The sequence below is a fragment of the Canis lupus genome, chromosome 11 (assembly GCF_011100685.1).
Source record: "Canis lupus familiaris isolate Mischka breed German Shepherd chromosome 11, alternate assembly UU_Cfam_GSD_1.0, whole genome shotgun sequence".
In the NCBI taxonomy this organism is placed as follows: domain Eukaryota; kingdom Metazoa; phylum Chordata; class Mammalia; order Carnivora; family Canidae; genus Canis; species Canis lupus.
Window position 1 is genome coordinate 27,562,322 of NC_049232.1, and position 130,991 is coordinate 27,693,312.

Genomic DNA, 130,991 nt, shown 5'->3' on the forward strand with positions numbered 1-130,991 from the left:
AAAAAAAAATCTGCCTTTTGTCTCTTGTTTTTCTCCCTTCTATCTAGAATGGTTATGTGTTGTCAATATGCAGCAGCCATCTTAAGATCATGAGGGTGAAGACTATACAAAGGGAGGCAGAACAGGAAGACTGAAGGAACATTAGACTGTGACTTATTATCTCTGGACTTAGTGTATAATAAGAAAAACTGCTAGACAAAACTGATAATGTGAAAATGGCTATTGGGTTGGATATTCTCATTGCCCTTCGAATACCTCTGAACCTAGGGCATATGGAAATAAGATTGAAAAATGGACCAAGAAGACATTCTTCAAATTGAACTGCTTTTATTAGAATACTAATAATTGCAAATAAAAGAAAAAACACAAGGGGAAAAGAAAAACACTCAGAAATGCTATTACAGATTAGGCAAATTAGAGAAAAATTTTCTTCAGTGTATATAAAATGTAAACATTTGCCCTGGGATTCCTCACAGATGGCACAGTCCACAAGGACTTATTTGGAACAAGAATCTGTCTGTCGGAGTCTACAGTATAACCTTTATTATGTCTCTGAACTTCCTAAACTTCTTAGCACACCCAAAATTTTCTATGCAAAAAACTAAATGGCTCCCAATCAAGGCAACTTGAACATCAACTGCTACATATGGAAGCAGGCACTGAGGCAAATCAGTCTTCCAACAATGAGTTTCCACTCACTATGCTAATGGTATTTACAATTACCTTGACAGAGATTACAAAAATATACACAGTATATAAAACCCAATTTGAGTCTGGGATGGAAAATTATATAGTTATCATCAAATGCTCCAGAGAAAGACATCAAGTCAGTCACTTGAACTTAGGGGGACAGAACTAAGAAGAGGCCCTCTTCTGTTCAGAAAATGGGGACTCATAAACTTCCATGGGTGGGCAGGTGCAAACCAGGTGTTGATCTCCATAGATGTCATCAATCCGGGCAATGGTTGGCCAGAATTTGTTCTCTGGTTTCACAAAGGGCTGCAAGGGACAAAAGATGGAAATGCTCTGGGGTATTCTGAAACATTTCTCTTGGGGAAAGAGGAGCTTGCAGTGATGTCCCCACAGCCTAGTAAGTTCCAAAAAGTATAATGTAAAACCCACACTCCTATTTTTATTGCAGCATTATTTATAGTAGCTAAAATAGGGAACCAACCCAAGTGTCCATCAATAAATGAAGTGATAAAGATGTTGTGTATGTATATATATACACACACGTATGTACATACACGTGTACACACACACAGGAATATTACTCAGCCATGGAAAAAAAATGAGATCTTGCTCTTTACAACATGGATGGACCTAGAGAGTATTGTGGTAAGTGAAATACATCAGAGAATACCATATGATTTCACTTACATATGGTATCTAAAAATTAGAAAAAGAAGCAGACCCATAAATACAGAGAACTGATAGTTGTCAGGAGGGGTGTGGGGGATGGGGAAAATGGGTGAAGGGGAGTGGGAGGTACACATTTCTAGGTATGGAATGAGTAAGCCAGGAGGATAAAGGGTACAACACAGGAAATATAGTCAATATTATTATAGTAGCACTTTTTGTGGTGACAGATGGTAGCTACACTTGTGGTAAGCATAGCAGAATGTATCGAGTTGTCAAGTCACCATAGGGTACACCTGCAACTAATATAACATTGTGTGTCAACCATATTCCAATACAAAAAAATAAAAAATGGGACGCCTGGGTGGCTCAGCGGTTTAGCACCTGCCTTTGGCCCAGGGTGTGATCCTGGAGTCCTGGGATCGAGTCCCACATCGGGCTTCCTGCATGGAGCCTTCTTCTCCCTCTGCCTGTGTCTCTGCCCCCCCCCCTCGTGAATAAATAAATCTTTTTTAAAAAAAGAAAAGCTAAAAGCCACCCCTTTATTATTGTCCCCCAAAATCCGACTTTTGACCCTTGGCTCCACTCTGCCAAACAGACTAACGGGCACTTTTTTTTTTAAATGTAAGAATCAGAAAGGAAAGAAAGACTCTGGTGCATTTGGGGCAATTTCCCTGTTGGATGACAGAAATTTGACGAGGACTCTAAATTGGTCTTCCTCTACTTGTACCCAGCTGATTCTCAAGCTTGTGGCTGACACTCTGACCTCAGAGCTCTGAAAGTCAATTCCTATGTTCTGCATCACGTGTCATGACCCAATTAAGAAGGTATCCAACAGGGACGCCTGGGTGGCTCCGCAGTTGGGCGCCCGCCTTCGGCCCACAGCATGATCCCAGAGTCCCGGGATCAAGTCCCACAACGGGCGCCCTGCATGGAGCCTGCTTCTCCCTCGGCCTGGGTCTCTGCCTCTCTCTGTGTGTGTCTCTCATGACTAAATCAATAAATCTTTAAAACAGAAAAAGAAATAAAAAAGAAAGTATCCCACAGAGGGGCACCTTGGTCACACAGGTAAGCATCCAACTCTTCACTTCAGCTCAGGTGATGATCTCGGGGTCAGGAGACTGAGCCCCGTGCTGGGCTCCTCAATTAGTACGGAGTCTGCTTGTCCCTCTGGCTCTGCTCCTCCCCCGACTCACATACTCTCTCACACTCACTCAAATAAAATCTTTTTTTTTGTTTAAAAAGGTGTCCCACATAAAGTTACTGTAATGAGGCTGCAAGGATAGGGGCCCCGTCAGGTAGGTGATGGCCCTTCGTACGCACGTGAACACGAGAGCCGCCGGCACGTTCGGGTTCAGAGAACTTACGAGTGGGAATGCAGCCACCTCTCTGGAGTAAGGCCGATCCCAACGGGAGGATGTGACGCAGGTCAGGGAATGTGGAGACATCTGAGACAGACACACAAATGGAAAGGGATGAGAGTAGAGCACTGCCTATTCCTGTGCTTTGTTTCAACCTATGAGCTGATGGAAGCCCAGGGACAGAGGGCCACTGCTTTGTTTTATTTCAATTCGAGGGAGAAAGTGATTGTGATATGAAACGTTTTATTGTGAAATACTTAAAATATCAGAAAGTCACAGTAATATATTTGCACATCTACCACCCAACCAAGATAAATCAACATTTTGTCATATTTGCTTAACCTTTTAAAATAAACATTGCAGAGAAGCGCCTGGACGGCTCAGTTAAATGTCTAACTCTTGGTTTTGGCTCAGGTCATGATCTCAGGGCCCTGGGATTGAGTCCTGTGTCGTCCTCACTTAGCGAGGAGTTGGCTTGAGATTCTCCCTCTGCCCTGCCCCCACTGTGCTCACCCTCTCCCTCACAATAAATAAATCTTTAAAAAAAAAATAAAACAAACATTGCAGTCACAGTTGAAGCTGCCAATATATCCCCCCCATCCCATCTTTACCCTACTCCCCAGTGATACCCAGTATCTTGAATTTGGTGTTCACCATGCTTATTGTGTTTTTATACTATTATTGTATATATGCATAGACAGATTATAGCATAACTGGCACATTTTAGAATCTTATCATCATCCTCTGTTATTCTCCACTTGCTTTTGTAACTCAGTATTATCTTCTTTAGATATCTATTGCCATTTTTAAAAAAATAGCCTAAATCTTTAAAGAATCAGCAGTATCCACAGAAAAGAGAAATAATAATAAACAAGATGCCTTCTCCTGCTAGCCATTGGCCCCTGTACTCCACCCTCCACTGGGCACTTTGGAACTTGCCTGAGTTTCCCCCAGCATTTCAGACTTGTTCTCTGGCTTGGCCATAATAATATAACCAGTCACAGTATATTCAATTCATGATTCCCTCAGCTTAATAATGTCTGGACCTAACAAGAGACTTACAGCTCACAAGCAGGTATATAACAAACATGTTTTGGATTTTCTCCAAAATAAGCCATAACGTTGCAAAAAGCCAAGTACCAATTAGTTGTTCTAAGAGATAACTGCTCCAATACAAGAGCTTGTGTTTATCCAGACTCTGTGAGGTAAATAGTCCACGAGAGTGCATCAAACAGATATAGAATAAGACTTCCTCAGCTAGATAGAGTTCTTCAGCCTCTGCTCCCTCCTTTGGCAGTGAGTTGGTACATGTGGGAGGTATACCTCCCATAATGACAAAACAATTACACAGGAGCCCTGGGTGGCACAGTCAGTTAAGCATCTGCCGTCAGCTCAGGTCATGATCGCAGGGTCCTAGGATAGAACCCCACATTGTACTCCCTGCTAAGTGGGGAGCCTGCTCCCCCACCCTGCTCCTACTCTCTTTCTCTGTCAAATAAAATCTTTTTAAAAAGAACTACATAAACAAAATTAAAACATGTAGCAAAACATCCACATTATACTTGAGTAACTGCTACTATGATGTTCAAGAAGATTTAAATTTGCAAGTAATGAATTTATCTTTTCAGAAGAATGGTCTTATTCTAGGCAAGAATAATATCATTTTCTGATAGGAGTTCAGGGGGTTCCTGGCACACTGTTCATATCCAATCTTCTCTGTGGGACATTCTGGATAAAGTACCAGTGCCTACGCACCTTCAGTGGATTGACCCTGGGGTCAATGCGGCCCTCCTCGATGTCTGCGATTTCCTGACGAATGCTGATCATGGCGTCACAGAATCTATCCAGCTCTGCCTTGTCTTCTGACTCAGTGGGTTCAACCATGAGAGTCCCTGCCACGGGCCAGGACATGGTAGGGGCATGAAATCCTGCAAAGGAGAGAGGGGAACTTGTGTCACTAAATTTGACCTCCCTGATTTGGAAGAAGAAACCCTCCCACTTCATAATTTATCCTAAGGAAATCACTGGATAAATGTGATCATATATGCAAATTATACATATATGGATTTTATATGCGTGGATTCATTTCAGTACTGTTTATGCAAGAAAAAAACTTGGGAAATAAACTAACATCAAACAATGGAGAATCAGTTTAGGAAGTTTTACAGGGTAACTATACAATAGATCTGTGGCCATTCAAAAATATCTAAATTTATATTTGCTAAATTGGGTAAACATTAAAAAATATTAAGTGAAAAAAGCAAACTATATAATGACATCCCATTTTTATAAAAAAAAATTGACAAAGTGTTTATGCACATATATCTTAAGAGGGAAGACACATTGAAGAATAAATGCTAAAATTTTAACTTGGGTTATAACCAAAATATGAGAATGGGATTTTTATTTCACTTTAATTTTGTTTTAGAATCTCTCTATAATGCTTATTATTTGCAATTAAGAGAAATTAAATAATAGTCTATCAAAAGTTAAATAATGAGATAGCAACCATAAGCCTAAAGTAAGTTACTATCCCCATTTTACAGAGGAAACTGAGGCTTGGCTAGTACATGGAAAAAGTCTTTGTCTTTATACTGATTACAGGCTGAAGATATTTGTTTCCAAAAGTTTTCATATGTAAGATGAATCAACAAGACACATGCTCAAGAGAGATTTTCTGGACAAAAGCCATAAACGAACCTTTCACATTTTTTTACCCTTTTAATGTGAAACTGTAAGATGACGAAGAGCCCCAAAGTTGATATATCTGTTAGCTAAGTTTAAATGATTCCCAAATTCTAATCTGTGTAAATCACATGGGGTGCTTTAGGGTCACGCCTGCATGCTAAGGGATTGTCTCCTAAACATGTTATAATTTCAAATAGTAAGTTGAAAGAATAAACACCCATATTACCTCTCACCTAGATTCTACAATGATGCTGTTTGATTAATCACATATCTACTCGTCCATCCATATGATTTTTGATGCATTTCAGTCATCAGTACACTTCTCCCTTAAATACTTTAGCATGCATATCATTAAGTAGAATCTCATTATCTGTTCACATGTATTTGTGATAAAATTCACATACAGTAAAATGCACAAATCTTAAACTTATCATTTAGTAAGTTTTGACCAATACATATTAACTATGTCACTCAAACCAGAAAGGGATTTAAAAAAAAAAAAAAGCTAATCTCATTACCCATTAAGTCCAACCTCAATTTCATGTGAGCAAATTCAGCCCAACATATTCTGCTATAGTGGTTCGCATATCTGAAACCATCAGAATTGTCTTGGGAAGAAAGATTCTTGAATCTTCACCCTGATTCAGGAAGTCCAAAGTAAGGCTCAGAAACCTAGGAGTCTTAAAAACTCCCCAGGTGACTCTAATCACTTGCTAAGTTTGTAAACCTCTGCCCTAAAGCAGTGTGCCCCACATTTGGCTGTTAAGACTCATCCATTGGATGCTTGTTAATTATACAGGTTACTAAGGCTTCTCCCCTGGAAACTGATTCAGTAGGTGTGATTAAGAATCTGTGTTGTCATTCTCAATTGCTGTTTATTTATTTCTTTACTTAGCCATTCATTCATTCTCTCACATTTTTAAAAAAAGTTTTATTTAAGTAATTTCTACATCCAACGTGTAGCTCAAACTCTTGACCCTGAGCTTGAACTCTTGACTCTAATATCAAAAGTCACATGTTCCTCGGATAGCCAGCCAGGTAACCCATTCTCTCACTATAAGTTCTGAGGTACTTACTAAGTGCTAGGCACCTGTACAATTCTAGACTTAAGGCAAGTGTGGCAATCACTCCATCAAACATCAAAATCATGTCAAGGTTGGAGATAGACCAAGACTTGGAAATACTGAGTCATAACTTCAATTACAACTCCCTCCTCACCCACCTTCTCCCTCCCTTGCAAATGCTGCTGCTGCCATCAGATGTGAGGCAGACAACACATCTCAGAAGTGAAGCTATAGCCTGCCTGAATCTGCCATCATTCAGCCATTAGCCAGGAGGCTGAGTTTACAGAAACAACCAAGAGATTTTGAAGGGATAATTGCTAATTTCATCAATGAAAACTTTTTCTGGGTTTCCCATTTTTTTATCAGTATAATTCTGCATAATCAGACCTTGCATTAAGGAGACGAATGAGTCACACATGTGGAATTCCCATTGTGATACAGTAGTAAAACTATTAAATTATTGAAGCTTTCACTTTCCTTATTAAAGTTATCCAAATTATTAAAATTCAGATAGAATTCCACCCATTGAAAGACAAAGTTCTCCCTACCTTAGTCCTTCTGATAATTGAAGGGCCTTTGATATTACTGATAATGTCACTAAAACATGGATTTCAATAAGGACTGAGCTGAATGAATATCCACGAATCCAGGAAGGGTCCTGCATCTTTCTAAATTCTCCCAGGAAAATTACACGGTCTTTATGAAACCAACATGTGCCTATTCCTACATCTACAGCTGAAACAGCCATGCCATGTCTGAGGTGATTATAAAACTCAAATGCCTTTCGTCTCTAACACTTCTCCAAGGCTACCTGCTCTACTTCTTTCACCATTATATCAACTCATTTCTTCAAAGAACAGGAGTAAGAATATACCAGAAACATAGGCAAGACAATGAAAACAAAAACCCACAAACCCAAATAATCCAATTAAAAGTAGGCAGAAGACATGAACAGACATTTCTCTAAAAAAGAAATCCAGGTGGCCAACAGACGTATGAAAAGATGCTTAACATCACTCATCATCAGGGAAATGCAAATCAAAACTACAAGATATCACTCATACCCCATCACAATGGCTAAACTCAAAAACACAGGAAACAACAAGTGTTGGCAAGAATGTGCATAAGAAGGAGCCCTCTTGCACTGATGGTGGGAATGCAAACTGGTGCAACCACTCTGAAAGACAGTATGGAGGTTAAAGTTAAAAATAGAGCTACCCTACAATCCAGTAATTGTACTATTAGGGGTTTTACCCAAAGGACACAATACTACTGATTCAAAGGGATACATGTGCCTCAGTGTTTACAGCAGCATGGTTGACAATAGCCAAATAATGGCAAAAGCCCACATGTCCACCAACTTATGGATGGATAAAGATGTTGTATGTGGAATATTTGTCCACCATAAAAAAATAAAATAAAGTCTTGCCATTTGCAACAATATGGATGGAGCTAGAGAGTATAATGGTAAGCAAAATAGAGGAAAGAATATCTGATTTCAACCATATGTGGAATTTAAGAAACAAATGAACTAAGAGTGGGGAAGGAGGAGAAGCAAACCCAGAAACAGACTTCAGAGAACAAACTGATGGTTACCAGAGGGGAGGTGGGTGTCGGATGCATGAAATAGGTGCTAGGAATCAAAAAGTACACTTATCATGATGAGTTCTGAGTAATGGATGGAACTATTTAATCAGTATATTGCACACCTGAAACTAACAAATACTGTATGTTAACTGTAATGGAATTAAAATTAAGAACTTAATGAAAAATGTAGGAAAAAAAGAAAAACACAGGAGACAGCAATCATTTTCTTTGGGATTTTTAAATCTGTAAATTACAAAGACTTCTTGGATGGCGATGGATTCAAGATGTATGATTTAATAACTTTCTAAAGGGATTACCAATGCAGTCACAGGGCAAGTTCTTTTCTTTTGAAGGTCGTGTAGAACCCTGGGCTCATCATTTAGCCTATGGATCAGTTTACTATGGTGGCTGCACATTTGGTTTGTGCCTTGAGGAAGTGGCCCATAGCCAGAATGGGCAGCTGCATGAATGTCAACAACCTGGGTTGCCCTAAAAAGGAGTTGCTCCCACAAGGTCACTCACCATAATCCTGAAGCCTCTTGGCCACATCCACAGCTTCAATATTTGCGGACTTTTTAAAGGGTCTTGTATCCAAAATAAATTCATGAGCCACGTAACCTGGAAAATTGTTTCAGCTCAAGATTAGCATCAGCTTGTTTTACCCATGCAAATGAACACATATCAGTGATTACTTGGCAAATTTATAGTTGGCAACAAAGATGTCATCTACTTTATTAATAATTATAAAATGTAAAAATAATTGTAAAAATAAAAATGTTTTTAAGATGTCATGCCAATGTGTCCAACCCTTAGTGCTGAGAGGCTGATGGGAGATGGGACTTTACTGCCAATACAATGCTCGAACATTTGCCTAGAGATTCCTGGGGATAAAATTATTTCTACTCTGAGGTTATAAAATCTCCTTCCAACACTTCCAACATGTCATCACAGGCCTGACCTTTTTATTACAAATTATTTCTAGAGCTAAAGATCCATTGATACCATTTTTAGTAACTCTGCCCCCTGAATCAAATAACTTTCTTCTGCATGTATGTAAATATATAGAAAACATATATCTCTAAGGCACCTACATAACTGGATGTGATTCTTCAAAAGGGCTTTTGAGGTTTTGGTTTCAGGCTTCAAACTGAGAATTAGATAGAAATGGAGGCTGTCAAACACCACACCACAAAATGGAAGAAGCTGATGAAGCCAAAGTCTCTGGGAGTCAGTTCACTTTACTCTAGTTGGTAAACTGATTGCCTGTCTAGGCCCATGCAGCTATCTCCCCAGCATGAGCTATTTAACCACCCACCCATCAGCAGAAATAAACCATCAACTGAGTCAGCATTTTCATAAATAGAACAACATTTCTGCAGGCCTTCCAAATTACATGGCCCACACAACTGATGAATTTCCTTCTAGGAAAATATCTGCTCATGAGACAATAATGTACTCCTTTTTTTTTAAAAAGATTTTATTTATTTATTCATGAGAGACACAGAGAGAGAGAGGCAGAGACATAGGCAGAGGGAGAAGGAGGCTCCATGCACCGGGAGCCCGACGTGGGACTCGATCCCGGGTCTCCAGGATCGCGCCCTGGGCCAAAGGCAGTCGCCAAACCGCTGCGCCACCCAGGGATCCCCTAATGTACTCCTTCTTAACCCACTTTCCTAATTCTCAGCAAACACTGAAACTACTTACAGATACGTGGAGCAGATATAATCCTCAGGCCTGAGAAGAATAGCTCCAGTCAATAAGAGCCCAAGACCATCTATGACTCTTCTGCTCTTATGTTGCAATGAATAGATAAGAAAGGACTTGTTTTGTTAGAAAATAAAAGCATGAGAACCTGAAGCTTTAAATATACTGTCACTGAATATTTTTAAAATATTCTTTCTAACAATGATGGGATAAACTTGTAAGGAGTGGGATTCAAAAGTATAAAGTTGTATTCACAGCTAAGTCAAGTCAGAGGGGAAAGGTACCTAAAAGGAATGACCACTTGGAATATGGGCGTTGGGGGCGGCACTGCGGGGTGGGAATGGTGAGATCACTTAAATCTAGGAATCCTACATACCCAATTATCCTTACCCCATTTTGGAAGCCCAGCCACAACCTTTGACCTTTCTTCTCTGAGCATCCACCCCACCACTGTGATGGTGACGTAAGACAGAAGGCTAATGAAGCTCACTGCTCTGAACGATGCTCAGTGGGCATGTAGGAGGGGCAGAGGAGAGGGACCCATGACAGAGCAAAGGAGTCACTCTTGCTGGTAGGCAGAGGGCAGTCTTCCAGGAGAAGTTCAGTCACGCGGAACCCAGTTGGCACTGCTAACACAGAGCCAGCGTCTGCAACCCCCCTCCCCCGCCCGAGCCAGGCGGTTTGGGAAGAGCTCCATTTTCAAAATGAGGTGCAGATGTTCTTTTCTAAATCCATATCCTAATGTGTTCAAATGAAAATGGTGGAATTTCAGCATATTTCTGTCTTTCTGTACTTGAGCCTTCAAAGGGGTGAAATCGACACTTGGTGGCTGTTACAGGCCAGATCCTAAGATGTTCATCTTTGTATTTTTTAAGGAGAAAAGATACACAAACCTTCTATTGCTATATGGTGAGTCAAGACAATCTGAAGTCGAAATTATAAACTGATCAGCACAAGTGTTAATTTCCTACGAGTAGGTGTTCCTGCTGGACCTAACATGACTATAGCTGAAAGTCTGAAAAGACACCAAGTCAAAGGAACAAGGAAGGGAGGGGTGGCATGATGGCAAAGCAAAATAAAAGAGGCTTGGCTCTAAGCTTGGAACATCTTCCCTCCTGCTCCACATCCTTAGAGTAACTGACTGCCTAGAGATAAATGGAACTCCCTGGCAATTACTCTACAAAGCTTAGGTAGGCAATCAGTACTTAGTCAAGCTTTTCAGTTGCAATCCAGGAACCATAACTGATAGAACAAAACTGAATGTTTCCCCAGTAATGAGGTCAGGTGGGGGGCCCTCTGGCCTCAGGAAGGTCGCATCCTGGTTGAAGATGTGAAGGCCCAGCCCCCGAGGCCCATGTCTGACCATAAAGGCCACTGGGAAACCAATTGAGGAACTGGAATTTCCAGGCAACACTAGGTCTGTCTAAGGCCCAAAACTGATAGGCACTTAGGAAATTAAAATTTAAATAAAATATCAGGGTACTAACAAAGTTGCTTACTCCACTGACAGGAACTCCACTTAGATCAAACAGTGAGCTTGGCCTCCCACAAAAGTAAGCATCTGTGAATCTTTTTAATTCATCATCTTAAAAAAAAAATCCTCTACTGGATGTCTTTCAATAAATAAGAGTTTGTCATTAAAACAAAAAGGTACAATCTTACCTGAGGTAATTCCTTTCTGTCCTCATCCTAAATCCTACTGCTTTTTCCCCATCCCAATTCTTGCCTGCTACTTCCTTGTTTCACAAAACCATAAGTCTCAGTACTTTAGCTGGTATTTTCAAATCTCTCAAAGAAATGGTTCATAAAGGGAAGCCTCGAGTTCATTAAAATTATTTCCTCATAGTCATTTATAATTCCAAAGTCTTATATAGAGCTAGTAAATATGATTAAGATGAATAATCATCTTTTAATATTGTCATTAGACATTTCAGAATACAATGTGTTTATTAAGAACATTTCTATTTGGGGCCAATAAGGAGGTATAGTGCTAATACTTCATTAGGCCCTAGAACACTCAGCTTCAAATTATATAATGAATATGTTTACCAGACCAAATATGAGACAGTTTTTTATTTCATGAACTTTGGGATGGAGTAATAAAGTCTGTAATACCAATATATCTCTGCATGAGATTAGAAATACAATTCATTATTTGATCCTGGGATAAAATGTCAAAACAAATGGAAATTGCATCTATCATTTTGTGCTGCAAATCCCCTAGGACTGAGAGAGTCTCTGCTTAAAGCAGTCACTCAAATGCTAAGTACACGGTAGGCACCTGAGAAAGGCTTGCTTGTTCACTTTCCTTTCTGCTGGACTGCCACCAAACCCCTGTGGTCCAGATCACACGCATTTTTGCTTTAAAAAACTAAATTTTGCATTGCACAACTTTGTGAATACACTAAAAATCAGCGAATCATACATTTAAAGAGGGTGATTTGTATGGTATATGAATTGTCTCAAAGTTTTCAAATGAAGTAAATCTCAAATACCATTAAAAAAAAGGGAAAAGAAACATGAACCTTGTCAATTAAAGCAAAAAGATCATTTTTCAGCCAGCAGAATGGCAAAGACATTTGTTTTGGGTTGGTATTATTTTTTAGACTTGCATTGGGTGTTCACTAGCCCCTGGTGTGATGGTCACTTCATATCCTATTAGCGTGAAATACATTGGTGAGTCTCTGTGGGGACAAACAGGCCACACAGACCAAGAACTTAAATGTATTCACACAGATACAGATAATTTCTGTTCTACAGCTTTAACCTCAGGAAATAATCAGAAATGTTTTTTAAACATCTATATAGGAGCTATTTGTTGCAACAGTGTTATAAATGCAAAGCAAACAACTAGGGGGGAAACATTATAGAATTACCTAAATCCTGGTATAATCCATACAATACAATCAATGTACCTACTTTCCAAAGACATTTAATGATATAGGCATATAATCACAATAAGATAAAGTTAAAAAAACAGGATACAAACTGCGTTTGTAATATGATCTCAATGGTCTAAAAGTAAGATAAGGGGAGCCCCCGTGGCTCAGTGGTTTGGTGCCGCCTTTGGTCCAAGGTGTGATCCTGGGGTCCCAGGACAGAGTCCCGCATCAAGGTCCCTGCATGGAGCCTGCCTCTCCCTCTGCCTGTGTCTTTACCTCTCTCTCTGTCTCTGCGTCTCTCATAAATAAATAAATAAATAAATAAATAAATAAATAAATAAATAAAATTTTAAAGATTAAAAAATAGAAGATAAGAAATACAGCAAAATAGTAGTAGTGGTTATGTCTGCTGGATGCAACCCTGAATCATTTACATTTCCTTCCTCGTGGTTTTTATTTTCCAAATTTTCCATGTTGAGCATATAGACATTACTTATATAACCAGACAAAACAAGTACTTAAACTAATCCTGAAGGCCGATACAGAAGCAGGACACATTTCACAGGGTAAGAGCTATATTTGAATGAATGAATTAGTTGTTCTTGTAGATTCTTTAATACCCACTTCAGAAGTATTTTATTGTGTTGCTTAGAGACATATTGCGCACAACTTTCTTTCCTAATCTCTGGGGAGCATTCCTAACCAGAGCTTCTGGTTATTGAGCGCTTTTCTATTTTCAAACTCCAGAACCACGCCTTTGGATACACGTGTTTAAGACCAGACTTTAAATTAAAGATCACAGAGGTAGAGGTGTTCTCCGCCTGAGCTGGAGAAACAAAGAGCCAAAGAGAAGCCGTCTTCCTGCGGCCCCTGCTGCTTACCGCCTGCTGCCTCTCTGCCCCCATCCCCACGTCCCCATCTGCCCCTGTGCCCCAGTCCTGCGCCCACAGCAAGCCTGCTGCGTGTCTGCCCGGCTCTTACAGACACCCCCTGCCATCACCTCCAGGATGACTGTTCTCCCATCTATTATTCCCTCTATTTTAGCTTCACTCTCCCTCTTCAAAGTCTGTTCTCTGGCAGTTCAAAATCATGTTCTTATTTCAAAACAAAACTGCATCCTCCTGGAGCAGCTCCCACCTATGTGTCTCCCTGCCTTCACTACCAAACTCCACCAAACCATAAACGCCTCTCCTGTCTTGTCCCCACCCTCAGTCCACTTCTCAGCTCATTCCCAATTTGCATCTATCTTACCATTTTTACCCTGATTCTTTCAAAGGTGACCAAAGTGTTCTTAATTGTTAAAACCAAAGTTCTTTTTAGGACTATCGTAAGATCAGTCTGTCTCCCCCTTTTGTGTAACACCCCACACATTTATGGTGGACCAAGCCTGACCAACAGGTAGAGGTGCTGGAGAACAGAAGCAGGCACAGTCTCCACTGGCAGGAGTTCCAGGTCTGATGGACAGAGCCAGATAATAAACGGACTGGGAGAAATCCTCAGAAGAGGAGGGAGCCAACAAGAGGGAGTAATTCTCTCTGCCAGGAAAAGGAGGCTTCCGGGAAGAGGAAAGGCCTGTAGAACAGCAACTGACAGGACACACAGGGGCTTTACTATGGAGGGGCACTGTGACAAATGCTGCAGGGGCTGTAAAGCTGCCTCAAGCATGGGGCCCTCCCTCACCAGGTACCCCTTTTCTGCTCATGCCTTTCAATACAGCTATCTGCTGGAGGGGTTGTGCTCTAGCTTCTCCAAACTCTTTTCTTAGGTTTCACCATTTCTAAGAGTCTGCTCTTAGATTCTGCGCCCCTAGCCAAATGTCTGCGAGTCTGTCTGGCTCCAACCACTCCCATCACTTCCAGGGTGACTGTGTTCCCCCTTCTATTATTCCTACTATTATACCTCTATTATAAGCATAAGGGAATGACATAGAATTTCTCTTCACACTCAAATAATCAGTAACTGAGTCCTACTGATTCTACTTCTAGCAGATGTTCATCCCCTGCCATTTCCTTAATGACTAACATTTTCTTAATCCTGTCATTCCCCTGCTCAAGAAAACCTTTTGTGGCTGTCATCTGGTTCAAGGGTAAAGTTGAGAGCCTTCCAAGATCTTTAAGGCCCTAAGCTGCCTCTCCAGCTTAGTTCTTCATGTGCTTTCCCTCCTCCTATCCCATCCATCAACCACCCAAAGCCTCCACCACGACAATCCTGGCTTGCTCCAGTATCTCTATTTACTGGGGTCTGCCCCTCTGTCTTCCATGCTCATCATGAATGGCTCCTCCCAGAAGGATCTCCCAATTATTCTGTCCTTCTGCCCATTCTGAATTACTCCACTCTTCTGGAGGCATTTGCATAGCACTTTGTGAGGTAATGAGCCTGCAATATTTATGTATATGTCTCCCAGTGGTGTGGCTCCTTGTTGACCTGGGCTGTGTGTATTGCACAGCCTTCCAAATAGTGATACTCCTAAACTGTTCACTAAATGGAGGTTATATCTTTAAAAAAAAAAAAAAAAAAAATCAATGCTTTTCTGTAGCATATGCTAAGAAACAGAAGTTTCCTACCCACTGCAGAAAACCACATCTACTAGGTCAAACTTGGCCCCAAAACACCCAAGGTGATGGTAAACTAAGGATGATACTTGCCTCTTGCACCGCGGAAAAGGACTCTGTAGTGTTTTTCTAATCGCTTGGCCATGTAGTTGGCATTTAATATAGCAATTTCTGTGGCCTGTTTAAGGCCCTTGCCTCCCATCATCTGCCACAGAGAGAAAAAGAGCCATCAACCATAGAACAGGTAAACCCAGTGGACAGACCCCAAGTAATCCCACCCATAAAGGGAATCAGCCCACCATCACTGTGGATTATAGATGGGTATAAAATCCCAACAAGGAGGTTTGCCAGTCTTCTCTAAGCCTGAAATAAATTTTGGTTTTCTCCTCTGAACTTAACTTTATATTTCTTATAAAAATAATGAAGTAGTAACAAAGTAACAACAAGGAACAAAGTAACAAAGCTTAAAATAGGGCAAAATTGGCTGCTGACTATTATCTAAAGAGGAAAAAGAATCTTAGATTCTGTTTCGGGGGAAGATTTTGTTTGTTTACGATGAATTTGAGATGTCTTGATAATTGCCAGGAATCTCCAGGGATCTTGATCAAAATCCCCACTAAATCAATTTTGTATAATTTGTCTTCTGGTTGTCCATAGTTAGGGTTATTTATATGTTTAACAACTGCCAGGTTTAATGTTGCGCTTTTCTGGTAGTTTCTAAATCCCTGTGTTTATATAGAGTAAACATTATCACCAACAAGGAGCTTAAAATCAGGATTGCACCTATTTTTACTGCCTACTACTTTCCTCCCAGAATACTTTATGTATGATGGAAGCTGGGTATGTATTAATAACTAGTATAAAACAAGTGAGAAAGCACCAAATAAAACAGGGACACCAAAGTACAAAGTAAGGAGAGGACATATCTTGCCAAGCTAGACAAAGAAGGGTTCCCAGAGTAAGAGTTAGAACTTGAGTGGAAATCTAAAAATGGGGGCACCTGGGTGGCTCAGTTGGTTGAGCGTCTGCCTTCGGCTCAGGTCATGATCCAAAGGTCCTGGGATGGAGCCCCACATCAGGCTCCCTGCTCAGCGGGGAGTCTGCTTCTCCCTCTCCCTCTGCCTCTGCCTGCTGTTCCCCCTGCTCATACTCGCTCTCTCTCAAAGAAATAAAATCTTTTAAAAAAAAATCGAAAAATGGGTAGAATTTGAAAGGCAAAAGAAAAGGGAAGGTGCTCCAGGTGACATGAATGGCAAAAACCCAGCTGTACAAGAGCAGTCCAGGGATTACTGTACAGGCTGGTGGGCTGTGTGACCTTGTGCAAGCCTTGAACCTCTGCTATTAAGAACTTGGAATGGGTTCAGCCAGCCAGTGGCTCTTAACTCATGCATCAGAGTCACTTGGAAAGTTTGATGGCCCAAGCCCTACCCCTCATATGCTGAGTGATTCTCTCTGGGATAGGGCCTAGGCATGTGCACTTTGGGAAGAATCCCTTAAGGATTCTGTGTAGGCTACTAAGACTGAGCAGTAAAGGCAAAAAAGGAAACCAGAAGATAATTTGAGCTCTTAGGGGAAATCTTGCAGCCCTCTAGGGAGTGTCCAAGATGGACTGCAGCAGGGAAAAAAGGTAATTCTAGAGCCCAAGTGACCAGTAACAACAGCCTGAAATAAAGAGAGGGGTCAAGGTCAGAGGGGTAGTTTAAAACCTATTTCATTTCTTTTTTTAGATTTCATTTATTTATTAGAGAGAGAATGAACATGAGAAGTGGGGGAGGGTCAGAGGGAGAAGTAGACTCCCTGCTGAACAGGGAGCCAGATGCAGGGCTTGATCCTGGGACTCTACGATCATGACCTAAACTGAAGGCAAATACTTAACTGACTGAGCCACCCAGGCTCCCTAACTGAGGTTCCGTCTGGTATTCCTGGTATATGGCCAAACCAGCTTTGGGGCATTTATTTTCTGTATGTGGGAAATAATCTCTAACCCAAATACATCCATAACAAATAATCCAAGTTTATACAATCTAAGGACCGAAAGGAACCTGGGAATAAGATTCTAACTGCAAAGAAGCAGACCTTGATTATGATAGTTTTTGTTGTTACTATTTGTAAAACAACTCAAGTATTGTTTTAGGTTTTAGTCTCTGAGGTACAGAATTGTTGTTCCAGCCTCCCAGAAAGTTTTCATTAAGAATCATAAATGCCACACTGTTTAAAAATAACAGCCAGCCCCAGAGAACCATCCAGCATGATTTGCATAGCTGAGTTGTGGAGTCTTGTTTCAGCAGAAGCCACGTTCTTTTAAGGAGGGAAGCCAGTTTGGGAAAGCTGCCCTAATTAGCTGCTGAACAAGTGTTCCTATCCAATGCACGGTCTTGTCAGCCCAGGAGGTAGGCAGGCCAGTTTGAACAAGAGCTGTATTGAAGAAACTCTGGCCCTGGAGTTTTTTGGAGAAACACAAAGAAACGAAAGCCGTTCTCTAACAAAGTGTAATTACCCTGGAGAGTTACAGTTCCACAGGCTCTAAAGGGCAAAGAGCTTTGGGAAACTACCACATAAGCAAAATTTCTGCTACTTTTTAATCTTATCCTCCAGGTTCCTACAAAATATAAAACAAAGTGAGATTTATTTCCTAAAATTTATCCCAGAATCTCAACCAAGTGTAATAATTAGTATGTGTTTTTCACCTACAAGAAGCTATCCAAATCCTACAGGAAACTAAATGACATACCCAGAACATCCATATGACTCATGGAAAAATATATCTGGCATCTCAGTTTCTGTGATGTTAAACCCACTATGAGAACGCAAAGGAAATAGCATCATGAAGAAGAGATGAAATAAAGTTAACTGATCTCTTTAAGATTTCTTCCACCTAAGTCAACAATCTTCACTGAACCACATCTCAGATCCTGGATTTCTTCTTTTTTTTTTAAGATTTTATTTTATTTGTTTTTTATTTGAGAGAGTAAGGGGAAAGAGGCAGGGACAGCCAGAGAGAGAATGTGTAGCAGACTCTGAGTTGAGCAGAGAGTCTGATGTGGGGATCAATCTCAGACCCTGAGATCAAGAGTCAGATGCTTAACTGACTGAGCCACCAAGGCACCCCTGGATATCTTCATTTTTAAGGAGAAAGTATGCAGTCTTAGTTCCCACCCACATATCACATCCCTTGCCCACCTAATGTAGTCACAGGCCTTACCTTAATGTAGGCCCATGAAATGGGCAAGATGGAACTGGAGCCCCATGGGGCTGCACTGACAGTACCCACAGGCCGGTCATCCTCACTTGGCTTTACCGAAACGATGGGATGATTGGGCAGGAAAGGGGCAAGATGCTTCTTCCTGTTATTTTTAAACACAAATTCAGAAGATATAAAAAAGATCCAGACCAACCAAACAGGCAAGGGCTAAGTCCTCCCAGAAAGCTCTATTCCTAGTAGAAGAACTCAAAGGATTGACACTTGCTAAGAAATATATGTTCAGGAAGTATTCCTTCCCTCCTCCTCTTCACCAGCCATCAGTGTCCCAGTGGCTCACCCTAGAACTATGGCAGAGGATTTGGCAGAGATAGGGAGCAATGAAATACCTTGCACTGCATGGACTCACCAAGATATAGAGACCTCCCAGCCCCACACCCCCACATTCCTTCCCAAGACAACTAACGGATAGACAATGCTGGTAAGAAGGAGGCCCATGGGCCTATATATATCAAAGGCCAGCATGTGAACATCACTCACCCACCTCCCCCACAGCTGAGGTACTGAGGCGCCCCTACTTGCTATAAATAATAATCAAAAAGAAAAGCGAAAAAAAAAGCAAGAGGGCCAGCCTCCCAGGATCCTGAAGACTGGACCCCTTTGATTCATTTTTGGAAAACTGAAGAAACTTAAGAAATGGCTGTTCAGCATCGTTTTCAGAAGATGATTCAACTTCACAGTGTAAAAAGTTATCAGCAGCTACAAAATATTCCTTTAGTGTTATTCTGACCTCATCCAATTATTTCTAGTAATGAGGTTTGTTTCCTCCTTATCTCAGATGTAATAAAAATCCAGGCTGCAAAATGTTCAACATTTTGCATCCAATTCCTTCCTTCCTTCCTTCCTTCCTTCCTTCCTTCCTTCCTTCCTTCCTTCCTTCCTTCCTTCCTTCCTTCCTAACAGTTAAAGTTCTATTCTCTTAGCAATTTCAAGTATACAATACAGTATTATCAACTAGAATCACCATGTTAGACTTCTTATAGCTTAAAGTTTGTACCCTTTACCAACTTCACCCTACCCACGTCCCTGTTCCCCAGTCCTTGGCAAGCACTTTTCTCCTATGAATTCGTTTTGTTGGTCATAGATAATTCACTTTCAATGTAACCATCAGCTGATTTCTTTTTTAGAAAGAAAGAAAGAAAGAAAGAAAGAAAGAAAGAAAGAAAGAAAGAAAGAAAGAAAGAAAGAAAGAGGAGAGAAAAAAGAAAAAAGAGAAGAGAAGAAAAGAAAAAAAGAAAAGGGCTGCTTGGCAATCTAAGTTCAAGTCTAAGAGGTCCCTGTAGGTGCGAATAATCCAGTTCAGATCCATAATGCTCCAGAAAAAAAACCCTATTCATTGCTCTGTTAACAAAACTGCACTAGTCATGCCCGACTAGGAGCTTAGTGTGGCCAGTCAAGCACTGTGGTTAGTAAAATCTACTTATGCTCTTCTTTGGACATTCCCTGAATCACCCTCACTGCTTCTCTCCCAGCCCCCACTGGCATACTAGATTGAAGGTGTCCGTGACACTTGAAGATCTTGATGGGAGGAACAGCGATTTTGGGGTCATTCTTTCATCCTCAGTCTCTAAAACCTTCCTGAAACAAGCAGCCCAGAACTCACACGCCGATGGGCCCCATGCCAGGACCGCCTCCTCCGTGGGGAATGCAGAAGGTCTTGTGAAGATTTAGGTGTGAGACATCAGACCCAAAATCTCCAGGACGACAGATTCCCACCTACCACGAAGGGAAAGAGCCAAAATCAAAAGTCAAGAGCTTGAAAGGGTGCTCTAGAAAGGCGGCCATGCTGTTTGCTGCCGTCTCTTCCCTCAGAGAAAAGGCATTCAGAGTTCTTCACAGAAATGTTCTCAATTCTGGCCAAGTTCTGCAGTCAAAACCTTGCGTCCCATAGGCAGCCTGGTTTATGGTTTCTATGGAAACAGCAACTGACCATTTAGCCTAATTTAGTTTTTAAAATACAGATTTGAATATATCGTCAATTCCTAATTTTCCACCACAAGAGGGAGGAGAGGAAGCACACTGAGCGAAAGAAAGGGAAGTACCTCCTTGCTGCAAAAACACATTACTTTTACCCCAGCAATGGTACCACCCGTTGCATGGTTAGCTTTGAGTATCATGCACTTTGGGTAGCTGAGAGGATGCTGAGCCAAGGAAAAGGAAGGAAGGCTGATAGTTTTCCTGAGGCCAACTTAATACCAGCCACAACATTCAACAGGCATTCCTGCCACTTTGGGATTAGGGCTAATTTTCAACATGGTCAAAGATGAAGAGTGCATTAATGCTATTGAAGCAATAAACAATCTCTGAACCACACTTAAAAAGGGAATCAGACAGAAATAAAGAAGAAAGAATTTGAAATGGTAAAGTAAAACCAACCAAACAAACAAAAACAACCCACAATCATAACCACAACAATGACCAATAAGTCAGGAAAAGTCTGAAAGATGATGACCTCTTCTACTCCAATAGCCCCTACGGCATTCGCTCAGTGGTGTACATTACACAGAACCTTCTCCCTCTCTCCCCTCTCTCTTCTCTGTCTCTATCTCTTACACACACACACATATACACATATATACACACACATAATCAGGATTCGCCCTTGAAGGACTGAACTATTCAGCCACTATACACTTAGCAAGTCGAAGCCAGATTAATGGCTTATCCATTGTCATGCCATGTTGTGGGGGACCAAAATCCAGTGACCAGAACTTGGGTGGGAGTCAGTTGGGTAACTTTCCTACTGATAGCACCTTGAGAAAGATCATAATCTCTGACAAACTGAGGACATTCAGTTCTCATTCCCTGCTTCCTGTCAATCTCTTTACTTACTCCCCCAACCGCTCCATCACTTCCGTCAAATCTAATCTCAGTGAAATTGCCGTACTTTGCTTGAAATTGGCAACAAAAAAAGTCAACCACCAGTTTGAATTCAGTTATCATGTTTAAGACACTGTCTAGAAGTCAGAGGAAAAAATCTTTTTTTGATTTAACCATTGTTTCAGGAAGTCCCTCTTGCATTGCCCACCTGTGCATTCATATTTGCCCCATCTAGATAGACTTGTCCCCCATTTTGGTGGATCAGGTCACACACGTCACCAATGTTCTCTTCAAACACTCCATTGGTGGATGGATATGTAATCATGATTGCTGCCAGGTTCTCCTTGTGTTTATCCACCTGTAAGATAAGAAAAGAGCAGAGGGAGACAAAGGAGGAAATGTATCTTTATTGGCAAACCCCTTTGTTTTTCTTTAAAGGATTGGGAAAGATGAAGTCTTGGTCTTTTCATTTCTGGAATTATCTCAAGATATGATGACAATAAAGATTAACCGCCATTACTCCTTTCTTAAGTCATTCCAAGAAATAACAAAATCCCATTCAGGCTAAGTCTTCATGATCAAGATCTAAAAGACTATTAGGAAGATTTTGGAGTATTTTAGATGCAACTCCCCAAGGTTTTCCTTTGGTTTTAGTCAAATCAATAATTATTTTATTTATTTATTTTTTCACTAATTATTTTAGATCTTTTTGGTTCCAGATATGTCTGTTCTCACAGTTAATCTCTCTGCTCATCTTGCCATACCCACCCCTATTCCATTTCCCTCTCATTCTGTTGAAATTAGAATTCCCATAAAGGAGTGTTCTGCTCTGGTAAAAAGAAATCTTCCTTACGTTTCCTTTTCACAGAAAGCAAACATATAAGAGGCACGTTCCTGTTTTTCTGGCCAGTGAGTCAGAGCATACTCATGTGGAAGCGGAAAAAAAAAAAACATTTTTTAAAGGTCATATCCTATATTGGGGAAACTTAGCAATTACAACTACTGTCCCAGAATATCTATTAGTAAAACCTTCATGGGGCTCTGGAAGGGTGGGGATGGATGAGAGAGATGAGCAGTGCTGTGGGTTTTCACCTTCCTTTACATGAAGGTAGTTACATGAAGTCCTTGGACTCCATGCCTAGTAATCCCAACAAAAATCACATTGCTATTCAACCGATTTCCTTCCCTCTTAAGATGCAGCCTCCAGTCCACCAGTGGAAGGCAGATACGGTTGCTAGGCAACCTCCTCCTGGAGGTTGTGGGGTTGGGAATGGGGGTTGGTGTTGCAGGAAGGAGGGTGGCATGTGGTCCGAAATTTGGCAGGTGATGGCTGGGACGGTCACATCCATTTGCAAAATACATTTATGTTTTAATTCCCAATACAAAGAGCGATAATAACTGTGACTGCCAGTTTGATTATTAATGGGGGGAAGAAGGGAACAGAACGGCTGGGCAGGAAGGAGGAGGCAGGCAGGCGCTGCAACGGGTAGCCTTACTACCCATGAATAATTCATTTAGTTTCTTACATATGCATTAAGAGGATGGGATTGCAGTTTAAAAGACCTTCTGCCTGTTAGTGAAGGAAGTAGACTATGTTCAGTTTTATTATGGACCAAAAATGTGACTGTTGCTTTTTATTTTTCTAATAGAGATGGTTAGGTTTTCTGATTTATGCCATTTTCCCCAGACCCATTTAGAGGGGAAAGTGCAGTCTTTTCATTAGAATGCAAAGCAAGACAATATTGATCTAAGCTATCCAGTCCCTTCTCCCCACCATCTTTTCCCAACCCAGACCTCGCCCATCTGTTTAGTGGAAGATGGGTACCATGGCCTTGAGGTGAGCTGTGTCGATATTCCCGTATTTATCCACCTCCACAGGCTGAATCTTCATGCCTGCCATGTGGGCACTTGCAGGATTGGTCCCATGTGCTGATTTTGGAATGAGGCAAACCTTAGGAACGGAATGAAAGGAAGGAGAAAAAACTATCACCATGTTATCCATGGCAGAAAAGTCCTACAACATGCTTGGAGCACAGATTAAATAGGCACCGCGTGCTCTATTTAAACTGATTATTAAACCTTAAAATCTGTAACAATTTCATTATTTCTGTATTGTAAAACAACGTCCAAAAGAGGACTCTGCATTTGAAACCACAAATATTACTATTTAAAGACCTGTGTAGTATTAATTAGTACTCTCCTCCCTCATCTCAGCACACCAAAAGCCAGACCCAGGCTTATTCTCACCCTGCCTCAGCTATAATATGTAGAAAGCATCTTATAAGAACATGAGGTTAGGAGGCACTTAGGTGGCTTCGTGGCTGAGCATCTCTGCCTTTGGCTCAGGTCCTGATCCCGGGGTCCTGGGATCAAGTCCCGCATTAGGCTCCCCACAGGGAGCCTGCTTCTCCCTCAGCCTTTGTCTCTGCCTCTGTCTGTCTCTCATGAATAAATGAAAAGAAAATCTTAAAAAAAAAAAAGAACACAAAGTTAGAAATTAAACACTAGGACCCAAGTGCCCACATCACAGCTTCAGTGCTCTGGCTTGGCATTGCCAAGGTCCAGGAGAGATGATGATGGCAGACTTAAGTCCAAGGCCTTTCAGTGCTGATACATCAATTAAGTTTACTGGATGCTTACTCTGTGCAATGAATTGTTAGTTGCCACAAGAATCATAAGGTGAACATGAAAACCAGTCAACCCCTGCCCTGTGTTCAACAGACAATGCTGGCAAATGTATAAACAGGTGCCACAGGAACTCAGAATAAGGGGGTGTCACTTCAGTAGAAGAGGTAAAGGGAAATGTTTCAAGAGCCAGAGCCTAAGCTAGCATTTAAAGATGAGCTGAATTTTTGCAGAAGGTGGATGGTGGGTACAATTTTAGAATTCCCAGATTTAAATCATTTATGTCCTCCTACAAATCACGTGAACACAAGCAAACACACATGCTCTGGTAGATCTGATGATGCTGCACTACAGGAAAATGCATCACAGAGCTTCTACCAACAGAAAGCAACAAGGAGAAAAGCAATGATCACCCTGAAAATAATCCTCCTTCTTCTGAATCCCAGGGCCAGTAGTGCTGCAACCCCTTGGAGAGAAATGGATGGGCACTATAGAAATGGGCTTGTGAAGGGAAACCTTCGCTAACAGCTATTTCCTCCAAAACAGCAAAGTTGTCTACTCAAGGAAACACGTGTGCACACAAAGGCAAGCTGTCACTCTTCTGTTGACGGAAAGCTTGTGCCTCTTTGGAACGGTGACTGATCTCACGCTGGTTATTCAGTGTTGTCCTCAAATCCTTTTTCTACTTTAAATGCTTCCCTGTTGGGCAGCCCCGGTGGCTGCAGCGGTTTAGCGCCGCCTGCAGCCTAGGGTGTGATCCTGGAGTCCCAGGATGGAGTCCCATATCAGGCTCTCTGCATGGTGCCTGCTTCTCCCTCTGTCTGTGTCTCTGTGCCTCTCTCTCTTTCTCTTTCTCTCTCTGTGTCTCTATAAATAAATAAATAATCTTTAAAAAATAAAAAAAAAATAAATGCTTCCCTATTGTATTGAATTTCTTTAATTTCTCAGAACCAAAGTCACTTGTCCTTTCCCATAAAGTATTTTTATTCTCCCACACAACCTTTGGATAAAAGGATCCCTTCTGGGCAGAACACTGATCAAGAAGGAAAAGGCAAATATTAAAAATGAATATATTCAACTATATTCAAATTAAAAATTTTAATGAATATAAAATATTGATTCAAAGCCTAAGAATTTATACCAGGGAAGTTCTGCTGAAGTAAATTCAAGCCAAAATGTCAACCATCCTGGGGTACACCGAATAATGGGCCCCCCAAATGTCCACATCCTAATCCCCAGAGTCTATGGATGTTACGTTATAGCAAAAAGGATTATGTAACTGTGATTAAATTCAGGCTCTTGAAATGAGAAATTAAGGATCTTGAAATCTGGATTATCAGTTAGGTTCTAAATATATCCCCCAGTATTCTTAGCAGAGGGAGGCAGAAGGAGGTTTGACTACAAAGTAAGTAGAAAATTTCATGAATGAAGAAGAGGATAGAATCATAGCAGGAAGGGACCCAAAGCCAACGAATACAGGAAGCCTCCAGAGAGGCAAAGAATCAGATTCTCTCCTGGATCCTCCAGAAGGAGCCAGCCTTGCCAACACCTTGATTTTAGCCAAGGGAAACTAATTTCAGACTCCTGGACTCTGAAACGGAGAAAATAATTTTTGTTTTTTCAAGCCACGAAGTTTGTGAGAATTTGTTACAGCAACCACAGGAAACTAATACATATCCTAATATAAGGCAGCAGAAAGAAAAAATATAAGGTTTTGACCATGACTCATTTATATGTTGCTATTATACACTTCTGGTTTTCTATGTGGAAGTAAGAAACTTTAATAATTTGGGGGGAAATTTTTTAATGTTAATCTTTCCTCACTTTAAAATTGTGGGGTCACAAAGGTCAGGGAAATAATAGGACTCAGATTTGATTCTTTACTTTATACAAAACAATCCTCTTTCATGCATTAATGCCCATTTAGGTAGATGCTCTATTTTTCCAACTCCCCAATGTACCCAGCATAGACTCAACCCACAGCTCATCCTCCAACACTTGCTGGATGAGTAAAGTATTAAGGAGTGCTCCTTTACAAGGGAAATAAATTTTTTACTACTAATAAAATCTAACAACCAAAGGCTACTACTTTGTCTCAGGCAGTTGGGAAGAGAAAAATATTCCCATACACATTTAGCAAGCAGGAGTGGGTTTTGGTGTTTTCTAGAGGTTATTTTCATCTCTGATCAGCAATCTGAGTTACTATTTGACTAGCAAATTGAATTATTAATTATGTAGGGTTGAAGACAGTGCCTGGTAAGTATTTGTTAAATTTGTAAAAAAAATAAAATAAAATAAACAAATAAAAATAAATAAATAAATAGATTTGTATTCTCCCAAATTAATGCAGTAAATCAATCAATGGCTATTTCATTTTAGGAACGTCTGAAATTTAACCTAAGACAAATGTGAAAATAACTGAACAAAGCAGCTTGAAATAAAGAGAAGCATAAGGAATCTGGGAGGTTCTATTGTACATGATTTCCCTACACTCCTTTTCAAAAAAGGGTATATTTTACTGGATCCCATTAGAGTCTATTGTGCAGGAGCAGCTGCCTTCGACTTCTCTGATGTGGAAAAATCCTCCCTGATTATTTGAGCAATAACTCATTTTCTTCTCCAACTGAAAACGTTGGCTTTAATTAAAATCTTTAATCTAGAAAGGATCCCAACATTTCAAAACTTCAGAGTTCTGTATTTCTACAAGCTCACAGCCTGGGTGGCCTTCTCTGCCTCTCACTCTCTCAGCTCTCCCCCAACTGCTGTGTCCTAGCTTCCCTTTGTCCTTCAGAATAGAACAAGGACACTGTGGTGATGGCAGTGTGGACAATGGTCAGTGAAGAAACATCACACACTGGGGGACAGACAGAGAGAAGAGAGGGCTAGAAAACCTAGAAAAGGAAATGGATCAAGAAAAGATCCATGAGTCAGAAGAACTCTGCCCAGGTCCAGTCAAAAGTTCTTTCAAAATCTTTTCTCCTTGACCTTTCTGCTTTGGTCCCCAACTCCTGGACCTTCATAGATACTTCCTGGTGTCCTGCTGGAGAACTAAGAAACAATGAGGGGTGGGAAGCATCAGAGTGGACAGAACCTGGATGTTAACTGGCCCTTTGTTATTAGCTCATTGCTGGCCTTCCAGAAGTACCACAGTGTAGATCTCAGAGGCCACCTCTCTCTAAAACCTCTGGGCAGGTAGGGCATGAGGCAAAGGAGGCAATGTGGAGATGTTCACACAGGATGAACGGATCCCTTCCCAGGATCCCCAGATAACTTGTGGGTACAAGTAGAACAAGGAAGAATTCCAGGAGCTACCTCAGTACAAGGAAGCCAAAGAAGAAAAACGTAAAGGGGACTTTTAATGTCAGTCACCTGGCATCCTTTCCCTGGACAAGAGGACTTTCAATGTTTCCCTTCTGATACTATGACAGTGCTGAGCCTGAAGTCCAGAGAATAATTCTAGTTCTAAACTAACCTTTCCTTAGAAAATTAAGGAATTCAAAACCACTAAAAAACCAAGTTGGTGTGTCCGGGACTACGTGTGTCTGATTTATGACCTGATTTAACTCTGGAAGGGCACACATAGTACATTGTATGTGACCAGTACTGAATAATTATTCAACTAGTGAGTGATCTCTTTTTCAAAATTCTTTAAAAATCAATTCTACTCCTTAACTAGCATAAAGGTCTGGGAAAAATACATGTGTGGAATCAGGATAGACACAGGAGAAGGGGAAGAAAATGTTTTCTTTTTTCCTCCTTTTTTGAAAGCGAAGTGAAACAGCTTTTAGATTCTTCGGTGCAAAATACAGGCAACTAGCCATAAATAATCTTCTAGTTGTTTTTTTTTTTATTTTTAAAGATTTTATTTATTTATTCATGAGAGAAACAGAGAGAGGGGCAAAGACATAGGCAGAGGGATAAACAGTCTCCTCAAAGAGAGCCTGTGATGGGACTCGATCCTGGGACTCCGGGATCACACCCTGGGCCAAAGGCAGGCGCTAAACTGCTGAGCCACCCAGGGATCCCACTTCTAGTTTTAATGAAAACCAGAAATGTATTGAGATTGGGCCACCACCTACTGTATCTCACTTACTGGGGCAGCCAGAATGAGCCTGGCACATTTTTCTCTAACTCTCGTGGGATGACCTGTCACTTTTGTCTTGCTCCCAACCCCTACCCACTGCTTCCTCTAAGAACTCCAGTCCACAGCTCAGTGGAAGTTCTAGTTTAGTGTTAATCATCACCAAAATGAACACTTCAGAACCATACTGTCTTTTACCACACTTTGAAGCCTATATCAGATAACTGCTAGAAACGCTGAGTCTAGTGATTAGTGGAACCCAGGTAAGCCTATTAGCACCTGATGGTCCCTATACGGACACAGATGAGCAGTTTGGACCCTGGAGATAGACTCTCATATCTAAAGCAAAAACTGAAGCAGAACCATGAACTCTGCTCCACTTCCTCTTTTGCTGCTTAGAGATGACAGTCCTCAAAAGGGAATTTAATTATTCAGTAAATATTTTATTAAAATGTATGGGGCACCTGGATGGCTCAGTCAGTTAAGTATCCAATTCTTATTTCAGCTCAGATCATGATCTTGGGGTGGTTGGATCCAGCCCCACATTGGGCTCCATGCTGGCCCTGGAGCCTTGCTTGGGATTGTTTCTCACTCTCTCCCTCTTCCTCTACTTTTTAAAAGTAATATAGATACCCAACATGGGGCTCGAACTCCTGATACTGAGATTAAGAGTCACATGCTCTACCACCTGATCCAGCCAGGTACCCCTTGATAAATATTTTTTGAGTATACAGAAATGAGAACTGTGCCTAGTCACAGTAAGAGTTACAGGACAATTAAAAGTTGGTCTCTGTTCTTTGCCCAGGCCTAAGGCCAGGGCTGAGCCAGGGAAAGGAGACCTGAAATGGTAATATTTCTGTCTTTTCCTTCCTTTGCTCCCAGGAGAGTTAGAGAAAAATCTGCCAGGCTCATTCATGCTGCCCAAGTAAATGAGGTACAGTAGGTGGTGGCCCAATCTCAGTCCATTTCTGGTTTTATTACAGCCAGGAGATTAATCGTGGCTAGTTGCCTGTATTTTACTATGAAGAATCTAAAAACTGGCCAACTTTTAAAGACTCAGTTTGAACAAAAACCTTTAATCTCCAAATGGTCTCCCTTAAGATGGTCCAGTGAAATATCTTGGGGGCAAGGACTGTAATGGCCAGTTCAAAGAAATCTGTTTCTTGATTATCTGTTCCCTAACTGCCTTTAAGAAGGCTTAGAGGGAGTGTACCACAAAACAAAGGGATGCTGAGAGTTAGACCCACTGCCACCTGGTGGTGAGCAACCACACCATGTGTCCATACTCACTGTCCTGTGTCCCTCTCCTTTCCCATCGAGGTAAGCTCGGATAGTGGCCAGCCCAGCATATTCCCCTTGGGCTCCGCTGCAAAGATAAGAAGGAGAAGCATCAGGGCTTTGAGCGTCTTTGCTTTCATTTACTCATTCAGTATTCATTGGGCACACGTTCAACATGTGACAGACACAAAAACACTACCCAACACCATGGAAAGCTCACCTAGGATCTGCACAAGCCTAAAAGGACTCAAACAACCACAGAATGGCACTTTGTGTACTAAAGTTCACTCACTGCTACTCAGAGATGAGCCTTTCAAGCCTCGCTTAGGACTATGCACCTAAGAATTCATTTCTATTGTAGAAAATTGCAAAAGTATACAGAAATAGAAGAAGATAAGGTACTGCCATGTACCTATCACTCAGCTTGAACAATTCTCAGGTCTTTTCCTAACCGTTTCCCTCACTACCCCACAATTGGAACTAGATTATTATTTAAGTAGGCTCCATGCCCAACATTGGGCTTGAACTTACAACCCTGAGATCAAGAGTTGCATGTTCTACAGACTAAGCCAGCCAGGTACCCCAAACGATGTTATTTAGAGGTAAAATTCAAATTCCATATCATTTTATCAATTCAAACTTCAGTGTGTATCTTTTAAATATAAAAATTATTTTTAAAAATATAACTACAAGGGCTCCTGGGTGGGACAGTTGATTGAGTGTCCAACTCTTGGTTTGGGCTTAGGTCTGATCTCAGGGTCGTAAGATCAAGCCCCACATTGGGATCCATGTTCAGTGGGGAGTCTGCTTTAGACTCTTGCACCCTCCCTCTCTCTGTGTTCTCTCTCAAAAAATAAATCTTAAGAAAAAAGAGTAAGTCCAAAAGGAAGAGTCTACAACACTCAAAAGTTAGAGATTACAACAGGGAATGAAGATGAGGTGCTTAAGATCCCCAGAGAAGAGTCTGCTTGGGTTTCTCTCTCCCTCTACCCCTCCCCTCCACATGTAAGTGCACGCTCTTTCTGTCTAAAATAAATAAAATCTTTAAAAAATATATAACTCCAATCATTACACCAAAAACCACAATTTCTCAATACCACCACGTTTTTAGTCAGTGATCAGATTACTCCAAAGGAACTATGCACTTTGAATGTGGCAACATTCCCATTAGTCTCCTGGGTGAGACTTCTCAGGCACAACATGAAGGTGGCTGCTAGAGGCTGGCCATACCCAACTAAGCAGTCCTTGAAGGCACCACTTCTAGAGCACAGTTAATGACAAACAGTCCAGTGAGTGATGCTGAGTCAGTCAATCATAAACTGTTACTTAATGTTCTCAGTAATCTCTGCAGGAAGGAAACGGAAGTGAGTAACAGTTTTTTAAGTCCTATTCAAAACGCATATTTCCACTATTTCGCAAAATTATACCATTCTTTAACTCTGTAGAAGGCCTAATGATTTTGGCATTTCATCCTTTCTAATCACCCTGCAATATTGAGATCATACTCTATAAGCACAAGGCTTATGAATAAACTAGATAAACTTTCATTTCTAAACCAAAAACTACAATTTTGAGCACTGGAATTTGAGGGAACGCTAGGACAAAACCAGCTGGATCTGAAATGTTTGCAAATTATTATGGGGACACGGATGATCTGGTATCAGGAGACAGCAGAATTGAGGGCTTAGGAGAGGGCAGAGAACAGGAAAACATCTGGAGGTGAAGAGCTTAGAGTGTGGTTGGAGAAAGAGAAGGAAAGTGGTGATCTGCAGAGCAATAAAATAGGGTCGATGAGCTAAGTAATAGTAACAAGTATAAACTGCTCTGTTAATTAAGCACTTCCTATTTACCAGGCACTCTGCACAGAGGAAACACAGGGAAACTGTAGGCCTTGTTGTGGTGGCTGCCACCAAGCATATTCATCATCTTATTTAATCCTCCCAATATTCCCATGACGCAGATACCATTGCCCCCATTTTGCACATGAAAAAACTAAGTCTGAGGATGACAGGCCGCCATGGTCACTAATGGCAAGTTCAGACGTCAGCACAAGTTGACCTTTCAAGGAGGCTCATACTTCCCATGCTTCCCCAAGGATTCCAAGCCGTGGTTTTCCTTCACAGAACCCTTGTCTGACTGACAGAATGAAGAGGTTTAGCTACACATAAAAGTAGACCTGTCCTGTAAGACCCGGGGCACCCAGTTCCTCCTTGCTTACACCAAGCGAGCTCTGCCTCTGCTCTCTTCCAGGAGAGAGGCAGACACCAGTCTTCCATTTTCCTGGCTTTAGATAAACAGTGGCAGGGAGGATCCCTGGGTGGTTCAGTGGTTTAATCCCTGCCTTTGGCAAGAAAAAAAAAAAATTCCTAACAAAGAAGTTTCAGTGAATAGCTGAGCATTAAAAATGTAAGCAATTGGGCAGTCGGGTGGCTCAGTGGTTTAGCGCTGCCTTCAGCCTGGGGAGTGATCCTGAAGTCCGAGGATCAAGTTCCACATCAGGCTCCCTACATGGAGCCTGCTTCTCCCTCTGCCTGTGTTTCTGCCTCTCTCTCTCTCTCTTATGAGTAAATAAATAAAAATCTTAGAAAAAGAAGAACAGTGGTAGGTCACATGTTTTTATTCTGGGAGCAGAAAAATGAACACGCTTCAGCAAACCACCCACACTATAGTTACTTAGCCTCTCTGTACCTCTGTGCTCTCATCTCTAAAATAGGGATAATAAATTGTACCCATATGCCGTCGTGGTATTCTGCTCACTATTCTGTTAATACAATCTTATACGTGTATGTACCTTGAAAATGACTGTAGAGCTCACATTTACTTTGTGTGCCTGTCTTATCTCAGAGCGTAAGCTTGAGATCTAGGTCTCAGAATATATAGAACAGTACTCGGCATGGAGTAGCTCTGCAATAAATACAAAGCAAATTTGCTCAAAATTGAGTTCCCATCTTCAGCCCAGGCAGGCAACACTGAAATCCATTCCCCCATAAGAAGGGTCCTCAAAAAATGGCCCTGTATTTTTCTCACAACTTTTGCTCATCTTGTTTCATTGGAAAGCCAGTCAAAGTGTTCAGACCAGGAATGAAAGAGACTGGAACTATGAGCCAGTAATCTAAGAGAAAGGCAATATGCTAAAGACTTGATTACAAATGCTGGATGTGGCAACTCCTAAGTACAAAAAAAGGTATGTTCTAAAGGCCACGGAAGTCTTATTACTGGGGTTCTATTAAAATAAGGGGAATTCGGCTCCGATCATGATCCCAGGGTCCTGGGGTCCTGTGATTGAGCCCCGCATGGGGATCTCTGCTTAGTGGGGAGGCTGCTTCTCCCTCTGCCTGCTACTCTGTCTTTCTCTCTCTTGTCAAATGAATAAATTTTTTAAAGGGTCATTATAAGTGCCACCTGTTGTTGGAAAAATATGAAAAGTAGCTGCTTGACTCCATAACCCAGAGTGAGAGTCTACATGTGGAAAATTCCCACATGTGGAACAGCCCCAAGGATAGTGGTTTTCTGACATCTATTTAAATTGAAGTTGTTGGTGGGCTGGATCTGCAGACCTGGCCACAGAAAGAAGGATACCAGTGGGTGGGGAGCCTTAGACCCACAGAAGCGCCAAGTGAGTATAAGTTTGAAGTGTCTTAGAAAAAGAAGGTCCTCCAGTCATGGCGTTTATTCAGGCTGATGAAAGAACTGCTATATATTATACTGCTTAACACATAACAAGTGAAATCTAGCAGACTACTTCCTCCAAAACCCAGACTCATTCTATAGACTAGAAGAAGCTAGAACAAGTGCAATGTCCCAAAAGGCAAAAATAAGATACAGTTGATGCGATTCAACAGTTTTGGAATGATTTTACCGAGATTCTATTATCAGTGTAGCATCCTAAGTGCAATTTCAGGCAGGTACTCACTGTGAATTTATCAAAAAGGGGAATGGGGAAAGAGGGAATTTTAAGATGACATGACAGAGTCAGGGTGATAGTTCAGCTCTTTGCAAGACTAAACAAGAGTTTAAGGACACAATAAACGTCAAACATTATCATTTTACCTTTACTAAGAACCCTGGTCAAAAAGGTTAGAATTTATAAGTACTACAACTTAGTTCTATCTAGAAGGGTTACATTTTTAGATCTTTGGAAAAAAATTTTTTTTTTACTTTAAGATTTTATTTATTTACTCATGAGACACACACACACAGAGAGAGAGAGAGAGAGAGAGAGAGGCATAGACACAGGCAGACGGAGAAGCAGGCTCCCTACAGGGAGCCCGATGTGGGACTCGATCCCAGGTCTTCAGGATCACACCCTGAGCCAAAGGCACTGAGCAACTCAGTCGTCCCGACACTATTTTAAAAATACCACCATCAAGTGCTCAGGAAGTGACCAAAGTAATCCAAGTGAAACATTAGCTAAGAAATTGACATGGTAAAACTGATCCTTAAAAAAAAAAAAAAAAAAAACTGATCCTAGTAAGATGCAAAACAGCTACTGGGTCAAAATGACCCACTTTAGTCCATGGCAACATCATAAGACACTCCCAGAAAAAGTAACTTAGAAAACAAAAAATGGTACTGATTCCTATCTTATGAATGGAATAAACAGGGTGAATGACAGTTTTCCAATACACATACCTAGGAAGCAGTGGGATTTTCATCAATATAATTCTGTTGCTTACCTTGAGTACCCAAACACTACTTGGATCTCCATTCCAATGAGCTTATAATAAAAACCTTTCAACATATCATTCTGGAATGTTCTTACTATTCTGCATCTAATGTGACATAAACTGAATTCTATATTTAACCTTTTAATTCTGGTTAAAAAATATCTGAATAGATCCAGCTGTTCTAACCATTCTGATAGCTGAATAGTATCTTAAAGTAGCCGTTCTCAAATTCCAAGTTCCCAAACAAAGCATTGGCGTCACCTGGGAACCTGATAGAAATGCAAGTTCTCAAGTACTGAATCAGAAAATCCTGCATGTGTCATCAAGTGTTAAGAATGGCTGCTCCAAGTCTTACAAACTGCAAAAATCAAAATACACTTTAGAGAGTTAAGGAAATTGGGGAAGGTGAGGTCCTCCACCTCACTGCATTCTATGTCGCCAAAGATGGTTCTCTTCATCCTTCAACCTTCTTTTTCTTCTTCCTGGTGTTCTGAATGCTTCTTTAGGAAATCAGTTTTTAAACAGAGAGGGTCTCTGCTATTTGGCCTCCCAGAGTTCTCTGAGGGGAGGGTTGTGAAGCTGCACCAAGTTCAGTAGGAAAGCATTATCAGAGATTATTAATAATATGAGTCGTTATAGAGCTAAACAGTAACATCAATCATGAGCTCAAGAAAGGGGGTGTGGGACGTGGCAACTATCAGGCGTTTGATTCTCCTTATGGTGAACTGTAAACTGCCTGATGGGCAAATGATGGTAGTGACTTAGTCTTCAAAGGGCACTTTCAAAGCTCAGTCCACTAGGAGATATTAGTCCTCTAACTAAACCTTCCTCTTTTGGTGTTTCTTCCGGGCAACATACTCTCCAACCCAATGATGCACATCAGAGTCACCTAAGGAGGTTATTAAAAACCCTGATTCCTGAACTTCCCCCACATGAAAGGAAATTCTGATGCAACTAGTTTGTGGGGTAAGGAGAGTATCAATATTCTTCAAAGGCTCCCAATCCTCCCCCCCCCCCCCAACTAATTCCAATAAGCAGCCAGGACTCTGAATACCGGCAACCCGAGTGGTTTTCACCATATGGTAGCAAAACCAGCATATTAACATCATCCAGAAATTTGTTAGAAATGCAAGTTCTCAGGCCCCAACCCAGACTTACTGAATCAGAAACTGGCAGTGAAGCTTAGCAATTTAACCAGCCACCCAGGTGATTCTCATGCACGATGAAGTTTGAGATCCATAGATTGCACCATGTTTGTTTAAGAACCTTCCAAGAGGAGATTCTGGGAAAGCAACTGACAGCTCAATCTACTTTCAAGATGATAGTTTGCTGTTTTTAAAGACAAAAACAACTTCCTTACTCTTACATGCCAAGGAGCCAATAATAATTCTGGCTTGTCTTTCACTTTGGATATCCGTGGAAGGTGTTAATTACTGTTTCTGTCTGCCTTAAACATTACATCATAATTCTAAACGAGCAATTCCTGGAGTGTATTTGTGAGCTGCTGAATGATTTTAAGAGTGTCATAGTGTTATGGAGAAATAAGTCAAAACAAGTCATGCTGGGCATAGTTATTTTCTTCACTAAACTGGAAATGCTCCCCAGGTTTGTAGATGGAGGAAATAAATAGGAGAAATGGGGACAAGTTGCTTAATATTGTTGTTTCAAGTCTTTTAAGCACCTTTAGAATCTAACACTCCTAGGAAATAGACCATGTAAAAGTTTAGCCGCATGAGTGAAAAATTTCATGCCACAATTTATCATACTAAATCCCTTATCAACTGTAATTATTGGTCATTCCTCAACTTAACCTCAATCAGATCAATAACATTGCATTTGCTTTCTTGCTGTATGGGAGAGAAACCCGTATCAAGACTAAGGAAGAAGCCGTGTAGAGGTCTCAATATCCTGGGTGCTAATCTTTCCTCTGAGCTGCTGAATTCCCTTTCAGGAAAAAAAAAAAAAACAAATCCACTGAAGAGAAAGGTCCTATGGCAGTCTATATCTAGGCAGGAACTATTAGAGAAAGAACAAGAGCCTTCCATGAGCATAATGTAGAACTGTACTGGATTAGAAGACAGTATGAAGGGCCCATAAATCCAAACAGGATGGAGCAGTCAGGGCCATGTGCAGAAACACTCAAGTTAATGCCTGACAACTGTAGCTCTCCTACATAGTCATCTCAGAACCAGAGAGCTGTGTTCCGAGTCTACATGGTGTTAAATATTATTCTATTCTGCAGAGCTGGGTTTGTTGCCCTTTGTTGCAAGACTTTCTCAATCGAGTTCTATGTTGCTGCTAAGACTGAGGCAGTAGTGGTTTGCCTCCAGCCCCAGGGCAAGTGTCAAAGCCAGCCTCATCATGCCATTGGCTGATGGAGAAATCCTCCGAGATCAGGAGACACGGGGGAGAAATGAACCTGCAAGCATCTTACACTGTGTTTACTTGTGTCATAATATGCATGTTCCCACAATAAAAATAACTTATTTTTACATTATATATTAACATGTATCATGGTTAAAAAGATTTTAATAATCTAAAAAAGCAAAAGTACTTGGGAGGAGAAAAATAAAAATAGGAAAAAAAACATAAGGACAAAAGTACTAATCTAAGGTAACTAAATGTTCTTCTTTTCATATACCTATTCCCACGTGTACCTCTGCATTGATATATCAAAGTCAGAATGGCCATTCCTCAAAAAATTAAAGTTACCATACATCCAACAATGTCGCATCTGAGTATATACCCAAAAGTATTAAAACCAGGAACTCAGGTATTTATATACCAATGTTAACAGCAACATTATCCACAACAGCCAAGAGGCGGAAAAACCCAAATGTCCATCAATGAGCAAGGAGATAAACAAAACGTGGCCCACGCATACTGCGGAATATTATTCAGCCATAAAAAGGGAATGTTGACACATGCTACAACATGGATAAAGTCATTATGCTAAGGGGAATAAACCAGATACAAAAGGACACATATAATTCCACCAAAATAACATACCTAGAGTAGTCAAGTTAATAGCCACAGAAAATAATATCACAATTGTCAGGCACTGGGTTAAGAGAAAAATGAGGAGTTATTGTTTAATCGATACAGAGCTTTGATTTGGGAAGGCAGAAAGTTATGGAGATGAATGGTATTGATGGCTATAAAACAATGTCAATGTACTTCATGCTATTGAACTCTTAAAAATGGTTAAAATGACAAATTTTCATGTTCTGTGTATTTTACCACGATAAAAAATTTAGAGTTGCAAAATATTTTTAATGCTACTTACTAAAATTTTGCCTTTATCTTTTAAATATCATATGATAACAAAAATGGAAAAGAAATATTTAGATGCAAAACTTTCTGGTGACTAGACTCTAGAACTCTATAGACATACTGACCGACTCCAATTAAATAGAAATGAAAACACCAGGAAATGGTCCCTGAATGGTAATTGTATAATTTCAGGGCAGCCCGGGTGGCTCAGCGGTTTAGCGCTGGCTTCAGCCCAGGGCCGGATGCTGGAGACCCGGGATCGAGTCCCACATCAGGCTCCCTGCGTGGAGCCTGTGTCTCTGCCTCTCTCTCTGTGTGTGTCTCTCATGAATAAATAAATAAAATCTTAAAAAAAAAAAAAAGGTATAATTTCAGTGGCTGACATAATACAGTAAATTCTCCCTTTGTACAAAATTTTCAAGAAAACTTGTACTTCTTTTTACAATGATTATTAAGCCTACATCAGCACCTTGGATTGGAGTGGTCACTATCCAGCAATAAATCAGATGAATTAAACAATAAATAACCCTGTGGTAGACTAATAATAACTTAGAATATACATTATGAAACCTGGATATATCATTCACTTGAAGAGAGAAGGTTAGCACAAATAAACGAAGAGGATTAGAACAAGATAAAAATAAACTCCCTTACATATAGAATATATGGTGCATCCCTTCCTCTTTTCCCCAAACCTTAATCTCTGGAAGCATGGTCTATTTTCTCAACAAAAGAGAGGGCATTTCCTCATCTCCCATAGCAGTTCCTACTAAGAACATGAAATATCCTTCATCTGAGCCTCAACTTCCGGCACAGCTCCTATCACTTTCAAATTGGCTCTTGGAAATGAGTGTTCTAGCTGGGAATCTGTAAAAGTGGAGAAGGTATCGCTGACAGAAACGACATCCTGATAAAGATCTCCTTCCCTCCTATAAGACTGCGATGGGGTACTGAATCTCACTGCCAGTCATATGAGTGAGTTCAGCAGGACAGAGAAAGAGTGTTAGGTATATTAAGAAAAACAACAAAAAAACTTTGAAGACAGTGGTTCCTAACCTTGCCTCCCAATTGGGATCACCTGAGGAGCTTTAAAGAACTAGTCATGCCTGTGTCGACTCCCTCACACCCCTGTCTTTCCCTATCAAGATTATGATTCAATCTGGGATTGTGATCAGGACAACAGAATCTTTATGAATTCACAACATGAGTCCAATTTCCAGCCAAGATTGGAAACCATTGCGTCCTCATTCTTAGATCAGTCTTTCAGGACCCTGGTTGGGCCCTCAAATTGAGCTGCGAAAGTTAAGACAGTCCTAACAATTACTCTCCCATATGACACAGAAGATGTAATCCTATGCCATCACTAGAGGGCGAAGTTTCTTCATTTTCAACATTTAATTAAGGTATTATTGCCCCAGATTAATAATTCACTCAGGTTCCTCTTTTCTTAAAAGGGGGGGTGGGGTGCTGGATGATATTTTAATGAAGGTATGAAGCCTGACTTTCATGAACGTCATTCCTTCCTTATTTGCCATATGCTCCCTTCCTATAGGGTTTGTATTTTGTAGGCTACAGTTTTTACAAAGTGCGTGGCTTTGCTGTATAGTTTATGTTGCCAAACAGGAGGTAGGACTTGATTGTATCTAAGATCTGGTTACTTTCTGTTTCAGGGAGTGAGAAGATAAATGTCTGTTTTAAAATTATTTGATTTTTGGAGTACCTGGGTGGCTCAGTCAGGTAAGCCTCCAACTCTTGGTTGTAACTCAGGTCATGATCTCACAAGCCCCACATTGGGCTCCTCACTTGGTAAGGAGTCTGCTGGAAGATTCTCTCTGTTGCTCCCCACCCCTCAAATAAAGCTTTTAAAAAATCATTTGATTAAAAAAATAATAAAAATAAATGAATAAAAAATTATTTGATTTTTGTATCTTAAAATCTGGATTTCTAAAACAAGCTCCTGGGTAATGTCAACGCTGAGGCTGCTGGTAGAAAATTACACGTTGAGTAGTAAGAAAGTGAAGAAGAAATGCAACTCTTCTTCTGAATATACTTAAAATGTGAACTCATGCTGATAAAAGTGTTTGTCTATCCATCGATCTATTCCCATGAAGACATATCACAAAAACCCAATGGATTCGAAATTGGCTGTGTACCATTTTGCTTTTAAAAATAAAGTTTCTTGGGGCACCTGGGTGGCTCAGTCAGCTAATATCTGCCTTCGGCTCAGGTTATGATCCCAGGGTCCTAGAATAAAGCCTCGCATTGGGCTCCCTGCTCAGCAGGAAGCCTGCTCCTCCTACTCCTGCTCCCCTTGCTTGTATTCTCTCTCTCTCCCACTGTTGAATAAATAAATAAAATATTTTTAAGAAATAAATGAAGTTTCTTAGTCCTAATCCCTGGAAATTATGATCAGTAGGCCTCAAATGGGACAGACGTTTGTACCTTTAACAAGAATCCAGGAAATGTTGCTAGAGCCCTCTGCTTAAAAATAAATAAAAACCACTATTTGTAGAAGTTCTTACTTTACAGAAGCCAGAGGAAAGGCAGGGAACTTTCAAAGTTAGTGACAGAACAAACCAGTACATAGTTCTCCAGCCCCTACAGGACTGAAACATTGTTGCTTGTTAGGAGTTAACATTTGTGCTGGATTCTGATTCTTGTTCTATGTCAGTGATGGATATAGTAAGTTTCCAAAGATGGCCCACAATAAATCACATCTCTGGACAGTCACAACCATGTGTTGTGCCCTCCTGCATTCAAACTGGTCTGGCCCTGTCACTTGCTTTAATTGATAGAATGCTCTGAAGTGATGCTGTGAAACTTCAGAGGCTGAGCCTTAAGAGGTCTGCAGCTTCCACATTCTTCCACCATGGAACACTCCACTTTGAACCTAGACATCATTCAGGAAGGAATAAAGCTCCAGCAAGCACATGGAGAGGTCTACATGAACAAGAAACAAGGCTCAGGTCAACATCCTCAACTGAGCTCCCAGCCAACAGCCCATCATTAACTTGCCAGCTATGTGGATGTGGCTACTTTGGACCTACCAGCCATGCACCCCAGGGAAGTTGAACTGTCTACTCGACTATCACAATGATACAAAATTGTTTCAAGCCTCAATGTTTTGGGGTGGGTATTACACCATAAGAGATAGCTAAAGTGACAAGAGAAGAAATCTCGTACCTGTTAGGCTGGAAAGAGATTCGGTCATAGCCCGTGAGTTCACACAAGTCTTTCTCAAGCTCTCGGAAAAGTTGCTGATAGCCTTGAGCTTGGTCCAGAGGCACAAATGGGTGGATGTTTGCAAATTCTTTCCATGTGATAGGCTGAAGAACAACAGGGGAGAAAACACATGCATATGTACAATTGTAACAGTAATAACAGTACTAACTTTAATAATGATGATGATGACAAAGTGCTTACTATGTGCCAGGCACTGTTTTAAGCACTTTAAATACATTAATTCATTAAATCTCACCACAATTTTACCAAGTGCTATTACTACCTTCATTTTATAAGTGGGTCACAAAGGCCTAGAAAAGGAACTTAGACAAAAATGCAAACTTTTTCTATTTTTTCAGGAACAAAAAGTCCCCAGATAGATTTGTATCCATGAAACCCAATGAGTTGTTTCAGGTAGTTTACTTGAACTCATATACAGCACACATATTATTTTCTCTTCAAGGAACAGAATAAGACACAAACAAAAGCAAATGGGGAAAACTCTTCTGATCACAATATAAAATGATCTCCTCTGCCTGATATGATTTGTCATATCAGAGTAATCCTGTGGAAAAAAGGAAAGGGACACCTGGGTGGCTCAGTGGTTAAGCAACTGCCTTCGGCTAAGGGAGTGATCCTGCAGTCCCAGGATCCAGTCCCACATCGGGCTCCCTGCATGGAGCCTGCTTCTCCCTCTGCCTATGTCTCTGCCTCTCTCATAAATAAATAAATAAAATCTTTTAAAAAAGGCAAAAGACAGTTTTGCTAAAATGGATCCTAGCCTAGTAGAGCTACTTAGCAACCACAAGAGCAGGTTACATAAATCTGCTGTTGACAAAAGAAATAAATGAAAACCTCCAATCTCTACCCATCTGGTACTATGAGTGGATTTCTCGAAAGAAGTCTTAAGGTTCTAAATTCTACTGAGCTTAACAACTGCAGGTTGCTAAAAGCTTTTTACATCCAGGTTTAAAAGGGGGAGTAGGAGGGACACCTGGGTGGTGGCTCAGTGGTTGAGCATCTGCCTTTGGCTCCGGTTGTGATCCCAAGGTCCAAGGATTGAGTCCAGCATCAGGTTCCCTGCAGGGAGCCTGCTTCTCCCTCTGCCTGTGTCTCTGCCTCTCTTCTCTCTCTCTCTCTCTCTTTCTCTGTCTCTCATGAATAAACAGATACAGTCTTAAAAGGAGGGGGGATAGGAGTGGCACCTGGCTGGCTCAGTCACTAGACATGTGACTCTTGGTCTCAGGCTTGTAGTTCAAGCCCCACAATGGGTGTAGAGAGTACTTAAAGATAAAATCTATAAATAAACAAATAAGCAGGGCAACAGGAAAGCATAAATGTTATATATTTAATTTTTTAATTTTTAAATTTAAATTCAATTAACATAAGTGTATTATTAGTTTCAGATAATTTTACTTATAAATTTAAACGATCAAGTTGCAACAAAATTGGGGTTTCTCATAAGATTGAACAGCAAGGTAAAGATGGGATGCATGGGTGGCTCAGTTGGTAAGCATCTGCCTTTGGCTCAGATCATGATCCCAGGGTCCTGGGACGGAGCCCTTCACTGGGCAACTTGCTCAGGGGGGAGCCTTCTTCTTCTCCCTCTGCCCCTCCCTGCCCCACTATACTCTCTCTCTTTCTCTCATGCAAATAAATAAAATCTTTTTAAAAAAAGAATAGTAAGGCAAAGAATTATTCAGGTAGTTTTTAAATCACAGTCCTAGTAGCTTTCTCTAGTTATCTACTTATGTACAAGCTAGAACACTGCTCCTCATAAGTTCCCTCTTAAGAAGTGTCTTACTTACTGTGAGTTCAGATGAGCTGTTGAGCTTCATGGTACAGGACCCCTTTAAGGACATCCAAAATGTATCATGTTAGTTATTTCCTCTTGACCCTCTATCCCCCCACACAGCCACCCCTTCATCCGTCTTTTGCAACCCAAGGTATGGGACCAGGGATGGGATTCGAAGTAGGAATAAAGTAGGAATAACAATTACCAGTGGAATCATGCTGTGAACAAGGGAAATGTCTTTGTTTTCCAATTTCTTCATATATCGGACAATGTTTGTTTCTGAGTGATAGCTGTAAACACAAAACACGTGATTTGGGGCATTATAATGAGGTAAGAGTCCACATACATTCTCCTGATGAAAGCTAAGACACACAGATCTACCTTCAAAATACAGATCAAATTGAGCCAGGGGCAACATGCCAATAAAGCATCAGAAAGAAGGACATGGAACCCTCACCCCCACCCCGCCCAATCTCAGGTGATACACTAGGACAAAAAGTTTCTGTGGGCAGAAGAGGAAGAAGAGAGGGAAGAGGATGTTGAGTTCCTGGATATGAACTTCAATCTGGCAACCAGGCATCCATACTCCCCTCTTCCTTACGAGTGGGCTTAGGGGTTACACTGCCAATGGAGCAGAGCCATACCAGGGGGTGGCTTTGCCAAAATCAGGAATGGAATCCTTATGGTAATGGTTTTATTAGTGAGCCACAGCTGAGCCACAATAACCAAAACCACATCATAGTTGGATCCAGAAGCCACACTCTTGGGGTGCCTGGATGGCTCAGTTGGTTGAGTCCCCCACTCTTGGTTTTGGCTCAGGTGATGAATCTCATGGGTCATGAGATCAAGCCCCATGTCAGGCTCCGAGCTCAGTGGGAAGTCTTCTTAAGATTCTCTCGCTTTGCCCCTCCCCCAACTTACACTCTCTCACTCGCTCTCTCTAAAATAAATAAATATTTAAAATAACTTTTTTTAAAAAAAGCAGCCACTCTATATCCTACTCCCAAGCCACAGCACACAAGCCACACAAACCTGTTGAACACTTGATGTGTGAGGAATGAGCTAGTTCTCTTGAAAGCAGTTCCTGGAATACCTCTCTGCTCCTCACCCATGCTTTCAGCAACCAGCTCCTATTTGGAGAGACCACAGACTAAATGGCAAGAAGCATGCCTGCAAGCACATGTGGAGATCCAGGCTTCTAGTTGGCACGTATCCCAACAAAGCACTAGAGATCTACTACCACCGCCCAACCCCCTAGCATTTGGCCTGGTGACAGGTATCAGGTATCAGGAGTCAGGTATCAGGTATCAGGTATCAGGTAACAGGTATCAGGAGTCACGAATTGTGGCAATTTTTCATAGCAACATTTTTAAATTCTATTAACCTTTGCCAGAGGAAAAATGAATTTTTATTGTATTCCACCCCCAAAAGACTTATCCAGAATGTTCCTTGAATAATGAAGTTCCAGTAAGTTATTTTAAAGAGCTATCAAAAAGTCATGATGGGGCACCAGGGTGGCTCAGGCAGTTAAGCATTCAAATCTTGACTTCCACTCAGGTCACAATCTCAAGGTCTTGGGATTGAGCCCTACTTCCAGCACTGTGCTCAGCAGGGTGGCTGAGATTCTCTTTCTCTCTCTCCTTCTGCCCCAACCCTCTGCATTGCGCAGACTCACACGCTCTCCCCTCCCCCATCAATTAAATAAATCTTTTAAAAAATAGTTATGATGGGGCTCTGGGTGGCTCTTGATTAAGAGTCTTCCTTCAGCTCAGGTCATGATCCTGGAGTCCCAGAATGGAGCTCGCCCATGGAGCCCCACCTTAGGCTCCCTGCTGAGTCTGCTTCTCCTTCTGTCCCTCCCCCTGCTTCTTCTCTCACTCACTCTCTTAAATAAAGAAAAATCTTTTTTTTTTAAAGTAATGATGACAACATTCAAGTGGGGACTCTCACTTGACACTGCTTTTATCTTCGAGAACAATTCTAATAAAACACATGTGCCAAGAGCATTCAGTGGGCAAAAGGACAATCTCTTCAACAGTCAATGCTGAGAAAACTGGATATCCACATGCAAAGGAGTGAGTTGGACCCTCACCTTAAACCATATACAAAAACTAACTCAAAGTAAAGACCTACATTTAAAAGCCAAAACTATAATACTCTTAAGAAGAAAACACAGGCACAAATCTGCATGATCTTGGATTCTCAAATATGATACCAAAAGCATAAGAAACAAAAGAAAAAGTGAATAAAGAGGACTTCAATTAAATTTAAAAACTTTTATATATCAAAGGAGACAACCCACAAGGGCAACCCAGGTGGCTCAGTAGTTTAGCACCGCCTTCAGCCCAGGGCCTGATCCTGGAGACCAGGGATCAAGTCCCACATCAGGCTCCTTACATGGAGCCTGCTTCTGCCTCTGCCTGTGTCTCTGCCTCTCTTCTCTCTCTCTCTGTGCCTCTCATGAAGAAATAAACAAAATCTTAAAAGAAAAGAAAAGAAAACAACCCACATAGCAGGAGAAAATGTGTGCATATCATATCTAAGAAGGGTTTTAATATCCAGAATATATAAATACAATGGCTTGGTTTCATTCTGCTCCAGGCTGATAGTACACCTACCAAGAGCCCTCGGTGGGTGCTCTATAAATTTCCCTTAAATGCATGGAACCTGTGATTAAATTTAATAGAGAGTTCTAAGGGGAAGATGGCTTATTCAGTCCTATTTATTAATTAAGGCTTAATACAGTGTGATATCTCATTGATGATTTACAACTGTTATCTAGTACTCAAGTCCTCTCTTAAAGAGTACATTGACAACCAGGATGCCACCACTCAGTGCTCTGGAACCACTGGTATAATAAACATTTCCTTCCACTGATCCATTCAACCATATTCATTGAGTGCTTCCTGTGCACCGGGCCCTGACTGTTGTGATTAACATCTTGCCCCTGGTTACGTATGTAATGACTGCTCCATCTTTCCATCTTCGTCCCAGGGAACTGTAGTGTTTCTCCTTATGTGGCCCTGATGTTTTTCATTGGTTTTAGAAACCAACTCAGTCACATTGAACTGCCTACCCCTAGTTCACATTGTAATCTTTCTCCTTAAGCTTTTATTGTTTATTTGCCAGTGTCTCACCTCTGACCCCATCCTCCCTGTTCCTCAACTATGCCATCTTTATTGGAGAACTCCTACCCATCGTTGTTCAGAACTCAGCTTAGGACAATTTCTCCAAGTCTTGGTGAGAAGTCCTTCCTCTGTGCTCACAGAGCATCTTTGGATATCATCTATCATAACATATCACTTGGATTTGAATCTTGTGAGTGTCTGAGTCCCCATTAGACTATAAACTCTATTGGGCAGGAATCATGTCTAATTCAGCACCATCCTCAGGGCTTAGTATAGTAGCTGCCATGTACGCAATAAATATTCAATAAATGCCACAAACTCAATAAAGGTGTTCAATAAATGTTACATGAACAAGTATTTTCCCAGAACAGACATAACCAAGACGGCAGGACCATAATTCTCTGTATCATGGACAGTTTCAATTGAATACCATTAACAATGCTCCCACATAGCCTGGCTGCAAGGTCCTAGCTAGGGCCCACAATAGTGACTATAGCTATCAGGGATGGTCAGGGGTATATTGTAATAGCAGGCCACCCAATGTCACACTGGAGCCACAAGAGGCCAAGTCATCTTTGACAACACCTCAAACAGTCATTATGAGAAATGTATCTTTTTTTAAGGTTTTATTTATTTGAGACAGAGAAAGTGACAGAAAGCACAAGCAGGGAAGAGAGGAAGAAGCAGGCTCCCCATGGAGCAGGGAGCCTTACTTGGGGCTCCATCCCATGGCCCGGGACCACGACTCAAGCTGAAGACAGATGCTCAACCAACTAAGCCACACAGGTCCCCAGAAATGCATCTTCTTAATATACTTACTGCAGATGACTCACAGCCAAAGATCCACAACAAGTCATCCAGATCTTTTTCATTGACTGTTTCATCAAGAGAAATCCCAAGCTATAGAAATGAAATAAAAGGGAAAACATTAGCCCTAATCACCAACACCAGTGGAGAAACCCCAAGAGGTCAATGGGACTTAGGTACTGGATAAAACTCCCAGTTATTCCAAAATATCTGGGTGCCATTATATCCAAGTTTGGACCTTAGGTGAAGATGACTAGATGAGTACCAGACTTCATAAAATTTAGAGTTTTGTGAGCCACTTCTAGACTCTCAGTCTGGTGTCTACAGGCCACCCCTATTGACACTAGATATATTTACTCTTTTCTTCCCTTAACTTTATCACTTATCATAGTCATTACCTTCAACAGTCATATTGTGAAGGGTATTATGAGCAAAATATGTGCCTAAGAATCCCATACACGAACTCACAGTCTTAAGTAAAACTAAGAATGAATTATTCTTTATTTGAAAGTCATAATGTTATGAGTTGGAAATGAAAATTTTTTATAAAGTATAGATTGTTCCCAAGATTCCAAAACTGATTTTAAGAAGAAAATTTTTAACAAGTCAAGGAATTTTTTTTAAGATTTTTTTTTTTTTAATTCATGAGAGACACACAGAGAGAGAGGCAGAGACAAAGGCAGAGGGAGAAGCAGGCTCCATGCAGGGAACCCGATGTAGGACTCGATCCCGTGTCTCCAGGATCACACCCTGGGCTAAAGGCGGCGCTAAACCGCTGAGTCACCCGGGCTGCCCAAGAAATTATAGAGTACTGTAAAAATGGAAAACTTTTACTTACTGTGCCATCCTCAAAGAGCCGAAAATTGACTTGCCGCTGAGTGGCCCGGTCCAGGACCTCCTTCACTGAGCAGCCACACTGAATCTTCAAAGTGTCAAAGAATAAGTCATGCTGGAGTTGATGCCCTGCTCGCTTGAGACCTAGACAAGATAGGAGAGCCACCAGTCCCCAATATAGAAATCTGCTCCTCTGCCCCTGACATTTTCAGAGAAATAAAGAGGTAAATTGTTTTTAAAGATTTTATTTGTTTATTTGTTTGTTTTAGAGAGAGAGCACAAGCAGGGGGAAGGGAGGACCAGTAGACTCTGCGCTGAGTGCAGAGCCTGAAGTGGGGCTCCATACCACGACCCTGAGATGACCTGAGCTGAAATCAATAGCAGGATGCATGGTGCACCTGGGTGGCTCAGTCAGTTAATCATCTATCTTCGGCTCAGGTTATGATCTAAGGGTATATTTTTTTAAGATTTTATTTATTTATTCATAAGAGACAGACAGAGAGAGAGAGAGAGAGAGAGAGGCAGAGACCCAGGCAAAGCAAGAAGCAAGCTCCATGCAAGGAGCCCGATGCAGGACTCGATCCCGGGTCTCCAGGACCATGCCCTGAGCCAAAGGCAGACATCCAACCGCTGAGCCACCTAGGCGTCCCTACCTTAAAAAATTCTTAATGAATATCTTGCTTTTCTACAGATTGATATCCATCATTACTTTTAATGTCAATAGAATATTCAAATATATACATGTAACATAATTTAATCAAATCTCAGGCATTTAGGCTGTTTCTAAGACTGTGGTATTATAAATAATGTTTCCTTTTTATTATAAGCAATGTTTCAATGAATACCCTTTACATCCTTCCCTAATTATCTCCTTTAGATACATTTCTAGAATTAGAATTTTGGGGGATCCCTGAGTGTCGCAGCAGTTTGGTGCCTGTCTTCAGCACATGGCATGATCCTGGAGTCCTGGAATCGAGTCCCACATTGGGTTCCCTGCATGGAGCCTGCTTCTCCCTCTGCCTATATTTCTGCGTCTCTCTCTCTCTATCTCTATCTCTCATGAATAAATAAATAAAATCTTAAAAAATAAACAGAATTATTTATTCAAACTATAGGCACATTTTAAAAGCTTTTGATATGTATTGCTTATGTGCCCTCATAAAACTTGTACCAACATCAGCATTCTTTTTGTCTTTACCAAAGTAATGAAGAAACACTATTGTTTCAATTTACACTTCCTTAATAGTAAGATTGAAATTTTACATATTTATTGCCATTTATTTCTATATTTCCTTCTTTTAAAATTACATTTAGGCACTTGGTAATGCAGTCAGTTAAGCACTTGACTTTGTTTCAGCTCAGGTTGTGACTTCAGGATCATGAGATGGATCCGACCCTCTGTCAGGCTCTGCACTTAAGATTCTCTCTCCCTATCCCCCTGCCCCTCCTCCTAGTTCTCTCTCTGTCTCTCTAAAATAAAATAAATAAATCATTAAAAAAAATAATAATACAATTTAAGTCCTTTGCCTATTTTTCTGAGTGATCATCCCTTTTTTAAGGGGTTAGGGAGTAAATAAGATACCTTCATATTAAAATTTTTAATGCAGGGGAAGCCTGGGTGGCTCAGTGGTTGGGCGTTTGCCTTTGGCTCAGGGTGTGACCCCAGAGTCCCGGGATCAAGTCCCACATCGGGCTCCCTACACGGAGCCTGCTTCTCCCTCTGCCTGTGTCTCTGCTTCGCTCTCTGCGTGTGTCTGTCATCAATAAATAAATAAAATCTTTAAAATAAAAAATAAAAAAAATTTTTAATGCAAAATAAATAAATAAAAATTTTTAATGCCTAGTGTATCAGAAATGTCAAAAGTTTCTTTCCATTTTTTTATGCAGAATTGGACATACAGTGAGTTTTCTATTTTACTTACTCAGGCTTATCACTCTTGTTATGACCCAAAATTATTAAACAGATAAGTGACTCACCTTCAGACAAAATCAAAGTGGCATTATGTACCCTCCTAGCAATATGCTCCAGCCCACGGGAACCATGGTAGATTGCAAACATGGCAGCCATGTTTGCCAAGAGAGCCTAAAACAACAAAGAACATTAAGAAATCACGTTCAATAATGTGTTGAACACAATTAGTGGGAAGGAGTATTATTTTCACTTGAAGTGTCAAAATTGAAAACAGAGACAAAACAAAATGATCAGATTTCCTGGATTCTCTATGATAGTAGACGATTGTTTATAACCTCTGACTATCTCAGGAGCAAACACAGCATCCAAGATACCCTGGAGTCACGATACTAAACCTTCAAATTTGGTCACTATAATGGAGGAGTTTCATCCATGCAATATAATCATGTCACACATAAGGGGGAAGATAGGGCTGTCATTAAACATTGAGAAGCAGTATTTCATGTTGAAAAGACAAGAGGAGCAATAAAGGTGTCAGGAAAAAAAAATGAGATCCAAGAATTTTATATTCAGTTAAACGGTCTTGAAGGATAAAAGCAACAGTAATTTTCAAATACACAAGAACTCAGGGCAGCATTAGAAGCTGAATTTCAGCCAACCAAGGGATGAATGGCGATTGTGTGGCAAAGGACTACCAAAAATGAAAATGCAGGACACAAGGGAATAAAACCAAAATGAACTGGCAGGACTTACATTAGAAAGAGAAAATCAGAGCCTCTTGGTTATTCCTAGCTCAAAGCAAAGTCACTTTCTCAGGTAAAGATATCTCCCTTGACTACGGGATTGAGGTTTCGCAAAAACATTTACAGGGAAGCGTGTGTTTTTTGTGGAACAGAAAATAGAAAGGAATCTACCAGAATCTCTCAGAGGTAAGGAGCACAGACAGCTCCAGGGATGCTTCAGTGAGGAAGCCCTGCATGGGGAACAAGCAAAGGACTCATTGTGATGGCATATTGAGTTAGGGAAAAGGATAAAAAGAGGATGGCTATGATTAGAGACCAAATGAGTGACAATGTGGCAAAAAAGGATGGAGGCTCATCTCGTGCTTGTCTTGATCCCTTCCCTTATCTTCGTTATCACCCTACATCCTGCCAATCAGCAATCTTCTAACCATGCAGTATCATCCCTGCCCCCAGGTAACTGGTCCCAACTCAAGTCTCAGATTCCTCTCCTGCCCAGTCTAATCTATTCTCCCACTGCCACTCCCATTTTACTGCTCCAGTACCATTTTAGTTTCTGATGTTTCCAGTCCCACTAGGGACTTTTCTCCTAATGTCCTAAGTCAGTTAAAATCACCTTCCCAGCCAATCACCCCAGTAGGAAGGGCATCTAAGAAAACATAGTGCTTTAAAGTTGGATGATGTTCAATATAGGTTCTATTTTGTTAGGTACACATTTTCCCTGCTAGGCTACCAAAAAGAATCCAAGGAACCACTGCAAAACAAGAAACAGCTCTCAAAAGATGCTAGAAAGTGAAACCCACAGTCAATAAAGACAACGCAGAGGAAAGGAAGACCCCTGGGGCGCCTGGGTGGCTCAGTTAAGCAAGTGACTCTTGACTGTGGCTCAAAGAACACAAAAATAGACTTTCTTGGACCAAAATTCTGAGAGTATAGATGCTCTGTGGACTCAGTATAACAATTAAATACAGAAGCACTACCACACCTTCCAGCTATGGAGAAGGCAAATCAAACAATCCATGACACCGTGTATCCAAATGCTTACAACTACTGCTGGGAAACAAAAAACTCAGGCCTGATATTCACAGAGTCCTCTGGAATCCTCTCATCACAACAACCTTGTAGAGAGTGGTTCATGTCCCTTTTTAATGTAGAGATGATTTTTTTCCACCAACAGGAGACTGTATCAAATGACTGGCCAACAATTTGATGACAAATATTAAACAATTTTTAGAATCTTAGAAAGATGTTAGAATTCCAAAGAAGGGATGCCTGGGGGCCCAATGGCTGAGCGTCCACCTTTGGCTCAGGTCATGACATGTCCTACGATCAAGTCCCACATTTGGCTCCCCACAGGGAGCCTGCTCCTCCCGCTGCCTCTACCTATGTCTCGGTCTCTCTCTCTCTCTGTCTCTCATGAATAAATCAGTAAAATCTTAAATAAAAAAATAAAAAGAACTCCAAAGGAAGTTCAGGAAATAAAGACCAAGAAAATTCAAATTTCCCAGATAATTTGGACAAACTTAATATAATCAGTATACTTAAAAGTTTTTAAAAAAATAATCAAAAGCTCGTGATTAAAGGTTGCTCAAAACCATTAGTTTTGGGAAGCCTGGGAGGCTCAGTGGTTGAGCGTCTGCCTTTGGCTCTGGGTGTGATCCCAGAGCCCTGGGATCGAGTCCCACATCAGGCTCCCTGCATGGTGCCTGCTTCTCCCTCTGCCCGTGTCTCTGCCTCTGTGTGTGTCTCTCATGAATAAATAAAATCTTTAAAAAAAAGAAACCAACACATTAGTTTAAGAGAAATGCATATGAAAACCACAATGAAATATCACTTCAAACTCACTAGGATGGCTATAGCTGAAAAGACAGGCAATAACAAGCATTGGTGAAAATATGGAGAAATTACAACCCTCGTAACACTTGTGGAGGAAATACAAAATAACGAAGCCACTTTGTAAAACACTCTGGAAGTTCCTCAAAACTACCTCAATGTAGGTTCATAATATGGCCCAGTAATTCTACTCCTAGGTATATGCCTAAGAGAACTGAAAACATATCGACTCACAAAATCTTGTACATGAATGTGTGTAGTGGCTTTATTCAAGGTACCTAAAAGTGGAAACAACCCAAATATCCATCACTTGATGAATGGATAAACAAAAAGTAGTATGTCCATACAATGGGATATTATTCAGCCTTTAAAAAAAGAAGCACGAGGGATCCCTGGGTGGCGCAGCGGTTTGGCGCCTGCCTTTGGCCCAGGGCGCGATCCTGGAGACCCGGGATCGAATCCCACGTCGGGCTCCCAGTGCATGGAGCCTGCTTCTCCCTCTGCCTGTGTCTTTGCCTCTCTCTCTCTCTCTGTGACTATCATAAATTAAAAAAAAAAGAAGAAGAAAGGGACTTTGCCTTAATTAAAAAAAAAAAATTTGCATTGAATCTGTAAACCTATTTGAAGATTGATAAGTCTGTAATGTTGATCATTCTTATCTGTGAAAATGGATTAAATATTGATTTAAAAAAAAAAATGGGATCCCTGGGTGGCGCAGCGGTTTAGCGCCTGTCTTTGGCCCAGGGCGCGATCCTGGAGACCCGTGATCGAATCCCACATCGGGCTCCCAGTGCATGGAGCCTGCTCCTCCCTCTGCCTCTCTCTCTCTCTCTGTGTGACTATCATAAATAAATAAAAATTAAAAAAAAAAAAAAGCATGGATTCATACTACAATAAGGATGAACCTTGAAATCATTATGCTAAGTGAAAGAAGCCAGGCACAAGAGGCCATATATTGTAAAATCCCATTTATATGAAATGCCCAGAATGGCAAATACACATAGAAAGAGTTAGTGGTTCCCAGAGGCTGCAGGGAGGGGAGAAGGATGGGGAATGATTGCTTCATGGGAACAGGTTTCTTTTGGGGATGATGAAAATGAAAAGCTAGTAATCATTGCAGCACTTCATAAAAATAGTAAAAACCACTGAACTGCATACTTTAAATGGGCAAATCTTATCTCAGTGAAAGAGTTAATGAAATGTAAATTATAAATTATACCTCAACACACCGGACTTTAGAAAAAGCAAATGAAAAGACTACTTGTGGTAGTACCTAAGAAATAAGAAAATACAAAGAATAGGATATGGGACGCCTGGGTCGCTCAGCGGTTGGGCGCTTGCCTTCAGCTCAGGTCATGATCCCGGTATCCAGGATTGAATCTCACATCAGGCTCCCTGTGAGGAGCCTGCTTCTCCCTCTGCCTACATCTCTGCCTCTCTTTCTCTCAGTCTGTGTCTCTCATGAATAAATAAATATTTCAAAAAAAAAGAAAAACAGGATACGATGCAAATTCAGGTATCTGTGAAATATCATAAGTTCACAGAATTTTTTTCAAGAATTCAATAACACACATTCAGAGATTTTTTTTAAAAAAATGCTCTGTGCAACCAATGATGCAAAACTAAGAAAAGTCCAGTGTGGAGCCTAGTATGCATGCTCAAGAGGAAAGGGGCAGCCCTGGGAACATGGAGCAGTTGCTATAAGAAGCAGAAGGCTGGAGTTAAAGTCAGAGTTCTTAAGAAGCACCTCAAAAGATGAGTCATCTCCTAACAAAAATGATTAATTACATGCTTATAGAGAATAACAATGGAGTTATGAGCAATTGCTTTAAAGAACTCGCAACAGGAAATAGACAATGTGTAGCTGGAAGCAATCCAGAATAAGAAAATAAAAATCACAGAAGAAAGACAGGGGCTTTGGGTGGCACAGTCAGTTAAGCATCTAATTTGCTTTCAGCTCAGGTTGTGATCTCAGGGTCCTGGGATTGAGCCCCCAATCAGGCTTCACACTCATAAGTCCACTTGCAATTCTCTGTCCTCCCCTCAATCATTCTCTAAAATTAATAAATAAATGTTTAAAAAACAATGGAGAAGACTGAGTTGGGCTATTTCCGGGGCAAACATCACTTTAATAATTGCTGAAAAAGATACCTTAATTCAGCCCAAGTTCATCTACAAAATTAATTTCAAACACTGAAACAGAAAACCCTATAACACACTTATAACCAGATCGACATCTTTTGGAAGAACATGAGCAGAAAGGGCAAGACAGCTGATTGCTGTTTGAACAAAAAAATTCAACAAATAAAGGGTAAACTACAGAAAGAAATAGCATCAAATAAAGTTCAATTTGCTGTCAACATAGGAAAAGCTCTTGAATCTGGCCCCTTCCTGTGATAATAGAAGAGCTCTTTGCTGAAAAGAAGCAGCCACCTTCTTGAGGCAATAGATAATACAATAAAGATTGTATTCTTTATTGTATTATCTATTGAACCTATAGATATTGAAGAAATCAGTCCATAGACCAATGGCTATAGTACCACCTAAAAGAAGACTTTATCTACTGCCCCTGAGTTGTCTTTCTAAAACCTGGTGGTAGTGCTTTAACCCAATGCTCAGAGAAAAAAAGCACTGTATTGCCCACTGAGGTGTTGGTCAGATCTTTCTCTCACCCTGAATAGAAAACATGGACCTAGAATGGACTGGATGCTCAGGAACAGTCCTCTGCCTAAGCCTGGAAACTGGCTGTGTCTCAAACACTCCTCACTCTGACATGAGCCCTGGGCAACTTCCAAGATTATGAGGAACTTGGGAGGCTTCCCTTTTATTCCATCCATTTCAGGAATGACTGTCCTGAGTCCCCAGTAAGAGTATCCCACAACCACCACCAACTTGTCAATCTTGGTCATATCTCAAGCATAGTCATATTGCCTTCCTCACCACATTCCTGCAGGGCTTCCATTTCAGCCCTAAGAGAAGGTACCAAATCACCCACCACCCATAATGGACCTGCCCTATGGCCAAGAATGCTATAGACACTGAAGTATGATGTACATCCACACACAGAGATCCAGGAAATAACATTATATTTTGGTTCTGACAAGACCACAGGGCTTCTCTACCAATAAGATCACACCATTTCTGGTGTACACAGTGTCAGTAAGTGGGGAACAGACGAAAAGACGATTGAGTGAATCCATGAGCTCATTGCTATAGATTATAAGGCATTTGGTGGGGATAGCAGGCATGTGATGTACCTGAGCTGTACAGATGTTGCTAGTAGCCTTGTCTCTCCGGATGTGTTGTTCCCTGGTTTGAAGAGCAAGACGATACACTTCTTTCCCAGTGGCATCTCTGGCCCGAGAATAAAACATCTAGTTAACACACATAATCATAGCACCAAGGGTGGTCACAAATGAACCTGTTTCTTTCCTTCCCAGCTTGAAGGGAATCCAGCAAAGCTATGTGGCTGCAGGGCCATAAACAAACAATTCCCAGGACAACCGGGTGGCTCAGCAGTTGAGTGTCTGCCTTAGGCCCAGGGAGTGATCCCAGAGTCCCAGGATCAAGTCCCACATCGGGCTCCCAGCATGGAGCCTGCTTCTCCCTCTGCCTGTGTCTCTGCCTCTCTCTCTTTCTATATCTCTCATGAATAAATAAATGACATCTTTAAAAAAAGAAAAAAAGAAAGAAACAATTCCCAAGCCATCCTCTTCTGAATAGGACTAATAATTTTTAGTATGTACTTTGAGGGAGGAACTGAGATATACACAATAAGACGAGCAACCTTGAAAGGAAACTTCCCAGGAATTACTCAAACTAACATAATGATGGTGAATGAATGATTCAATTTAAAATTAAATTTAGGGAGAATTAAATTTCACTATGAGCTACTTGGCAGACACAGGAAAAAGGGAAATATGTGACAAATGAATAACTTATGCAGTGGAATCTAAAGCAACTGTACTGAACAAAGAAAAAGAATGTGTTGAATCACTACATTGTACACCTGAAAATAGTATTACACTGAATGTTAACTGGAATTTAAATAAGAACCTATAAAATGAGTGTTAATAATCTTACTACTTGTCTCTAAGAAAATTTTTTCCCTCTTTCCTAATACAATTAAGAATTTGGAGAGGGACACCTGGGTGGAGCAGTCAATTAAGCAACTAACTCTTGGTTTCAGCTCAGGTTGTGATCTCAGGGTCCTGGGATCAAACCCCGAGTTGTACTACAAGCTCAGAATGGGACTCTGCTTGAGATTCTCTCTCCCCCTTCCTCTGCTCCTCCTACTTGTTCTCTCTCTCTCTCTCTCAAATAAATAAAACTTTAAAAAAAAAGAATTTGGATAATCAAAATATTTAGCAGTCTTATTTTTTATTTCATCAAGCTATGGGGTCCATTTTTCAGAAAGATAAGAAGTTCAATATAAAAATTAGCAAACAATAAATAATATATCAAATTCTTTTTAATTAGAAAACTCTGCCTCGGGATTCCTAGGTGGCTCAGCAGTTTAGTGCCTGCTTTCGGCTCAGGGTGTGATCCTGGAGTTCCAGGATTGAATCCCATATAGGACTCCTTGCATGGAGCCTGCTTCTCCCTCTGCCTGTGTCCCTGCCTCTTTCCGTGTCTCTCATGAATAAACAAATAAAAACCTAAAAAAGAAAAAAAGAAAACTCTGCCTCATCTTGCCTGGTGAAGTCACATCACTAAAAGAAATGAATGTAAGAATACTTGAAGAAACTTAGTTTTACAATAAAAAGTGAGGTGCCTCATTATATTATGTGTTAAGCTGCATTTGAAAAATTCACATCATTCACTAATATTGACTCTTCACTTAGGCAGGCTACTAAGTCCAACTTCTATGGAAGGTCTAAAAGATCTAAATTAACTGAGTAATAATCATGACATTCATCTTAAATTCCTAATCTGAGGAAGCATATAAATGAGAAGCACTCAGGGGAAAGGAAAGAAAATGAGTGGAAATATCAGTGAGGGAGACAGAACATGAGACTCCTAACTCTGGGAAACGAACAAGGGGTGTTGAAAGGGGAAGTGGGGGGTGGGTGACTGGGTGACGGGCACTGAGGGGGGCACTTGACGGGATGAGCACTGGGTGTTATGCTGTATGTTGGCAAATTGAACTCCAATAAAAAATAAAATAAAATAAATAAAATGAGAAGCACTCAAGAAAGTACATTTAGAAATTGCTAGAATAGGGACCCCTGGGTGGCACAGCGGTTTGGCACTTGCCTTTGGCCCAGAGCGCGATCCTGGAGACCCGGGATCGAATCCCACATCGGGATTCCGGTGCATGGAGCCTGCTTCTCCCTCTGCCTGTGTCTCTGCCTCTCTCTCTCTCTCTCTACCATGAATAAGTAAATAAAATCTTAAAAAAAAAAAATGATCCGTCTCTTAACTCTTTCGTCAACCTAATTAAATTCACTTATATGACTTCAATACAAATACGTTGCAAATTATTGTGCATGGCCCAGTTAAATTCATAGAAAAATCAACAACTTTTGTGATCAGAAGAAGGAACAGGGAAAATAATAAGCACAGGCAAAGGGCAGAAACATGAGCTGCTTTACCTTGTTACCCCCACCATTCTCCCGGGCATCATCCTCACCAAGCTTTCTCTAACAGCAAAGAAGGCTGCATGTGGTCCACCATAGCCCAGTGGCACTCCAAATCTCTGTGAGCTGCCTAGGGCAATGTCTACCCCAAACTCTCCAGGAGGCTTCAGGATACACAGAGCTAAAAGGTCAGTAGCACAGCAGGCCAGACTCTAGAAAGAACACAAAAGAGAAAGTGCACATGGCTGTGACCCTCCTCAGAGAGCAGTGAGAATGTAGCAAATTATCTCCAATATAAGCAGACAGACAAGGTTGCTTTATATCCTGTGAATTCCATTTTTACACTGATTCATTCAAAAATATTGACTGAGGGGCACCTGGGTGGCTCAGTCGGTTAATCATCTGACTTCAGCTCAGGTCACAATCTCAGGGTCCTGAAGGCCTGCTTGTCCCTCTCCTTCTGCCCCTCCCTCCCCATTGCTCATGCCCGCTCTCTCTCTCAAATAAATCTTTAGAAAAACATTTATTGTGCTTAGTATGTGCCAGGAATTAATGAACAGAATAAACTTGAAAAAAGGAGGCAGAAAGGAGAGTTTCATCAGGTGATATAGGTATACAAACTAAGATGCATCAAAGAATCTTAATTCAAAGTTGGGACACACCTCCGTGGACCCCCACATGAAGAGATTTGCCTACCCCCATCTGATGGGCCCTCTCCACAAGCTCTGTGAAGTCTTCCACCTTCCCCTCAGTATCTGGGTACTGGAAGAGCACTCCACTAACATCTTTCCCACTGAAGTCCATTTCATGGGGCAATTTCAGCTCAATGAGAACTCCATTGTATCTAGAAAGACAGAAGACAAAGAGCAATCATGCTTTTGGTTTTCAAGACAAAATAAAATCCCTTACAATTTATTTTTAGTGATAATAGCAATCCTATTCTGTGTCCTCCTTCATTGCCCCCCACCCCCACCTCATCCTGCCACACATGCACACATACCCATCTCACACCTGATTCTTCATTGGTTATAGAGCTTAACATTTCAAGTGCTCCCAACAGTTTGACTTCTGTTTCTGTCTCCCACCCTTACTACTCCCATTCCCCTTTTCCAGCCAGAACTTGCTCCTTAGAGGGTCAGGAACATGGATTCCTAGGACTAAAGAACCAATTCCTACAACTACAGGGCAGTCACCACTTTCAGCAAGGATCAGCATTAAGGGAATGGAAAACCATCAATAAGTCAAAGACAAAGATCTTCCTTTTCTTAACCATCCAGCTCCAATCATGCATAGAACACTCCTGAAGGAATGGTGCTATGCGGAGGGGAAATATTGCTTGGTTCTCACAAGAAAGCTAATTAAAACATTTGCAAGTGATAGTTTTGCTGTGTTTATCTGATTACAGCACTAAACAAATATAGTATGTTTGCTTTCATCTATATCATACCACATCTAGGTTTTATTTGTTTATTTTTAAAGATTTTATTTATTTATTCATGAGAGACACAGAGAGAGAAGCAGAGACATAGGCAGAGGGAGAAGCAGGCTCCATGCAGGAAGCCTGATGGGAGACTTGATCCCGGGACTCCAGGATCATGCCCTGAGCCCAAGGCAGGTGCTCAACCACTGAGCCACCCAGGCATCCCACCACATCTAGGTTTTTATATGGATTCTCTAAACTATGTTTGCAGTACTACACACAAAAAGCTAACAGTTGTGTGAGAATTCCATTTTTTTCCTCTGCTTTTCAAACTTCCCAAAACATTGCTGAAATTATTTTAATATTTTAAATTTTATTTTTCAAAAAGAAAACAAACATGGTAACTCAATGTAAAGCAAGGCAACTAAAGCCACTTCTGTATTCTCTCAATTCTGACACACTTTACTTCCCAGCAACATCTCAGTAAGAAAGTGGGAGGGAAAGTAAAACTCAACAACCTCAATTTAAACCAGGTTCACTTCCGGGCACTTTGGAAGTAAGAAGGATAAAAAACAGATATGAGCATGATATTATCCCTGAGTTCAAAATATGAATGAAATTAATTACTTGGCTCGAGTCTGGACGACAGCTATTGTCTGTGGGTGGCAACGGGGGTCAACAAAATATCTCTTCCTCTTGTTGTGTCTGTTGAAAAGGAAATCACATTCAAACATGAACGTTAGAGAAATCAACGTTATCTTCTAATAATGCAAATCAAGGGTGATAGGGGAACTCTGAGCACAGCATAAAAATGTGTCATTAATTCTACTGATCAGAATTCTACTGAAATCCAATTTTCATTGTTTAAAAGAAAATCACAGGCCCAAAATAGTCACTTGGGCTAGGATCAGGTGACCAAACTAGGGCTTGATACATATGTGATTATAGTTTCAACCTTCCCCAGGACTATAATCTTAACTGGTCAGTCTAGAATTTCCTGATAAGCACCAATGAGGTAATTCACCTAATAAGACCATTTTTGTCCCCAAAGGAAAGTGACCTTGCTCTAAATAAACCCATAAAAAACCTAGACAAGAACACAGGCAGTAAACTGTTTCACATTGGCCATAGCAACTTCTTACTAAGGCAATGGAAACAAAAGCAAAAATGAACTATTGGGACTTCATCAGGATAAAGCACTTCCCCTCAGTGAAGGAAATAATCATCAAAACTAAAACGCAACCTACTGAATGGGAGAAGATACTTGTAAATGACCTATATGATAAAGGGTTGCCATCCAAAATATATAAAGAACTTGTAAAACTCAACATCCAAAAAAACAAATAATTCAGTTTAAAAATGAGCAGAAGACATGAATTGACATTTTTCCAAAGACATCCCATCCAGATGGCCAACAAACACATGAAAATATGCTCAACATCACTCATCACAGGGGAAATACAAATCAGTACTGTAATGAGATATCACCTCACACCTGACACAATGGCTAAAATCAACACCACAGGAAACAACAGATCTTGGCAAGCATATGGAGAAAGGGGAACCCTCTTGCACTGTTGGTGGGAATGCAAACTCTGGAAAACAGCATGGAGCTTCCAAAAAAGTTAGAAACAGAACTACCCTACAATCCAGCAACTGCACTACTAGGTATTTACCCAAAGGATACAAAAATACTTATTCAAAGGGGTACATGGACCCCTGATGTTTATAGCAGCATTATCAACAATATTTCCAAATCATGGAAATTATGGAAACATAATAATGGAAATTATGGAAATAGCTCAAATGTCCATTGATGAAAGGATAAAGATGTGATATATATATATTATATATAATCAATATTACTCAGCCATAAAAAAGAATGAAATCTTGCCATTTGCAATAACGTGTATGAAGCTAGAAAGTGTTAAAAAGAGAGGCAAACCAGGAAACAGACTCCTAACTACAAAGAAACCGAGGAGTGCTAGAGGAAGGTGGGTGGTAAGGGGGCTAAATAGATGCGGATTAAGGAGGGCACTTGTGATGCGCACTGGGTACTGTTAAGTGATGAATCACTAAATTCTATACCTAAAACTAATATTACACTGTATGTTAACTAACTGGAATTTAAAAATTAAATTAAATCATCAAAGGTTTAAAAAAAAAAGAAAAGCCTTTGCTTTCTGCAGCCCTTTGTCACTCCTCTTTACTTGCTAGATGGGATGTTAGGATGCTGCCCGATTCATGAGACTGAATAATGCCAATTAGATCTTCAAATTTACTCAGCTGAATTTTGCTTTTTTTAATACTATGCCAACCTCATTTAGCAAAATAAATCTTAAACCGGCTTAAATTTTTAAAAAACATTGTAGCAAATCAAAGCAATAAAAACTTGATTGGACACAAGTAGAAATAAAAAACTAACTCTTGAAATAAAAATATGAGAAGGTTACTGCCAAAGAAGCAGTTAGAGATTATCTAAACCAAACATCTTCATTTGATAGAAGATTAAAAGTACTCAGAGAAGTGACATTGGCAGGACCACACAGCTACTAAAGGATCTAAATCCTGGGAGTTTTCTAAAAGCTCGTGATTTCAGGAAACAAAATTGGAGATTGTTAAAAAGAAAACCATAAGCACCAAATGGTGTTTCCTAAGCCAGACCCAGTCACCAAACCAAGCCTTAATATCTAAACTAATTGCAGTTTCATGTCCTCCAGAAACGTACTCTTACCTGTGAGTCAGGAATTTTCTGATAAGCAGAAAGGTGGAAATCTGTCACTGGGGCCTTCTCCATCCAAAAGAGGATGAGGTAATCTGCATAATAAGACCCCCTGCTCTTTCGCCTAAGGGAAGGTGATGTTGCCTGGAACAAATCTTTTTTTCTTTTGCTTATCACGTTCTTGCCCCACCCTCCTTCCTGTGAAAAAGCTTTCATTTTGTACAACTCTTCAGGGAGCCTTTCTACCTACTAAATGGAATGCTGCCCAATTTATGAATCACTTAATAATAAAGCCAATTAGATCTTCAAATATACTTAGTCGAATTTTGTTTTTTAACAGGATACATAACAGTTGTGTACTATGAGCACATCTGGGTAAAAAGAATGGGGGGCCGGGGAAGGGGGAACACATATCTTTTAATTTCCCAGAAAGATATATAATGACCAGTTAACAGCTTTCTCAGTGGAACAGGACTGAAAAACAGGTTTCACTTCATTATATTCTGTTTTCCCACTCTCTGAACAGGTATTTTTATAATAAACATAAACTTAATAGAAGATTAAGTAGAGTTAGCTAGATAGAAAGGTGATTAATTATCCAAAGCACAATGTTCTTCACAGTGTGAATTTAAAAAAATTGGAAGAGCCACCTGAGCCTAAATGACCTAAGATGGAAACAAAAACATTGCTACATTTTTTCACTTGTTTTTCTCTACTGTTTATTATTATTGGAGTTCAATTTGCCAACATATAGCATAATACCCAGTGCTCATCCCACCAAGTGCTCCCCTCAGTGCCCAGTCACCCTAGTCACCCCCATCCCCTGCTCTCCTCCCTTTCCACCACCCCTTTTTTTTTTTCCCAGAGTTAGGAGTCTCCCAGGTTCTGTCTCCCTCTCTGATATTTCCCACTCATTTTCTCTCCTTTCCCCTTTATTCCCTTTCACTATTTTTTATATTCCCCTAATGAATGAGATCATATGTTTGTCCTTCTCCGACTGACTTACTTCACTCAGCATAATACCCTCCAGTTCCATCCTTGTTGAAGCAAATGGTGGGTATTTGTCATTTCTAATGACTGAGTAATATTCCATTGTATACATAAACCACATCTTTATCCACTCATCTTTCAATGGACACCGAGGCTCCTTCCACAGTTTGGCTATTGTGGCCATTGCTGCTACAAACATCGGGGTGCAGGGGTCCCGGCGTTTCATTGCATCTGTTATCTTTGGGGTAAATTCCCAGCAATGCAATTGCTGGGTTGTAGGGTAGCTCTACTTTTAACTCTTTGAGGAACCTCCACAGTTTTCCAGAGTGGCTGCCCCAGTTCACATTCCCACCAACAAAAACACTACTATTTTAAGGAACGTTTTCCTAAAGATAAAAAATCACAAGGCTGCTTTTTAAGGGTCACACTAAATCCAGGCCCGAAGGTATGAGAACCAAGAGAAAGGAAGCAAATCAAGCAGTTGCAGAGCTGTAGCTCATTAACTCAAATCAGTTGAGGACAGAACTCCTGAACCTCGGAGCAGAAAGGCCTTGGCTTCTCCAAGTGTGAAGTGGGAGCTCTTAGAGAGGCAGGGGGAGATAAGGTGGACAAGGAGAGAAGATGAACGTAACAGCTGGGAGAGGCATTCCTTTTGGCTGTCCAGCCAGGGTCAGGACGAAGGGCCTGGGCCCAGGCTGGGGGCGGGGAGCAGAATCACATGTGGCTGGAAATGTGGAAGCTACTGTACCTGCCAGGAAGCTTGGGGCTCTCACTCCTGCAATGTTGTGATTTATAAGAGATACATATCCGGTCACTCAGATGACCAAAATACATTTTTTCATAGATATTGAGTCTTCATCCAGTTTTTGGCTCATAGCCCCCCAAACTTCCTACTGTGCAGAATATAAAGATATTTTTTTATGTTAATTAGGTGACTTTTGGGAACAGTTGGTGGATGGGATCTCATTGCAGGGAGCCAAGCACGGGCTGGGAGGGCTGGAACCTAGAGGACCCCCGGCAGGGGAGAGGGTTGAGATCCATTCCATAGCCAGTGGTTTAATCAGTTTGGCCTCAGCTCTGAAGCCGGTTGGAGGACGGGGTCAGGGCAGAGCAGGGCGGGGCGGTCTTGTCAAACAACGCTGAACCTCTGGAATCTGACACCAAGTCCAGATAGATTGTGTCAGAATTGAGTTGAATCCTTGGCAGCCCTGCTGCTGTGGAAGAATTGTTTGTTGGTAGGGGGCACCTCCGTGCACACATTGGAACTGGTGCCAGAACCGACGGCATACCCCTAAGTCTCTGGAAGCCAAGAAAGAGAGTACCGTGGACGTTCAGGGCCAGAGGCACAAAACCCCAGAGACACACGTGAACATGGGCAGATTTCCCAACTGGGTGACATCTACGAGAACCCGACCAGGAAGGTGAACTCAAACATACTTACAAGCAAAGAACAAAGCAACTCAAGGAACTGGAGAGCAGTTGTTACCTAGATACCTTGACCCAGCTATTCTACTAGAAATGCATCCTCAGGAAATTATCAGAACTTTTGACGAAATTGATTCTAAAGAGGTAAAACAGTAGCATCAGTAACAAAGATTGTATCGAAGTCAGTGTGTAACAATAGTGGTGAGGTTACATAAACTATGGTATAAAACATTTAAATACAATATACTTCATAAAAGATGGTATTGATCTATTACAATACAGATTGCCAGTTGTTACCCAATATCCATTCTCCCCTTTACCGATAGTAACAGAACTCCAATATGTAGAGGGCAGCAATGTGCCCACCCAATAAAAACTGCATTTCCAAGTCCCTTGTAGGTAGGGGTGGTCAATGAAGCATAAACTTGCTGAGTTGAAGTTTCCAAAAAACTCTTTCAAAAGGACTTATTTAGCTAGCACCACCCTTTACCCTGCCCCCTTCCTTCTTCCTGGGTGCAGAGGTCATGGTTAGAACCCCAGCAGTCGGTCATCTTGTGACCATGAGGACAAAGGCCTCACACTGAAGATGGCACAGAGGGAAGAGAGCTTGACACTATCTCAGTTCCTGTAACATCCATGAACTTAACACTATGGAAGAGGCAACCCAAATGTTTTTCTTGTGTAATGTTACACAGTAAACATGGTGGCTTTAAAAAGTGGTCACTTTTTTGTTTTCTCAGCTAACTGGTATAACACTGTGTGCGTGTGAATGTGTGTGTGTGTGTGAGCGTTTGTGAAAGAGGTGAGTCACTGGGCCCTGACAGGACACACTAGAGAATGTCCTTCACCCTGGGGGCCTCTCACCTGTGGCACAGCTGCATTGCCTCTGCAGCTGCTGTGGCCTCATCCAGCAGGGATGCATTGGCCATGTCCATGCCTGTGATGTCGCACACCATGGTCTGGTAGTTGAGTAAACTCTCCAGTCTCCCCTGAGATACTTCTGGCTGGTATGGAGTATACTGGGTGATCCTGTGAGAGACACAAAAGGCCATGTCCAAACTAACTCCACTATTCAAAAAGGTTCACAAAATGTCTTCATTTCGGAATTCAGTACCTGAAAATTGAGTTTGCCTTTTTTGAGAACTGGGAACAAGTAAGCTTCTCTTGAGAGTTGTGTATCAGTAAGGAAGCTCAGCGTTAAACCATCGTAACAATATTATCTTTTGTTTGGGCACATTCAGTACTTACATTTCTATCTCTTTAAGTTACTTTATAATCTCACACTTCTATTTTAATAACCTTATTATATCTATGTATTTTATTGTAAGCTGGTTCTTAAAATCCACTTGAGCTTACCTATGGTAATTTAAACAAAAATTTTACTTCCTGTTATCTTTCATCTCGCTAAACGCCTAGCCCAATCACAATTCACAATAGGAAAGCAACTAAGAACCTACTATCTAATACTCAAAACTTTTGTTTAATGGGGATCTTTGTTTTATACTAACCAGGAGAAATTCTACGTGCTCCTAGGAAATAAACAGTGGTCTATTAAGAATCCTCACTAACCAGTTACTAAGAGTCTGAAAAGTTAACTCCATAGCTATCAAAATTCAAGGATTCAAATGGTTAGAAGGCAGCATAGACATGAGTTTTAATCTTATATACTCTGGTTATTAGCCAAAAATATTTCTTTAGGTATTTGAGCTAACCCACTTAGTGCCTTCATCCTTTTTTTCATTCCTTCATTAACTTGTCCTACAAATATTACTACATGCCTACTAAGTGCCAAGAACTAGGATAGGTTCTTCTTGATGACACAATCATAAGCAAATGAATAACAGTTCCTTATCTCAAGAATATATTGTACTATGGGGAAGAGACAATAAATAAAATCATTTGAGTGATATTTTAAAGAAAAGAAAGGAAGGTGATACAATAGAGGGTAACTGAGGACTTGTGACACAGCTTTTATCTTTACACCAAGAATCCATTCTGTATCTACCATCAAAGTGTTTCCGATTAGGTCATGCTCCCCCTTGTGATTGACATTGTTTCCTAACTATTGTTTTTGTTCTTCTAAGCCAGAAAAGTATTAGATGTCGGCTTTTTGTGTCTCTCCCCCCGCCCCCATTTTTTCAAGCCCTATCCCTTTCTCTCTTGCTCTAGTAATCATATGCAGGCTATTTCCATCCTTTATTTCTTTTTTTGAAAGGTTTGAAATCAATACTTCATATGTTGGAGGGGGAATGGGTGGGGGAACATGCCTTACTAAGCAGTACAATCTTTGAAATAATTTTCCCAAAATTTGTATAATTGTGTGTGTGTGTGTACAGCACTTTTTGCTTCAGTTAACTCCTTGAACAGCTTGACTTAGCAACTGTAAATCAATTTGCCAAATTCTAAGTGGGTGATGAACTGGAATGAATGAGGCACACAATACATGTTAAAGACAAAGTAGAAAAGGAATCCAAATAGAAATGGGGTCACACAAAAGGCATAGACAAGGAGCAACTGTAACCTCACATCAGATAAGACTTTGACATACAGCATAGCCTGAAACCAGAAAGACATGCTTAGATTGCCTGGTTAACATGAAACTTTGATTTTACTCAGTCATTTTAAACATAGACACACAAACTTGCACATGCACACAAGCATATGCTTATTATCTAGTCCATCCAATGAATGGGGAAGATTCAGCATACCCTTAGACATAGAATATACAATAGGAATAGAAAGAGCAGTGCTCCAAAGAATTCATCACAACACTGAATATTGAAAAATGAATAACAAAAAAAGAGCAACAAAACCAAGTGTCCACTGAAAAGAGAATTAAATAGAAGTTATGCATGCATAATACTGCATTTATTGAAAATTATGTATAAAAGAATAACTCCTGACATGGAGATGCTCTGGATATATATTTTTTAAAAATATAGTGTGAAATACCATGATCCCATTTTTGTGAATTTGTAAAAACAAATGAACCAAAGTGTAAATAGTTTTTCTCTGGGTGGTACAATTAACAGTAATTTTACTTTCTATTTTTATTGTATTCTTAATGGTAAAAGACCTCAGCTACCATTTATTAACCATTTTCTGTGTCAGGAACTTATTTTTAGCCATTTTTGCTGATTATCTTACACTAGTTTATTGTAAAAAGTTGGAAAACACATAACTGTCGAGAAAATAAAATCACCTATTTTTCCTAAACTCCAAGATAACAATTATGATTTACATGTATTTCTTTTTTTATATATAAAGATTATATTTATTTGACAGAGCAAGAAAACACAAGCAGGAGAAGCGGAGGGAGCTGTGCAGGGAGCATGACATGGGGCTGGATCCCAGGACCCTGAGACCATGACCTGAGTCCAAAGCAGATGCTTAACTGATGAGCCACCCAGGCGCCCCCATGCATTTCTTTCCAATGTTTTTTCTTTTTCTATTTTATGACAGGCACACTCAAGTATGCTACCAATCTTTCTGTTGTGCGGTCTGTCCCTTGTTGATTTGTGACTTTATAATTCTTTTTTTTCCTCCAGCTTTACTGAGATAATCAACAAAACTGTATACAGGGGCACCTGGGTGGCTTACTCAGTAGAGCATCTGACTCTTGTCTCAGGGTGGTGAGTTCAAGCCCCACTTTGGGTATGGAGCCTACTTAAAAAATAAAAAAAGTGTACAATATAATGATTTGTGTACATATATTGTTAGATGATTACCACAAATGAGCTAATTAACTTACTCTTTTCTACATCACACTCATATTCATATTTAAAATAATCTTATACTCAATGTAAAGTTTTTTGCCTGATTTTGTTAACATTATGCCATGGACAATTTCTACTAACTTTAATATTGTTCAACAACACAATTTTTTTCTTTTAAGATTTTATTTATTGAGAGAGAGAGAGAGGGAAAGGCAGAGGCAGAGACACAGGCAGAGGGAGAAGCAGGCTCCATGCAGGGAACCTGACAGACTCAATCCCAGCTCTCCAGGATCACACCCTGGGCTGCAGGCGGCGCTAAACTGCTGCGCCATCCGGGCTGCCCAACAACACAATTTTAATTATTATGTGGTATTAAATCATTTTACTTACTATTCTTCCTCCACCTAGATCCCCAAACAAACTAGTTTCTCTTCCTGAATATTCTTATTCCTTCTCAAAAGGTATTCTGCCAATTTACAAGGTAGAAACTGAGGTTTTTTGAGCCCAAATAATGATCAATTCCCATTAGTCTTCCTTCCAATGTCCCATTTTCCACTGCTTTTTCTTTTTTTTTTTTTTCTTATTTATTCATGAGAGAGAGACAGACAGACAGACAGACACAGGCAGAGGGAGAAGCAGGTTCCATGCAGGGAGCCCGACATGGGACTTGATCCCAGGACTCCAGGATCACACCCTGGGCCAAAGGCAGGCGCCAAACCACTGAGCCACCCGAGTGTCCTGTCCACTGCTTTTTCTTTGTTGCCTTACTGCCCTAGTTAGTGCTATGCTTAAAATAGGAACATACTGAATATCTATGGTGCAGATGTGTTTAGTATTTGACTTCCCTGCTTAAATGGAGATGGCACCCTATTACCTGCAGGAAAAAAAACCCTAACCTCCCAAGCACAGTCCTCCGTACCTGAGACCACACTGTTCCTTTGATAACAAATTTGAGATTTAATATTCTCTTCCCTTGCTCAGCCTTTCTCACCTTGCTCAACACTTTCATAAGCCCAAACTTAGACTGATCCTAATTAGCCCTACTAAGGATAGATTTTTATAACTGTTTTCTTGCAAAAATGAATGTATGATCCCACTTCTTTTACCTGTGAACTTGTTTTATAATCTATACATTTTCTACACAACTAAAACAGATATTAAAGGTCTTAACAAGCATCTATTAAAAACCTCAGGCCAGTGAGTCTGAGGCCCAAGGACACTAATAAACCCTCAATTTCAGAAGAAAAAATGTTACACAGGGCTTGCTGTCATACATGCATTTAGTTGCCTCAATTAGGCAACATGTGGTGATTAAGAAAATGTGTCTGTGATCTACATTTTTTATATTACTTATTTAAATTAAAGATTTTATTTTTAAATATTCTCTACACCCAATATGGGACTCAAATTCACAACATCAAGTTCAAGAATCACATGCCCACTGAGCCAGCCAGGCACCCCTACATTTTCTATATTTCAACTGACTATTTAACTGAATTCATTTCTGTTTCTAAAGTATTTTAATATATATTTTAAAGCATCTACACATCCAAAAAGGTATTTTGTCTGGCTCAAACATGATGCTTGACATATTCAACATGTCATTAATATTTATTCCAAAATAATCACTATTTTCTATGACTTTGGGCTGATTTTGTGGGATTGAGAGAGAAAGAGGTAGTGCAGTAGGATAAACATTCACGAGATTCTCTCATTTTAATCCCAGTGCCAAAGTTACACAAAACAGAAATAGCCACAAAGAAAATATAAGTCTTTTTATATTAGTGACTAATGTTATTTAGCAGTCAAATATTTACAACAGTGGACCCCACAAAATAAAATTCTGGATCTGATGTAAATTTTCTTGTAAGAGCCCCAATGTTTGTATTCTTTTGAAGCTATGTTGTCTATTTATTTTCACCTCACGTCACCGGAATTTGTTGGTTCCGTCTCTATGGAAACCATTCAAAAGGGTGATACTGTGAAATCTCACCCTCATGTGCACAGCCCTCCCTATCAGAGCTGGTGAGGTACAATATTACCCTCTGGTTCAAATCAGCTTTCAGTGAATGGAAAGGAACAATATTTAAAATGCGCACAAAAACCAGAACCAAAAAGCAAAAACATTGTTTACCTCCCAAAATACTGGCAGCTCCTAAAGTAAATTAACACATCCACTCACAGCCAGGAAGCAATATGGTGAATATTCTCTATGGCCACCAGGAGTGAAGACTGCTGGCCAGTATTCAGACAGCTGAAATGCTGCAGCTCATTCGTGTACTTTTGAGGCTTATTTTGTAAGGAGAAAGACAGGCTTTTGAAATCAAACTCGGAGCTCAACCATTCAAACTTGTATCAATAACACAGTGGAAAAGAAGCCTCAGCAATGCAAATACATTTGAACATATACCAAAAGAAAAAAAAAATAAAACAAAAGCTAGTTCTTCAATGGCTCTTTCCTGTTCTCTTACTAATGAAGAAATGGAATATATTGAAACTAAAAGCTCTGGCCAGGGATGGCAAGGCAGGCGTGGTTAGGCCAACAGATCTGAATTCTGTAATGATGGGACATGAGCAATGTCATCTAGGACAAAGCACTCTGGTTAACCAGGACTACTTTGCATTTATTCAAAAGCAGAAAAAGATGCAAAGGTGCTTTGCTTCCCATCCATCCAGCTTAACCTCTGCCCTAGCCTCAGAACTACAGGTCTGGACTTGACGGCCAAACTACAGGCTGTATTGACAGCCAGATACAACTTCCACTCCTCAGAGACTCAAAAACACAGAATACCAATTATGCTTTATCGGTGGTGTGAGAGTAAGTGAATATAAGCTCACATGTTATTAGTTGCCACAGCGGTTTATTCCTGGTACGAAGAATACTTTGTGCAAAGATTAAGTGAGGTATCGGGTTTACTTTTAAAAATGCCAAAATTATCAAAAAGTTTGTATTCTTAGTTGAGTCTGCATATTAGGGTGTGTATATGTGTGTGTGCGTGTATATTAGAGGTGGCTAAATGTTTTAAGGAGAGAATGAGCAAGCAGGGAGAGGGAGGGGTGAGCAGGAGCTCAGTGGACTCAGGGAAATGAAAAATTACACAAATCAAGAAGGAGTATGAAACTCATCTGCATTTGCTAACTAGTGCTCGTAACTAGTACTCATAGAAGTAAGGCTCCTACCGTCCCACAGAGGCTGAGAGGGCCCTATCTTCAGGTGTTAATTAGAACAAAATAGTAAATAGTTTTGGCAGCTTTTGAGTTCTTCCAAGTACTTTACATATTTCTGTTTTTAAGGTAAAAAAAATGGACTAATGGATGTCTCAATAGCCTGTCTTAGGATGGCAACTGGAGAGCTTCTTATAAAGCAATTATATGAAAATAAGAATTCTCATCACTGAGAATTCAAATTAAATCTAACAAAATTTATTAAATAAAATATTTTACAAAAGATGCAAACTGTTTGGCATCTCTTTAAGATTTATTACTATGGATGATGTACTTGGGCATTTCAAAAGCTTGTGTGGGGGCAATTTATGACTTCCCATGGAGAAGCCTACTTCCCCTTTACTAAAGTTGATTTTTTTATATATGCTAACCTGAAAGGATCTTAAATCTTGCTATAACCACCTTTGAATTACAGAGGCAATTGCTTATTCTGTCCTCACATAATATTGGTTGTACTAGAAATTAAAGTTACTTCTTTTTTTTTAAGTTACTTCTTATATCAAGTGGTATGCATTAAGACTTGTTTTTATTTTATTTTATTATTATTATTTTTAAGGATTTTATTTACTTATTCATGAGAGACACAGAGAGAGAGAGGCAGAGACATAGGCAGAGGGAGAAGCAGGCTCCACGCAGGGAGCCCGATGTGGGACTTGATCCTGGGTTTCCAGGATCACGCCCTGAGCCAAAGGCAGGCACTTAACCTCTAAGCCACCCAAGCATCCCAAATAAATCAAATCTTAGATAAATAAATTAACTGACACTGTGTATATTAACATAAAACAATGTTAATTTACTCAATTTTTCAGCTTATACTGCCTGGTATATCTGTGTAAGCACTCAATTTCTGTGTACTGTTACAGTTTCAGGTTATTTATATTTGATGTTTTGTAAAACTCAAAGACAACTATACTGTACTTATGGACCAAATAAATTGCTGCATCTGCATGTTATCCATTCCTGCATAGCTAAAAGAAAAAAAAAATTTGTTTCTTACACCAACTAACTGAAAAAAGAAGTCATCTAGGGGGATCCCTGGGTGGCGCAGCGGTTTAGCGCCTGCCTTTGACCCAGGGCGCGATCCTGGAGACCCGGGATCGAATCCCACGTCAGGCTCCCGGTGCATGGAGCCTGCTTCTCTCTCTGCCTGTGTCTCTGCCTCTCTCTCTCTGTGTCTATCATGAATAAATAAATAAAATCTTTAAAAAAATAAAAAAAAATAAAAAAAAAGAAGTCATCTAGGAATTATCATTGCCTCCCCATTCCATTTCTATGCTAGAAATAAGTGTACACATTCCTTTTGAGACTAAGTCATCAATTGAAATAAAGTTTCAATTTAAAGATGTTGGTGTATATAATGTCACTGATCCAAAAACAAGAAAAAAGAAAGGTCCAGGAGTCCCCATCTTTCATCCTCTAGAACCAGACAATATTTCCCAGTGGGCAGAAGGAGCAGATGGCCTGGTCTGCTCTCAGGCACCTTTGGAGCTATGACCTCTCCCTGTCAAAAATATCCAATGTCTTTTCTTGTTTAGTATTGAGAGGTGAACCTCTGTTTTGCTCTATCATATTATAGCCAGCTGCAATGGAAAATAGCAAAACAGCATGGAAGTGCACTTGGGAGTTTTCCTTAAGTACTAGAGAAACACTTTCGGGATCCCTGGGTGGCGCAGCGGTTTGGTGCCTGCCTTTGGCCCAGGGCACAATCCTGGAGACCCGGGATCGAATCCCACGTCGGGCTCCCGGTGCATGGAGCCTGCTTCTCCCTCTGCCTGTGTCTCTGCCTCTCTCTCTCTCTCCCTGTTTGACTATCATAAATAAATAAAAATTAAAAAAAAAAAAGAAAAGAAACACTTTCAAGGTTGTGCAAACGGTAGCAGCCAGAGTGGGCAGAGACGAGAACACACACACCTAGAAGACTAGGAATGAGTTTCCTGATTGGTGAGGTGAGAACAGAAGAAGCAACTGAGTATGTGCAGCTTAGCCCCTTCTTTTACTGTTCCTAGAAGAGACTGTTCACAGAATACGTATATTCTCTTTCTACAAAGTGCCAAGTAATAAAGCTGATGTTTTAATCTCCATTTACCCGACCCTACATCTGCTTTTTCAGTTGGTCATGTACCCAGAATATGGGGTAGGGGGTGGGGAAAACCAGGTAAAGGATACTCCTAAAATCCTGAGAAGACAGTGGACCAAGATTATGACTCACTGACCAAGCTCAGACATAGTCGAAAGAGAGAAGAAAGAAAGAAAAGAAAGAGCCTTAAAACTCCAGGGTCTCCAAAGAATAAAGCCTTGAATATGCCCACCTACAAGTTAACATTCTGCTCAATATGCTTACAAAGACAGAATAAAGGACGAGATTACCAGTATCCACATTTTAGAGCTCTAAAATTGTTTATGGAAATTTAAGTGGGAAGAAATTTTACATTTCCTCTATATTTGAATAAGGAAATTTCCCAAGCCAGAGAAAGCCAGGTAGGTTCCTGGAGGTTAGAGACAACACAGGAGTATATACCTGTCAATATACAAGTTCTGACACTCCAAGGGGGAAGAGGGTGTAGGAAAATGGGAGAATCATGCAAATCAAAACAAAGTACTCCTGCTTTCAATTGAGTAATACATTACCATCCTGCATTCTCCAGTAAGTTCCTCAAGATCGTCTGTGGCACAAAGCAGTTATAATAGCCCATGCCCATATACGATCTCCAGATCTGGTTTTTGCTGGAAATGGCATGTAGTTTTGTAAGGATTTCATTTTCACCTGATAAGAAAGAGAGAAATATTACACACAGAAAACAATCTTAAAAGAGAGCTCTAATTAGAGTTTAAGATCACTGTTTTGTTTGAATATATTTGAAAACAGCTATATGGAAAATATAATGAATCCCCCAGCAACTCTCAAAAATCCCAAAACAGCATTCAATTACCCCTCAAGTTTGGTTCCTCAATTTTTTTTGGCTCTTCTTTTTTGGCTTTGTTACAAATGCCTAATTTTAATACTTGCCTCATTCTGAGTTTCTTCTGTTCCCTTTACATTTCAGTGGTATTTACAAATAAAAATTCTGCTTCTCTTGGCTGAGCATCTGACTCTTGATTTCAGCTCAGGTGTTGACCTCATTGTTGTGCGATTGAGCCCTATGTAGGACTCTGCACTCAGCAGAGTTTGCTCATCCCTCTCACTCTGCTCCTCCCCTTGCGCTCTCTCTCTCGAATAAATAAGTAAAATCTTAAAAAAAAAAAAAAATTCTGCCTCCTTTCTATTGTTTTCCCTTCTAAATTGCCTTATACCAATATTGGTGTAAGTCTTAAACACATGACCTATATTTTCCTCTAAATCTCTTCTAATTGATGCTTCTTCCTTTGTGTCACTGAAAGGGCTACTTATAAAAAACCATTCACTCAACAGTGTAAAGTATCAGTTGTTATAAATGATGCAGTGTTAACCAGCATTCCCATTAGGACACTTTGATGATTAAGAAGGAATCATAAAAGTTCTTAGACATAGATGAGACCTATTTGGGTCATTCATATAATAACAACCAAATCTGACATTTGAGCATTACTCTTTGCCCGGAATTGTACCAAATGCTTTTCATGCAGCTTAGGAATGAGACATGAACAGGATCACTTGCTACATAGCTTTAAATTGAATGGTTACCCCTACGACCCAGCAATTGCACTGTTGGGGATTTACCCCAAAGATACAAATGCAATGAAACGCCGGGACACCTGCACCCCGATGTTTATAGCAGCAATGGCCACGATAGCCAAACTGTGGAAGGAGCCTCGGTGTCCATCGAAAGATGAATGGATAAAGAAGATGTGGTTTATGTATACAATGGAATATTACTCAGCTATTAGAAATGACAAATACGGGATCCCTGGGTGGCGCAGCGGTTTGGCGCCTGCCTTTGGCCCAGGTCGCGATCCTGGAGACCCGGGATCGAATCCCACATCGGGCTCCCGGTGCATGGAGCCTGCTTCTCCCTCTGCCTGTGTCTCTGCCTCTCTCTCTCTCTCTCTCTCTCTCTCTGTGACTATCATAAATAAATAAAAATTAAAAAAAAAAAAAAAAAAAAGAAATGACAAATACCCACCATTTGCTTCAACGTGGATGGAACTGGATGGAGGGTATTATGCTGAGTGAAGTAAGCCAGTCGGAGAAGGACAAACATTATATGTTCTCATTCATTTGGGGAATATAAATAATAGTGAAAGGGAATATAAGGGAAGGGGGAAGAAATGTGTGGGAAATATCAGAAAGGGAGACAGAACGTAAAGACTGCTAACTCTGGGAAACGAACTAGGGGTGGTGGAAGGGGAGGAGGGCAGGGGGTGGGAGTGAATGGGTGACGGGCACTGGGGGTTATTCTGTATGTTAGTAAATTGAACACCAATAAAAAATAAATTAAAAAAATAATAATAAATAAATAAATTGAATGGTTACAACCTAGTCTGTCTAACTCCAGATTCTATACTTCCCCCACTGGGCCAGGTACAGACCTGCTACAGGTATGTCACATATGCTGAAAGATAGTTTCTGATATAAATGACTATGCATGGTTCATTCTCTATGCCTCGGCATATAGATATATCATGCTGCTAAAAATTTAACAGCTTGGACAAATGTCTGGATCCTTTAAGATCTTCTCAGGGACTCGGTCACTTAAATGTTAAAATTGTCTAATTTTATTGCTATTATATCAGAGAAAAATCTATATACAGCAGTCTCTAAAATGGCAAACTGGCTAAGAGGATGCTTTACTTTGTTTTAACCCTGCTGCATTCTATGTGAGTATTACTCTCATTAACTCTTCTTTACCCTCAGTGAAAACACTTATCCTCTGTCCCACCCTCCCACTCCGCATACTTTCACAAGAAATAAATTCACAAGAGATGGGTCCTTCTGCCAGACCAGGTTAAGGAAAGAGAAGATAGTTTTGTACGTATCAGAAACATGAGTAAATATCATCCAACTGCCTTATGATGATCTTACCTTCTTCCATTGAAAGTTTAGGAAATATAAGTGGAAGCTCAATAAACCAATATCTGAGATATGCAAGTACATCATCCTTAGAAGCAATAATGCAAGAAATCCAATCACTTCCCAAAGTCTTCTCAGGATAGGGTGATTGAGAAGCCCATTGGGAGTTGGGATTGACTTGCAGTACCAGGCAGGCACATAATCAGCAAGGCCAGCTTCAGTTAAGATCCTGTGCAAAAGAGACAGACCCCTGTTCCACAGCATATCATGAGGACTAAAGGTCTAGCTCCCAAATGAGAATGGTCTGTGAAGGGCTTATCTGTCAAATTAAGAGTTCAAGCTTTAGAAATAATAGAGCACTGAATAATACGATCTTTTCTACATTGGAGAAAGGTAATTCTATTGATACTGTCACTAGGTCAGAAGGGAGATCCTGGAAACAGGGAGGTATGGTAAGAAGCTAGTACATTAGTCCAGGAGGAGACAGACAAAGGAGTGTTGTGAATTGAATTGTGTCCTCTAAAAAAAAAAAAAATATGTTTAAGTCCTAACCCCCAGTACCTGTGAATGTGATCTTATTTGGAAATAGGGTTTAAATGATCAGATCAAGTTAGGATGAACTTGCTATATTAAGGCAAGTCCTAATTCAGTCGTGTCCTTATAAAATAAGGGAAATTTGGACTAAAAACAACACATATGAGAATACCGTTTATGACAGAAATAGGACCAACAAGCCTTGATTCTCAAGCTTGACCTTTTCTTATTTACCTTCTTTTGGGAACAAAGTGAGTTAAACAAATGAGCAGTCCTCTGTACACCAAGCTAATGGGTACTCCTGAGTCATCAAGAGTAAGGTAGGTTCTTGGCCATGTTTCTGAAATGCTTCCCATTTCCTCCTGAGCAAATCCCACAGCTCTGCACATTCCTCACACTCTTCCAACCTGACAAAAACAGCTTCCTCCTGTAAAGAGGCCCAATTCCAGTAACTGTCTTCCTTACCATGAATGGCCCTGAAACTAACCAGGGCAGAAATGAGACAGAAAAAGAAAGGGAGTGCCCATGAAGAAACACTTGGAGACAATGTGTCATTCTCCAAATGCTTGTCTACAGCCTCACAGGGCAGCCAGTCAGACACTGTGCATTATTGTGCACCCCCAGCCACAGAAGTCCTCAAGCAGTTCCTTCAGGAATTCAATCAAGCAATAAGTTCTTTTCTTACAGAGTAAATGCCTGCTTCTGACCTTGTTTATTCCTCCGCCTCTGAGCATTGCAAATGAATGCCCTGGTTCTAATGTACCAAAAACAGAGTTCAGTGGCCTCAGCACCACTATCTAAGAATTCACAGGTGGATCTCACGCTGTTCCTCTTCGCAGAATTTAGAATGAACACTTTCTCCCTACCTAATTCCACATAAGAGACTTTCCAATAGCAACTCCCTTGTCACCAGCACCTAAAATCAGGGCTTTGTACCAACCACTACACCAAATAAATACTTGTAACAGGAATAAGCCAATTTAGCTATTAAATAGTCAATGCAACCTAAGCCAGGGTTTAATTTTATTTATTAAGATTTTATTTGTTGAGATCCCTGGGTGGCGCAGCGGTTTGGCGCCTGCCTTTGGCCCAGGGCGCGATCCTGGAGACCCGGGATCCAATCCCACATCAGGCTCCCGGTGCATGGAGCCTGCTTCTCCCTCTGCCTGTGTCTCTGCCTCTCTCTCTCTCTGTGTGACTATCATAAATAAAATTTAAAAAAAGAAATTTTATTTGTTTATTCATGAGAGACACGGAGAGAGAGAGGCAGAGACACAGGCAGAGAGAGAAGCAGGCTCCATTCAGGGAGCCTGACGTGGGACTCAATCCCAGAACCCTGGGATCACACCCTGAGCCGAAGACAGATACTCAACCACTGAACCACCCAGGCATCCATGGGTTTTAATTTTCTGTGTGTGTGAATTTTGACAAGAACTGGAAAAATGTCATTAGAATAGATAGGCTATATGGGTCAATATTCCTGCTATACTAAACACATATGTATGCATACCTGTTCCCCACCTTTAAACTATTATTTCTGGGCAGCCCCAGTGGCTTAGTGGTTTAGTGCTGCCTGCAGCCCAGAGTGTGATCCTGGAGACCCAGGATCAAGTCCCAAATCAGGCTCCCTGCATGGAGCCTGCTTCTCCCTCTGCCTGTGTCTCTGCTTCTCTCTCTCCTCTGTGTATTCTTATGAATAAATAAAATCTTTTAAAAAAAATAAACTATTATTCCTAACACATAACCCCATGATTACTTTTTGTGTTGATTATGTGAAAAATTTATCCATGCTTTGTTTTTATTTTTTGGTAACCTAAAAATATTAGGTCTAAGTCTCCACAGAAAATATATATGATTCTGCCATTTATATATATATTTTTAAAGGTTTTTTTTATTCATGATAGACAGAGAGAGAGAGAGAGAGAGAGAGGGGCAGAGACACAGGCAAAGGGAGAAGCAGGCTCCATGCAAGGGGCCTGATGCAGGACAGGACTCGATCCCGGGACTCCAGGATCATGCCCTGGGCCAAAGGCAGGCACCAAACCGCTGAGCCATCCAGGGATCTCCTCTGCCATTTATATTTTTAAAAAAGAATAGGGGCTCCTGGGTGGCTCAGCGAGTTAATGTCTGCCTTTGGTGCAGGTCATGATCCCACGGACCTGGGATTGTCCTGGGATTGAGTCCCGCGTTGGGCTTGCTTCTGAATTGGGGAGCCTGCTTCTCCCTCCACCCCACTCATGCTCTGTCAAATAAATCTTTAAAATCTTAAAAAAATTAAAAAAGAAATAAATACATATGAATGTTATATATTAACAGAATATCTCTGGAATGATTCTCAGAAACTGATAGGAGATGAAGTTTTGCTTTTTTCTATATCTTTCGGTCTTTTTAAATTTTGGACAATATGCCAATTTTATTCAAAAATTTTAAATTAAATTAAAATGTTATATGCAGAGCAAAATCCACCTTGTGAAATATATGAGTGCAGGCACCTGTCAGTCCCCACGGTGTCCAAAGGTCCACCGAGCATTTTCTGGAAGTCCAGGAGCACCCAGGGCAGAACAGCCACTCAACTAGTGTCAGAGCCTCCCTCCCACTTCCTGCCCTTCGTGTACTTGGCAATATTCTCATAAATATCTCCAAGGAAATCATCTGGACTGAAAACCAACACAATCATATTTGAATTCGTCCAGAAAGCTCTTTTTCTGCCAGAGGCTGAAGGGAAAGCCGGGACCAGAATGTTTAGGACAGAGACTGCCTTAGCATATTTTTCTTGCCAACCTGCAGCTCCTTGACTTCAAAGCTGCTCCGAAAACCATGGGGTGGGGCTAAGGATCACAATCAAGATAAACAGGCCATGAATGATAGAGCATTTGTTAGGAAATTTTCTGATTTTTCTGAGTGGAACCTAGAATTTGCATACAAATTCCATCCTTATGTGTAGCCTTTCCGTAGTGTCACCTAATTATTTGCAGCACCCCTCTCCCTGCCCTGTAACAGCCAGACTTAAACCCACTTACCCAGCCCATAGGCCCTATTCCCTCTTATTTGTCAAATTTCCTCCCCCAACAAAGGACAGTTTCACAACCTGTAACCTTGTTACAAATCACAAGTCTGCAATCATAGAATTTCTTCATTCCAGAAGGGTAAACCAATCTGTAAGCTCTGTGTAGTGTAGAATAGTGACATGAAAACTCTTTGAATAGGAATCTCTTCGAGACTAGTAGAGGGGCTCCCATCCTATGTGACAAGACATGGTTGGGACTGGACCATGCAGGCCTGACCTGGGGCTCTGATCCATCTGGCCCTAATCCTGCCAGGGTCTTCCCCATCCTCTTGCTCGGTTAATTAACACCCCATTGCACCTAACCCCTCACTACCCCCAGGGGTTAAAGTCCTCCAGCGGGCACCTCCAAAGCCAAACAGAGCTGAGACATGTCCAATTTGTGTTTGTGATGGCTCCTTGGTCACTCATCTCCATAAGAAGTGAGCAGTCCCTACAGCTCTTCCTGTTCACTCAAAAGAAATACAGGTTCAAGATCTGAATATCAGCTGTAAGAAAACCAGAATAACATCTCACAGTGGAGAAATGGGGACAAGAGGTATCATGTTTCTTATTTTCCCCTTGGTCTTGGGTCACACTTGGTTCCCTTGGTCTTGGGTCACACTACTTTCTGTGGGAGCCCTCCTCTACCACTTCTCTTCATTTCATCTATGAACATTTTTGTTCATCTATGAACATCTATGGACAGAGAAATATTGCAATTCACATTTATCTGGAAGAGCAGTTTACCTACATAATTATGACAAATGATTAGTTTGAAATGAGAATCAGGGTGGAAGTCCTGGAGTATGTTTTTCCTCTTTCTGCCCCGTGGGGACATTGTTATAGTCAGCAGAGCAAAAACAAGAAGGGAAGGATATGTTCTACAAGTCCAACTCAATTTAACATGATTGCAGAAAAGAGATAATCTTTTAGATTGGAATAGGCATAGGGAGAAAAGTATTAAATTCAACCCAGAATCACATCCATTAAATTATAATCTCTTTGTGAGCAGGGGCATAGCAAGTTGCTAGGCACATAGTAGGCGCTCAGAAAATACAAGTGAATCAAGGTGTTAGGATGAAAACTCACCTCAACTCCCACATATGGCTAGCTCAATAGTCACAATAATCACCCATCACAGAATCTCATGATAAAGCAATGTACAAACTGTTCTCACATTTAGTTCAACCGCATCCCTAAAAGTATGGGCTTCAGAGAAACATTTATAAATGAAAACTCAGCTATTACACAAGTTCTGTGAAATAACACATGCATTAATTAATGCAATAATTTCAGAATTTTAGAGATTTCTTCATTGTTTAATCAGTATATTAATGATCTAGGCATTGAGAATCCTTACTAAAACTGTCTGCATTTTTGTAAAAACTTTTTTTTTTTTTTTTTTTTTTTTTTTGGTAAAAATACTACATTCTCAGTACTTGGATGCTCACAATAGCTGTTCTGGAACTTACCTACTTTTCTCTACTGTCCCGTCTCACACCTCCTGTCTCTCACTCAGATCATCAGACAGGCAACCTCTTAACTCTTCTTGCTTCAGAGTGTCCTTATATCCTCAAGTGGACTTTATTCCCTCTTAAGCCTAAGAAAGGTTCAGGATATGCCAGTAGAGTCCGTAACACCCTGCCTGAAAACTTATCCTCTAGCCTCTACACTTCACTTCAGACAGCTCTGCCTCTTTTTACATGCTCTTTCCCAACATCCTGACTTCTGCTTTCCTCCCTATATTCCATCCTTAGGACATCTCACTCCTATGAATTCATTCAGAAGACTTACTAAATCTGGCACTCTCTCATTTCTCTTGAGCTCTAGACTCATTATTTCCCCGTATTGTTTCAACATTTCCAAATGCATATTCCATGAACACCTCAAACAATTCTACTCACTCACAATTTCTCCTTCTTCCAGGACCCTCTGCTCCTCCCTGTTCACTCTGCTAATGATATTACCATTACCTTGAGACACTCAGCCTAGAAACTGACAGCTAACTTGCTGCCCCTCTGGATCAATCAGCATTTTTATACTAAAACCATAATCTCCAGAGGCTGCTCCCAGCCAATTACTATGAACAGCAAGAGAACTAATATGCAGAACCATCCTTGCAAGATGTGGGACCCTTCCTGGCTAACTTTGGCTCAAAGACTCCCATTTGAACTGACCAAAACTTTAGATTTGTGCTCACAGTCTAAGATTTTCCTAGCCATTCCTCTCCTCTTTCTTCCTTTCCACCAGGGTAAGACCTCCATTGCAATCTAAAGACTCCCCATGCCTTCTCCTGTTCCCATTCTCAGTAAGTTTCTTGCCTATCTATATCATTCTGATGAGTACTTCTGGGTGGACCTGAACTAATGAACATTTAACATCTCACCTCTAAACTCTCCAACAATCTCCAGCTGGTCTCCTTGCCTCTGATCACAGAGGCACTCTGCAAAGGACAATCATGTCATTTCCCTCTGTAATAACTTAGTTTCGGGATGCCTGAGTGGCTCATTGGTTGAGCATCTGCCTTAGGCTCAGGGCATGACCCTGGAGTTCTGGGATCAAGTCCCACATCGGGCTCCCTGCATAGATAGAGCCTGCTTCTCCCTCTGCCTAGGTCTCTGCCTCTGTGTGTCTCTCATGAATAAATAAAATCTTTTTTAAAAAAAATGTTAGTGTCTTCTCACTACAGAGAAAGACAAACCCCTTATTATGGCCCTGAGCCCTCCATATCTTGTTTGATGTGCCTTTCTGCAGACTGATATTCTACACACATGGTCATATCACTGAAATAACCATGTATTTCTACACTTCCATGCCTCTGCTCATGCCTCAGCCTCAGCCAAAGCATTCAATCTACTTACAGGCCTTATTGCTATTCAATATCTATTTCCCTATTAGTTATAACCTATAGTCAAGAATCATCCTTATCTTTCTTTACTCTTGACTCTTACTTCAGTGCCTGAAACAGTATCTTATCTCCAATAGAAGCTTCTCAGTAAATGAAAAAGGGAAGCAGATAGAGGAAGCTGTAGAAATAGATTTGATTATAATACCTTTTAACTTATTGCTAACAAATGTGAGTAGGCTGGCACATTTACTGTGTAGGGCAAATGGTTCTGTGTGCCTTTGTACTCCTTAGAAGTAACACTACATGTATGATACAATGATTGATTTCATTGATAGCACTGAATATTTTTAAAAGCTAGATAAAATTCATTATAATTTAAGATAAGGGATCCCTGGGTGGCACAGCGGTTTAGCACCTGCCTTTGGCCCAGGGCGTGATCCTAGAGACCCGGGATCGAATCCCACGTCGGGCTCCCAGTGCATGGAGTCTGCTTCTCCCTCTGCCTATGTCTCTGCCTCTCTCTCTCTGTGACTATCATAAATAAATAAAAATTAAAAAACTTCTGTTGTTTAAAAAAAGATAAGTATGTGCAAATTGGATGAATGTGGTAATTTTTAAAATGTCTGCAGTGGAAAAAATGCAAGATGTTTTTAGGGCAGTGAAACTATTTCTATGATACTCTATAGAGATGAATACATGTATCCATGTATACATTTCTCCAAATCCACAGAATGTACATCACCAAGAGTGAACCTTAATGTAAACTATGAACATTGGGTGTTGATGCGTCAAGGGACATTCAGCAGTTGTCACAAATGTTATCACTCGGGGGGGGGTAGATTTATTGATAATGGGGGAAGCTTTTTTGGGGAAGGAGATACGTGGGAATTCTCTAGCTTATATTTAAATTTTGTGAACCTAAAACTGGTCTAAAAAATTAAGTCTAGTAAACAAATACATCTGCAAATTTGTTTACAATCCTCCTTTCAAAAGTTGGAAACTCAGCATAATATCCTCTAGGTCCATCCACATGGTTATAAATGGTATGATCTCACCTCACCCTTCTCTCATGCCTCTCTGTAACACTCTACCATGTATGCATGTGTGTATACATACATATCACAACTTCCTTATTCATTTTTCTATCCATGAACACAGGTTGCTTCCATATCTTAGCTATTAAAAATAATGCTACAATAAACAGGGGCGCATACATCTTTTTGAAATTAGTTTTCATTTTCTTTGGTTAAATATCCAGTAGTTCAATTATTGGATCATACGCTATTTCTTTAATTTTTTTCGGAAACTCCATTCTGCTTTCCACAGAAGCTGTACCAATTTGCATTCCCAACAACACTGTACTTTCTCTACACATCTTCAACACTTATTTTTTTTTTATTTTAGCCATTCTGACGAGTGTAACGTGATATCTCATTGTGGTTTTGATTTGCACTTCCCCTTTGATTAAGGATGATGAACATCTTTTCAAGTGTCTGTTGGTCATTTGCATATCTTCTTTGGAAAACTGTATATTCTGGTCATGTACCCACTTATTAATCAGATTTTCTAGTGTTGAGTTGTAGAAGTTCTTTATATGTTTTGGATATATTATACTAAGGGAAAGTCAGACTGAGAAAGACAAATACCCTATGATTCCATTCATAAAGTGGAATCTAAAAAACAAAACAAAAAATAGAATCAGAGCTATAAATACAGAGAATTTGATGGATGGTTGCCAGAGAGTAGGGAGGGTGGGGAAATGGGCAAAATGGGTAAGGGGAGTGGGAGATAGGCTTCCAGTTACAGAATAAGCCACAAGAATTAAAGGCACAACATAGTAACAGCATTGTATGGTGACAGATGGTAGTTACATTTGTGGTGAGCATAGCTGAACGTATCAACTTGTACACCTGAAGCTAATGTAACATTGTATGCCAACTTAACTCAAACTAAAAACATTTTAAGTGAAAGTTAATTCCTCTTCCTTTGAATTCAGGCCAGACTTTAATGACTCTCTAATCAATAGAAAGTGGTGTTACCTGATGCTAGAGAAATTCCAAGGGTAAGTCATAAAAAGGATAGCTTCTGCCTTAAATCACTTGAATCAAGCTTCTCTTGAATCACTGACTCGGGGAAGCCTGCTGCCACCTGGGGACACGTAAGTGGCTCGTGGAGAAGCCCATGTGAGGAGCTACTAAGCCCTCCCACTAACAGCCAGCACCAAACTGTCCGCTGAACTGCGAGAACCACCGGGGACGGGCCCCTCCAGCCCCAGATGAACATCCTCCAGTGTGAACACAATATTATGAAAAATGCTGAGCCAGAACCATCCAGCTGGACTGCTCCTGGATTCCTGACCCACAGGAACCATGAGGATTAACAAATGTTCTTGGTTGTTTTAAGCCATGGGGTTTTGCAGTTAATTTCTTATGCAGCAAGAGTTAATGGATATAATAGCTTCCCTCTGAGGCCCCCCAAAAAGTCAGTTTTTTAAAATAATATTCAAGAACTTCATATATATAAAATATATTTGAGGATACTGGATGAATTCCATGATCCATTAGCAAGATAAAGAGGAAAAAAGTTGTTTTTACATTTTATGTTCTTTGTCCCAGTCACAGGACCTATTTTATTTGGCCTTTCATCACCGTAAGTTTACATGTTTGTATCCTTTATGTCAGAAAATAAGGAAGTCCAAAACATATTGTTTTACTCTTAAAAGATTTACTTGAGAGAGAGAGCAGGAAGAGAGGGAGAGAGAATCACAAGCAGACTCCACACTGAGCAGAGCCTAGTATGGGGCTCAATCTTACAACCCTGACATCGTGATTTGAGCCGAAATCAAGAGCTGGACAGTTAACCGACTGAGCCACCCAGGTGCCCCCAAAACATTTTAATACTAAAAATAAAAACTTACAAAGACTGAGATTTCAGTTTGTATTCTAATTTTAAAAAGGGAAAAAATTGATAATTTACTTTAGGATGTACCTCTTTTAAAATTAATGTTAGGGTGCATTACTCCACTTCTATCAGGATATACCTCCAACATTTAACTGAAATATCCCTGTGGCATAATAAAAAAAATATACATGGTCTTTGTCTTTGGAATTTCTTGAGTAACAGGATTCTTTTGTTATTTCTAAGAAGCCCTTTTGAGAGGCGCCTGGGTGGCTCAGTTGGTGGCTCAGTTGGTGAAGTGTCTGCCTTAGGCTGAGGTCACAGATACAGGGGTCCTGGAATCTTGTTGTTCCAGGTTGGGCTCCCTGATCAGTGAGGAGTCTGCTTCTTCCTCTCCCTCTGCCCCTCCCTCCCCCTTAGGCTCTCTCTCAAATAAATAAATACATAATCTTTTTTAAGAGCCCTTTTGAACACACTATAAAAGTGATTTAGGGTGGTATCCTTACATAGCCTCAGGATGGGGCTGGCTAGAAAGACCAAGAAAAACCAGTATGAGGGTTGGAACTTTCTTGGCCTCACCCACAGATTTCTGGGAAGGAGAGGGTTAGGGGTGGGAGGCTACATATTAAACTCTATTATAAAAACTTTTAAACAACAAGATTCCATGGGCTTCTGGAACAACTAATGCATCCACATGCCGGAAGGCTGATGAGCCCCAAGTTCCACAGGGAAAGAAGTTCCTGTGTTCAAAACCCTTACGGACTTTGTCCTATGTACTTCTTCATCTGGGGGTTCATCTGTATCTTTTATAATACCCTTTAAAACAAACTGATAGGGCAGCCCCAGTGGCTGCAGTAGTTTAGCGCCTGCCTTCAGCCCCGAGGTGTGATACTGGAGACCCGGGGGGTCGAGTCCCGTGTCAGGCTCCCTGCATGGAGCCTGCTTCTCCCTCTGCCTGTGTCTCTGCTTCTCTCTCTCTGTCTCTCATGAATAAATAAAATCTTTAAAAAAAACTGATAAATATATGGATCAAATATATTGATCTGAGTTCTGTGAGCTCCTCTAGCAAAATAATCAAACTCAAGGAGGGTGTTGTGGTAATATCCAAAATATAGCTTATTGGTCAGAAGCACAGGTAGACTTGGGATTGGCATCTAAAGAAGGAACAGTTTCCTGGAACCAAGCCCTTAACCTAAAGGATCTGACGCTATCTCCAGGTAGATAGTGTCAGATTGCATTAAATTTGTAGAACACCCAGTTGAAGAATTGCTTAGTGGTGTTAGAACTGGAACATACATACATATTCTGATAAGATTCCATCAATGAGACTGCAATGATATTAAAATACTTCCCTGATTGTGCTTGCCATGTTGCATTTGCCTTTGTTCTCAGTGAAGATATTGACTTATTTCTTTGCATTTTCCTTATATAACACATATACACCAAAAACAGTCTGGAAAGATATTGCATTTTGCTCTTCAAGTTGTTCCAGAAATGCTACTTCTCTATCAAACTTCACATTTCTGAGCACTCACAGTATTTTATTCATAGTTCTCATGGCACCTGGGACTTTTTAACTTTCTGGCATAATTTATATTAAGGTAAGATGTAAGCTTCTTGAAGATACTAACAATGTATATTCACATTTTTGTCACAGTGCTTTGCACATACTAGGATGACCAATGAACATTTAGCAATTTAGGCAATAGACCGATTGTCCAAAGTATCACTCAGATCAGCAGCTGTCTGCCTAACAAGAATTAATGACAAAAATATAAGGACCAGACAGATTCTATTGAGACTGAATGTACAAACAGACAATGGATAGACCACGTATCACCACATAACTTTTACCCACAACCTGCAGCAACCTACTCCAAAAACCAAAACCTTTTCTAAAACAAACACCACCAGAAGCCAGCTTACTATACATTAGACCTGCAGAAAGCCAAATTGCTATCTTTGGTGACAACCCAGCAAACTGCACATTAACTTATGTAATAATTGGCCCTAAACTATTGGCTAGGACTTGATTAATAACTGACAGCTTCCTGAAATTTAGTCTTGGCTTCCAATGTAGAACCAACCATACAAAGCCAAATACGCATCCTTAACCAAACCACACAGGTTCCCGTTTCTACTTGCTCCCTTACATCTACATGCCAATAGCCCCAACATGGACATACCTGAAGCCTTTCCTTTATTTCACTATAAGCCTTTCCCATTCCTCTCTGCCAAAACAAAAGTTTGACTCCCTTGATATAACAAGTTCAGAATAAATAGCCTTTGCTTTTTTCATTTGGTTAGCCTTCATTTATTTCCACCAGAAATATAAGGAAAATCCATTGGTATTATCCTAAAGATGAAATAATTCACATAAGCTGGGAATTTGATCAGGAATAGGCCAAGGGAGAGCCTTGTCACAAACTCAGTATTCTACAGGCAAAACCTGATGATTGGTATCATCCCCCTGACATTCACCGCCTGGTAAACAGCTGTTCTGTTTAGGTGTCCTGGAGGTCAGTGCCCAATCACACTTAGGTGACAGTCACCACCTGCATTACACAACACCCCTCCATTATCCTTTATTAAATACCACTCTTAACGATGTGGTTTAGAACATTAACTTCCCACAAGTCCATCAAAGTCTCATTGCGACAGTTCAGCTGCTTGGTTCTGGTTGAATAATGTGAACATTAGAGGGGTTAGTTTCTCCTTTCCCTTCCTAAGCATTCTCACAAGCAAGTGCAATTTTTAGTAAACTTTAAATCCTGCAGCTTCTGTGAAGTTATGAGCTAATACAGTCTGGTTACCTTGAGATGACTTCACTTGAAAAGCATATACCGTAGCTAAAAGTGATTGGCTTGGTTCACAAAGTACTTTTAAGTTTGATAGTAATTACAAAATATATAGTTATATTGTAGAAAATCTAGAAAAAGCAATGTAATAAAACGAAGGCTAAAATCATCCATCATGGCCCACCCAGGAAAATGAATCCTCCCACTGACATATATCCTTTCCATTCTTTTTCTTTATGTGTGAATGTGGGTGAGGGATGGTGGACTCACTTGAACAGGTTTGAATTGAGTAGCTTTCCTTGTTTCTTTGAAGCATGATTTACTGAGAACAACTGATAACCAAGGTATTCTTTCAAGGCACTTTAATGTCTAAGGCGAGGGGAGCATCCTCAGGACAGATGAATCAACTGTACTTCCTTGATTCTCTCAAGCCACTGTTGTCCTGTACATGGTGGTCCCTCTGCGTGCAGCAGCTTCCCCCCCACCCCAGCCTTGTTCAGCAGAGCATCACTATTCATCCTTCAATACCCACTCCGAGTCCTGCACCTGTCACCCCTTGCCTCTCCTTGGTAGTGCCCTGAGTGTTCCCACAATTGCGCTCTCACTATGCCACCACATTTGCCAACAGAGCAGTTGGCAAATGGCAGGGGGGAAGCCTTGTATGATTAGATTTGTGCATATCTGTAAACAATGAAGACTGTGGCTTAGGCTAGTAGTTGGGAGGGTGGACCAGAACTGGGAGAATTGTCTCCACTACCAGTTACGACATATCCTCCGTATGCCATGGTATCCTTAGCTTTAAAACAGATAATGGGGCAGCCCGGGTGGCTCAGCGGTTTAGCGCCGCCTTCAGCCCCGGGCGTGATCCTGGAGACCTGGGATCGAGTCCCACATCAGGCTCCCTGCATGGAGCCTGCTTCTCCCTCTGCCTATGTCTCTGTCTCTCTCTCCTCTCTGTTTCTCATGACTAAATAAATAAAATCTTTAAAAAAAAAAAAAAAAAAAAAAAAAAAAATAAAACAGATAATGGTACTTACCTCCTAGGGTTGTACTAAGGACAAAATTAACCCATGAAAAGCACTTTTTAAAGTGCCCAGTACATGGTAAGCACTTCATAAATGTTTGATATTAGTATGTTTAAGAACAACCCAAGTATCTCCATGGTGCCTACACTCCGTCTTCTTTTTATTCAGCAATGAGGGCATTTAAGACTCATAACTAGCTCTTCCTAGTTTCCTGTATATACAGTGAACACATATTGGGTCAAGAATACCTCTCCGACTACAACAGAACACAGGCGTTCAACATTAAACCATTTGGATAATGCTGCTCCACTGTTTTTTTTTTATTTTTTTATTTATGATAGACACAGATTGAAAGAGAGAGAGAGGCAGAGACACAGGAGGAGGGAGAAGCAGGCTCCATGCCGGGAGCCTGACGCAGGACTCCTCCCGGGACTCCAGCATCATGCCCTGGGCCAAAGGCAGGCGCTAAACCGCTGAGCCACCCAGGGATCCCCCTCTGCTGCTCCACTATTAAAAGGAATTGCTACTTCTGGAAGTTACGTGGGCCAATTTGCTCTCCCCATGTGCAACATTCATTAGCTATGACATATGCACACATCAGAATAAAACTTTGATGTCTTTCTGATGCAGTCTGTGTCAGCCTCCAACCAGAGCTCACTCTTCTAAGAAGCCAGCTTTGTTGAAGAGCCAGTCCACTTCCAGGCAAGGAAGTAGCAGGGCTGGGGGTGGGAGAGCCTCCTGACTACAATATTTCTTTGAGTCACCTCAGAATAACCAGATGGAACCAGCCCCAAATCTCACAGAAGCCATTGGGTTAAGGTTTACAGGTATGTTACAAATTTCTTATCAGGATCCTGCTTCCACTGAGAAAAAGGAGAAATGGAATCCCCCGATGTTCACATTATTCAGCTGGAAATTAGTAGCTGAACTTTTTAGATAGACAACTTTGACAGGATTCCTAGGCTCTAATGCTTTTAAAGAACATCTTAGAGTTTACTGTAAAAAAAGGGCTGACCTAAATATTTTCTGACTTTGAAATCTCAGAAAGGCATTACCTAAGACTTGCTTTAAAAATATACAATTCATGGGGTCTCTAGGTGGCACTGTCGTTTTAAGTGACCAACTCTTGATTTCCACTCAGGTTGTGGTCCCAGGGTTGTGAGATCAAGCCCTGTGATGGGGAATCTGCTTGAGTTTCTCCCTCCCTCTCCATCTGCCCTTCCCCTTTAGAAATACATAAATCAATATCTATTTTTTAATGTATATATGTACATATACAACTCTTTTTAAACATCCAGCAAAATCAGGAATATGATTTCCTAAAATTGAAATAGGTAAGGCTTCCAGCTATCCCTAGGTCTCAATCAGTTCTAATGAACAAAATGTGCAGCTTTTCTTCTAAAGGCAAGGTCCCTGCCATCAGGAAAAATAGTTCAGATTTGAAACCAACCAGGCATACAGTCCTCATCATAGCTTGAGTTGCACTAGCCAGCTGGAGCTAGACTGGCTTCATACCTCAAGTTGTCTACTTTATTATTTGGGGGAAGGAGGTGGGGCAGAAGGAGCAGGAAAATCTTAAACACGCTCCATACTCAGCATGGGAGCCTGACATGGGGTCAATCTCATCAGCTCCATCTCACCACCCTGAGATCATATACTGAGCAGAAATCAAGAGTCCAACGCTTAACCCACTGAGCCACTCAAGTGCTGCAAACGTTATTTTGTTTTAAAGTAAACAAGTTGAAAAAAAAAAATAAAGTAAACAAGTTGAGGGGCAGGTCGGTGGCTCAGTGGGTTAAGCGTCCGAACTCTGCTCAGATCATGATCTCAGGTTCGTGGGATCAAACCCCTAGTCTGTACTCAGAGCAGAGTCTGCTGCTCTCTCACCTCCCTCTCATGCATGTGCACTCTCCTGCTCTCTCAAGTAAATAAAATCTTAAAAAAAAAAATTAAAGTTTGCCACCTATCTATTCTTTTTTTTCCTAAAACCTAAAACAAAGTCCCTTCTCTTCACCTGACTCCAAAAAGAAGAGACAATACCTCTATGATTCAAAACCAGATAACCTCCCAAGAGAATTCTTTCCGGTTTAGAGACTGCTCTTCAGCTCTGCCTGACTGAGCCTTTGACATGTAGATTCTTGCCTAAGCCCATGGAAGTCAAGTGCTCACATAAAAATAGCTCTGAAAGTCAGTCTTCAGACTATCAAAAATATTTAAATGTAAAACAAAATTCTAATTCTGTAAATAAGCTAAGCTTTTTTAACCAAGCACGGATCTTATTTGCACGTTTCTTTATAAAAATCATTTGAACTTCCAAGAGTACTGCTGCCTTACACTAGATATAAATAATGAAAAAATTGGATGTGAGATAAAAAAAAAAAAACCGATTTGAAGGGGTGCCTGCTTGGCTCAGGTTAAGTGTCTGCCTTGGGCTCGGGTAATGAATCCAGAGTCGCGGGATGGAGCCCCGCATGGAGCCCCTTGCTCAGCAAGGAGCCTGCATGCCCCTCTCCCTCTGCCTGCAGCTCCCCTGTTTATTCTCTCTCTCTCTCTCTCTCTCTCTCTGTCAAATAAATAAATAAAATCTTTTTAAAAAGAAAACTAATCTGAAGCTGTCGTCCTATAAAGAACCTTGGGCTGGGAGACCACATGTCTGCATCTCCTCCCATTTTTGTCATTTCCGCAGTTGTATAATCACAGGCAATTCCTTTTTCCCTTCGGGGTATCCTGACTTGAACAGAAGTGAGGACACCTCTCGACCCAAAGGATGTGAGAACCGTGGCCTGGGGTGGGCGCCCGGGAAGCGGGGACTCCAGCACACACCTCTGTGCACTGCCTCTGCGGGGGAGTTTGCTGGCCCCTGGGTAAAAACCTCCGAAGGGGCGGCGCGGACTCCCGCGAGGGCTGCAGACCTGACGGCTCCACGAACGATGTATCCCATCCTCTCCCGCCCCTTGAGCGCCAATGTTTTATTTTAATAAACGTTTTCCCAGTCCTGGGCAATCGTAACCCGGAGTTGGATTTTCAGAAACCATGTAAGACAAATAGGCCAGAGCAAGCGAATTCCAAGGGAACCCTCCCGGCAACTTACAAACGGGGTCTTCCATTTTTAAGGGTCTCTTCAAGCGGATGCTGGCCGGGACCGTCTTCTCAATCAATTCATCAATGCTCTGAAATTAAACATAAACCCATGAACACTAACGGCCGAGGAAAGTGCTTCTGAGTTAAAAGAGTCACTTCTGCGTTTTTGCATCGACTAAGGCTTGTGGGAACCTCATTTAAATCGCCTAATTAGGGTTTCCTTTAGAAAGAAAAGAACTCTAAGCAAGCCAGAGAGCACTTGGAGGAAAGCAAATGAACTGGGTTAGTGATTCGACCACTCCCGGCTGGATTTCAGCAACCGGAGAGAATCGGCTACACCAGGAGGTCCTCCTTGTGCAAAGTTAGGGTTCATCGGGAGGGCGACTTGGGTTGAAAAACAAGGTTCTGAGGCGCGAAGAGCGGACGGAGAGTAAACGGGTGAGAGAAGGCGGGGGCGCGGGCACCGAACTCGCGGGCTCTTGTCCACGCAGGGCCCCAGACCCGAGCGCGGGTCCCACGCGCCGCGCCGCGCAGCGCAGCTCCCGCCGGGTCGGGAGGCCGCGCCCGCAGGAACCGGGCCGCGCGGGGTCCTTACCGCCAGCCCCAGGGCCTGCAGCATCTCCCTCTGGTCTTTGTCCCCAGGGCCGATGTGCCTCCGAGCGAAGTGGTCGTGTCGGGGCAGGAGGCGCTCGAGGAGACGCGAGTCCCCAGCCCCGCTGCTGTCCCCGCTGCTGTCTCGGGCCCGCGGCCCCCAGCGCGGACCGGCCCCCGCAGCCAGGCGGCGGCCGCCCCCGCCCCCGCCCCGGGCCCCGACCCCGCAGCCCACGCGCAGCCCCCAGGCCCTGGCGCACGTCTGCATGGTCGCGGCCACCGGCCCCGGCCCGAGCGGGTCACCGCGCTCTCGGCCTCTGCGGGTCCGAGTGCCCGGGGGCGGCTGCCTTCGGCCTGGAGCCCCTTCGGGGCGCACGATCCGCGGGACCGACGCGCGGCAGCGCCCCGCCGGGACACGCGCGCAAAGTTGTGGCTCCTCGGGCGGCACCTGCTCCGCACACTTTAAGCGCTGCCCTGCGGCCGGGCGGTGGGATGGGGCCAGGGAGGCGCGGCCAATGGGAGTGGACGGAGGGGCGGGGGCGGGGTGTGCCCTGCCCCGCCCCCGCCCTCCTCCGGCCCTCGGCGGAGCCCCGCTCGCGGCCCAGCCCCGCGGGGCTCAGCGCCCCTCCCCGCTCGCTCTCCCGCTGATGCGCAGACCCGGGCGATCGTCGCGCTCGGGCCCGAGGGATCCCGCTGCACAGCTGCGGGCTAAGGGGCCGCGTCGCTCCACCGCGATGCAAGGTGATTCGACAGGGAAGCCGGGCTCAAAGAATTAGTCTCCATTCATTAACTCTAGGGTATCATCCCCGGTCATATTTCATGAAAGCCAATATGGGTAGGTGAGCTTTTTTATAGTTATGAATGTGGGCAGTTAGTCAACCTAAGCTTCAGGTTTCTCATCTCAGCTGGGATAAAGAAATAATATGTTGAAAGAATTGCCCTAACAGTAGGTTTGAATCACTTCTCTTTCTTTCTCTCGCCCCATAGATATGTGGGGAGGGAGGAAACGCAAAAGATACGGAGGTATATATTTTGTACTATCATCCTAGTTGTAAAATTTTGTACATCTAAGCTCTCCAACTATCTCTTGAGATTTTTATCAAGAATGCACTTTCTAGGGACGCCTGGGTGACGCAGTCAGTTAAGCGGCCAACTCTTGGTTTGGGCTCAGATCTGATCTCAGGGTGGTAAGATTGAGCCCCTCAGGTGCTGAGCGCTGAGTCTGCTAAAGTTCCTCTCTCCCTGTCCCTCTGCCCCTCCCTCCCTCATAGTCTCTCTTTCTAAAATAGATAAATAAATCAAAGAACTTTCGGGCACCTGGCTAGCTCACTCTGTACAGCATGTAACTCTTGATCTGGGGGTTGTAAATTCTAACCAGCACTGGGAGTAGAGATTACTTAAAAGTAAGATCCTTAAAAAAAAAAAATTCATTTTCAAAATTGTGATTGTCCTAATATGAGGAAGGGCACAGGACAGAAGTCATCAGAGCATTACTTAGACTACAGATAAGTAGAATCTGTTTTTTGTTTGTTTGTTTGTTTGTTTGTTTTTCCTCTCTCTCTCTCTCTCTCCTCTAAGCTTCCCCCTTCAATTATCCTCTGCACATTTCTGGATTCTGTACCTGACAGGCACATAGACTAGGCAGAGAGACAGGAAACTATAAAACAAAACAGTAAGCAAAATGTGTGTGTATGGCAGGCAGGAGCAGGTAGTGAGCCAGAAGGGCTGGGGTTAGATGTCTTTGAGCAGTTTTTCATTCATTTGGAATGGAAATTACAGCCTTCATAAAAGTTGGGAGATACCATCAGTGTGCGATGCCATGGGGCAGAGATCTGCATTTATCCATATTCCTTTCTATACAGTCTGTGTGTCACAGAGACTGGAAGCCAGAGCACTATAATTCCCAGATTCTTTTGGCTCCAGGGTTCTGGATGTTATTAATCTTCTGTCAACAAGATAGACTTGTATGAGAACTAGAAAATGGAATAAAGCAGAAATCAGTTTCTTATTTCCCTGGCAGCAGCAGATGGATGCATGAGTGGTAGCAGACATGAAGTGCTTTCTTACCAGCCACCCATGTTGGTACAACAGGGCAGCTATGTCATTCAATGGAAATGTCTTTTGGTTTTCTAACTTAGGAGGCATCAGGAATTTCTCATTGTCCTAGACTAGAACTTCAGTGGTTTACCTGAAGATAATGGTGGTCTATCTACTCTATTTTTTGCTCTTCTATTCCTTGCAGTGGTTTTAATTTTTTTTTTTTTTTTTTTTTTTTGCAGTGGTTTTATATGCACCTATTCCTGGCATTTTAATCCTCCTCTGCTTGAAACGCTCAACATTTTCTAAATAAACCTTAACAGAGACTGCAACTGAGGCCAAAAAGTGGCTTTAGGAAACTGATCCCCAAAGATTGGAATTTGAGATTAGCTATCTGACCTGGTTCTATTTAAAGTAAATGATAACACTGTCACTAGTGGAAAATGAGATCATGATGGTCTTAGCTATGAAATGGAAACAATTAAATTATCAATGGGAAATTAAGTGCCTATTGAAGGCAGGTCTTTGCTAGACCAAATAGTTGCTGGGTTAGACCTTTGTGGTGGGAATGATATCTACAAGCACTATAGGGAGGGCTTATGGCTTCCAGATGCCCTGGAGATTTACAGGATAAAATGATAGTTCAGAGAACTAGAGAGCTTCACCACTCTAAAAGAATCTCTTAACTTCTTTAGCTGCAGGGAGAAGGTATTTACCACTCAGACCCAATGTCTGATCCTGTGGATTGCCCAATTATCATACAAATTGAATTCACAGCTTTATCATGTCTCACATGTGAAAGTTTGGGATTAATTAAAAACCAAATCTTAATTTAGAACAGGAACATTCTGGTAGTTTGGATTGAATTTGATTATCTTGAACCCCCAACTTTCACTGAGACCCTCTGACAGCTGAATTTGTTCCTTATATATATTTGATTCTGTTTCTCTGGAGAATACTGAATAATACTCCAAGAAAAGGAAAATACCCAGACTTTGGGCGGTTACTGGAACCGGGTTTAAGACAATGCTAAATATTGCAGATCCAAAACAAACTACTCTGGTCCACTAATCATAGTGAGATATTATGTAAGTCTGGTTATAAATGGAGATTTGGGACTTTTGCTTTCAGTTCCAATGTGTAAAAAGCACAAAAGTTATCACTTCTGTCCTTATAACAAGAAAAAGCTGGATAGACGAAAAATCAATGATTTTTGGACATGTCTGAAAACCGACATTGCAGAACAAAATGCCACCTCATCCAAAGAGACATAGCCAAGATGTGCTTGGCTAGAACAGAAGATGCTAAGAGTTGAAAACTGGTAGGAACAGGGCAGTACCCGTGGCCCAGCGGTTTAGTGCCACCTTCCACCTGGGGTGTGATCCTGGAGACCTGGGATCAAGTCCCATGTCAGGCTCCCTGCATGGAGCCTGCTTCTCCCTCTGCCTGTGTCTCTGCCTCTCTCTCTCTGTGTCTCTCATGAATTAATAAATAAAATATTTTTTTAAAAAAGCTGGTAGGAACATGTAATAGTAATTATGATGGATCATGGGATGCTGATTATGGACGAACTAGAGAGGGAGAAGCTCCTGGGGACTACAGTCTTAGTGGGGCTCCCACACTTTCATGGGCTTTACTGCCAGAAGCCCCAACACAGGGTGAAAATCCAAGAAATATCTGCCCCCCTCAGCACTGGTAGGAAAAGGAAAAGAGTAATCACTGTGAAGTATGCCCAGAGCCTTCTTCATAACAAAGGCCTACTCTCCAAAGAAAAGAATTTCTAGAGTTTATCCAAGCTACCAAAGCGAATTCCTCCCACTCCAGCCCCCTCCAGCTTTCTTGTCTCACATAATGAGGGAAGACAGGCTAAAAAGGTTTAGCACTTTGAGGGAATAGATTGAGAACCCTACAGCTGAGGAAAGGAGTATGAGCTGGGGTGGAGGTGAGAGAGCTACATCACTGAAAATACAGTTGGAGGTACACAGCCCAAGACATAGGCCTATATTTAACTGGAACATTAGAAAACACTCTTCACCACAACACACCACCACATAAATAGGGCTCCAATAAAACAATTAAAATTGCTGCAAAACATAGGTTCTCTTTGAGGAAGAGTACTAGGGAATCCCACAAGAAACAGGGGAAAGACAAACAAGGACACTAGAGGAATTTGAAGCCTCTGGTCCTGTTAACTGCAGCAAACATTTAACACAACATAACCCTAGCCAAACTAGCATCAATCATCACACTAAAGGCCTATTTACCTCAGTTCCTGTCACCCAGTACATCATGTTCAGTTTTCAACAAAAAATTACAAGGCATGCAAAAAGTCAAGAAAAAAGCAGTCTGAAGAGACAAATCGTCAGAACCAAACTCACATATGATACAGATGTTGGAATCATCAGACAAGGAATTTAAGATAATTATGATTAACTTGTTAAAAGCTCTAATAGAAAAGGACAATTGTAAGAACAGATGGCCAATGTAAGCAAAAGATGGAAAGTCCAAGCAAAAGGAAATGATAGAAATCAAAACACTGTTGGTGGGAATGTGAACTGGTGCAGCCACTCTGGAAAACTAGACTAGATGTGTTTTCTAGTGGAGGTTCCTCAAGGAGTTAAAAATAGACCTGCCCTACCACCCAGCAATTGCACTGTTGGGGATTTACCCCAAAGATACAGATGCAATGAAACACCGGGACACCTGCACCCCGATGTTTCTAGCAGCAATGTCCACAATAGCCAAACTGTGGAAGGAGCCTCGGTGTCCATCGAAAGATGAATGGATAAAGAAGATGTGGTCTATGTATACAATGGAATATTACTCAGCCATTAGAAATGACAAATACCCACCATTTGCTGCGACCTGGATGGAACTGGAGGGTATTATGCTAAGTGAAGTAAGTCAATCGGAGAAGGACAAACATTATATGGTCTCATTCATTTGGGGAATATAAATAATAGTGAAAGGGAATAAAGGGGAAAGGAGAAAAAATGAATGGGAAATGTCAGAGAGGGAGACAGAACATGAGAGACTCCTAACTCTGGGAAACGAACTAGGAGTGGTGGAAGGGGAGGAGGGCGGGGGGTGGGGGTGACTGGGTGACGGGCACTGAGGGAGGCACTTGACGGGATGAGCACTGGGTGTTATTCTGTATGTTGGTAAATTGAACAGCAATAAAAAATAAATTTATTAAAAAAAAACATTATAACAGACATGAAAAATGCCTTCTAAGTGATGATGAATAGAGTTGACACAGCTGAGGGAAGAATTAGTGAATGCAAACATAAGGCAATAGAATTTTCCCAAACCGAAATACAGAAGAAAAACAAAAGAATGAAGAAAACGAAAACAAAAACAAAAACAACAACAACAACAACAAAAAAAAAAAAAACAACAGATTAGGGCAGCCCCGGTGGCTCAGTGGTTTAGCGCCGCCTTAACCTTGGGTAGGGGTCTTGAGGACCCGGGATCCAGTCCCAAGTCCGGCTCCCTGCATGGAGCCTGCTTCTCCCTCTGCCTGTGTCTCTGCCTCTCTGTCTCTCATGAATGAATAAATAAAATCTTAAAAAACAAAACAAAACAGGTAAGAATATCTAAGAACTGTGGGACAATTTCAAAAGGTGCATAATTGGATTATCAGAAAGAGGAAAAAGTGAGAAAGCAGAGGAAATTTTTGAAGTAATGGTAACTGAAAACTTTTAAAAATTAAAATAGGCACCAAATCACAGATCCAGGAAGATCAGAGAACACACTAAGCAAGAGAAATACCACAATGCTTAGGCATATCATTCAGATTGCAGAAAACCAAGGAAAAACATGCAATCTTTTTTTTTTAAGATTTTACTTTGGGGACACCTGGATGGTTCAGTAGGGTTAAATAACCAACTCTTGGTTTTGGCTCAGGTCATGATCTCAAGGTCGTGAGACTGAGTCTCACATCAGACTCTGTACTTAGGCCAGAATCTGCTTGGGATTCTCTGCCTCTCCCTCTTCTTCTACCCCTCCCCCACTTGCATGTGTGCTCTTTCTCTCGAAAATAAATAAATTAATCAATTAATTTTAAAAAACTTAAAACAAAATATTTTATTTTTAAGAATCACCCCCCAAAATGTGGCTCAGACTTACAACCCCAGGATTAAGAGTCACATGCTCCACCCACTGAGCCAGGCACCCCAAAAGATAAAGTCTTTTTAAAAGCCAGAGGTGGGGATCCCTGGGTGGCGCAGCGGTTTGGCGCCTGCCTTTGGCCCAGGGCGCGATCCTGGAGACCCGGGATCGAATCCCACATCGGGCTCCCGGTGCATGGAGCCTGCTTCTCCCTCTGCCTATGTCTCTGCCTCTCTCTCTCTCTCTCTCTGTGACTATCATAAATAAATAAAAAAATAAAAATTAAAAAAAAAAAAAAAAAAAAAGCCAGAGGTAAGCGCAGCCCAGTGGCTCAGCGGTTTAGTGCCGCCTTCAGCCCTGGGTCTCCAGCATCAAGTCCCACGTCGGGCTCCCTGCTTGGAGCCTGCTTCTCCCTCTGCCTGTCTCTGTCTCTCTCTCTGTGTCTCTCATGAATAAATAAAAATACAATCTTAAAAAAAAAAGTCAGAGGTAAAAACACCTTACCTATAGGGGAACAAGGATAAGAATTACAGCAGATTTCTTGTAAATAAAAATATGCAAATAAGAAGAGAGTGGAGTGAAATATTTAAACTATAAAAAAAAACCACTAGAATCCTATGCAGTGAAATTATCCTTCAAAAGTGAACAAGATGGAACTAGAAGTGTGTTATACCAAGCGAAATAAGTCAGAGAAAGAAAAATGCTGTATGATTTCACTCATATATGAAATTTAAGAAACAAAACAGAAGAACATGGGCACAGGGAGGAGGAGAGGCAAACCCAGAAATAGATTGTTAACTAGAGTGAACAGACTGAGGGTGATGGAGGGAGGGGGATGGGGAGTGGGTTAAATGGGTGACAGGTGTTAAGGAGGGCACCTGTTGTGATGAGCACAGGGTGTTGTCAGTGATGAATCGCTAAATTTTACATCTGAAACTAATAGTACACCTTGTGTTAACTAACTGGAATTTATTTTATTTTTTAAAGATTTTATTTACTTATTCATGAGACACACACACACACACAGGCAGAGATACAGGCAGAAGGAGAAGCAGGCTTCATGCAGGGAGCCCGACGTGGGACTCAATCCCAGGACTCCAGGGTCACGCCCTGGGCTGAAGGCAGGAGCTAAACCACTGAGCCACCTAGGGATCCCAATTAACTGGAATTTTTTTAAAAACTTGAAACTACAAAAAAAAAAAAAAAAAAGAAAGAAAGAAACAAAGACTTCCTCAGACAAAAATTAAGAGAATTCATAGCTAGCAGACATTACCTACATTTTGCCCTTTCCTTTGTTCCTTCTTTTTTCTTGATGTTCCAAGAGTGTTTGTTTTTTTTTTTTAATCATTTTCTTTTTGTTTAGGGAACTTCCTTCAGTTATTTTTTAAAAAGGCTAACTTCTAATTCTTAGTTTTCCTTTTGTGGGAATAACTTGATTTCCCTTTCATGAATGAAAGACCTTTCACAAGACAAAGGACTCTGGGTCAACTCTTCCTTTCAGCAATTGAAAAACATGTACCACCTCTTTCTGTCCTCCATGGTTTCTGATAAGAAATCTGTTATCATTCAAAGAGTTTTTTCCTATAGATAATATGTCATTTCTCTTTTGCTTCTTTCAGCAGTTATCTTTGTTTTTAGTATTTAGCAATTTGACTATGATATGTCTTGGCGTGAACTTTTTGGTTTATCATTTGGGAGTGGGGGTATTTTATTTGAGGTTTTCTCAGTGTCTTAGTCAACTTGGGCTGCCGTAATGAAATGCCATAGAGTAGGTAGAAACAACAGAAATTTATGTCTCACAGTTCTGGAAGCTAAAAAGTCCAATTCAATTCCTAGTGAGAGCTTTCTTCCGGGCTTGCAGATGGATGCCTTCCTACTAGGTCCTCACATGGCCTTTCCTTGGTGTGGGCACGATAAAAGAGAGGCAGGTGCTGGGAGCTGGGGAGAGAGAAAGACAGAAAAAGAAAGAAATCTTTCTCTTCTTAGAAGGCTACTAATCCTATTGGATTTGTTCCCCCATCCATACGACCTCATGTAACGATTTGTTACCTCCAAAGGCCTTATTTCCAATACAATCACATTGGGGTTAGGGCTTCAATACATAAATTTGGGGTGAGGAGCACAATTCAGTCCACAGAACTCAGCTTCTTAAAGATGTAGGTTTGTATTTTTTACCAAATTTAGGAAATTTTCAGACATTTTTTTCTTCAGCCCTTCTTTCTTTTTTTCCTCTCCTTCTGGGACTTCAATAACATGAATGCTAGACCTTTTGTTACACTTTTTATATGTTTCTGAAGCTTTGTTCATTTTTTTCCTCCTACATACTCTCTGTTATTCAGACAGGATAACCTTTACTGCTCTACCTTCAAGTCCATTGATTCTTTCCTCTGTCTTTTCCATCCTGTGTAAGCCCAGCCATCGATTTTCTTTTTATATTTTTTATTTATTGTATTTTTCAGTTCTAAAATTTTAATTCCTCTTTATATTTATCATCAAGTTAAAGATTTTCCTCATTCTTTTTTTTTTTAATTTTTTTTTTTTTATTTATTTATGATAGTCACAGAGAGAGAGAGAGAGAGAGAGAGTCAGAGACACAGGCAGAGGAAGAAGCAGGCTCCATGCACCGGGAGCCCGATGTGGGATTCGATCCCGGGTCTCCAGGATCGCGCCCTGGGCCAAAGGCAGGCGCCAAACCGCTGCGCCACCCAGGGATCCCGATTTTCCTCATTCTTGATATGATGAATAATTTTGCATTTTATCCAGGACATATCTATGGTTCCTATTTAAATCTTCCATTTTATAAGGCAAACTGTTTATGTTTAGAATGCATGTCTTAGCCCACTTTTGTGGGCTATATTTCAAATGTCAATTAGTTTTCAAAGCCTTTGCAGTGCTATTCTGGTGTGCCCCACTTGGGTGCTTCCCAGAACAATCTAAAACCTGGGCAGTTCTGTTTGCTGTGTTGATTATGGTCAGTTTTATGCATGGTCCACTCCAAGGTCTCCTCAGGACTTCATCTACAGATTTAAAGAATCCCATTGTCCAATTCCCTTTTCTAATTCTCATCCAGTCTCTAGATGAGCTGGAATGGCACTCTTAATGCAGCAATGGTCAAAAAAGTGTCCCACCTGATAGTTTGTACTGCATTTGGTTAGAGGAGTGCTGCCTCTGTTAATGGCCAGCAGGGCTCATCCTACAGGCTTGGCCAGACCCAGCTATGAGGGGATCGGTGGTGTGGCTTTTTTCATGGTGTCTACCTGGAGTAGGATAGGTATTGTCAAACAGGTTTTATCCTGCAGAGTCATCCTTTTCTCATTCCTTTGGCTAGTAAGAGCAGGTTTCTCTTGCACTGAAGCCTGGATACACATGAGGCAAAATAAAAACCTCAGGAATTTCACTGCTAGGTCATTTTCAAAGCCCTAAAGTGCCTAGGCCACCTCCTTTTCTCCACCTTTCATTTCAGACTCTTCTGATAGGTGCCTTATATATTTCAACCAGGGATTTGAGTTATAATTAATACTCCATTTTTCCAGAAGCAGAAGTCTGATTTATATCTCTTTTAACACTCCTGTTTGATCTGCGCAGGAGACATAATTTTAGATTGATAATAGTGAAAATTTATGCAGGTAGTAATTCCAATTGGAGCTGCTCCTACTGATTACTAGAACAGAGTAACATAATCCCTTGCAACTGGTATGTGGCTGTTAATCTGGAAAAATTATTTTTCCTCTATACCAATTGGTAAAGACCACCAGATGCACTTAATTTCACCTGTCAATAGAAGCAATATTCCTATCAATCTTACCACAGGGCTATGCAACTTTTCAACTTTCTGTCATACTCTAATCTGCCAGGACCTTGGACTGTCTTGCCTTCCTGAAGTACATCATGCTTGAAGGACATGGTGAACAGAATGCAGCAAGTTTGTTTGATGCTTTAGTTAAGCCACATGCCAGAGTAGAAGATAAATTTCATTAAGATTCAGGAATCCACTACCTCACTGAAGTTCCTAAGGCTCCAGTGGTCTTAGTCATGTTGAGCTATCCACTTCAGAGTAAAAAACAAGTTTTGTGTTCCTTAAACCCTTTACCTTTCAAAAAGTGGCACAATGTTTGGTGGGCCTATTTAGATTTTGGAGGCTGTGTATGTCACATTTATGTGTATTGCTCCAACATATTTACCTATAAAGTTGCCAGTTTTAGAGCCAATGAAAGAGGAAATCTAACCTTTGGGATTCATAATCTAGTAAATCCAATGCTGGCCTGTCTATGGGACATAGGGATACTCTATGGAGCGTCTGGTAAGCACTAATAGGAGAATCACAGAGTAGACACATAAGTTTCAAAGCAAAGCCATGCCCTTTTCTGCAACAAAATACTTTTTTTTTTTTTCAAAATACTCTTTTTGAGAAACAGCTCTTGGATTGATATTATGCCATGAAACTTAATATCTTACAATGAGTCACTTAAGAGATCTTGTGACTTACGATGTCCATCAAGAACTGGAAGTTATCGGGCAGCCCAGATGGCTCAGCGGTTTAGAGCCGCTTTCTGGCTGGGGCGTGATCCTGGAGACCCGGGATGGAGTCCCACCTCAGGCTCCTTGCATGGAGCCTGCTTCTTCCTCTGCCTGTGTCTCTGCCTCTCTCTGTGTGTCTCTCATGAATAAACAAATAAAATCTTAAAAAAAAAAAAAAAGAACCGGATGTTACCTAACCTACTAATCTTTAAAGCAATGTGTGCCCAGTAGCACTCCATCAGGTAGAAGTGGTATCCATTCCATCATCCAGTGGAAGATGGGTTCAAAGAGTTTCTGAAGGTTCCAGTAATTTCATGAACAAGTTCATAGACTCCTGTGACACTTACTTGATCTACATTGACTTTTCCCTCTCATTCCATATGTATTATCTCATGGAAGAAAAGTTTAGGCTTGATATGTAATTGGTTCTTCTTGGTATTTGACAAAAACCAGAAGGAATTACTATAAAACTATAGCCCCATTCAGGGGTTGCCTTGAAGGACAGCAGGAAAGAGAAATCCTCTAAATGGGCAGAATTTGAAATAGTTCATTTGGAAAGAAAGATATCCAGAGATACAAATCTCACTGACTCTGGGATAGTGGCTAATGGATTGTAGATAATGGGTTGTTGCAAAACAAGACTACAGGATCAGTGATAAGGAGAGAAGTTGCTTGGGCCTCTTAGAATGGCATAAAATGAGAAAAATAATAGCTTCCCATGTGAACATTCCCCAAAGAGCACTGACTGCAGGTAAGGTTCCCAATAATCAAGTGCACAAGGCTACCCATTCTGTGTATGTCAACCAGAATCAATCCCCAACTTTGCTCAGTGTTGAAAAGGGCCAAGGAGTTCAATATGGGCTTAACAGTACACTCATTCTAGTTTTTGGCTCTGTTGATTTAGAGAACTTAGTTCCAAAAAAAGGAGTGCTTCTTTCAGGAAATACAACAATGATCCCAATCAGACTGGAAGCTATGGCTCCCACATGAACATTTGGGGCTCTTCATGCCATTAAATCAACAAGCAAAGAAGAAGGTTACTTTACCAGCTGATGCAATTGATGCTAATTATAAACAGAAGATAGGTTTACTGCTTCATATCATTCACATTATTTCCATATCCAACGGCTAAAACTATTGTAACCCTAAACAGACAGGGCCAATAAGAGCTCAGACCCTTCAGAAATGGAGGTTTGGGTCATCACACTACTGGTAGAGAATCATGATCAGCTAAGGTGCTGGCTGAGGAAAAAGAGAACAGGATATAGGTACTTGATTAAGGAGATTATAAATACAAGTTATAGTGCAATGATGGATTACAGAAACATGCATGAAGTTCCTATGTATGCTTTTCCATGTTTTGCTATATATATGTGTATATATATATACACATATATATAGATATATACACTTTGTCAACCTTTTTTTCCTCTTTCCTTTTTGTATTACTTTATATAAGATGTGTTCATGGTAGTTAACATTATAAATTAATCTACTGTGTATAGAATATCAGAGGGGGATTATGACTGAACTAGCAATATCACTCAAATGATGAGACTTTGGTTGTCCCTGTCCAGGGGAAAATGTGGGTATGCTTTCCTTTGTATAAGGCATTACATTAGGAGGAAACAGCCTACTTCTGTTGCTGTTATTTGTAAACTTGAATACAGACAGAAAGCTCTGTATGGTTGCCAAGTAGCCAAAGAAATAGACTGCCCTTTTTTTTTTAATGTTTTAATTTTTTTTTTTTTTTTTTTTTTTATGATAGTCACAGAGAGGGAGAGAGAGGCAGAGACACAGGCAGAGGGAGAAGCAGGCTCCATGCACCGGGGGCCCGACGTGGGATTCGATCCCGGGTCTCCAGGATCGCGCCCTGGGCCAAAAGCAGGCGCTAAACCGCTGCGCCACCCAGGGATCCCTAGACTGCTTTTTTCTTTATCGAAAATGCATTCCCATTCCCTTCTATTCTCTTTTCTATCACAAATGTTGGAGAATCTTGGAACCGTATTTCTCTGACCCCATTTCCTCCAGGATCCTGTATGCAATTTATACTCAGACACAAATACACTCATACAATGTTTGTTAGGCAGAAGGGAGGCAAAAATCCTTTCTTTCTTCCTCTGGCAGTAGTGGACAGGCATGTGGGATAAGGCCAATGGGAAGGGGATCCCTGGGTGGCGCAGTGGTTTAGCGCCTGCCTTTGGCCCAGGGCGCGATCCTGGAGACCCGGGATCGAATCCCACGTCAGGCTCCCGGTGCATGGAGCCTGTGTCTCTGCCTCTCTCTCTCTCTCTCTCTGTGACTATCATAAATAAATAAAAATTAAAAAAATCTTTAAAAAAAAAAAAAAAAAAAAAAAGGCCAATGGGAAGTATTGTAACAACCACAGGTGTTCCATTGTTAATCACCCGTCTCTATGCAACAGCTATGATGATTGGTGACTAGTTCCTGTAATTTCCTGACCTGTGTGACAACCACAACTTACTGTTTTTCAGGACCACAGCAACAACACAAACCTGGAAGCCAGTGGCAGCTTCCCCTGACTTCAGTGTTGTAGACACCTGATCTCTAATATTAACCCTCTGCTTGAAATGCCCAGAGTGATTTTTGTTTTCCTGATTGACCCTGATGGATACACTCTCTCATGTCAAGCCAGCACATCTAAAGCCCAGGATACCTAGTACTCATTACAGCCATGATTTGGAGAGTAATTCCTTACAGCTGATAGTTTCTGCTTAGGTTTTTATTTTTATTTTTTAAAGATTTATTTATTTATTTATTTATTTATTTGAGAGATAGAGAGAGAGAGAGAGAGAGAGAGAAGGAGGTGGAGGGAAGGGAGAGGTAGGCTCCTTGCAGAACAGGGAGCAGGATGCAGGGCTCCATCCCAGAACTCTGGGATCATGACCTGAGCCAAAGGCAGACGTTGAACTGATTGAGCCACCCAGATGCCCCTGCACAGGTTTTTAAAATCCCAAACCAAACACATAGATGAACTATTTGAAACCTAATAGTCTTTAGGTTGTCTTTAGGTTGAGATCTGTGTCTAGGAATCCAGAAGAAAGAAAGTAACCAAGCTGTACTGAAGAGTTATGTGACAAGAATTTCTCAGGAATATGCATATAGTTTTCATTTACAGCTCTCTCACTTCAGTAAAGATTGTCACATTTTTATGGTTGGAAGAAAATGTCTCAATGTTGATCCCAGTTGGTGCTCTTTTGTGTAGCTGTTGCCTTGAGTTCACCTGTAAATGGTGTGTAAAAATTATATATATATGGGATTCCTGTGGAACATATATATGTTCAGGTAAGTCTTTTTTTATAACCAGAATGTAAAGATAGCTGTAAACTAATCAGTTGAATAAAGGGGTATTTTGTCTTCAATGGAGTGGAGAGCATAAGAATTTACCACCGAGTCAACATCATAAATGATTATAAAAGAAATCTAGAAACAAACAAGGATGCCCACAATTAACATGTTTATTTAATATTTTGGAAATCATAGTCCTATATATTTTTTCATAGTCCTATATTAAAGCTTGAAACTCCATTAAGTATTGGACAGGTGGAGTCAAGTTTCATTATTTTGATTTTTATAAGTAGTTCTTTACAAATAATGAACTGAAATCAATTTGAACTAATAAGAGTTTCAATAGCTTTTCCTTTACATCAGCAATGATCACTTAGGATGAGAAAAATTGCATTCATAATAGCAATATAATGTAACACTTGGAAACAATCTTAACACTAAATATTCAAAATTTATTTTATGGAAAAACAAAACTTCACTGAGAGACAATATTTTAATATTGAAACAAAGAAGATCCTGTAAAGAAAACATAAATATAAAAAGAAAAAAGAAAAGAAAACCTAAATATAGTAAAAAAAAAAAAAAATCACTTCTGCACAAAATAAAGTACACATTTAATTGAAGTCTAGTAAAAAATCTAATAGTAATTGGAACTTTATAAATATGTCTAAATTTTTTAAAAATTAATTTATTTTTAGAAAGAGAGTGAGTTATCTAGTTATCTACTAGTTATCTGGAGTGGAGCCTTCTATACACCAGTTTAGGGAAGATCAGAACAAGCCTTCCCCTGTTATGGTCAGGGCATACATTAACCTCCACAGGGCCCAGAACATGTAACCCTGAGAGAGGTCATTGCACAGGCATGAACAAGATGGAGGGCCAAAGATGGAATCAGTGTTGTCAGCGCTCTTACCCTCCACCCTTAACACCTTTATGGGTACCATCTTTATACTTCATTCTTCCATGATGACCCTAGAGCCAGATGATATCAGGAGGTGACTTGCATCCCTGTGCCACTAAGAATATTAATATACCTAGCAGACCAAAGAAAATACTTAGAATTATGGTTTCCCAGAAACCTGGTGAAGAGGCCTTTCCACAGACCCAACAGTTAGAGTGATTATGAACTTCAGTATAAGTGGTGGCCCATGACAGGAAGATGTTTCTGAATGTGATAGAAGCATCAGCAATAGGAAGCTAGGGGTGATAAGACAAATGTTTCATGGGCAATAGATATGGTAAATCTTCATTTAGTAACAACACAGTATGGTTTGGTCCCCGTGAGTCAATACCACCACTGGCTTAGGTATTTTCCCTGGGAGGTGATACCATATATTTTTGTCCCTTAGTATTATTAGAGGGTGTATCTATATTGTACATAGTCATCTCAGTTGGCCTGCATACTAACAACCCTACTTTTGTACCAAGTGTCAGAGATTCAGAAGCGATTATTTGCATGTGTGTTGGGCCCTGATCAATGTAGAACCAGGGGTTAAGAATAATACTAGATGTGAGCCCTTGGCCCTAAGGAATTAAGACACCAAGTCACTTGTGTGGGGTGGCACTCCAAACCAATTCCCAATGAACTAAAGTCTTACCAGGTGGGATAGTCACAAAATGAGTCCTTCTTCCCAGATAGGCCTCAGACCTCTTGACAATACCTGTACCCCTAGCAACAGAGCTGCAAGGATGTTGTTGGTTAGGTATTCATATGCTGATTCTGTCCTGCTATAGATAAGGCATTAAGGACTTGAATTGCCTTTGTTAGTCTTAGAGACTATCCTTTAGGGGAACCTTCTGGTGACAAAATCTTTAACGTGTTTTTTTTAGTACATTCACCCTTCCAATTAGGCCTGCAGCAATGGGACTGTACTGCAGGTAGAAAGTCCATAATATATCCCAGGCATCTGCCCATTCTTGGACCTCATGGCCAGTAAAATGTGTCTCTGGCAATTTGCCATCAGTGTACCATGTGCCCTCTTCCTTTACTTGTAGGACAGAAGGCATAATGTCCTTGACTCCTGGAAGTTGAGTGAGTAGATGTATGTGACCAGCCCTAGTAACAAGTGTGGCTCATGAGATAGTGTGCCATTTCTGTAAGGTGCTTACGTGGGTACAATGGATATCCTTAATCCATCCTCCTACCAGCAGAGGAGTTCACATCAACATGGGCAGGTAGGCAGTCAGTCCTTCAATTGTGCAGTGTAAGGTATACAGCTAATAGTTGTTTCTCGATGGGACTACATACCTGGATTCTGTTCCCTTCCATAACTGAGACCAGAATCATAATAAGATTTGTCTCCCATTTTGTCATTGCCATAAGCCCCAGCCCAACCCTTTTGGATATGAATTTACAGCTGATTCACAACTCACATCTGGCATTAATATTCCCAGGACCTGTACTTGTTTTACTACCATTTTTGCATATAAATTAGCACCCCGGGATCCCTGGGTGGCGCAGCAGTTTGGTGCCTGCCTTTGGCCCAAGGCGCGATCCTGGAGACCCAGGATCGAATCCCACATCGGGCTCCCGGTGCATGGAGCCTACTTCTCCCTCTGCCTGTGTCTCTGCCTCTCTCTCTCTCTGTGACTATCATAAATAAATAAAAATTAAAAAAAAAAAATAAATTAGCACCCCAATCCCATTGGCTTCTCTCTCTCTCTCTTTTTTTTTTAAGATTGTATGTATTTGTTTGTGAGAGACACAGAGAGGGGCAAAGACATGGGCAGAAGGAGAAGCAGGCTCCCTGTGGGAAGCCTGATACAGGACTCGATCCCAGGACCCCAGGATCACAACCTGAGCTGAAGGCAGATGCTTAACAACGGAGCCACCCAGGTGTCCTTGGCTTCTCATCTTAAACCAGGCATCTGTACTAGCTGGAGAATAAAAGGTCTCTAGCAAACTAATAAACCAATAAAGGCCTGTAATCCCTTTACCATTTCAGGAATTAGGAAGATTTGTATTTTATCAATGACTGCCTTTGGCATCACTTTTTTGTTACCCAACTAGATGACACCCAGGAACTATGCAGATTGATCAGGCCCTTGGATCTTGTTGGTATTTACCTCCCATCCTCGTGACTTTAAGTATGCCTGTAATGACATGGCTGCTTGAGACAAGGAGGATGAATCATCACAAGTTAACATCATCTAGATAATGAGAAAACACCATCTCCTCTGGCAATATCCATTTTTCCAAATCTCTGGCTACATCCTTTGACAAATTGTGGGACTATGGAGATACTCTTTGGGCAAAGCCTGAAAGGTCCATTGTCCCCCATTCCATGTGAAGGTGGATTGGTCTTGGATTCAGGTCCTAATGGAATGCTGAAAAAGGTGTTAGACAAGTCTAATACATATTGGTATGTCTTAAAGGATGCCATAATTTTATTCTAACAATAAGACCATATTAGGATGAGCAGAGTAATTTAATTGAGTTCCCTATAATCTTGTCATTCCCCAGGTCCCATTAGATTTCTTTATAGGATAAACCAGGCTATTCAATAGGCTTTAGGCAGGCGTGATCATCCACACCTTTTCTGATTCTCTACTTGTGGTTATTATCTTGTTATGCCCTCCAAGTAGCTTACATTGTATTACATTTATTACTCTTTGGGTATGGTAGTTAAACAGATTCCCATTTTGCATGACCCATGACTATGGGTTTCAGTACTCAAATATGCAAACTGAATTTGCCTATCATGTGGTTAGATCTAGATCTTGCAAAATATCTATGCTCCTAAATATACTCAGGAATAGGGGAAATATGCACTAAAAAAGAGCAGGAAGGAAGACTGCCCATCCAGGTGGAGAAGAGTTTATCTGACCTTGATAATTTGTCCAGCATAATCAGCAATAGCTTTTATTTCTTATTGAAATTTTGAGGGGCCTGCATAGATAAGTGTGCACTCAGCTCCAGTGTCCATTAGAGCTAATAGAGTCTGTTAGTGAGAAAGCAACCAATAGTCATTTCAACATGTGGTCTCTGGTTGCCCCTCACTACATGCACTAGAGGACAACTCTGGCCCAAGTCCCACTATTTAGCGGTAGGGGGTGTTCACCCCGAAATTACTCTGCCAGTGGAGGGACACTTAGCAATATACCCAACCCTTCTTAGCCTTCCTTCAAGAGAGTAAACTGCCCTCCCTTCACAATGCCTTCCAAAGGCTCACCAAGACTGAACTGAGTTTATCCATATTTTCTCTCTGAGTCCCAGATGTTAGGTCTTGCCAAAATTGTTTATGAGAGACTTTGATGCCCTTCTGACATTTTTTGGTTGTTGTTGACAGTATCTTCTGTTTTTCTCTATTTTTCTTTTAATTCTAGTAGTTAGTATACAGTGTAATATTAGTTTCAGGTATATGATATAGCAATTAAATTCTACACATCCCCAGAACTCATCACAAATGCACTCCTTAATCCCCATCATCTGTTTCATCTATCCCCCACCCACCTCCCTCTGGTAACCATCAATTTGGTCTATATAGGTTAGCATTATACTCACTAGCTACATCCATGTTATTGCAAATGGCAAGATTTCCATCTTTTTTATGGCTGAATAATGTTTTAAATACATATTATATATATCTATATCTATATCTGTATATATATCTCACCTCTTCTTCAATGGACACTTCGGCTGCTTCCATAATTTGGCAACTGTAAATAATGCTGCTGTAAACATAGGGGTGCATGTGTCCCTTTTGAATTAGTGATTTTGTATTATTTTGTTTTTTGTTTTGTTTTGTTTTGTTTTTTTGGTAAATACCCAGGAGTGTAATTCCTGATGTCAGGATAGTTCTATTTTTAACTTTTGGGAAACTCTATAGTGTTTGCACAGTGCCTGTATCAGTTTGCTTTCCCACCAACATTGTAAGAGGCTTCCTTTTTCTACATATCCTTGCCAACACTTGTTTCTTGTGTTTCTGATTTTTGCCATTCTGATGGGTGTGAAGTGATATCTCGTTGTAGTTTTTTTTTTTTAAGATTTTATTTATTCATTCATAGAGACACAGAGAAAGAGAGGCAGAGACGCAGGCAGAGGGAGAAGCAGGCTCCATGCAGGGAGCCAGACGCGGGACTCGATTCCGGGTCTCCAGGATCACACCCTGGACCGCAGGCGACGCTAAACCACTGCACCACCAGGGCTGCCCTCATTGTACTTTTGGTTTGCATTCATTCCCCTGATGATGAGTGATGATGAGCATCTTTTCATGTGTCTGTTGGCCATCTGGATGTCTTCTTTGGAGAAAAGTCTGTTCATTTCTTCTGCCCATTTTTTAAATTGGATTTTTTTTTTTTTTGAGTTTTGGTTTGTATCAATTCTTCAAAGGGCACGAGGATGTGGCAGCTGCTCAGGCAGAGTACATTGAGAAGTTTGCCAATCCCTTTCCTGCTGCAGTGAGAGGATTTGTGGATGACATCATCCAGCCTTCCTCTATGCCAATCTGCTGTGACTTGGATGTCTTGACCAGCAAGAAGGTACAGCGCCCTTGGAGGAAACATGCAAATATTCCATTGTAAACAGATTAAAGGAAAATAAACCAAGAGCCAATTACTGCCTGGCCATTCATACCCATTCCTGCCTTTTGCAATCGTGATACCTGGAAATCTAAATACCAGTAATAACTTGAAATGGCTGTTTATTAAGTTCTAGAAAGATTTCATGTATGCCTTACCGTAAAATTATTTGCTTTATTAAAAATTTGTTTTAACTGGTAAAAAAATAAAATAAAATAATGCAGACACATCCTTCTGACCTTTCAAAAACTGTTCAATGCTTTTCAAAGGTGAGCCACTGTACACCAAGCCCTCAACCGCCCACTTGATCAGTTTATTCCAATCTACATTTTGTTTATTATCCAATTTTCCATGGTTTCAGGGTTTAGGAAGTGCTATTCGCCCAGGATTATCAGGATCTTTATCCTGATAATGATGAATCCTTTATTGGAGACTTTTAAAATCCTTTCATCAAGGATTCCAACTCACTGGCTTACTACAACACGGCCAATGGTGCCAATATCCACCTGGCCCTCAAAGAGAGAGGTGGGTGGAAGAAGTAGAGGAGAGAAACTTGCTGTTAGGTCTCAGCCACTGCAGTTTTTGCCTCTCCTGTTTCCCACTGCCACACCCTCTGCCCCAGCCCCAAGAGACCCTGCCTTGCACATTGGTTTCCCTCTTACTAAATTTGGAAATTCAAATTGTCCTGACAAGCTTTCTTCTTCACATGGGTAAAGGAGAGCTTTCTAAGCCAGTCTTCTCCCCAGTGGTCTCTGGAATCCCTTTGTGTTTGAGTCTTGACTTGAGGGGATTAATTTCTTTGAGTAGCATGTTAGGAGATGTGAACTCAGAAATGTCCTGTGGGATAGTGTCATAGTACCAAGTGGCACGTGGCTGATAGAATATGGTTGTTCTCATTGATATATTTTGGATACTAACCCTTTATCAGGTAGGTCATTTACAAATATCTTCCCCCATTCAGTAAGTTGCCTTTTAGTTTTGTTGACTGTTTCCTTCGCTGTGCAGAAGCTTTTTATTTTGATGTAATCCCAATAGTTTACTTTTACTTTTATTTTTCTTGCCCCAGGAGGCATATCTAGAAAGATATTGCTACAGCTGATGTCAAAGGCATTACTACCTATGCTCTCTTCTAGGATTTTTATGGTTTCAAGTCTTACATTTAGGTCTTAAAATTTTCAGCTTATTGGTGGATATGGTGAGTAAAAAGTGTTCCAGTTTCATTCATTTGTATGTAGTTGTCCAGTTTTCCCAAAATCATTTGTTGAAGAGACTTTTTCCCACTGAATATTCTTTCCAACTTTGTCAAAGAGTAAGTGACCATATAATTGTGGATTTATTTCTGGGTTTTCTATTCTGTACTGTTTTCGTTATTACAGCTTTGTAATATAACATTTTTTTTTTTTTTATGATAGTCACAGAGAGAGAGAGAGAGAGAGAGAGGCAGAGAGACACAGGCAGAGGGAGAAGCAGGCTCCATGCACCAGGAGCCCGTTGTGGGATTGGATCCCGGGTCTCCAGGATCGCGCCCTGGGCCAAAGGCAGGCGCCAAACCGCTGCGCCACCCAGGGATCCCCAGCTTTGTAATATAACTTGAAGTCTCAAATTCTGAAACAGCTTTCTTTTCTTTTTAAAAATTGCTTTGGCTATTCAGGGTCTTTTGTGGTTCCCTATAAATTTTAGGGGTTTTTTTTTTTTTAGTTCTCTGAAAAATGTTGGTATTTTGATAGAGATTGCATTAAATGTGTAGATTGCTTTGGGTAGTACAGATATTTTAACAATATTTGTTCTTGCAATCCATGAGCATGAAATGTCTATTTCTTTGTGTCATCTTCAATTTCTTTCATCTTTGTTTTATAGTTTACAGAGTACTAGTCTTTCACTTCTTTGGCTAGATTTATTCCTAGATATCTTATTATTTTTGGTGCAATTATAAACAAGGTTGTTTTCTTATTTCTCTTTCTGCTACTTCATTATAAGCATATAGAAATTCAACAGATAAGGCAGCCCTGGTGGCCCAGTGGTTTAGCGCCACCTTCGGCCCAGGGCGTGGTCCTGGAGTCCCCAGATTGAGTCCCATGTCAGGCTCCCTGCATGGAGCCTGCTTCTCCCTCTGCCTGGGTCTCTGTTTCTCGTTCTCTCTGTGTTTCTCATGAATAAATAAATAAAATCTTAAAAAAAAAAAAAAAAAAAAGAAATTCAACAGATCTCCATACATTGATTTTGTATCCTGAGACCTTACCGAATTCATTTATCAGTTCTAGTAGCTTTTTGTGGACTCTTTAGGGTTTTCTACATATAGTATCACGTCATCTGCAAATGTGAAAGTTTTTCTTTCTTACCAATCTGGATGCCTTTTATTTCTTTTTGTTGTCTAATTGTTGTGGCTCAGACCTCCAGTACTATGTTGAACAAAAGTGGTGAGAGTGGACAGCCTTGTCTTGTTCCTGACTTTAGGGAGAAAGCACTTAGTTTTTCACCATTGACTATGATGTTAGCTGTGGCTTTTTGGTATATGGCCTTTATTAATGTTAAAGTGTGTTTCCTCGGGATCCCTGGGTGGTGCAGGGGTTTGGCGCCTGCCTTTGGCCCAGGGCGCAATCCTGGAGACCCGGGATCGAATCCCACATCGGGCTCCCGGTGCATGTAGCCTGCTTCTCCCTCTGCCTGTGTCTCTGCCTCTCTCTCTCTCTCTGTGACTATCATAAATAAATTAATAAATTAAAAAAAAACACATTTGTATAAAAAAAATGAAGTGTTTCCTCTAAACCTACACTGAATGGATGTTGTACTTTGTCAAATGCTTTTTCTGCATCTACTGAAATGATCAAATGGTTTTTATCTTGTCATTTTATGGATATGATGAATCATGTTGCTTGATTTGTGAATATGGAACCACCTTTGCATTCCAGGAATACCACTTGATTGTGCTGAATGGTTTTTTTTAAACATACTGTTGGATCCTGTTTGCTACTATTTTTTTAAAGATTTTTTTTAAAAGATTTTATTTATTTATTCATGAGAGACACACAGAGAGAGAGAGAGAGGCAGAGGCACAGGCAGGCAGAGGGAAAAGCAGGCTCCGTGCAGGAAGCCCGTTGTGGGACTCGAACCCAGAACTCCAGAATCATGCCCTGGGCCAAAGGCAGGTGCTAAACCACTGAGCCGCCCAGGGATCCCAAAGATTTTTATTTATTTATTCATGAGAGACAAAGAGAGAGAGAGAAACAAAGACAAGGAGAAGCAGGCTCCATGCAGGAAGCCCAATGTGGGACTCCGGGATCACGCCCTGAGTCAAAGACAGACACTCAACGGCTGAGCCACCCAGGCGTCCCCATTTGCTAATATTTTGTTGAAGATTTTTGCATCTACGTTCATTAGAGATATTGGACTGTAGTTCTCATTTTTGTGTGTGGTGTTTTTATCTGATTTTGTTACCAGGGTGATACTGGCTTCATAAAATAAATTTGGAAGTTTTCCCTTTTTTTTTTTTTAAGATTTTATTTTTTTATTTATTCATGAGAGATACACAGAGAGTGAGGCAGAGACACAGGCAGAGGGAGAAGCAGGCTCCTCGCAGAACCTGATGCAGGACTTGATCCCTGGACCCCAGGATTATGCTCTGAGCTGAAGGCAGATACTCAACTGCTGAGCCACCCAGGCGTCCCAGGAAGTTTTCCTTCTTTTTCTATTATTTTTTTGCTTTTTTAAAAAAGTTTTTATTTATTTATTCACGAGAGACACAGAGACAGAGGCAGAAACATAGGCAGAGGGAGAAGCAGTCTCCAAGCAGGGAGCCCGACGTGGGATTTGATCCCGGGACTCTGGGATCATGCCCTGGGCCGAAGGCAAACATTCAACCACTGAGCCACCCCGGCGTCCCTTTCTTCTATATTTTTGGTATAGCTTGAGTAGAATAGATATTACCTCTTCTTTTAATATTTGTACAATTTGCCTGTGAAGCCATCTGGTCCCAGACTTCTGTTTGTTGGGAGTTTTTTGTTGTTGTTGTTTTTTCTTTAAAGATTTTTATTTATTTATTCATGAGAGACACACACAGAGAGAGGAAGAGACACCGGCAGAGAGAGAAGCAGGCTCCATGCAGGGAACCCGATGTGGGTCTCGATCCTGGGACTCCAGGATCACGTCCTGGGCCAAAGGCAGGCGCTAAACCGCTGAGCCACCCAGGGATCCCCTGTTGGGAGTTTTTAAATTACTGATTCAATCTCCTTGGTGGTAATCAGTCTGCTCAAATTTTCTATTTCTTACTGCTTCAGTTTTGGTAGGTTTCATATTTCTTGGAATTTATCCATTTATTCTGCATTGACTAGTTTGTTGGCATATAGTTTTTCATGATTATTCTTTTATGATTGTTCATATTTCTGTGATGTTGGTTGTTATTTTGCTTTTATTGGTGATTTTGTTTATTTGAATCCTTTCTCCTTTTTTTTTTTTTTCCTTTCTCTTTTTTTTTAATGAATTGATCTTTTCAAAAAACAGCTCCTGGTTTAATTAATCTGTTCTCTTGGGGGTTTTTTGTTGTTTGTTTTCAGTTTCTATATCATTTGTTTCTGCTCTGATCTTTATTATTCCCATCCTTCTGCTGGTTTTGGGTTTTGTTTGTTGTTCTTTTCCAGTTACTTTATGTATAATGTTAGGTTGTTTATTTGAGATTTTTCTTGCTTCTTATGGTGGGTATGTATTGCTATTAAATTCCCTCTTAGAACTGGTTTTGCTGAGATGCCTGGGTGGCTCAGTGGTTGAGTATCTGCCTTTGGCTCAGGTCGTGATCCTGGGGTCCTGAGATCAAGTCCCATATCAGGCTCCCTGTGGGGAGCCTGCTTCTCCTTCTGCCTTTGTCCCTGCCTCTCTTTGTGTGTTTCTCATGAGCAAATAAATAAAATCTTAAAAAACAAAACAAAACAAAAACTGAGGTTTTGGACTGTTGTGTTTTCATTTTCACTTGTTTCTATGTATTTTTCAATTTCTTCTTTTATTTCCTTGTTGACCCATTCACTGTTTAGTAGCAGGTTTTTTTTTTTTTTTTAAAGATTTTATTTATTTATTCATAGAGGCACAGAGAGAGAGAGAGAGAGAGAGAGAGACAGAGACACAGGCAGAGGGAGAAGCAGGCTCCATGCAACAAGCCTGATGTGGGACTCGATCCCGGGTCTCCAGGACCACACCCTGGGCTGCAGGCGGCGCTAAACCGCTGCTCCACCAGGGCTGCCCGCAGGTTATTTAACCTACATGTATTTGTGGTCTTTCCAGATTTTTTATTGTGGATGATTTCCAGGTTCATAGTGTTGTGATCAGAATAGGTCCATAGTATGACTGCTCTTTTTATTTGTTGAGGCCTGTTCTGTGGCCTAATATGTGATCTACTTTGGAGAATTTTCCTTGTGCACTTGAAAAGAATATATATTCTGCTGTTTTATGATGGAATATTCTGAATATATCTGTTAAATCCATCTAGTCCAGTATATCATTCATAGCCACTGTTTCCTTATTTGATTTTCTGTTTGGATGATCTGTTGATCAGTGTTAAGTGGGGTGTCAAATCCCCTACTGTCAATTAGTTCCTTTACGTTTGTTATTAGTTGTTTTATGTATTTGGATGCTTCCATGTTGGATGCATAAATACAATCGTTACATCTTTTTGTTGGATTGTCCCCTTTATTTTTATGTAGTGTCTTTTGTCTGATATAAGTACTGCTACTTGACTTTCTTTTGACATCCATTTGCATGATAAATATTCCTACATCCTCTCACTTTCAATCTGCAGGTATCTTTAGGTCTCAAATGAGTTTCTTGAAGACAACATAGAGATGGGTCTTGTTTTTTTATCCACTCTGTCACCTTACATCTTTGACTGGAGCATTTAATCCATTTACATTAAAAGTAATTATTGTATTATTTATTGCCAGTTTGTGACTTGTTTTGTGGTTGTTTTTGTAGTTTTTCTCTGATCCTTCTCTTTCTTTCATGGTTTGCTGGTTTTCCTTAGTGATATACATGGAATCCTTACTCTGTATTTTTTTTGCAAATGTATTACTGTTTTTTGATTTGTGGTTACCATTCAGCTAATATATAACATCTTTTGCATATAGCAGTCTATATTAAAATGATGGTCGCTTAAAACTCATTCTTTACTCCTCTCCCTTCCACATTTCAGATATTTGGCATATTTTACATCCTTTTGTTTTGCTTGAGTGACTTTTACAGATATAATTTTTGTTTGCTTTTGTGCTTCCTATTTTTCTTACATTTACCTATGATTTTTGTTTTCCACTCACAGAGTCCCTATTAACATTTCCCATAGGGATGGTTTTTAATTTTGCTTGTCTAGGCAACTCTTTACCTTCTAGTCTGAATGACTACTTTAAATTCTAGCCTTGCTAGATAGAATATTGTTGGCTGCAGATTTTCCCCTTTCAGTACTTTGAATACATCATTTCACTCTCTTCTGGCTGCAAAGTTTCTGCTGAAAAATCACCTGATAACCTTATGGAGTTTCCTTTGTATGTAACTGTCTACTTTTCTCTTGCAGCCTTTAAAACTATTTTGTTGTTGGGACACCTGGATGGCTCAGTGGTTGAACGTTTGCCTTTGGCTCAGGGTGTGATCCTGGAATCCTAGGATCAAGTCCCCATCAGACTCCCTGTGGGGAGCCTGCTTCTCCTTCTGCCTGTGTCACTGCCTCTCTCTGTGTGTCTCTCATGAATGAATAAAATCTTTTGAAAAAATAAAATTATTTTGTTGTTATTGTTCTAGTTAGAGAGAGAGAGACTGTATGTGAGAGTGAGCAGTGGAGGGGAAGAGGGAGAGAGGCTCAATCTCACAACCCTGAGATCATGACCTGAGTAGAAATTAAGAGTTGGATGCTTAATTTACTGAGCCACCCAAGCACCCCTTTTATTTTTCTAATTTTTTTTAAGAGAGAGGCAATCTTTAAAATTCTTTATCACTATTTTGTGCTGTTTTAATTACTATGTGTCTTAGTGTAGACCTCCTTGGGTTGAGTTTGTTGGGTGACTTCTGTATTTCCTTAATCTGGATTTCTGTTTTCCTCCCCAGATCTGGAAAGTTTTCAGCTATTATTTCTTCAAATACATTTTCTTCCCCTTTTCTCTCTCTTCTCCTTCTGGGATCCCTATAATGTGAATGTTATTACACTTGATGGTGCCCCTGAGTTCTCTAAGTTATTCTCATGATGCAGTATTTGTCTCTCATCTGTTCAGCTTGATTGCTTTAGAGTATTCTATCCTCTAGGTCACTGATGCATTCCTCTGCTTCCTGAGTCTACTATTTATTCCATCTATTATATTTTTAATTTATTGCATTCTCCATCTCTGATAAACTTTTTTTCACCTCTTTGTCATCTCACTGATATCCTCCACCCTTTTCTGAAGTCCATTCAGTATTTTCATGACCATTATTTTAAATTCTATCAGGCATATTATTTGTTTTACTTAGATCTCTTGCTGTGATTTTGTTCTGTTCTTTCATATTTCTTCATATTTCTCTGTCTCATTTTGTCCACCTATCTGTGTCTGTTTCTGTGTGTTAGGAAAGTCAACTATATCTTCGATTCTTGAAAGTAGTGGTATTATGAAAAGAGGTCTTGTAGTGCCCTGCAGTTCAGTGTTCCCTGCTCACCAGAAGCTGGCACTTCAGGGGAGTCTCCTAGTATGTTGCTTGCATCCTGCTGTTATGTTGGAATTGCTTTTCCTTTCAGTTCAGATGTTTGCACTGACTCTTGGCTTGTTGTGGGCTGTGCTTGCTCTCTGTGATGTTCATGAGACCCAGGCAGGCTGGCTCTGAGTTGGCACTACCATAGAAGGACTCATGGACAGGGAAGTGATGTTAGCAAAATTGGTACTGAGCTGCTGCTCCTAGGCTGGATCTCCCAGTCTGTTTGCTGCTGGGGCATGGCTGGGGAATGGCTGGGGCATTGTTGCTGGTTGCTGCTGGAGCATGGCTCTTGTCATTGGCAGTGATCAGGGTCTCATGGCTTCTGTGCATGCTGTGGCTGGCCAGGACACTCTCATGTTGTTAGTAAAATCTGCACTGAGCTGCTAGTCCTAGGCCAGATCTTCTGAAGTGCAGCAGCAGCCAAGGGTACAAAAGAAGTGCCTTGAGCCTAAAGTGGAGGCCAGCAGACCTGGAGTGGGTGAGTCTTAGGAGAACATGTGCCTGGGGCACACTGCTAGCAGTTAGGCAGTGCTACCTCACACAGTGGGGCTGGGGAAGAAAATGGAGCCTGCCAGCTCCTTTGTTCCTGGAGAAGTCTCCCAACACACTCTAAAATCAATATAAACAGATCTCCCTCCCCTGGTGCAAACTGTCAATTCTATGTTGCCTCTCCTTAGGCTATTGTCTCTTTAAGGGCAGGATCCAGTTATCATTAGCCCTCCCAGTTCACCCAGTGCTGAGTCAGCTGACTTTTAAAGGTCCAAGACCCACTGGTTACACAAATTCACAGAATTCAGCCCCTCTGGTTTTCAAGGCCAGACATTATGGGGATTCGTTTTCCCTCTGTGGGCTCCTTGGTCCTCTCCCCTGTCCACAACTACAGCCCCTTCCTCCTGCATGCAGCTCCTGACCACACCATTTTTTCCCTTCCTAACCTTTCAGATATAGCTTCTTCCTACATTTAGTTGTGGAGTTTGTTCTGCCATTGAATGTATTATTTTTTTATTTTCCCTTTGTTTGGAAACTTATAATAAGGTAGAAAAAAAAAAAAGCAGTGGGGCATTAGTTTAAGACATAGCAGTTAGGCAAATGGAACCAAGATCCCAAAGCATACCCTAGCGTAAACACTAATACATAAAAAAAAAAAGATAAAAAAGAATATGTAAAAATAAAAGGTAGAGTTTCACTTCACATAAAACTAAATTCCAGATAAATAAAACAAATATAAAATATAGTTAACACACAAAAAGAATACAGAGATGAACACCTAATCTCTGGTAGTGGAAAGGCTCTGTATATGTTAAAATAATGAACAAAAGTAAATAGCCATGTAATATTAGTAATATTTATATGATTTTTGACACATAACATAATTAATGTAGTCATTTTCCTATGGGCCCAGATCCTTTGGCCCCAGCTTTCCTGCTTTGCACATGCTGTTCCCTCTGCCTGAAATGTTCTTGCCGTGATGCTGCTGGGGCTTGTTCCCTCAGTTCATTTAGCTTAAATGTCACATCATGGAACAGATCTGTCCTTGGCACTCATCTAAAATACCATTAAAACAAATCACACTCTCTCCCCCTCTTTGCTTTATTGTTCTTCACCACACTTATATGTTTGTCATGTATTTTTTTTTAAAGATTTTATTCATTTATTCATGACAGACATACAGAGAGAGGCAGAGGGAGAAGCAGGCTCCCTATAGGGAGCCTGATGTGGGACTCAATCCCAGGACCCCAGGATCATGACCTGAGCCAAAGGCAGACACTCAACAGCTGAGCCACCCAGGAGTCCCTATTTGTCATGATCTTTTATATTTGTTTTCAAACTTAATAGATTATAAGCTCCATGAGGTAAAAAAAAAAAAATAACTGCCTTTTCACTGGTGTATCCCAGTCTAGAAGATTGCCTGGCTTGAGTATGTTTTCAATATAATTAAATTGCATTGTGTTGTATTGTATTACATTATATAAATAAATACAAATTGTGATAATCTAAAAGAAACAGCTGCTATGAGAGATAATAACAAAGGCAACCCAGGGGCACTTGGATAGCTCAGTTGGTTAATGTCCCACTTTTGATTTCAGCTCAGATCATGATCTCAGTCCTGGGCATGGAGTTTGCTTAAGACTCTCCCCACCCACACACTCTCCATCCAGCTGCACCTCCCCCTCTGCTCACACACTCTAAAAAAAAAAAAAAAAAAAAAAAAAAAAAAGGGCAAAGGCAACCTAATTTAGAGAATGCATGGAAGGCTTTGCTGACAAAGTGATATAAGCTGAAATCTGAATATCAAATCAGATGGCAAGTAGGGGAAAAGGCCTTTTCTAGGTAGAGGGAACAATATGGGCAAAGGTTGAAAAATACAATGGCCGTATATGAGCAGGTAAAAAAAAAAACTGCTATGCCTGGAGCATAATGAGGAAGGTAGAAAGAAAAGAGTAGGGAAAGCTGTTTAAAATGGTATAGAATTTAAAAAGTTGAGTGGGACCTTAGAAATGATAACTTAAGTCCCTTGGTTTATAGAAGTTACTGAGGGCAAAGAGTTGACTTTTATTTTTATTGGCAGAAGCAAGGCTAGAATACAGGTCTTCTGATCTTAACTCCAAGATCCTCTCTATTGGAACAGGCTGCTTGATCATTAAACTTGCAAATAGAGAAGATCCCTTAATTATTGCTGTGAATATCTGAAGTTCCTGCCTACTCTGAAGCATTCTCTTTGCTTCTGTTAAGAGTACAATCATTTCTTTGGGAAAGCATCTCTCCCACATTATCAGACCATGTATCTGAATGGTTTGACCACACCCCAGGCCACAGGCCAGCCCAAGACTTTCACTGTGACTCCTGAGAGAGCTGGGGTTGCATATCACATAGGATTAGATTCATGCATGTAACAACCTACCCCAAAGTGGCTTATACACAGAAATGGATGAGGAAAGGGGTGCCCGGGTGGCTCAGCTGGTTAAGCATTTGACTCTTGATCTCAGTTCAGGTCTTGATCTCACGGTCATGAGTTCATCCCCCACATTGGGATAAAGAAATGGACAAAGAAAAAGAAATATCCAGGGACACCAGGATGGCTACCAGTGTTGAGCATCTGCCTTTGGCTCAGGTCATGATCCTGGGGTCCTGGGATTGAGTCCTGCATCAGGCTCCCCACAGGGACTCTGCTTCTCCCTCTGCCTATGTCTCTGCCTCTCTCTCTGTGTCTCTCATGAGTAAATAAATAAAATCTTTAAAAAAAAAAAAAAAAAAGAAGGAAAGATCCAGTTCCAGTGACATCAGTTGAGAACCTGGACCCGGTCATACCTAAAAGCAAGATATCTTTAAACTGTGAACTAAAAATGTGTCTGATATCACACCAAAAATATTCCATACCCCACATCTGATGTATTTCATGATTCTCTAGTTTCTTCCAAATGAAATTATATGGTAATATTTAGACATGAGGGTATATATTAACAGAAATTCAGCATTAAGAAAATATTATGGGATCCCTGGGTGGCGCAGCGGTTTAGCGCCTGCCTTTGGCCCAGGGCACGATCCTGGAGACCCGGGATCAAATCCCACGTCGGGCTCCCGGTGCATGGAGCCTGCTTCTCCTTCTGCCTGTGTCTCTGCCCCTCTCTCTCTCTCTCTCTGTGACTATCATAAATAAATAAACAATTAAAAAAAAAAAGAAAATATTATAGCTTAGTGGTCAAATACACACGCTTTGGAGTCATGTTGCCCAAAATCAAATCCTGACTCCACTACTTACTAGCTCGGTGACTTTGGATGAATTTAAACCCCAGACTTTTCAACTATAAAGCAGCAATTAAAATAGTACCTAGTTCATCCAGTTACTCTGAGAAGTAAATGAGATATTGTAGGTAGAACAGCTGATGAAACTAAATTCTATAATGAATAAGATATTCCAAGAAATGCAGAAGTGATTTTATTTGGCAGTGCTTTGATTTTCTTTTCTTTTTTTTTTAAGATTATATCTATTTGACAGAGAGAGAGAGGGCACAAGCAGGGGAGTGATAGGCATTGAGAGAAAGAGAGAAGCAGAGAGCCAGACATGAGCCTCAATCCCAGAACTGGGGACTCTGAAGGCAGAGACTTAACCAACTGAGCCACCCAAGGCACCCAGATTTAGCAGTGCTTTGTATGACTGAGCTAGAGGGAAAGGGCTAAAGAGCTAGGGACAAAGACAACTTGTCTCTTCTGAGCACTCCTGTGCCCATAGCCACATTGTGATTGGGAGAAGAAACCTTGAAAGAAGTATGATTCCCCACAAAAATAGGCCCTTGAGAGTCTGAGCAGGGAGAAGCAGTAGGAGCCCAGATTGTGGTCATCTGGTAGCATCTATGTAGAAATAGAAAAGGAGTATACTGCTTGGGTTTAAGGGCTTACAGGGAAGCACCTGGGAAAATGCTTTGACCTATTTCTTCCCCTCCTGTTTCCCACATTATGCTTTTGTTCTTAAGGCCACAGAATTCAAAAAGCAAAATGCAAAAGAGCATCTTTGACATTCCCAGAGCATAGTCTGGCACACAATCAATATTCAGTAAACATCCTTCAAGTCCTAAGGATGCTTAGACCTACAAACATGTGCTTAGATCCATGCTGACAATTTGCTCTGTGAGCAGGACTATATAGCACCCCAACTTAGCATCTAATATCTTGTTTCAAAGGTAACTAGAAGAGACTAGTTGTATTACATTAAAGAACTGCCACCCAAAAATCCCTGCCCTTTGGAATATATAGGCCTTATTGTTTAGGATTAGGTTAGGTCACAAGTGACAAGAAACCTGAAATAACAATGGTTTATTTCTTTTCCTCTAAATGAGGCCTAGAGATTTGACAGTCTTGGGGAGGAATGATGGAGACACAATCAATTTTCTGTTTCTGCTCTGCCCTCCTTAACATGTGCCTTCTACCCTATGACTCAAGATAGCTACCCAAGTTCCAGCTATCATATTCACACTCTATCCAGCAGGAAGGAGGAATGAGAGAAATAGGGCATGCCTCTTCATTTAGGGACATTTGTGGGTTGTCATACACACAATTTCCATTGCATCTTGCTGGCCAGAAATAAGACGTGTGGCCACATTCAGCTGCAAGGGAGGAAAGCTAGAAAATGTAAACTGTATTGGGATGGCTATGGGCTCAGGCAAAAATCTGGGTTCCGTTATAAACGAAAAGGTAGGTAATATATACTAAAATGGACAAGTAATGATCTCTTCTACACAGAAACATTCTGGCCAGTAAAGATGTGCATCAACAATACAAAGACTGGGGGAAGGGTGTGAAGGGAGTGGAGGAACATGGGGTATTCAACAGGGAAAGGTCCATCAAATCTTCCTTCCCTGAACTGAACATGTATTTCCGGAAAGACTTCAATTACAGGCAGAAAGTAACATATAGAGGGCCTACTGTGTGCCCAGTACTTTCTCCCACATTAATGAATTCCAGAGAAGTAAAGTGACTTGCCCAAGGTCACAAAGCTAGGGAGGAAGGGAGGGAGCCAGGATTTAACTTCTAGATATCAGCAATGGCTGCCACATTACTCTTTTTTAAGGGCAGATACCAGGAATGAAGAAAATTCTAAGTGAATACCCATGTTACAGTAGTGGGTTTTAGTGCTATGCTTTAAACCCATGGGCTTTTTAACTCAGGATAGTGTTAAGACTTACACAGGCTCTAAATTTCCAGTAAGAGAGCCAAGGGAGCCTGGCTCCTATGTGATGCTTTGTTTTCTGAAAGAAACTGAATTGTTGAGAGATTTAGATGCAAATTTAGTACCTGGATTTTATTTCCTGGCTGACTGAGGGGGTTGGTTGTGGGGGAGACAGGAAACAAAGGATTACCCCATGGCCCCTGTCCAAAAATACCACTGCCCACTATACACCAATTAGAGACACATTTGTGTTCACCAGTTTCTCAGTTACTGCCAGGCCAACCCTCATTAACAACGCGCGTGAATTCCCCTAAAAAGACAATTCACTCTGCTCTTAGCTGAGGCCCTGTAAGTGTCCAGCTGGAGTCCCTGGATTTACCAAAGAGCAAATAAGGAAGTAAATACATGTCTCCTTTATTACAATTTAAGTAGGGAAGCAGATTCAGAAAGAAGACTGTAGCAATGGCGGCACAGAAAATGTACTGGAAGAGGATCAGCCTTCATGGGTCTTTCATGGACCAGCACAGGCTGGCTGGAAAGGCAAGAAAGCAAGACTGATTCAAAGCCCAGAAGACCACTAATTCACGGCTAAGAACAGGCCATGTGATATAGTAGCATTTGCTTCCAGACCTGGGTTATTCCCACGTGCATAACAGGATTCCAAAGCAGAAGGAGTCACCAGCTCCACACAACTGCTGGACTCTCACAGCCTTGCTCAAATTGTAAATCTCATTGCATAAAAAATAAGTATACCTCTTTCTATAGATTCAGTAGAAATAGACTTTTCTTATTCTACCTCCTCTCTGACATTAATTTTTAAAAAACAAAACCTTTTTTTTTTTTTAATGCAATGTGCTTTGTAAAGGAAAAAATATCACACAGAAGACATGAGTGTTCTAGGTAAGCTTGAGTGCAATACCTCAAGCAAATGAGCATTTGCTGTGAAAGGAAGGGCAGAGATTCAGCTCTCTAACTGCAGTCCTTGTGGCTGGGTCCTGCTTGGCCACCTACTGGAAAAGTGTGTGCGTTTTAGCCTGCCTCTATTCCTCATTAGCAAAATGCAATCATTGTGAATTATGAATAAGTGAAATCTTCCCTTCCTTTCCTTTCCTCTTCTTGTACTGTCAAAACATTCATGTTCACAACCCCAAATATTTATAGAGATTGCTATTTTTATTTGCTTGCATTACAATTTCCTAATTTCAGTAAGTCGACACAAGAAAATCAAGACCTTTTTGGTTATTTACTGGGGCTGAAATCTTGTCATACTTGCCTACAGGATCCAAAATGGCAAAAGCCATATCATTCAAAACACCTGAGAATGGGCAGCCCCGGTGGCGCAGCGGTTTAGCGCCGCCTGCAGTGTCAGGCTCCCTGCATGGAGCCTGCTTCTCCCTCTGCCTGTGCCTCTGCCTCTCTCTCTGTGTGTGTCTCTATGAATAAATAAATAAAATCTTAAAAAAAAAAAACAACACCTGAGAATATAAGTTCAGAGAAGTGTCAGATGTCAGGGAGTCATCAGTAGGATATTTGGCTAGTTTAGTCGCCGCCCCAAGCCCTAATACATATCTTCACTATTAAATACCACAGATGAGGAGTCTCAGAGCTAATCTATTTTTTTTAAAGGTTTTTTATTTATTTCACAGAGAGAGAGAGAGCGCAAGCAGGGGGAGAGGCAGAGGGAGGAGAAGCAGGCTCCGCACTGAGCAGGAAGCCTGATGCAGGGCTTGATCCCAGGACCCTGAGATCATGACTTGAGCCAAAGGCAGATGCTTTGCTGACTGAACCACCCAGGTGCCCTTACCTTGAATTTAATCTGATGCCAGGTGACTTAAACATTGGACAAGATGTGAGGCCCCTCTGAACTTCTTATGCAAGATCCAGATGAAGGCAGGCCACTCCAACTCTGGCCTATGCACCAATTCTAGGGCAATAAATCACCAGGAATGAGCCAGCACCAGGGCACCCTTTCATACAGGTTTTTGTAAGGAACCATTTACATGCCTGCCCAAACCCAATGGTTCCACCCCCTTGAGGGAAAATTAAAAGAACAACAAACATCGCCTAAAAGCACCAGTGCAGCTCCCATGAATAAATGGTGGGGTGCCACTACATCTCAGGCAAGTCCTGCCACCTGCCCAAAGTTTGGAATTGTCCTAGAGACTGAGAACACAGGCTGAGCCTGCAGGTACAGGGTGGCTGATCCCAGCTGGAGGGAAAATAATTCCAAAAGTTGCAGATCAGTTAGGACCTTTCTCTTAGCATGGAGAGACGTTTTGCAGTCTCTTGGTGAAAGGAAATGATCTGGGCTGCTGGGGAATAGTTGAGAGTCTTTACAGTGAGGGCTTCAGGGAATCTGGAGGTGTGAATACAAAGAAGGCAATCACAGCTGTGATTTTTCTGAGTGAATTGCTGAATCCTCTTTTCTCAGAAGTATACAAGCCAGAACATTATTTGGGAACTTTATTTTTAATAATAATATTAAGCTAGAATAAGTCACAGAGATAAAAGGTGCAGCATATGGAATATAGTTAATGGTTTTGCAATACTGTCCTATGGTGACAGATGGTAGCTACACTTGTGGTAAGCATAGCAGAATGTATCGAGTTGTCAAATCACTATAGGGTACACCTGCAACTAATGTAATACTGTGTGTCAACTATACTTCAATAACTTTTTTAAAAAGCTATATACCAATGAATTTTTATGTTTGCATCACTATTCATATGTATTTTGTCTGCCTTCATAATAAAAATATTTTTTATGACATGCTTTTCTTAAGTTACTACATACTTCTTTCCTTATCTTTAGGGTCTGACATGAGGCCAGTCCATTTAACAGTCAGTATCCCTAAGTAAAACATGGGAGAGGAGAAGGAAAAGGTTGGAGAATTCTTGGTCTTCATCAGTTTGTGATTCTTGTATATATATATATATATATGCCCCTATTACCAACCATTCTCCTTCCCTCTTCCTGGGAAGAAGTGGGGCAGGATGATGTTTCTGCTGATAGGACTTTTTTAAAATTGAGGTGAAGTTCATATAACACAAAATTAACCATTTAAGTGAACAATTCAGTGGCATTTAGTAAATTCACAATGTGTGCAAACCCTACCACCATCCAGTTTCAAAAGCTTTTCATTGCTCCCAAATGAAAATCCATATCCATTAAGCAGTTATTTCTCTTTACTCCTACCCCTATACCTTGGTAACCCCTAATCTGCTTTCTGTGCTTCTGACACCATGCTTGGTCACTTCCTCCCTAGAAAATCCACAGAGATGTGCAGGCTGTAATATCTCTCTGACCTCAGAGACCAGGATGTAATTCACTCTGCTAACATGGTTAAACTGTGGACCTCCCTGGGGGAAATTATCCTGGTCCTTTAATAAGAAAATTTAGGACTTGGATTAAGAAATCAAGTCATCATATACTTAAAGCCGCACCTAATAGATGAATTGGTGAACTTCTTGTAACTCATTGGTCAGACATAGTCTCACAGCCACTACTACATGCTGGGAAACAGCCTCTTTATTTGTAGCAAGCCAAGAAGAGAGTTGGATACCTCCACAGTCAGAATAAAAAGTATACATGGTTATATTTAAATGCTAATAATTCAATTATTTAAAACGGAGACATTGGAGCACCTGGGTGGCTCAGTGATTGAGTGTCTGCCTCCTGCTCAGGGAGTGATCTTGGAGTCCCTGAATCGAGTCCCACCTTCGGTTCTCCACAGGAAGCCTGCTTCTGCCTCTCTGCCTATGTATGTCTCTGCATCTCTCTGTGTGTCTCTCATGAATAAATAAATAAAATCTCTAAAAATAAATAAATAAATAAATAAATAAATAAATAAAAGACATTGACCCAGTAATAAATGAAATTATATAATTAAACCTAACATTAGGGAAGGGTAATCATGGTGGGGAAATATACTCCTAAAAATATTTTTTTAACTTTTTTAAAAACAAAAGCAGTACTTGAGATTACAAGATATAATGAACATTCTTACTATAATATAGATAAAAGACAAGAGACAAAGAATAATCAAAGGTCACTTCCAAATTCTAATCTGGAAAATGGTAGGGTATTGGCATACATAATGGGATTAGGGCTATCCAGGAGGAGAGTGAGTTTAGGGTGTAGGAAGTTGACTGTGCTTCCAAAAATGTGACTTTGAGGCAGGGGTAAAAGTACTCAAGGGAAGGCACAGAATAGGCCAGTGATAATGTGAGATTAAAGTCAGAAGTCAAGCCTAGAGATATGGGGCCTAAGAGCCATCTACTTCCAGCCGGGGAGGTGGGGAGTTAGTAATATCGTGTTCAAGCAAGGTCTCTGGAAAGGGGTGTGACCAAACAGATCAGATCAAAAGTTGAGGATCATTTATATTTGAGTAGAGAGAGCAAAGTCTCTGAAGGAACCAAGGAAAAAATCTTGAGAAATAAAGAGCAGGCACAGGATGGCCTAGAGTCCTGGAGACCAGAAAGGAGAAATGTTAGGATTGGATAAGTAGTGGCACTGCGCCCATATGCCTCAGAGAGGTCAAGGGAAAGGGAAACAAGAAAAGATTCAGTGAAGTTTGCACTGAGGAGACCCCTGTGGCCTTTGAGAGGTCCAGAGCCTATCCATGCAGGGCTGGAATTGAGAGTGATAAGGAAGGGATGTAGCAGATTTCAGTCTTTAAATGTCTGGTGAAGAAAGAAAGGAGGAAATCCAATGGCGGTTAAAGGGAGCAACGACAGAGTAAGTTTTCAAAGCAGGCAGACCCTGACCTTTGTGCCACTGGGTGTCACATTCACATGGGGTTTCCTGGCTGGTGCTACCCAAGGTGGTGTAATCCAGCACTCCCTGGTCAGAGTTTTACACCAACAGGTATCATAGAGTCAATTCCAAAGTTCACTCAGTGGCCAGCTTGTGAAAAAAACAAATAAGCCATGAGTGGTTTTTCTTCAAATCCCATTATCTATACAAAAATGACCTCTGGAATAGCAGATAGAACTTCTATCCCTTTTGGAAAGAAAGTGCATTAAACCTAGGGATACTGCGTCAGAAGATGAACAGCTCATCCACATATTTGGAGAAGCTGGAGCCTAGACAAACACAGTTGCCGTCAAAAAGTGGAGTGGAAGAAGGCTGAAAGTGGAAATGAAAGCAAACAGGATGAAAACTCCTAACTGTCAGGCTGAGTGGCTGCTGAGGGTGGTGATGCCTCCTCAGGAGAGGCTTAGAGAGTCCAAGATGAAAGAGGGGTCATGGGACAAGTTCATAGTTCAGAGGGTGACATAAGAGTTGGAGTAGGGATCTTTCAGGAGGCTGGAATCTGGGGGGTTCAGCTGTTAGCAATAGCCACTGCCACAATGCAGAGGGGAGGGGATATTTCACCAGCACCATGAGCCAGAGCTTGGCATCAGGCAATTCGTTTTTTTTTTTTTTTTTTTTTTTTTTTTTTTTTTTTTTATCAGGCAGTGGTTCTAGCAAGCAGTAACTCCAAAGCAAGGTCCAGCCACTCGAATTTGATGAGATGAATACTGCAATAACACAGTAAGGAATCCACAAGGCCCTAGAGACACTGGGAGAATAAAAAATCCACTTGGAATTTAAGATAGTTTCAGTGGCAGGGTCACTGAATGATACAGAGTGCCCATTACTAAAAATCGGTCAGAGTCCCAGTTATTGGAACCAGGAAATAAGGCCCAAGTAGATCACCACCCACCCCACCCTAGGATAAGCAGGAAAACTAAGCTCCTAAGTATTTCCCTGTTTAGAGACCAGATTAGTGGATTACTCTCA

At 40.9% G+C, this 130,991-nt stretch overlaps 1 protein-coding gene across 1 annotated transcript; it reads right to left on the reverse strand.

The window, feature by feature from the left end:
- Positions 1-310: 310 nt before the first annotated feature.
- GLDC (glycine decarboxylase) lies at positions 311-92,624 on the reverse strand. Its single transcript, XM_038552327.1, has 25 exons — positions 92,361-92,624; positions 91,776-91,854; positions 73,177-73,312; positions 64,472-64,636; positions 59,098-59,175; positions 57,747-57,894; positions 57,066-57,262; positions 54,729-54,825; positions 48,964-49,069; positions 46,991-47,130; positions 46,165-46,245; positions 43,250-43,347; positions 42,423-42,507; positions 42,231-42,272; positions 40,384-40,526; positions 29,273-29,348; positions 23,102-23,227; positions 21,485-21,634; positions 20,060-20,172; positions 18,400-18,541; positions 15,291-15,402; positions 8,582-8,677; positions 4,476-4,648; positions 2,727-2,807; positions 311-999 (listed from the first exon to the last, which is right to left on the reverse strand). The coding sequence occupies exons 1-25, from the start codon at positions 92,622-92,624 to the stop codon at positions 856-858; spliced, it is 3,072 nt and encodes a 1,023-aa protein (XP_038408255.1). The 3' UTR covers positions 311-855.
- Between the last annotated feature and the right edge of the window lie 38,367 nt (positions 92,625-130,991).

Excerpts from the sequence above, each read along its gene's own strand:
- GLDC (XM_038552327.1), bottom strand. The coding sequence starts at position 92,624 with ATGCAGACGTGCGCCAGGGCCTGGGGGCTGCGCGTGGGCTGCGGGGTC. Across the intron at positions 42,273-42,422 it reads TTCACAGCATGATTCCACTG|GGGTCCTGTACCATGAAGCT; the intron begins GTAATTGTTATT and ends ATGTCCTTAAAG. Across the intron at positions 2,808-4,475 it reads CCAGGGTCAATCCACTGAAG|ATGTCTCCACATTCCCTGAC; the intron begins GTGCGTAGGCAC and ends TGTCTGTCTCAG.